This window comes from Haliotis rufescens, unplaced genomic scaffold (assembly GCF_023055435.1).
Source record: "Haliotis rufescens isolate VD_foot unplaced genomic scaffold, xgHalRufe1.0.p SCAF_100, whole genome shotgun sequence".
Taxonomy (NCBI): domain Eukaryota; kingdom Metazoa; phylum Mollusca; class Gastropoda; order Lepetellida; family Haliotidae; genus Haliotis; species Haliotis rufescens.
In genome coordinates, this window is record NW_025963781.1 from 796,244 (window position 1) to 940,422 (window position 144,179).

The following is a 144,179-nucleotide window of genomic DNA, read 5'->3' on the forward strand; positions in this document are numbered from 1 at the left end:
GGGGTGTGATACAGGACCTGCAGAGACAAGGGGTGTGATACAGGACCTGCAGAGACAAGGGGTGTGATACTTGACCTACAGAGACAAGGGGTGTGATACAGGACCTGCAGAGACAAGGGGTGTGATACTTGACCTACAGAGACAAGGGGTGTGATACAGGACCTGCAGAGACAAGGGCTGTGATACTTGACCTACAGAGACAAGGGGTGTGATACAGGACCTGCAGAGACAAGGGGTGTGATACAGGACCTGCAGAGACAAGGGCTGTGATACTTGACCTGCAGAGACAAGGGGTGTGATACAGGACCTGCAGAGACAAGGGGTGTGATACAGGACCTGCAGAGACAAGGGCTGTGATACTTGACCTGCAGAGACAAGGGGTGTGATACAGGACCTGCAGAGACAAGGGCTGTGATACTTGACCTGCAGAGACAAGGGGTGTGATACAGGACCTGCAGAGACAAGGGGTGTGATACTTGACATATAGAGACTAGGGTTGTGATAAGGGACCTACAGAGACAAGGGGTGTGATAGTTGACCTACAGAGACAAGGGGTGTGATAAGGGACCTACAGAGACAAGGGGTGTGATACTTTACCTACAGAGACAAGGGGTGTGATACTTGACCTACAGAGACAAGAGGTGTGATACTTGACCTACAGAGACTAGGGTTGTGATAAGGGACCTACAGAGACAAGGGGTGTGATACAGGACCTGCAGAGACAAGGGGTGTGATACAGGACCTGCAGAGACAAGGGGTGTGATACAGGACCTGCAGACACAAGGGGTGTGATACAGGACCTACAGAGACAAGGGGTGTGATACAGGACCTGCAGAGACAAGGGGTGTGATACAGGACCTGCAAAGACAAGGGTTGTGATACAGGACCTGCAAAGACAAGGGATGTGATACAGGACCTGCAGAGGCAAGGGGTGTGATACTTGACCTACAGAGACAAGGGGTGTGATACTTCACCTACAGAGACAAGGCGTGTCATACAAGACCTGCAGAGACAAGGGGTGTGATACTTGACATATAGAGACTAGGGTTGTGATAAGGGACCTACAGAGACAAGGGGTGTGATAAGGGACCTACAGAGACAAGAGGTGTGATACTTGACCTACAGAGACAAGGGGTGTGATACTTGACCTACAGAGACAAGGGGTGTGATAAGGGACCTACAGAGACAAGGGGTGTGATACTTGACCTACAGAGACAAGGGGTGTGATACTTTACCTACAGAGACAAGGGGTGTGATACTTGACCTACAGAGACAAGGGGTGTGATACAGGACCTGCAGAGGCAAGGGCTGTGATACTTGACCTACAGAGACAAGGGGTGTGATACTTGACCTACAGAGACAAGGGGTGTGATACAGGACCTACAGAGACAAGGGGTGTGATACAGGACCTGCAGAGACAAGGGGTGTGATACTTGACATATAGAGACTAGGGTTGTGATAAGGGACCTACAGAGACAAGGGGTGTGATACTTGACCTACAGAGACAAGGGGTGTGATAAGGGACCTACAGAGACAAGGGGTGTGATACTTTACCTACAGAGACAAGGGGTGTGATACTTGACCTACAGAGACAAGAGGTGTGATACTTGACCTACAGAGACTAGGGTTGTGATAAGGGACCTACAGAGACAAGGGGTGTGATACAGGACCTGCAGAGACAAGGGGTGTGATACAGGACCTGCAGAGACAAGGGCTGTGATACTTGACCTACAGAGACAAGGGGTGTGATACAGGACCTGCAGAGACAAGGGGTGTGATACTTGACCTACAGAGACAAGGGGTGTGATACAGGACCTGCAGAGACAAGGGCTGTGATACTTGACCTACAGAGACAAGGGGTGTGATACAGGACCTGCAGAGACAAGGGGTGTGATACAGGACCTGCAGAGACAAGGGCTGTGATACTTGACCTACAGAGACAAGGGGTGTGATACAGGACCTGCAGAGACAAGGGGTGTGATACAGGACCTGCAGAGACAAGGGCTGTGATACTTGACCTACAGAGACAAGGGGTGTGATACAGGACCTGCAGAGACAAGGGGTGTGATACTTGACATATAGAGACTAGGGTTGTGATAAGGGACCTACAGAGACAAGGGGTGTGATACAGGACCTGCAGAGACAAGGGGTGTGATACTTGACATATAGAGACTAGGGTTGTGATAAGGGACCTACAGAGACAAGGGGTGTGATACAGGACCTGCAGAGACAAGGGGTGTGATACAGGACCTGCAGAGACAAGGGGTGTGATACAGGACCTGCAGAGACAAGGGGTGTGATACAGGACCTGCGGAGACAAGGGGTGTGATACAGGGCCTGCAGAGAGAAGGGGTGTGATACTTGACATACATAGACTAGGATTGTGATAAGGGACCTGCAGAGACAAGGGGTGTGATACAGGACCTACAGAGACAAGGGGTGTGATACTTGACATACAGAGACTAGGATTGTGATAAGGGACCTACAGAGAAAAGACGGGGGTGACATTGGACTTGCAGGACTTTATTGGGCTTTGTCGTCTATCCTCATATTTTGTAAATAAAATCACGTCTGTAACAGACAATCAAGTTATTGACACAATGAACATCTACCCACGCAATTGGGATAAGATGACATGGTTTTTTTGGTTTGGTTTGTTGTTTAACGCCGCACTCAGCAATATTCCAGCTATATGACGGCGGTCTGTAAAATATATCAACCAAGTCTGGGAGCCTGACCACCCGATCCCTTTAGTCGCCTCTTACGACATGCATTGGTTGCTGAAGACCAATACTAACCCACATACGGTGCACTGGTAAATAAGACTTCCGGTGATACATTTTTGAATGGTTTTTTTTCAAACAAATCATCATGATGTGACAGAAAAAAAATAAATGAAGCATACGTGTGACCACTTTTTCAACAATCACGCCCTTCCGATGGGCGTCATTTTTACAGGGAGGCCATATTTGTGGCATAACTGTATTCACAACAGTTTTGGATAAACTCACTCACGAACTCATTCAGAAGCTGGGCATGAAAAGTACAGAACATAACATGGACGGCACGAACACACACCCCATATAGTTCTGATAAATTTTGGGGGCACGGGCGCCGCGATTCGCTGTGCAGAGTTGCTTCCCTTGAGCACCCCAGAAACCTATGATTTGTGTGGGTTCGAATCCCGGTTCGCCCCGATTATGTTTCTAGGTTTGTCAGCACCATACCCGTGCTCGTGGGTTTCACCGAAGTGGTAAACGTCTGAGACCTGCATCACTTGGGGCTTTCCTCCAATATTAAGCTGACACGCCGTGACTCGAATAATGTTAAAAGCGGCGTTAAACCAAACTCACTCGCTGATAGATTTTAACGACCCCCTCTTTCGCTCTCAGTCAGCGAACCTGACTAAACAATACATTTATTCGCCTATTACTCTTACATCGCATCAGCAATATTGCAGCCATATCACGATGAGAACAAGTTATTTATTATTAAAATCCTGTCGACAAAAGACAGTACATGGCTTTGTAGAGATAACCTGTATTTCACTGATAACAGAACCAACAAATGGGAAGAGGTTTTAATTCTTAGTTTTGCATCTTTTCATTAGGGGGCACGGGTGCCCCAGTCGTCTAAGGTGCCACGATTCGCTGTGCAGAGTTGCGTCCCTTGTGCACGCCAGGAACCTATGATTGTGGGTTCGGATCCCAGTTCGCCCTGATTATGTTTCTAGGTTTGTCAGCACCATATCCGTGCTCCTGGGTTTCACCGAAGTGGTAAACGTCTGAGACCTGCATCACTTCGGGCTTTCCTCCCTCATTAAGCTGAGACGCCGTGATATAAGTAGACTAATGTTAAATGCGGCGTTAAACCCAACTCTCTCACTCTTTTCATTGAATACAATCTAAACATGCCCTGTCAAAACACCCCTGTAGAAAATAAGAGCGCTTTTAAGAAAAAAATGAACAAATTAACGATTTTCTCCCAATTTGCCCGCCAGGGACCCTATGTCTAGAATCCTCGACAAATAACTGGTTAGATGTGAGTACCCTGGAAAAAAAGAACTATTTAAGTCAATTTATTTAAAAACCGATATATTGTCTCTGATGAATGTGTAACCACGGACGTATATACACATCAGAGCAGACAATAAGAGAAGGCTGCTTATCCTTTCTATATACGTCTTTGGTGTAACAAATACCTGACTTCTAAAAATAAACTATTCAGCACTTTCCCCCGTTGTTCGATTCTTTATTCTTCATATATTCATACAAATATCTCGCGACCGTTCTGCATTAAACATATTATTCCATTCCGCATACGATTCCAAGTTTTGAATCGGCTACAATGACTCACCTGTCCAATTGGCATACCTGAGAGGTGAGAATGTGTCACCTGCGCATGCGCTAACGGATGTGAAATTTTAAGGGTCGGACTTTTATCAACTATCGGAGTTACAATTTGGTTGATAATCTAAAACAATATGGATCTGAGAAAGGAGCTTTGGCTCTTTCTTGCTATTTCTACATCTCTAATACACACAGGTAAGAATGATCGGACAGTGTTTTACCTGTTCGGCGAATGTTTACCTGTTTTGAGTACTTCCTGAAGTTGTCGTTGTGTTGTTGGTTTTGGGAGTCATTTGAGCGTCTCCCTAACATTTTGATCAGCTTGACAAGCTGCGACACTTACTGTTTATGGATTTATTGCCAGAACTAACAATACCTGGCCCAATACCTGCTCGGTACCAAGTATTTGAACAGCCTTGTGTCAAGATAGTGGTCTGAGCTGAATGGGTTGACATTAAAAAGGACGAAAATTCAAATTGATAGTCTCAGAGCTCCAGATAAGCTGCGTTTCTGCGTAAAATACGCATCAGAAATGCAGAAATACGCAGTAAAATAAAATCCAAGCGTATCAAATACGCAACGAACATTACAGATACGCTACAAAAATAAAACTTGTGCGTATCATCAAAATATTGTGAAGTGACCCTGCATATTCGATTAGCAAATCAGCAACTTATTTTGAAATTATAAACGGGCATTCCGTCAACCTTGCCAAACTCCACGATGACAGTTACATCATGATCATTTGCCATCACACTTTCTTGTGGAAGCATCGTGGTATTTTTGAGTCCAATAAAGCTCTATAACAAACACAACACCAGTTTGCAAGGTCTAGATGAATAGTGTTTTTAAATATTTAATTTAAATACCCACATGTGTGAAAACTAGTGGGTAACAGAAATTTGAATACCCAGATAGAATTACTGATACCCAATGATTTTAAAATGCATGGGTAAAATACCCACAACACCAAAAGCGTATCTGGAGCTCTGGTCAACTGGTCATTAGATCTCAGATCATCACAGATCAAGTTAAATTCAGTCAAAAGTATACCATACTAGGGCTGGGACTACCCCCCCCCCTCCCCCCCCCCGTACCCACCACCCTATTACCCGACCCTACCCGGGTACCCGCTGTAGATATTTAGAGATAGGCACAAACTGTCTGATTTGAAAAATTTGACCTTAGCCCTGGCAAAATGTATTCAGATACACGTGTAAAACATGCATACACTGAACTTTACTGCATGACGTTTTATCTTTATTCAAACATATAAAAGTCAGAAGGAATGGGTGCATTGTCAGGAAGAAATGGGAACATTAGTGACTTATAGTGTAACCATAGAGTTTTAGATAATTTTTGTCATTAAACAATATATCATGTGACGAACCACGGGTCCGGGTAGTCCTGTGGGTATCCAGGACCCACCAGACCCGAGTTACCCGTCCCAGCCTTATACGTCACCTGGCAAAAACGGCACCGATTAGCGAAAACGGCTACTATTGCCTGGCGAAAATGGCACCCTATTTTCTTTTTTACCTTGGTGAAATAAATGAAATTAAACTTACATGGTCGCTTGCAAACACCAATAATTGTGAAATGTTAAACCAAGTTTACATTAGAAATTAGCCTCTACTCGCCGACTCTGATTGGGAGGCGCAACTAACTTATTGTGAAAAGATTATATGCTTTAATGTAAAATAAATGAAATTAAACTCACATCACCTCTTACAAACACCCCCAGCCTGCACCCCTTTATTCCATACCCCAGACGACACAGTGTTCATACAACATAAACCAGCAAATGTTTAATTCATTTTTAGATCATTTGGCTTAATTTTGTTACATTATTTGATCATAAATTCATGTTAAATGGTTGTGACCTATTGGTTACAAACTTCTGTGACTAGGGCTAGGACATCTTCCTGAGGTAAGAGAGTTAACTGACTATAAAAGTCCAGTTTCCACCCTTGCCAAACTAGGCTGGTATTATGGAGTTACATTTTGGCAGGACTAATGAGTCTGTGCATAGTCCAATCACAATCGCGCAACAAAATCGAAATCCAGTTTGTAGACTGTCAAACGGATTTGCAAAGCATGTGCACTGCCAACTCGTTGTCAACAGATATTTTCCAATTTTTTTCATGTTTTTAATCAAGGTGTCCACTTTGCTATGTAAGACCCTTTTTATAACAATATTGATCTTGATTGTCGATCAGATCATCTTGACTGGGCGCCACCATTTTGTTTGAAGCAAATGCAAGTGATATCAGGTATATAACTGTTCTGAATATATAGAGTTGACTCGAAAAGTAAATCAGCCCGTAATTGTGTTTCGGAAATTAGCTCCTTTGTACGCATGCTGAAAAAGCTTTATTGTGTATTTACGAGTGCTGTTTTTATACATTTGAGTTTTTCATTTAATGCATGCATTTCTGTGCGCAAGTTAATTGGAAGTAATTCAGTTTTGAATATTTTTTTGGGGTATTTTACGCAAATACGCTGCTTATCTGTACCTCTGTGTTAACATCAAAGACCTGCATCACTCCCACAAGAAGCTGACACGTCGCGTTGTAACTGGATACTTACCTGCTTACTGTTCATAGCGTCTGTCACTACCATTATCGATCAATATTTTCATGTAAGTAGACTACTTTCACATTGAATGTGACAGTTAAGGCTTGTAAATAATAACAAATAATAACGGATAATGGATATGTATTTATTTTTACACTATGAACCGTAAACAACTCATATCATTGCAATGTGCGAGACGAGGCGAAGATCGAGAGATTGTCCGAGCGCACTCCCCTACGACTCGGTTAAATGGCTCATTGTCTATAACGCCCACCAATTATTTGGACCCCATTGGTAGCGTTGTAGCGAGGGACCACTGTATTGTCATGATCAAGTGTGTCTCTTGGTATAGTCTCCTAAAACTGTAACTATCCAGGTCAACAATCAGTGTCAAGTGACAATGGAAGTTTCTGTCCTTGAAAAAAGATTACTACCGTATTCGACATAATAAGCGTCCAGGGCGCTGTCAAAATTAGAACTTGGTGGCTGTTATTAGAAAATTATTTTGGTGAAAAACAACAGAGTTGAAAGATCATAAATTTCGTGGTTTATGCATACAGCTTACAGAAAGTTTATATATGACAGATATATTTTTCCAGAATTTAATTTTCCATTATTAAGGATGCAGATATAACACATATTATACACGAACAAACATTGATCAATCGGAAGGGATGCTAATTGGGATTGTTCACTTGCCAATATATTAGCAAATATTGCTGTGGGTGCTTATTAGAGCGGGGCGCTTATTACGTCGAATACGGTATATCTACTAGATAAACATGATAAATGGTGTCATTTCCTTTTATAACAGAATGTCTTATGAAGCAATGAAGGGATACTAATTGATCCAGGCAGGGTTTTTTATTGACCTACAATACTAGGGTCCAGAAGAGCCCCAATATCAATGTCAAGGGTCCTGGCAGGAAATATGAGGGTCCTGTAAAGTTATGAAATGGTGTAGTGTGCTGTAAGCAGGGTTATCCCGCTAGCCTGAGGCAGTTTCAACCTAAGGGTTGATAGAATGACAAACATTTGGGGGGTTAGATGTTTCTATTTGTTATCCACTAGCATGGGCTTACAATAGTCATAGCGCTAAGACAATAATATTCTAGCAATTTGACAACGGGGGACACCAGAAATGGGCTTTGTACATTGTACCTACATGTGGAACTTAAAATGGGCCTTTGCTGTGTCATATAAATGTGTGTCGCTTGGTATAGTCTCCTAAAACTGTAACTATCCAGGTCAACAATCAATGTCAATGGAATTTTCTGTCCTTGAAAAAAGATAACTACTGTATACGACATAAATATAAATGCTTTTAAAACCAGCCACCCTACTGACACACAATCTGACAGAACTCTTAATTCCAACCGTTTTAACATGGTTATTATCAGCTAGCTCACCCTTAAATGCCACAGGGCACACTAAATATCTGTGTGGGTGCCCTTTCTTAATGACCCAGGGGCGGTCGGGTAGCCTAGTGGTTAAAGCGTTCGCTCGTCACGCTGAAGACCCGGGTTCGATTCACGACATGGGTACAATGTGTGAAGCCCATTTCTGGTGTCCCCCGCCGTGATGTTGCTGGAATATTGCTAAAAGCGGCGTAAAACCATACTCACTCACTCACTCACTCTTAATGACCCCGTGGTGTTTCTGGTTGGATAAGACCCCCGGCAGACTACTCTTTTTGTAAGAGGTGGTCATCACTGGGTGGCCAGTCTCGGTGACTTGGTTGATGCATGTCATCGTACCCTGATGACATGGATAGTTGCTTACATTCACAATGTCAATCACAATATTGTCTGGTCAAGGCCGTGTGAAGCCCATTTCTGGTGTCCCCAGCTGTGATATTGCTAGAGTATTGCTAAAAGCGGCGTAAAACCATACACACTCACTACAGGCCGCTGTCATATAGCTGGAATATTTCTGAGAACAGAGTTAAACAACACACACACACCCCTTTGTTAATGGCAGGCACGATTGAAATTAATACCTATTAGGACTGGGACAGGTAACTCGGGTACTCGGGTACTCGGGTCGGGTAGGTACTGAGTAGGACCCGGGTACCCACAGTACTACCCGCGCCCATGGTTGGTCACATGATATATTGTTTAATGACCAACACTAACTGTAGCTCAGTGGTTACACTACAAGTCGCTAATGTTTGCATTTCTTTATGACGATGCAAACAATCCTTTTGACTTGTATATGTTTGAGGAAAGATAAAGCTTCAGTCAACTTCAGTGTACGCAAGGTGTGATTGTTTGATACAGTATCTTAATTGTTTTTGCCAGGGATGCAGTAACCCAGTAGGGTCGGGTAATACTAATAGGGGGTAGGTACCTGGTTTGTAAGTTTGGGACCTGTGAAGATCCGGGGTAGAATAGGTCTTCAGCAACCCATGCTTGCTCTAAAAGGCGACCTTGCTTTTCGCAAGAGGCGACTAACGGGATCGGGAGGTCAGGCCTGCTGACTTGGTTGATGCATGTCATCGTATCCCAATAGCATGGATCAATGCTAATGATGTCAATCACTGGATTGTCTGGTCCAGACTCGATTATTTACAGACCGCTGTCATATAGCTGGAATATTGCTGAGAGTGGCGTTAAACAACAAACAAACAAAAAAAACCAAAAGTTTGGACTTGTCCCGGCCCTTATACCATGTATACACATGTATCTTCTTTTGTTCCTCAGTGTTAGGGGATGACCCCATCGTGACCATCCCCAACTCCACGCCGGATGTGGACCCAGTGGACGGATACATCAAGTGTCCCAAGGATGAGGACGCCTTCCTCATCTGTGCTGTCACCAACAAACCCATCGACAGTGACGTAAGTAGGAGTAATCTAGTTAGACCAGGCATTTTATGTTTTTCGGATTACAGACCCGACGACTCTAATTTTTGAGAAAATGTAAAAAAAATCGGATTTCCATTTTTTTCTCCCGCTGATAGCCACGTAGTCAGTTATTTTATTTGTTATCACTTTTTATAAAAAAACATATGAATTTACCTTTGTAAACTGGTAAAGAGATACATAATCGAAGTCGAACATGAATAGCCTCCCTTGACAATTGTCCGTGTTGTAAGTGGTAGAATTTGTATTGTTACAAGGTGCTTTATCGTCACAAATGGCGGTCTTTTGAGCACAGAATATGTTCATAAAGTACGTCCAAGGCATTCTGCATTAAAAAAAATGCATCTGGCTTTTTTTTCCTCCTCCAACCCTGGACTTTAGGCTGAAAAATCTGTAATCCTAAAAATAAAAATAGCCTGGCCTTAGAGGCTTAGACCACGAGACAGGTACGGTAAACTACGTTTACAACGAACGCGCTTAAAACGAACTGATGGCCATAATCATGATCATGAACTGTTTTTTCATCCCGTCCATTTGCTGTATACCATAATGTGCTCACAGTAATGTCTTTGTGTTGGGGAAAAAGCATCAAAACTCTTCAACCCTGTGTATAAGAGGACCCCCCTTGAAAGCCCTCTGAATTCTAGGTACGAAAGGTGCGGTCAGGTAGCCCAGTGGTTAAAGCGTTCGCTCATCACGCCGAAGAACCGGGTTCGATTCCCGACATGGGTACAATGTGCTGGAATATTGCCAAAATCGGCGTAAAACCATACTCATTCACTCACTCTAGGTACGAAAAACTAGCCTCATACATGGCGATATATGGTATACGCTGTGTATATGAATATATATCGAACTACAGTTATGACAAACTGAAGTTGGTGGTCCCTTTGAGTTTGTTATAACCGTAGTTTACTGTATTCCAGTTTCTCCTTTTAACATGATAAACAACTTAATGTCATATGATATATAATTTTTCACTAATTTTTTACTCCTATCAGGATCTAGCTAGACTTGCTCAGAGGCCTGTGTTCGACCCCAAATGTCAGTAATACTTGCCAATTTGGAATTAGAAATGTCCCAATTCCTGCTTCCATTATGATTATTGTTATCATGGTTATCACTGTATTATCACTGAGTATAGTCAGCACCCGAGCATAATGCACACTCCTGTCTAGGGGATGCAATATTTTGGAAGAAAAATATTTTTTTCGAGTTTTATGTTACAGATGCAGTCATTGTCTGAAACGTCAGCTGAGAACTTGAACAAAACATCGTTCTCATATGTACATTGTGCGATTTCGGGAATAAACATGCTGTGTTTTTAATGTAGAGCTAGGTTACCTGCAGATGTAACTGCGCTTAATTGAATTTGGAACCGTTGTTGGTTTGTTTGTTGCTCAGCAATATTCCAGCAATATGACGGCGGTCTGTAAATAATTGAGTCTGGACCAGACAATCCAGTGATTGATATCATGAGCATCGATCCACGCAATTGGGATCGCTGACTTGCTTCAACTAAGTCAGCGAGCCCGACCACCCGATCCCGTCAGTCGCCTTTCATGACAAGCATAGTCGTCTATTATGGCAAGCACGCGCAATGTTATTGGTTATTTTGTAGAAATGTGTTGTGTGTTCCAGGTGAAGTGGGTCATGCAGGCTGTCGGAGACAGCGTCCTCACCCCCATCAGCACCGATCTTAATAGTGAGGACCCCTTCAAGTACAGTTTGGAGAAACCGTCGCCTACTGCCTGGCGCCTCAAGGTGCAGAACGTGCAGGTGACAGACGAGGGCAGGTACACCTGCAGGGTGCAGACAGGCTCGCAGATCTACGTCCAGGCCGTAGCCGACATCAAGGTGACAGGTACGACACTATATATAACATTAACATAGATATGACTCGTGTTACTAACTGTGAGGGTGCAGACAGGCTCGCAGATCTACGTCCAGGCCTCGTGTCACTAACTGTGAGGGTGCAGACAGGCTCACAGATCTACGTCCAGGCCGTAGCTGACATCAAGGTGACAGGTGCGACACTATATATAACATTTACATAGATACTTGTGTTATTAACTGTGAGGGTGCAGACAGGCTCGCAGATCTACGTCCAGGCCGTAGCGGACATCAAGGTGACAGGTACGACACTATATATAACATTAACATAGATATGACTCGTGTCACTAACTGTGAGGGTGCAGACAGGCTCGCAGATCTACGTCCAGGCCGTAGCCGACATCAAGGTGACAGGTACGACACTATATATTACATTAACATAGATATGACTCGTGTTACTAACTGTGAGGGTGCAGACAGGCTCGCAGATCTACGTCCAGGCCGTAGCCGACATCAAGGTGACAGGTACGACACTATATATAACATTTACATAGATTCTTGTGTCACTAACTGTGAGGGTGCAGACAGGCTCGCAGATCTACGTCCAGGCCGTAGCGGACATCAAGGTGACAGGTGCGCCACTATATATAACATTTACATAGATACTTGTGTTATTAACTGTGAGGGTGCAGACAGGCTCGCAGATCTACGTCCAGGCCGTAGCGGACATCAAGGTGACAGGTGCGACACTATATATAACATTTACATAGATACGGCTCGTGTCACTAACCGTGAGGATGCAGACAGGCACGCAGATCTACGTCCAGGCCGTAGCGGACATCAAGGTGACAGGTGCGCCACTATATATAACATTTACATAGATACTTGTGTTATTAACTTTGAGGGTGCAGACAGGCTCGCAGATCTACGTCCAGGCCGTAGCGGACATCAAGGTGACAGGTGCGACACTATATATAACATTAACATAGATACGACTCGTGTCACTGTATCCACTAGACCACTCTGTCGGTCTTAGGTCTGAATCTGTAGGCAATTCTTTTCTCTTTGTCTTGATTAAGTTTGTTGGCTGTTTTCAGAGGTCCCTAGGATATCGGACCTGTCCACCAGCAGCGACACCACTGTTAAGGAGGGAGACAAGGTGATGCTGAGATGCAATGCAACGGGACGCCCCTTCCCCACCGTTGCCTGGAGTCGTATGGCAGGGGAGCTTTTACCAACAGGGGGACAAGAACTACAGGTGAGACACGCCCACTTTCAGATACACCCTTGTCGAGTCCGGGTAGAATAGGTCACCAGTAACACATGCTTGTCATATACTACAGATGAGACACGCCCACTTTCAGATTCACCCTTGCAGAGTCCGGGTAGCATAGGTCCCCAGTAATCCATGCTTTATATACTACAGATGAGACACGCCCACTTTCAGATACACCCTTGCAGAGTCTGGGTAGAATAGGTCCCCAGTAATCCATGCTTTATATACTACAGATGAGACATGCCCACTTTCAGATACACCCTTGCAGAGTCTGGGTAGAACAGGTCCCCAGTAATCCATGCTTTATATACTACAGATGAGACACGCCCACTTTCAGATATACCCCTGCAGAGTCTGGGTAGAATAGGTCCCCAGTAATCCATGCTTTATATACTACAGATGAGACACGCCCACTTTAAGATACACCCTTGCAGAGTCTGGGTAGCATAGGTCCCCAGTAATCCATGCTTGTCATATACTACAGATGAGACACGCCCACTTTCAGATACACCCTTGCAGAGTCTGGGTAGAATAGGTCCCCAGTAATCCATGCTTTATATACTCAGGGATGTGAAATCTCCGCGGAAACGCGGAAAATTGCGTTTTTTAAAACAGAAGTCCTCGGAAAAAATCATCTTCCGCGTAAAAATTAAATAAAAAAATTGAAAAAAAACACTCCGAAAAATATGATCGAAAACCGGACAAACATTGCGGTTTGTCCTGTTTTCGATCAGATCTTTCACCAGCATAGGTTTTCGGACATCAAACCTTTTCTAACATGAATACTTGCACTATAACGTGGGGTGTGGCGTCACACAGAAATTGTAAATACTCAGAGTCAGCTGATGGCTTGTTTTTAAGATAAAGTTGTCTTTTCGCCTGTAAGTGAATGTTTTACAGTTGTTCAAGTGATTAGCGAGAAAACTATGAATGTTTCTTTAGCGTCCAAAACCCCATAACATGGGGATATATGTTGTATTAATGTCTTATGTTTGCAATGGAATTTTGTTTTTTTCATCAAAAGGTAAGTACAAGGTAAGTTTTTTTTCAATATGCTTCAACATGGGGAAAGGGTCAGACATTGCAAGCTTGTGACAGTTGTCCTTGTGTCTGGGGGATGGGGGTTGAAGTTTATGGCAGTATTGCTCCCAGACTTGGCGGGTAGCCAGGGGCGCGAAAGCTATGCCCGATTTTTTAAAAGTACTGATTTAACTTCGAAATTTTACTGCATCTGCCATCTTGTTTATTTGACTTTGATTTTTGCCATTGACTTATTACATTTCTTGGTGTGAATGTTGTCCAAACTGCACGAAATTGCTTAAAATGCAATCAAATGTTTAAAAAAAACCCCTAGAATTTTCTTCTTTTTTCGGGAAAACCTGCTCACATCCCTATATACTACAGGTGAGACACGCCCACTTTCAGATACACCCTTGCAGAGTCTGGGTAGAATAGGTCACCATTAATCCATGCTTTATATACTACAGATGAGACACGCCCACTTTCACATACACCCTTGCAGAGTCTGGGTAGAATAGGTCACCAGTAATCCATGCTTGTCAGCATGCCCATGTTATAGATAGTTGGTTTCAATGGTGGACAACACAAGGATGCACATGGATGCAATGTGGGAAACTACTTACTTGTAGACTTGTTGTAGGTCCCACAACCTATGTTTGTGATACGAAGCGATTGAATTGTATTGCTTGTCAGACTCGGTGCCTTGGTCACTTGAGGACCATTATGCACCGTGAAAATCAGGGTCAGAATAGGTCTTCAGTAACCCATGCTTGTCATACGAGGTGACTAATTGGATCGCGTGGTCAGACTTGCTATATTTGTTCCCCTTAAAAATGTTACATTTTCAGAAAAGCAAGCTATAATTTAAGGGAACTTAGCAATGCTGATAAGGATGTATTACCAATAGGTGGGACCCGTGAAGATCTGGGGTAGAATTGATCTTCAGCAGCCCATGCTTGCCGTAAAAGGCGACTAAGCTTGTCGTAAGAAGCTATTAATGGGACCGGGAGGTCGGGCTCGCTGACTTGGTTGAAGCATGTCAGCGATCCCAATTGTGTGGATTGATGCTCATGATGTCAATCACAGGATTGTCTGGTCCAGACTCGATTATTTACAGACCACCTTAACATAGCTGGAATATTGCTGAGTGCAGCGTTAAACGGCAAACAAACAAACAAACACTTACCAGTTATTATGGTAGACTTAACGTTTTGTTGAATAATAGATAAATGATTGTTTGGTCCAGACTGGATTATTTACAGTTGCCTCATATAGCTGGAATGTTGCTGAGTGCGGCGTTAAACAACAAACAAACATCCTTGATAACCATAGTTATGATAATTCTGAGAAATTGTAAAGCTGTTTGCAACCACTCCAAACCTCCCCCACTGACTCCAAGGGCTAAGACCGACTCTGATCTGGTGGATTGATCGTCTGTCCGATCCTCAAAGCGAACTTAGCACTAAGGTGATCGTAAGTCCCATATTATACCATAGGCTTACGATCATCGTAGCGCTAAGATCGCTTTGAGGAATGGGGCCCAGGTCAGTGGTTCAGTCCTCGGCTGCATCATACCAAAAGACGTTTAATAGATGGTACTTGTTATCGTCTGGCTCTCGGCATTAAGGGGGTAAAAGCAAGGTCGTCCTGGAGTCAGTTTACGGTGTCTAAGTGGGGTACCCATGTTAAACTGCGGCACAGTATCTCAGTGGGCTAGCACTGCAAAGTTGGCGTTAGTCCGGACTAGTACAAGCAGTCACACATGTGCATTAATCTTGAATGGGTCATTTAACCCCATTTACCTCTCCCACATCCAAAGACTAATACGAGACTTGGTTCTGTTCATAGGACAATATTCTGAACATCCCTAGCGCCAAGGCAGAACATGCTGGGATCTACAAATGCACTGCTAAGAACTTCGCAGGCCAGGACAACAGGAACATCTATCTGCAGGTGAAATGTAAGTGTGCATCTGCTTTACTTGGACGTACGTGTATCATCACAAGTAGGGGCGGTCGGGTAGCCTAGTGGTTAAAGCGTTCATTCGTCACGCTGAAAACCCGGGTTCGATTCACGACATGGGTACAATGTGTGAAGCCCATTTCTGGTGTCCCCCGCCGTAATATTGCTGAAATATTGCTAAAAGTGGCGTTAAATCAAACTCACTCACTATCATCACAAGTTGAGGACAATACCTTTTTACATTCAGTTTACGTATTTGACTGACCAGGGCCCAGTTCCACCAAGTGACCACAGTGCTAAGACTATCAGGAGGCTATGTTAAAGTATGGGATTTATGAATGTCTTCGTGCTACGATCACTTTGTGAAAGTTTGTGGATGGGGCCGGGCCAGGAAACCAAAAGCCATCAGAAAATAAAATAAGAACTGTTTTGATTTATTATAAGCTCACCTTGACACCGTCCTTGTGAACTTATGTTGTGGCCTTGCCTGTTGTCTGTCTATTTACTTGAACTTACGTCTCTTAATATCAATTTCACATAATAGGTTCGAAATGTGAGGAACAAGTAACTAAACAGTTCGAGTTTCTGGCGGTACCGGTGGCCCAGTCGTCTCAGGCACTGCAATGCCCTCTGCAGAGTTGCATCCCTTGACATGTCAGAAACCTATGATTGCGGGCTTGCCCCGGTTATGTTTCTAGCTTTGTCAGCACTGTAGCTGTGCTCGTGGGTTTCCCAAAAGTGGTGAATATCTGAGATTGCATCAGATTGAACCCAAGCACCTCTTGTTTATCGATGGCGGCATGGGTGGCCCAGTCGTCTAAGGTGCCGCGATTCACTGTGCAGAGTTGCATCCCTAGAGCACGCCAGATACCTATGACTGGGTTTGAATCACGGTTCACCCCGATTACGTTTCTAGGTTTGTCAGCACCATACCCGTGCTCGTGGGTTTCACCGAAGTTGTAATCATCTAAGACCTGCATCACTTCAGGCTTTCCTCCCACATTAAGCTGACATGTTGTGATATAACTGGAATACTGTACAAAGCGGTGTTAAACCCAACTCACTCACTCACTGTTTCCAGTTAAACCCCGAGTGACAGTGGAGAGTCCAAGGGTGGGCCAGGCTCCCGGCTACTACAAGAGTTTGATCTGCATCGTCAAGGGTTACCCTGTCCCAACAACCGAGCAGGTGTCATGGTCTCATTCAGTCAGCCCCATATACTCTGCGGGCAGGTAAGTGTCTCTCTCTCAGCCCCATATACTCCCAGGGGAGGTCATTCTCTCTCAGCCCCATATACTCCCAGGGGAGGTAAGTCTCTCTCAGCCCTATATACTCCCAGGGGAGGTAAGTCTCTCTCAGCCCCATATACTCCCAGGGGAGGTAAGTCTCTCTCAGCCCCATATACTCCCAGGGGAGGTCATTCTCTCTCAGCCCCATATACTCCCAGGGGAAGTAAGTCTCTCTCAGCCCCATATACTCCCAGGGAAGGTAAGTCTCTCTCAGTCCCATATACTCCCAGGGGAGGTAAGTCTCTCTCAGCTCCATATACCCCAAGGGGAGGTAAGTCTCTCTCAGCCCCATATACTCCCAGGGGAGGTAAGCCTCTCTCAGCCCCCTATACTCCCAGGGGAGGTAAGTCTCTCTCAGCCCCATATACTCCCAGGGGAGGTAAGTCTCTCTCAGCCCCATATACTCCCAGGGGAGGTAAGCCTCTCACAGCCCCTTATACTCCCAGGGGAGGTAAGTCTCTCTCAGCCCATATACTCCCAGGGGAGGTCATTCTCTCTCAGCCCCATATACTCCCAGGGGAGGTAAGTCTCTCTCAGCCCCATATACTCCCAGGGGAGGTAAGTCTCTCTCAGCCCCATATACTCCCAGGGGAGGTCATTCTCTCTCAGCCCCATATACTCCCAGGGGAGGTAAGTCTCTCTCAGCCCCATATACTCCCAGGGGAGGTAAGCCTCTCACAACCCCATATACTCCCAGGGGAGGTAAGTCTCTCTCAGCCCCATATACTCCCAGGGGAGGTAAGTCTCTCTCAGCCCATATACTCCCAGGGGAGGTAAGTCTCTCTCAGCCCCATATACTCCCAGGGGAGGTCATTCTCTCTCAGCCCATATACTCCCAGGGGAGGTAAGTCTCTCTCAGCCCCATATACTCCCAGGGGAGGTAAGTCTCTCTCAGCCCCATATACTCCCAGGGGAGCTAAGCCTCTCTCAGCCCCCTATACTCCCAGGGGAGGTAAGTCTCTCTCAGCCCCATATACTCCCAGGGGAGGTAAGCCTCTCACAGCCCCATATACTCCCAGGGGAGGTAAGTCTCTCTCAGCCCCATATACTCCCAGGGGAGGTAAGTCTCTCTCAGCCCATATACTCCCAGGGGAGGTAAGTCTCTCTCAGCCCCATATACTCCCAGGGGAGGTAAGTCTCTCTCAGCCCCATATACTCCCAGGGGAGGTAAGCCTCTCAGCCCCATATACTCCCAGGGGAGGTAAGTCTCTCTCAGCCCCATATACTCCCAGGGGAGGTAAGTCTCTCTCAGCCCCATATACTCCCAGGGGAGGTAAGTCTCTCTCAGCCCCATATACTCCCAGGGGAGGTAAGCCTCTCTCAGCCCCATATACTCCCAGGGGAAGTAAGTCTCTCTCAGCCCCATATACTCCCAGGGGAGGTAAGTCTCTCTCAGCCCCATATACTCCCAGGGGAGGTAAGCCTCTCTCAGCCCCATATTCTCCCAGGGGAGGTAAGTCTCTCACAGCCCCATATACTCCCAGGGGAGGTTAGCCTTTCACAGCCCCATATACTCCCAGGGGAGGTAAGTCTCTCTCAACCCCATATACTCCCAGGGGAGGTAATCTCTCAGCCCCCATATACTCCCAGGGGAGGTAAGTCTCTCTCAGCCCCATATTCTCCTGTTAACTCCTATAAAAGTCCAGTTTCCACCCTTACTGAACTAGGTTGGAATTATTGAGTTATATTTTGGCTAGACTAACGAGTCAATGCATAATCCAATCAAAATCGCTTAACGAAATCGACATCCTGGTTCGTATACCTCTGTGCAGACTTCAGTCGATTGCAGGATTTGCAAGGCATATGTACTGCCAACTTGGCGTCAAGAGATATTTTCCAAATCTTTTCATGTTTTTAATCAAGGCACTCAAGTGATTTGATGCACTTCGTGAAGTAAGAACCGTTTTATCTCAATATAGATTTTGATTATAGCCCAGATGGTCTTGACAGGACTTAATAAACCCACACACCAGTTTCTATCATGGTTAGTAAGCATGCCCATGTAACTTCAGATTCGAGATTACAAACATACCCGGAGCCTACAACCGCATCACGAGCATCCTCACCATCAAGGGAGTGCAGCCGTCGGACTACGGAAACTTCCGGTGTGCTGCCACCAACGAACAAGGGGATGGAGAGGCTGCCATTGAGCTGTATGGTGAGTGGACTACTTTCTGTATCCCGACACCACAGACACAATAGCAGAGCTCCAGATAAGCTGCGTATCTGCGTAAAATACGCATCAGAAATGCAGAAATATGCATCAGAAATGCAGAAATACGCAGTAAAATAAAATCCAAGCGTATCAAATACGAAACGAACATTACAGATACGCTACAAAAATAAAACTTGTGCGTATCATCAAAATATTATGGTGTAAACCTGCGTATTCGATTAGCAAATCAGCAACTCATTTTGAAATTATAAATGGGCATTCCGTCAACCTTGCCAAACTCCACTATGACAGTTACATCATGATCATTTGCCATCACACTTTCTTGTGGAAGTATCGTGGTATTTTTTAGTCCTATAAAGCTCTCGAACCCACACGACACCAGTTTGTAGGGACTAGATGAATAGTGTTTTTAAATATTTATCTTAAATACCCACATGTGTAAAAACTAGTGGGTAACAGAAATTTGAATACCCAGATAGAATTACTGATACCCAATGATTTTAAAATGCATGGGTAAAATACCCACAACACCGAAAGCTTATCTGGAGCTCTGCGCAATAGGTCTGAATAGAGTTCCAGTATCCACTATGAATGCTGTATACTGGCAAGACCGGAAGACCGCCTCCATGGTCTAGTGGTAGAGCGTCCACCCGGAGAGCGGAAGGTCCAGGGTTGATCCCCGGCCTCGTCATACCAAAAGACGTTAAAAGATGGTACTTGTTCTTACCCTGTCTGGTGCTCGGCATTAAGGGGCTAAAACAAGGACTGGTCGGCTCAGAGTCAGTATACTGTGTCTGAGTGGGGTATTCATGTTAAACTGCAGCATGGTATCTCAGTGAGCTAGCACTATAAATCGGCATCAGTCCGGACTAGTACAAGTTGACACACACACACACACACACACGTGCATGCACGTCGCTATATAAGTGCAATAATCTTGGACGCGACGTTAAACCCCATTTCACCTCACCTTCACTGGCAAGACCAAGGACTTGTGACAGGCCTCAAAGTTTAAATTTTTACCAAGTAGCTATATGGCTACAAGTATTTTTTTCCAGGTAGCCAGTGGTAAAATCAAGAAGTCAAGCCAATATTGTAGGTAGCCAAAAGCATTTGAAATTGTTAAACCCAATTTCACCTCACCTCACCTCAGAATCAAATAAAATCTAACGTAGTTTTGAAACAGAAATTACGTGTGCCCCTTCCTCCGCAGCCTCCGACCAGCCGACGCCTGACAGGACGGGGCAGATCAACAGTCGCTCGTCCGCGCTGGTCATCAGCGCCACCACGCTGCTGATGCTGCTGTCAACATGCCTCCTCCATCGACTCAACTTGTGAACGTAGGACCATCGCAGACCTCAACACTTCTTTGGCTTGTATACATGGCGTTCTTCTGTCACCTGTCGATAAACCAGGCACTTACGCAATGTAGTGCTATTTTGAGATTGGTCCCAGATTTTTCCGACCAATCGACACGCAGATCACATTGGTTTCGAAAGGAAGAAGATGAACATTTCGTATCTACAAATTTTTGTCACACTCTAACAGAAATTCAAACATTGAAATAAGAATCTGAAAAGAATTTTTTTTTTCCAGTTTTTATGCGAGTGGAGGAAAATCTTATTACTACGCGTTAACTTTAGTTTATAGAAAAAGCCATGTTTTGCCTTGTGGCCTTTGGGTGTGGACATTGCATGAATGTCTGGCATAGGGTTTGAAACATGTTCAACATGGGACTGGTTTACATGAGGGCAGGACATGCTTACCCTTTTCGCGAACACCTGGTGTCATCACTGATTTTCAGTGATCCATTCATATAATTTTCACCTCTATTTTGCCTTTTTCGCCCAATGGAATCTGGTCCGTCATATATTCGGGACTGGTAATTCTCTGACGTTGATATTATATATTCTGTTTCATTAACGGACTGAAAATACCCTATTTGACGTAATAAGCGCCCAGGGCGCTCTCGAAATTAGAAACAGGGGGCTCTTATTAGAATATTATTTTGGTGAAAAAGCGAGTTGAAAGATAAATTTCATGGTTTATGCTGACAGCCTGAAATGTTTATATACGATCAATGTATTTTTCCAGAATTTAATTGCCCATAATAAAGGGTGCACATAACACACGGGTGCATATTGTATGCGAATAAATAAGTCTTGTGTACATTGATCAATCGGAAGGGGTGCTAACTGGGATTGTTCACCAGCCAATATATTAGCAAATGTCACCATGGGCGCTTATTAGAGCGGGGCACTTATTACGTCAAATACGGTAGACACAATGTCTGAGTGTATTGAGTTGTGATGGAGAAATGAAGTGTATTCATCCTTGTGAAGTATTGTGGATCTGCATGTACAGTAATCATAGTACCAGCCATGCCTTCAAGACTTTCCTCCGTATCCATCCATTAAACAAAATGATGAACAATTGGGTTGATGAGCTGCTGTCACAGACTTCCTGTGATGGCCAGCCCTGTGACAGGGCGTATGGAAATAAGTTTGATTAATTTGACCAGACCAATTTATTTTCTTGTTTAAAAAAAAAATTAGTCTGATTAATTGACCACCAATTTTGCAAATGGTAATATGAAAAACGTGTTGATATACTTTTATGTTGCTTGTATACTTTTTTAAGAAAGAACATTTCAAAAATTGTTTTGAGAATTGTCACTTCCCATCTTTTTAAGAAAATGACCCACCTTCATTTTAATGAAATCCTGCAAACATGAAATTAAAATTGTCTGGACTTATACATTCATAAGGAAAAGATTTTATGGATGTCAACTTCTTTATTATGAGGAATGAGTATATACTTAATTACTTCTTGTGATGAAGGAGTAAGTATACACACCCCGAAATGTTGTTACTTATAATTAAGAAGTTGACATCCATAAATTGTCTTCCTTTTATGCATCACTTCCAAATGCCTTTCAAAAACTTATAAATTCAGTTGAAAAATCTGTATTCTGCTCTTTTTCAGGATTTGTATATATGCAATGATTTACTGTGAACACCCAGTTCAAGATATTTAAGACATTTTGTTATCCTTAACTTTGCCAGTGGTATGGTATTAAAATTTTAACCTGTGATCATCTTCAGTAATAGGACAGTGTGTGCCAAGAAACTTAAGTAGGACTTGTGTTGTTAGCAACGGCAGCTTCTTGCATACTGTATTCTACGTAATAAGCGCCCAAGGTGCTCTCAGTATAAGAAATAGGGGGCTCTTATTAGAATATTATTTTGGTGAAAAAATCGTAAATTTCGTGGTATATGCTGACAGCCTAAAATGTTTATATAAGACAGATATATTTTTCCAGAATTTAATTGCCAATAATTAAGGGTGCATATAACACACGAAGGCATATTATATAAGAATATATAAGTCTTGTGTACATTGATCAATCGGAAGGGGTGCTAATTGGGATTGTTCACTAGCCAATATATTAACAAATATCTCCGTGGGTGCTTGTTAGAGCGGGGTGCTTTTTACGTCGAATACGGTATAGCATATTTGTTCTATTTGAGAATATTTTTATCAGTCACCACCATTAAGGATTATAGATTGATTTCATGCATTAATTGCAACACATGTTTAGGTTTAAAGTAATTTGATTTTAAAACATTTGTTAGACAAACAAATATTCCCACTTTGAATGCTATAATGAAGTATGGTGCTTCAGGTCTATTTCAGTTTGACAAATATTAATTAAAAATGTTTTGTTTTATTCATTATGTATAGTTTTTGAATGTTTGTAGGTATTTTAATTTCATCCGATCAGTGTTAAGGAAAAAGAATGTTTATATTTGGGGTGATCTTGACATATGCATGAAGGCGTCTCCAGATGCTTGTTATCATGAAAGTCATGCAAACGTAGCATGACATGTCATGTCGTGTCATGTCCATAACTAATAGGATGTCGTATTCTGTGCGTGACATTTTACAAATCTGTGTATATATTCTGAGTCCACTTACTTGTCCGTCAAATACCAGCTGGCTTTTTTGTAACCCTAGGCAACAATTATTTTTTCAATTTGTGACAATGTATGAAAGCAGTTTATTGCTAGGAATCTTGAAGGAGAATATCTAATCAGTCTTCTCTGACAGAGGAACAGGGCAGAAATTGTATACAAGTTTGTATCAAGTTCAGTGTAAACTGTATTAGAATAAAGACTAGTATTATCATGATTATGGGATTTACATATACTCAAAGGAAAAAGTTACTGTGACATAAGTTTGTAAGTGACAAGAATCCAAATCCCTAGATCTCTCGATGTGTATTGTATTGTTAAAGAGCAAATTGGTTTTTTTGCTATTCCTTCACTGTCTAACAATCCTGCCAAGTATCTAAGGTGACACAACTTGAAGATCAGAGTTGTGTCCCTTTGCTATGCCAGGATCTGCTTTGTATGATTACGATTCTTGGTCTGCCCTTAATGATGCAACATTATTTTCAGTCAAGTCATCAATTAATACAAAAACATAAGTGGGAATTGAATAACTGAGTGTTTAAATAATTATTTGAAATTTCATAGCTTTTAACAATTCTTTTTATGTGATATTTAAGGAGCATATTACCATGATTAAGGTCTTATTATGTCATAAGAAACAAAGTAGAAGCACAATTGTAAACAGAGCTCCAGATAAGCTGCATATCTGCGTAAAATACGCATCAGAAATGCAGAAATATGCAGTAAAATATAATCCAAGCGTATCAAATAGGCAACGAACATTACAGATAAGCTACAAAAATAAAACTTGTGCGTATCATCAAAATATTGTGACGTAACCCTGCGTTTTCGTTTAGCAACTCATTTTGAAATTATAAACGGGCATTCCGTCAACCTTGCCAAACTCCACGATGACAGTTACATCACGATCATTTGCCATCACACTTTCTTGTGGAAGTATCGTGGTATTTTTGAGTCCTATAAAGCTCTCGAACCCACAAGACACCAGTTTGCAGGGACTAGATGAATAGTGTTTTTTAACATTTAACTTAAATACCCACATGTGTAAAAACTAGTGGGTAACAGAAATTGGAATACCCAGATAGAATTACTGATACCCAATGTTTTTAAAATGCATGGGTAAAATACCCACAACACCAAAAGCTTATCTGGAGCTCTGGTAAATCATTTTCAGCGGTGTACATTAATTCCTCTCATGTAAGTGTGAATATGCTAAACTATACTTATCACTCTCGGATGTATGTACGCTGTATAACAGTTAATGAGTTTACGCAATAATTCAATTATATTTTTAACTTTTTTTTTTATGGCAAACGTTGGATATTCTTAATGTGTACATACAAGATCATATTGATTCAGCCTCATTCATCTGTATATAGGAAATCATGTAACCATGGTAATCAACTCGACTTGGCGTGAGTTGGTAATTAGAAGTCGCATCAATATATCAACTATCGAGCAACTAGAACCTAGATTATGGGTATCACTTCTAAATGCCTTTCAAAGACTCGAACGTAGATGTAATATATTCGTTTGAAAAGTGAGAATCTGATTTCTATTTGGAACCATATGTAGCTTTCATCATAATACTTTTGACAAATCTTAGGGAGAAATTCAGAAGCTTAATGTAGGATTAAAAAATGCAGTTCCAAGTTTTGAGACCTACCCCCCTGCCACACCGAAAACTTAATCGTGGAAAGAGTGACTGCTTTTCCAGTCATCCGGTTATAATACCTACCATTGAGATGTCAATCATTTTCATAATACAAATGTGAATATAGTTGTTCTTTCTTTTGACTGAAAATTTTATTTTGTGGGATGGAAGTCTCTCACCCTTCCCCCCACACCACCCCCAAAAATGAAGAAACTATTTTTTTCTGTAATCAGCTTTTCAATTTCTCCCTTACAAAACAAGAAGTAATTTACACATTCTGTACTAATAACATGAAGACCAACAGTAACTTGGATAGTGATATATTTGATACTGAATTTCTAAATATTCAGTGTTATCAAGATTCATCCCAAACTTGTTTTGTAATTGATTTATCAACATTCCAGAGAATTTATTTCGAAACAATGTGTACATAATTTGATAATAAACCAATTTGTATTTTCTACTCATGTGTCATGTTGTCTTATTAATCTGAGTTCACTGCTTCCACACTAGGTAATGCGGCAATATTCCAGCTATATGACGGCAGTCTGTATACATGTATAATCCAAGTCTGGACCAGACAAGCCAGTGATTGATATGAGCATCAATCCACGCATTTGGGATCGATGACATGCATCAACCAAGTCAGCGAGCCTGACCACCTGATCCCGTTGGTCGCCTTTTACGACAAGCATGGGTTGCTGAAGACCTATTCCAGCCCGGATCTTCACGGGTCCCAAGCAATTGAGCGAGCCTGACCACCCGATCCCGTTTATCACCTTTTACCACAAGCAGAGTCACCTTTTACAGCAAGCAATATTCTAGCTATGTGACGTGAGTGAGTGAGTGAGTGAGTGAGTGAGTGAGTGAGTGAGTTGGGTTTAACGCCGCTTTTAACAGTATTCCAGTTATATCACAGCGTGTCAGCTTAATGTGGGAGGAAAGCCCGAAGTGATGCAGGTCTCAGACGTTTACCACCTTCGGTGAAACCCACGAGCACGGGTATGGTGCTGACAAACCCAGAAACATAACCAGGATTCGAACCCACAATCACAGGTTTCTGTCGAACCCAAGCAATGCAACTCTCCACAGCAAATCGCGGCGCCTTAGATGACGTGGCCACCCGTGCTTCCTGTTTTCTTAAGGGAGTGAGGGCAAGTGAATCAATATTTTGTTCAAGGCAGCACATCATCAAGACAATACTTAAACATTTTCCCTAATTTGAATATTTTTTACTTAACCCCCCCCAATAAAGCTTTCATTTCCTTGACATGAGTGAATTGTTTTATGAATAAATTATTATTAGCACGACTGGTCTGAAGGACCAAGGTGAGCTTATGCCATACCGTGGCGTTGGTCATCCGTACGTCAACGACTTCTTCTTCTGAACCACTGATTGGAAATTAACGAAATTTGACTGGAAGCATCCCTATGTGGTGGGGATTCAGAATTGTACAAATGGTGGGGCTGACCCCCCAGGGACTGAGGGGCGGGGCCAAATAGGGGTAATTTGGCGTTATTGCTTCAAACGACGTCTTGTCTGGAACTAAGAGATATATATCAACCATATTTGGTTGGAAGCATTCTCCGGTGGTGAGGATTCAAAATTGTACAAATGGTGGGGCTGACCCCCCAAGGGACTGAGGGGCGGGTCCAAATAGGGGTAATTTGGCTATATTGCTTTAAACAACTTCTTCTCTGGAACTAAGAGATAAATATCAACCATATTTTGTTGGAAGCATTATCCAATGGTGAGGATGCAGATTGGATAAATGGATGGGCTGAACCCCCCTAGGGGACTGAGGGGCGGGGCTAAAAAGGGTAATTCTGTAGTGATTTTCTCGGTATTTGATACTCGTCATTGTATAGATGGAGCGGGGCCTGGTGGGAGAAATTAAATCCTAACTTGGAATCTATATATACTTATACTTGACATCATAACACAAACACATTCATGTCACCAAAAATCTGCCTTGGAGTCTGTTGCCACCCCAGGCGTCCGGCTCAAAAGGGACTTTGGGTCATAATTACTTAAAAGATCGTCAAAGTCCCCATCCTATATGTATACCCATGCTCATCTTCATTAGACAATACATCCCTGCTTCCAGGACTGGCCCTTCTGTTCATCTGTCTGGCACTCCCAAAGGAGTTAGAACCTTGACCATAACATGCAAACCGATATTATCCCCACCTTATAATAAACAGATACATTGTATACATTTGTTTCTTATGAAGAGAATAATACATTTATGCCAATAGGATTCGCCCTGGGGTCCAGCCTTGCCTCTGGAAACTTAGATCCTGGATGAAAACATGGAAACGGCTCAGATCTTTATACTACATTTGTATACATACATACATACATACATACGTTCATGCTGTCAGATTTGCCATCCACCCCTTTTAAATGCTGACAGAGTCCAAATTACGAAATATTTGCAGTATTATATACATGTACAATGCGTAAATATCCTGGTGAGCGATACAGGCCCGATTGGCCTCCTGTTTCAGTTATAAAATGGATCTGCAGATCTAAAATATTTACCAATTACCGGTAAGTGAAATCAACAAATAGGGACATTCAAATACATCAGTGGATCCTGCACATCACCAAAGGGATGCAACTCTGAGTGGGGTATCTATGGCACCTCTGTGGGTTAGAGCTATGAAACTGGCATATGTTCAGACAAGTACAAACATGCAGTGAAATATTCTTGAAAGAGTGAGTGAGTGAGTTGGGTTTAACGCCGCTTTTAACAGTATTCCATTTATATCGCGGCGTGTCAGCTTAATGTGGGAGGAAAGCCTGAAGTGATGCAGGTCTCAGAGGTTTACCACTTCAGTGAAACCCACGAGCACGTATTCTTGAAAGAAACCTTAAACCAATTTCATCTCACATAGACTATGCATTGTACACCCTCCAGAACAAAAATTCATGAAATTGATATGACAGCTTGTTAAACAACTTTTTCATTGTCATATTACTTTTGCATTGGTGAGTGAGTTAAAATTTAACGTCGCATCGGCATTATTTAAGCCATATAGCGACGTGACCAAGTTAATATATTCACAATTTAGTTATTTATGCAAAGTTATATTTAAAAACAAATTAAGAAACTTATTTGAGCATACTATATTTTAAAACAATTCATGAAACATATTTGAGCATAACAATATCATGTATATAGAGGATTCATCATGAGTGTTTTTTAATATGGGAAATATCAACCGAGTCTTAAGTTAATCGGTATTTGCCGAGCCTTTGGCGAGGCAAATACCGATTATCGGGACGAGGTTGATATTTCCAATATTAAAAAAACGAGTGATGAATTCTATTTATCATTTTCACATTTTTGCTTCCCAATTAAGGAATAATTACATTAAACATTAACATCAGCAACTTGTAGTGATACATGTTTTTCATAGCCATGTAAACCAAAATAAACAACCTCTTAACTCCTTTATGGCATATTCCTTCGCTGAGAAAAAAAGTTCCCCGGATTATTTTAAACAAAATACTTGAACAGACTTTTGTAGAATAATTGAAATAATGTCTCCAACATCAAAGGTATCCATGTTGTTTGTAAACAACTACTCACGTGCACCGGCGAAAAAAGTCCCACTTCCGGTTATCTAATTTGCATATCTAATTTGCATACTTATGTCATTGGGGTATGACATACATGTTTTTATGTCATAAGCTTATGTCATGGATAAATGCTTTAGTTAAACGATAAACAGTTTTAAAACACGGGCTGTAGGCCACCAGGAACCAAAGCTAGGCCACCTCGCTGGGGATCATGGGGACTTACAGTACCTCTGCTTCCTGCATGATACCCCAGCAGGATTTACGTCATCACTTTAGCCAACAATGAAACAATACTAGCCAATATTAAAAAATGCTCAGCAATGAGTTGGCTTAAAACCACTGGTTGATGATAGTTACATCGATAATGATAGGATTACGTGTCACACAGGGGGACAATAATTTTACGACACTTTAACCCCCTGGACAGAGCCTTCAATAATGTCAGCAGATAAAAGCATCACACCAAATTTAAAAACAAGCATTTAATTATTCACATACATATTTAAAATTTATTATACAGACCAATTTCTTTGAAGGGGTTTTCATTTAAGTTTTGTTTTTAAAAAATTCCAGCTTTTTGTTAATCCAGAGCCTGATAATCAACTTATGAAACTTATTGTTTCCCTGCCTGACACAATTGGTTCAAGTTCATAGTGGGTAGCCTTGTTACCATCGAATGGTATAAAGTGCTCAACATATCTGAAAGTCTCAAAATATTGCGGGCCAGGCTAAATTTGCTGGCCTAAAAAATTACTAGACAGTTTCAAATTTTACCAGCTGACACAAGTGACAGTTTAGTTTTCCAGAAATCTGATTCGGAGAAGGTATCAATAAACTAACCCAAATTGCAAATCATGAGGCAAATATTATAAAGGGGGGTAACTCTGATTTCACAACCTCGATTTGTTACAAATATAACTTTAAACAATTTTGATGGTCATTTTGATCAACAGAAACGAGAGAGACCTTTTATATTTTGGTCATCTATGAGGTTACATAAAAAATTAAAATTTCTGTAGTCAATTGGGCGTGGGACATTTCGGAATCTTTCGCCCAACTAATTTTGCCAGCCATGGGCTAGCAGGCAGGCTATTATTTCGCACACTTTGTCACATTTCACAATTTGCCACGACGAAAATAGAGAATTAAGGATAATCATACATTTTTTTATTGAAGAGGCATATTTTTTCAACCACCAAACAAAGGTTTTGAGAAAACAATCTGTGCATCAATTAATAAGAAATGAGGGTTTAGATGGGTTTTGTCACAAACCGCTTTGAATCAGATATTCCACAAGAAGGACAATAACAACAGCTATGAATTCACATTTTTATTAAATTAATATAGATATATTTTCCCTGCATTGCATTGTCAGATGTGATTTACATATAGTCTTGCTTTGTTTTGTTTGTTTGTTGTTTAATGCCGCACTCAGTAATATTCCAGCTATACGGTGGCGGTCTGTAAATACATAAGCAGGGGAACCAGGTTGAAGAAGGGAAGAGGACAGCTCAACCCACCCGTTTCCAGGGTAATAATGTAATGTTCAGAGCATGTTTGTTGTTTAACGCCGCACTCAGCAATATTCCAGCTGTATGACGGCGGTCTGTAAATAATCGAGTCTGAACCAGACAATCCAGTGATTGACATCATGAGTATCGAAACACGCAGTTAAGATACGATGACGTGCATCAACCAAGTCTGTAAATAATCAAGTTTGGACTAGATAATCCAGTGATTGATATCATGAGTATCGAAACACGCAGTTGAGATACAATGACGTGCATCAACCAAGTCAGCAAGCCTGATTACCTGATCCCATCAGTCGCCTCTTACGACAAGCATTGTCGCCTTTTGCGGCAAGAATGGGTTGCTGAAGACCTATTCTACCCCGGATCTTCACGGGTCAGATCAGCAGGTGTCTAATGCCTATGTTAGACATTTCTTTCTTCTAAATTGTCTTTCTTATGGTCAGCCATGTGGCACATAAACTCGAACAAATATGAAAAATGTTCTGAACATAATCCGCAGTTGAATATTTGATCCACCTTATAGTCCTTAAAATATTCCCTAGCTTCACGATGATGTTCAAAGACATGGTTCTTCAGATCTAATAACTTCTGGAACTCAAAATGACAGACTTTACATCGAAACACATGCGCCATCTTCACATTCCTGGAATGTTCATTATTCAGGTCGTAACTTTTATCACATTCTAAACACCTCTGCAACTTGTTCTTAGCACCAAATGTTGCATAGGTCTTTAGAAGGTCGTCAATGTTGACGGTTTGAAAGCACTCCTGCAAGTGGTCCCCGATGAGCTGTTTTGAGGCCTGGGGTAAGTATCCGTCGGTGTCATACCAACACTTCCCACACTTATTGCACACGAGCTTGTGACTCTCCTGGTTGCCGTTGTGAGTCAAGGTGTGGTTCTTCAGTCCTGTGATGTAGCTGAATCTCCTCCCACACCACATGCAGACGTGCTTGTCCGTGTCTCGGTGGACTGCCAGATGCTTTCTTAGCATATTTTCATAAACGAAGCCTTTGGAGCAGTAACGGCAGATAAAGTCGAGGTGACTCTCCATCTCGTGTTTGTACAGTAGAGGAAGACTTGGGAAGATGCCATTGCACTTCTTACAGAAGTATGTCTTTGCTGGTGGAGATGTAGATGTTGTAGGTGGAGCTGATGAAGGCGTGACAGGAGAAGAGTGTGTGGCACTTGAGGAGGGTGTGATGGTTGATGGTGTGACAGCTGATGAGGGTGTGACAGAAGAGAGTGTGACAGAAGAGGATGGTGTAACACTTGATGAGGGTGTGATGGTTGATGGGGACTTTGATCTCTGGTTGTGTCCCAGAGCATGCTTTAAGGCACGGAAGGCACCATCCGATGCTTCAGACACTGGTGTAATCACCGACTTTGAAATATCAGTGCAAGACTCCTGCATGTTGATACGCCTAGGACTTGCAATCCTCACCTCACTTGTTACAGTCAATTGCGAAGGAGGAAGGGTTTCATCCTTTGTGGATCCCGAAGGACCCAGAACCTCTGGTAAGGACTTCAAGATAGCCAATCCTTTCTTCAGATTGTTCAGAGGAACAGACACTTCTAATCCACCAGTCTTATTCTCAAGGCTGTCGGACTCCGTGTCACCTTCCACGCCAAGGTTGGAAATAAGATCAACTAGTTTTGATCCTTGTCCTGCGGCAGTTGCTTTGTTAGACGGGTCCTCCTTCAGGGCAGAGATGGCCTTCTTCACAGCTTCATTGGTGTGAGTGTACAAGTGTTTCTTCATGACACTCTGATAGGCGAACACTTTCCCACAGAAGGGACAGGTGTGGCTGATGTCGGGGTGGTCTCGCAGCATGTGCAGCTGCTGGGCGGCTACGTGCTGGAACACACTCTGACACTTGTAGCATGGGTAGTACCCTGCGTGGGGAACAGGTGCGTCTAATGTCAGGCACAGTGCCTCGTGTTGTTGGAACGTCTGTGGGCTTACAAAGATCCTGCCACACTGCCCACAGTAGATGTGGGCAGATCCTACTGGTATTGTTCCCTTTGAATTCTTAGCTGACCTTTTGTCTGATTTGGACTTCTTCTCTTCCTGAGTTGATGTAGGGTCCGTTTTAGTTTTCCATTTTCTCCTCTTCACTGGTGTTAGTGGCAACATATCCTTCAGCTCTCTTTTCTTCCGCTTCCGTTTTGGTCTGGTGTTGTGAGTGTGAGCAGGCACACACTCGGTTTCCTCTTTCTTACATTCCTGCTTAGCCTCTGATACATAATGATCTGATATTGTGACTCCAGATGAAGTAGAATCATCAACATCTGACCTAAATTCCAGGGGGGTGTTTCCTGCTGAATTGGCCTGCTCTTCACATAATCTGAACTTAACCTGAGGACACCCTGCCTCTGACAAACCCATTTCTCTACCACCCCCACCATCAGTCTTTAGTGTGAGACTCGGAGAGCGTGCATAAATACCATACTGTGCATCTGCAGGCAGAGTCTCAAGATTGGTTTCTTTTTCAAAATCAGTTTTGCAAATAGATAAATATTTATCAGAGGTAACATTGTTTCCAGTTTGACTGTCTTCATCAATCCTGACATTGACTGACATTTGATCATCATCACCATCATCTTTTTCAGGCGGTTCTTCCTTGATGTGCATGCAAACATCTTCACTGGCAGGTGCTTTCATCTCCTGTATGTTTTCTTCACTACTGTACACTGTATCACTGCGAGCCTCCGGGACAGACTTCACTTCCTGTGACACTTTCCTTGGTCTTCCAGGACCTCTGCTACCAGAAGCCTTAGGAGGCCGTCCAAGCCTCTTCTTGGGTTCCAGACATTTTGCCAGTCTCTGTGCCTCCTTTGCTTCCTTGGCTGCAGTCTCTTTCTCCATATTCCTCTTAATGTTAAGAATATCCTGAACAGTGTATGTTAGTTTTATTCCCCCAAGTGGGTTTGTAGACACCACTGGTTTCACGAACCTTGACGCCTGATCATCAACAGCTATCTCCGATTCTTCCCTGGACGGAAGCTTGCTCGTGTCCACCCTTTTGTCTTCTACCAAAATCTCGGCATGTGCCTTCTGAATGTGATATTTGAGTTGATAGGCAAAGCGAAAACCCTCATAACAAACTGGGCATACTTTTTTCTTGTTTCCAGCCTGAGTGGAATCTGCCTCATCAACTGCAGTAAGATTTTGAATCATCTTATTGTCAATGAGCCATTCTGGGTGCACTTCTTGCATGTGGAGATTCAAGTAATAAGGATGGGTGTAGATCTTGTTCCTGCAGATGAAACAGGTCTTGCTGTACCGAGCTCGAGGATTGAACTTCCCTTTTGTTCCTTTGTTTCTCGACTCCTCCTCTCTCCCATTCTTCCTCTTATCCTTTTCCAAAGTCTCTGGATGGACCTTCTGCATGTGGAACTTCTTATGGAACTCATATTGAAACTCTTTGTTACACATTTCACACATTTTGGGGTTGACTGATTTGATCCCAACCATTTCGCTATTCTCCACGTCGTATAAGGCATACCTAGCTATCATCTTGCTGTTGTCTTCTTTGTCACACGGGACTCTGTCCTCGACGTCACACGGGACTCTGTCCTGCCTGTCACATGGAGTTCCCAGATCCTGTGGTTGAACTGATGTATCGCCCATTCCTTGTTCGTGCTCTTCTTCTCTGTCCATGTAGATCTCAAACTCGGTTGAAGCTCCCTGAGTCTCCTGCTCAAGATCTTCCTCTTGTGAACAGGGTGAATCATTTTCATATTCAAAACTCGGATTTCTTTTCACTTTTCTTCCTCGCCTTGTTCTTTCAAATACTCTCTCAGATTCTGTCTCATCTTCATCTTCCTCAATCTCTTCTTCGTTTGCATCCTGTTGCGACTCCTCCGAGGAAAACACTTCCCCCTTGATATGGACATGGCTGTGGTTGTATGCGATATCGTAACTGTCATCCACACTCTCTTCTTTGACTAGTGGATGTCTGACAGTCTCAGGCTCAGCCTCTCCTGTGGTAATACGTGGGGGTGATTCAGTGTCTGTCGAAGCATCCTCTGAGTCACTTGGACTGTATTCTGTCTTCACAATACTGTATCTACCAATACCCTCATTCTCAAAATGATAGGATTCGTTTTGGGTTCTGTTGGTCCCAGTTTGGATGTAGCACCTGGATAGGAGCTCATTATCATCCTCTACTGAATCTTCTCGAGCGTATCTACGTGACATGACCTTGTAGTCATGTTCTTCAGAATCTCCTTCAGAACCTTCTTGAGAGTAACCTGGAGACATGGCCCTGTCGTCATGGTTATCCGAATCCCCTTCAGGACCTTCTTGAGAGTAACCTGGAAACACGGCCCTGTTGTCATGGTTATCAGAATCCCCCTCAGGACCTTCTTGAGAGTAAGCCTTTGACATAACCAGGCAGTCATGGCTATGAGAATCTCCTTCAGGAGCTTCTGGGTAGTCCTGGGACATGGCGCCATAGTCTTCATCATTTTCAGGTTCCTGTTTGATTATGATGTCCCCTTGGCCATAACATCCTCCTGCATCCATTTTTTGCCAATCCACCAGGATTTGTTTCAGATGTGAAGTGTTGAATGTTTTCTCATTTTAACTGTCAGATCAGTGGATATCTGATATCACTCTCTCATTGCACGTGCTTCTGATTTCATCTGCGTGTTTGCCCAGACACTGCTCGTCATAAGTCTGGAAAGCAAAGAAAGGAAAAAATATTAAAAATTCAGGAAATGTGAACCATTCTGCAGCAAAATGATAACCAGAATAAAAGGCTATTGTTATTTGGCATGATCTGTTCAAATTGTCAGTAAGTGAGTGAACTTTGTTAAATGTAAACTTTGAAAAGGGGGAGGAATAGCATGGTTATATCATGGCATGTTAGATTAAAGTGGGGAGAATAACATGGTTATGTCACAACACGTCAGATTAAAGTGGAAGGAATAACATGGTTATATCATGGCATGTCAGATTAAAGTGGGAGGAATAACATGGTTATATCATGGCATGTCAGATTTAAGTGGGAGGAATAACATGGTTATATCATGGCATGTCAGATTAAAGTGTGAGAAATAACATGGTTATATCATGACATGTCAGATTAGAATGGGAGGAATATCATGGTTATATCATGACATGTCAGATTAAAGTATGAGGAATCACATCGTTATATCATGACATGTCAGATTAAAGTGGGAGGAATATCATGGTTATATCATGGCATGTCAGACTAAAGTGGGGGGAATAAAATGGTTTTATCATGGTTTGTCAGATTAAAGTGGGAGGAATATCATGGTTATATCATTGCATGTCAGACTAAAGTGGGAGGAATAACACGGCTATATCATGGCATGTCAGAATAAAGTTGGAGGAATAACATCATTTCACATGATGAAGGAGTAAGCATATACACCGAAACGTGTTCCTCATAAGTTGACATCCATAAATTCTCTTCCTTATGAATAAGATGGTCATATCTTGGCAATTCAGATTAAAGTGAGAGGAATAACATGGTCATATCACGACATGTCAGATTAGAGTGAGAGGAATAAGATGGTCATATCATGGCATGTCAGATTAAAGTGAGAGGAATAAGATGGTCATATCATGGCATGTCAGATTAAAGTGAGAGGAATAAGATGGTCATATCATGGCATGTCAGATTAAAGAGGGCTGAGCACCAGATGTACAGGAGCTTATCAATTCTGAGTGCTTGAGTGAGTATGGTTTTACGCTGCTTTTAGCACTATTCCAGCAATATCACGTCGGGGGACACCAGAAATGGGCTTCACACATTGTACCCATGTCGGGAATCAAACTTGGGTCTTCAGCGTCACGAGCAGATGCTTTAACCACTAGGCTTCCCGACCGCCCCTATCAATTCTAAGAGATATAAAACCTGAGTGGTGGAGATATGCTCATCCACCTAAAGTAGTGTTGGAAATGCTAAAAAAATGCATTTCTGGCTTCATCTAATAAATACAAATCACAGGGCTCTGAAAATAGCACACATCAAAATAATGAAAATTACCTAACGTAGCCTATTCGTACTGACACTGTGATTGGTCCAGTGTTTTCTGACGTAATGTTTGCAGTGTGAGGAGATGAATTCTGATGGAATTTAGAGGCATAGTCAAAGCGTGAAGGTCCAACTTTAAATATCTCGTAAACCTGAACATGTGTGTTGAGACCCAACATCAACTACACCTGTACCAAATATTGTTACATTTTTACTATAATGGCTGATTTATGGTCATTGTACCAATTGGGATACGATGACATGCATCAACCAAGTCAGTGACCCTGACCACCCGATCCCGTCAGTCGCCTCTTAGAACAAGTTGGTTGGTTTGTTTGTTGTTTTACGCCGCACTCAGAAATATTCCAGCTATATGACGGCGGTCTGTAAATAATCAAGTCTGGACCAGACAATCCAGTGATTAATATCATGAGCATCGATCCTTGCAATTGGGATCGATGACATGCATCAACCAAGTCAGCGAGCCTGACCACCCGATCTCGTAAGTCGCCTTTTACGTCAAGCATGGGTTGCTGAAGACCTATTCTACCCCGGAATCTTCACGGGTCATTCTACCAACTGGGATACGATGACATGCTTCAACCAAGTCAGTGACCCAGACCACCCAATCCTGTCAGTCGCCTCTTAGAACAAGCATAATCACTTCTTAATTAAGACAAGCATGAGTTGCTGAAGACCAGTTCCAAACCGGTTCTGGTTTGTTGTTGTGGTAGTGGACAGAACTGTAATTTACATTGATTCTGATGGAGACATTTCAATGATTTTATTAACTTTTGACAGGACATTGGTCTATTTCATGACCAACTTAAAAAAATAAAATCTTCAGGACATTTATTACAATAAAATGCCAATGTTCGTCATCCTAGAAAATGAACCGATCTGAAACTCCAGCCCAGATGCCTGACAGCAGATCAGTTATCTGTGTATAAATTCAGCAACCAAAAAGTCCTTATACATTCGTTTTCATCATGAAATTAAATATTGTATAAAATATCTTTTATTCACTAATATTGATAAGCTACTGAAAAATAATAAAATGTGGACTGATCTGAGCTGACAACAGTGTTTATATATTATTTTATTCTAGTCTGTAAAATCCTGCAGAATCCTCTCTGGAATGTTGAACATACTATTTATAATGTTGTTTAAATTATCAAGTGCTTAACGACCCTGTCATATCGACAAACAATTCTAAAGGCTTATCATGAAATATATCATGTATGTTAAATTTGCAAATGAATATGAAGAATTTATCATTTACACATCTGTACACACATTTATAACATATACCCGAAAATAAAAGCAGCGGCAATCAACAGATACGTATCTTCCCGCTGCAAAATTATGCAAACTGTTGATACATTTCAAGTATGGAAGTAAGTATGTGTTCGGGAGACCCCTACATAAAAGCCTTTATTTACATACATTTTGTAGAAATATATATCTCGAAAACAATGATCAATGAAACAGATAATAACATTAAACATACTTTAAAACAACATTAAAATAATGAAGTCCACTGATAAGGCTGATATTATCGATTTTTTTTATTGAAGACTGTAGAAATGCAATATGGCCGCCGGAGAGAAGACCTGTCTGTCGGCCATCTTGGCTATATGATAATACAATTTCCTTTTTAACAGAAATACAAAACATTCCGGACTTGAAACACCAGCAACGCACGAGGGTAAATCAGTATCTTCAATACAGAATGTTGAGGAAATAGCACAACGCGAATGCAAAGCTGAAAACAACCTGGTTGCTGGTGTCCGTATGTCAGAAGCGGTTGAGATGTCGGCTATTTTGAGATCTGCGATTTGCTGAATGTACAGTCCTGACTGGTCAATTATGTGTACCGGGTTTGCAAATCATCCGACTATGTATGTAATCTTACCTGTCTAAAAAGGCATTTGGGGAAGTAACAAGGAAGTGAATTCACAAGTCCATTCACTTTCCAGGCGGAGGCATTGACGATAGAAGTGTTTAGGGAGGGTGGAAGGGAGGTAACTCCTGCTTTTCAAGCGGTTCGTCGAAAAATCAACGTATGCGACGAAATTGTTGATGGCCGGATCGAATCCAAATATCTTTTTTTACCAATTTTGTTTAACAGTTTGTGGTACACTGACTTTTCAGAGACTTGGTTACAATAACAGAACAACCGAAGATTTTATGACGATTTATTTCAGCAATGAGACATGACACATTATTTTTTTCAAAATTTACCAAATGTGTCTGTTACGACGTAAATTGTAATAAAAAGGTACATTGTAATACTTGCAGCCAATTGTAATAATTTTGACGTAAATTGTAATAACAACGTTAATTGCAATAAAATTTGACGTAAATTGTAATAAAAATTGACGTAAATTGTAATAATCTCAACTTGCGGTAAAATGTAATAACATTTTACGTAAATTGTAATAACCTGACTACCGTAGTGTCAAAGACGCCAATTGACTAGAAATGATCTTTGTCAGTTGAGCTTGCGTTTTACATGTACAATTCGAGAAATACTGTGTATGATGACAAACGTACAAAACTGTCAAATCTCATTGCTGTTCTGTAACGATATTTTTTTTCACAATAAAACGCAAGCTGGTGAAAAAATGCTAGCTGCGGTTACCGCATCTCCTCACTCATTTTTTGTTTAATATCAGTTTTCAGAGCTCCAGATAAGCTTTTGGTGTTGTGGGTATTTTACCCATGCATTTTAAAATCATTGGGTATCAGTAATTCTATGTGGGTATTCAAATTTCTGTTACCCACTAGTTTTTAAACATGTTGGTATTTAAGTTAAATATTTAAAAACACCATTCACCTAGTCCTTGCAAACTGGTGTCATGTGGGTTATAGAGCTTTATTGGACTCAAAAATACCGCGATACTTCCACAAGAAAGTGTGATGGCAAATGATCATGATGTAACTGTCATCGTGGAGTTTGGCAAGGTTGACGGAATGCCCGTTTATAATTTCAAAATAAGTTGCTGATTTGCTAAAGGAATACGCAGGGTTACTTCACAATATTTTGATGATACGCTCAAGTTTTATTTTTGTAGCGTATCTGTAATATTCGTTGCGTATTTGATACGCTTGGATTTTATTTTACTGCGTATTTCTGCATTTCTGATGCGTATTTTACGCAGATACGCAGCTTATCTGGAGCTCTGGGTTTTTTCTATGTCATTAACTGGAGGCTACAGATCGTACCGTAAGAAAAGTCTGCGAATGTCTGCAAAACGAAAACCTGCACGGTTTTTGGAAAACAGTATGGCGCCCTCCTCGAAACGTCCGTTTTCATGTGGTCTTTTGACTTTTCAGTGTGGTCATTTTAACTTTTTGATGTGATGATTTTGACATTTTGGTGGGGCCATTTTGACAAGGGTGTCTGTGGCCATTTTGACTAGTTCCCTTTGGGATCAGCGTATGTGGGTTGAAAAATATCCCCACGATCAGCAAATAACGTGGCGGTTTTAATAGCGTGAGGTGAACATGGACTACACGATTTCGATAGCTAATGCAAGTTAGTCAACGCATACAGTGAATGAGTGAGTTGGATTTTAACGCCGCTTTTAACAGTATTCCAGTTATATCAAGGCGTGTCAGCTTAATGTGGGAGGAAAGCCCTAAGTGATGCAGGTCTCAGACGTTTACCACTTCGGTGAAACCCACGAGCACGGGTATGGTGCTGACAAACCTAGAAACATAATCGGGGCGAACCGGGATTCGAACCCACCATCGTAGGTTTCTGGCGTGCCCAAGAGACGTAACTCTCCACAGAGAATCGCGGCGCTTTAGACGACTGGGCCACCCGTGCCCCCTCCACACATACAGGAAAGATATGGTCTACATAACTCTACATTAACGTGAAAGTTATAACCTGCAGTTTTAATAAGTTGAAGGTAATTACTGAACAGAACCACCCGTAATGTCTGCTTTGAGAGCAATGTGACTGAACCCGCGAAAAACATATGCCTTCTCTTCAATCTGTTTTAACCCCCTGGATGCCAGAGGGAATTTTTTTCTAGATATTTTTTGGTCAAATAGGGTAATTGGTTTGGTGGTCGAAGTTCCATGCCAGTATAGGTAACATTACCTTCAAATCCCCCAAGTGAATGAATGATATAAACCCAAATATTTTGGCGAGGGTAGGTCTCTCTCTCTCTCTCTCTCTCTCTCTCTCTCTCTCTCTCTCTATATATATATATATATTTATGTTTGTCTGTTCGTTGTTTAGCGCCGCACTCAATAATGTTCCAGCTATATGACGGCGGTCTGTAAATAATCGTGTCTGGGCCAGACAATCTAGTGATTGACATCACGCGCATCGATCTACGCAATTGAGATACGATGACATGCATCAACCAAGTCAGCGAGCCTCACCACCCGATCCCGTTAGTCGCCTGAAACGACAGGCATAGACGCCTTTTACGGCAAGCATGGGTTGCTGAAGACCGATTCTACCTCTCTTTATATTATTGCTCATTGTCACTTTGGGAAGGATACACACAAGAACTGTCAACGCTGCAGAACAACATTACTGAGGTGAGGTGAAATTGGGTTTAACGTCGCGCCCGAGATTATTGCACTTATATAGCGACGTGCATGCACGTGTGTGTGTTTGTGTGGCTGCTTGTACTAGTCCGGACTGATGCCGATTTATAGTGCTAGCACACCGAGATACCATGCCGCAGTTTAAGATGAATACCCCACTCAGACACAGTATACTGACTCTGAGCCGACCAGTCCTTGTTTTAGCCCCTTAATGCCGAGCACCAGACAGGGTAACAACAAGTACCATCTTTTAACATCTTTTGGTATGACGCGGCCGGGGATCGAACCCCGGACATTCCGCTCTCCGGGCGGACGCTCTACCTCTAGATCACGGAGGCGGTCGCAACATCACTGAAGTCAACCTATAGTTCAGATAACGTAATGCTATCAATGTGTGGCGTCATAAAACAACGGATGACGTCAGATATGATTCTCAACAATAATGGAGTATGACGTCATATCGCTTCAACTGACCAATCCCCGAAAATCGCTAAATGGTGCATGTGCAGTTACCAGTGTTATTACACTGGATCTTCCCACTCTTATGGATATATGTATGTTTATTTTTGTTTGTTTGTTGTTTAACGCCGCACTCAGCAATATTCCAGCTATACGACGGCAGTCTGTAAATAATCGAGTCTGGACCAGACAATCCAGTGATTGATCTCATGAGCATCGATCCACGCAATTGGGATACGATAACATGCATCAACCAAGTCAGCGAGCCTGACCATTCGATCCCGTTAGTCGCCTCTTACGACAAACATAGTCACCTTTTACGGCAAACATGGGTTGCTGAAGACCTATTCTATCCCGGATCTTCACAGGTAGGGAAATATGAAAGTGGACGCGGCAGAAAGCACATTCTGCTTCATTGCCTCGTGTTCAGGCTAGTATATGGTAATATATCTCAATATTATTATAATTATTTAAAACATATTGACATTTTTGAAAGAAACGTAAGATATTCTTTGTGTAGTAACTAAAAACTATACGCATACAAAATTTCATAAATTCTCAAATGCAATGGAAAATAAATGACTTTAGATACCTTGGCGATCAGGTAAAACATCTGACTGGAAGCTTTGGTTCAGCTTCTTTGGTCCAGTGGGTTCTTGTGGATATACCGTATTCGACGTAATAAGCGCCCCGCTCTAATAAGCGTCCACGGCGATATTTGCTCAAATATTGGCTAGTGAATAATCCCAATTAGCACCCCTTCCGATTGATTAATGTACACAAGACTTATTTATTCGCGTATAATACGCACTCGAGTGTTATATGCACCCTTAATTTTTGGCAATTAAATTCTGCAAAAATAGATCTGTCATATATAATCAATTCAGGCTGTCAGCATAAACCACGAAATTTATCTTTCAACTCAACTTTTTTCCCCACCAAAATAATATTCTAAAAAGAGCCCCCTATTTCTAATTTTGAAAGTGCCCTGGGTCCTTATTACGTCGAATATGATCACAGCCGATGCCTCAACCACTAAGCTACCTCATTTTCGGATAGGCGTGGAATTTCGTATTGTTGATTAATTGTGTAATTTTGTTGTTTTTCTGAGTGGTTGTTGTCAGCACGATGCTAAACAATGGATATGGAATCCCGTTAACGCACATGTTTTTATACCCATTCTTTGGTAGTGAAATGCATGGGGAATGCATGCTTTTCTGTAGCAGTTGCGTTTTTGTGACTTGATTCCATACATGTACTACAATATTGAAAACCCCACTTTACTTGTTTGCAAAATACACTAAAATATTTGTGTCACAGGAACTTTTGTTGTTGAGTATAGTTGGAATATTGCTGAGTGCAGCCTGAAACAAACAAACTATCCTGAATATGGTCTACTCCTCGCTGTTTTTGAATTTTTTTCAAAAAATTCTGATTTATATCAAAAGCCTACTTACATCCAAAAGAATTTCAATTTAATGCGTAAGAAAAACAAACAAGATGATTACGAATCTTTATCTATTCACAGTAGGGTGACCCTATGGCGTATCAGTCTCTACGCGTGAGTGATTGGGGTGTAACACCGCTTTTAGCTTCCAGCTATATTCCAGCCATATTATAGCGGGGCAACCTGTGAATATCTGGGGTGGAATAGGTCTTCAGCAGCCTATGCTTGTCGTAAGAGGCGACTAAGTGGTCTGGCTTGCTGACTTGGTTGATGCATGTCACCGTATCCCAATTGCGTGGATCGATGCTCATGATGTCAATAACTGGATTGCCTTGTCAGACTTGATTATTTACAGACCGCTGCCATATAGCTGGAATATTACTGAGTGTGGTGTTGAACAATGACATGCATCAACCAAGTCAGCGAGCCTGACCAACAGATCCCTTTAGTCGCCTCTTACGACCAGCATGGGTTGCTTAAGATCTAGCACAATCATATATGGATTATGGAACCAGGTTATTTAGACAACGTTAATTCTTGTCGTCGAATGCTAATGCTGTACTAGCCTACCAGCTTGTCCAAGGTAACTTCGTTGGAACCAGTATTGTACCCCATCGCTAAGATCGAAGCATAGTTGCCTTTTACGGCAAGGATGGGTTGCTGAAGACCTACCATACCACGGATCTTCACGGGTCCTAATATAAACAGAATACATAAAAGAATCATAGTGAGTTGATGTGAAATGGGGTTTAGGTCGCACTTAAGATTACTTCACTTTGATAATAATATGCATGCATGGGAAGCTGCTTGTACAAGTCTAGACTTTTGCAGGCTTTATAGTGCCAGCCCACTGAGATAACATGGATACACTCAGAAAAATTATACTGATACCGAAATGACCTGTCCTTGTTGCCAAACTCCACACAGGATAACAACAAGTAATATGAAAGAATCGGGTGTGTTTTAACTGCTTTTGAGTAGTATACATGATAATGAACAGACAAACTTAATGGTTTGGTTTTGGTTTGTTGATTAACGCCGCACTCAGCAATATTCCAGCTATATGACGCCGGTCTGTAAATAATCAAGCCTGGACCAGACAATCCAGTGATTAATATCATGAGCATCGATCCACGCAATGCGGATCGATGACCTGCATCAACCAAGTCAGCGAGCCTGACCACCCGATCCCTTTAGTTGCCTTTTACGACAAGCATAGTCACCTTTTACGGCAAGCATGGGTTGCTGAAGACCTATTCTACCCCGGAATCTTCACTGGTCCAAACTGTATGGACGCAATAAACCCTTACAAACTTTAAGATGCACAAGCTTGATTCCAAAACTGAAACACATTTGTGTGACCTTTGTCAAATTTTGCAACATACTATCTTATCATTACAAACCTCTAGCATGTGCATCAAATATCAATCTATGACATAAGTCACCTAGTCTTGGGTCTAGTCTTGGGTCAAGTTAACTTCAACAATTTCACAACCATTCATAGACCTGTGAAGATCCAGGGTAGAATAGGTCTTCAGCAACCCATGCTTGCCATGAAAGGCGACTATGCTTGTCGTAGACTAAGATCCGCCGGTCAGACTCGCTGACTTGGTTTGATGCATGTCTTTGTATCCCAATTGTGTAGACCAATGCTTATGATGTCAATCACTGGATTGTCTGGACCAAACTCGATTATATACAGACCGCCGTCATACAGCTTGAATATTGCGGAGTGCGGCGTAAAACAAGAAATCAAACCAAAACAACCGTTCATAAGTACATTAATTTTGAATGCTTAAATATTTTTGAGAGCTCCTTGTGCATCTATCATATTCATCAAGATGAGTCGCTTTATGGCCAAAACTTGCCCAGGCAATGCTAAATTTTAACTCCCATTCATACATAGATACCATTATCTATCCCAGATTATCCAGGGTATTATATCTCCATTCTAAGACGATAAACACCCAGGACCCATGTGCCATCACAGCAACATTTCAGAGGAGACATCCCCATCCAACTTGAATACAATTTATACCACCCATGAGTGAGTGAGTGAGTTGGGTTTAACGCCCCTTTTAACATTATTCCAGTTATATCACGGCATGTCAGCTTAATGTGTGAGGAAAGCCCGAAGTGATGCAGGTCTAAGTCGTATACCACTTCGGTGAAACCCACGAGCACGGGTATGGTGCTGACAAACCTAGAAACATAATTGGGGCGAACCGGGATTTGAACCCACAATCATAGGTTTCTGGCGTGCCCAAGGGATGCAACTCTGCACAGCGAATCGCGGCGCCTTAGATGACTGGGCCACCCGTGCCCCCCATACCACCCATGAGAATAATTTCATTTGACAACTTCTATTAGCATTGTGCCCTATGAATTGGGGTAAAAAATGAGCTATAGGAATTGGTCCAGGGTATTTATCATCCCAAACTGGCTTCCACAGGAGATATCGCATGGGCAAAATCAAGCACTGAAAATTCGTCACAATTCTATAGATAACTGGGATGTTTTCGGTTACCATGAGGTCACAATGGAATGACATCACTAATTCCTCTGCCACTGAAGCTGGTTAGCTGTGGTTTCTACACTCAATACACTGGTTCTCACTGTTTACTAACTGAAAAAGTTGAAAGAATGATTTTGGATGACAAATAGAATCTCACCCTTGCATCTTTTAAAATTGTAATTTGTCATTGAAATATTAAATATCCAAAGACACTCGGGAGAAATTCTCTATTGATCCCAAGAGAATGAAAATATTACATACTGGGTAATCGAAGATGTTTGCCTCTCCATTTTGTCACTTCTGGCAATGTAAAAAAATCAAAGATTTGTGTTCTTGATTGAACTTTTTATTCACATTGAAATATCTGCATTATCTGCATTTCCTGCCTTTAAGACCTGTGAAGATCCGGGGTAGAATAGGCCTTCAGCAACCCATACTTGCCGTAAAAGGTGACTGTGCTTGTAGTAAAAGGCGACTAACGGGATCAGGTGGTCAGGCTCGCTGACTTGGGTGATGCATGTCATCGATCCCAATTGCTCAATGCTCATATTATTCACTGAATTGTCTGGTCCAAACTCGATTATTTACAGACCGGCGTCATATATCTGGAATATTGCTGAGTTCAGCGTTAAACAACAAACCAACCAACCAAATCCTGTCTTTAATGTACATTCCTCGTTTGGAGATAAATGAGTTCCTTCTTTTTCCTAACCTTTCTCCTCATCTTCTTTGGGAAGGTCCTATCATTCCATTGAGGTCACATAGATCACTAGATGTCTTCACACCCTTCCTTCCATAATAGGTCACTGCAGATATCAAAACCTTAAAAGATCTTCAACACTTTTCTTCCATAACCACTGGAGATCTTTAAAGTTTTCCTCCACACAGGATCGTCTCTGGAGATCTTAAAAGCTTTCCTCCACACAGGTCACTGGAGATCTTAAACGTGTTCCTCCAATAAGGTCACTGGAGATCTTTAAAGTTTTCCTCCACACAGGTCACTGGAGCTTTTCACTTCCCTCTTCCAATAGTGGTCTCTTGAGATCTCAAATACCTTCTATTGAGGTCTCTAGAGGCCTTCCACACCACTTATCCTTATCCAGTAACTCAACCCTCATGGAGATCTTCTCAGCTCCACCTGTTTTACACATTTCATGGCAGTTGTATCTCCACACATTCTTCCCATGTGTATATAAATGGACATGCTGGAGTGAGTGAGTGAGTGAGTGCTTTTTTACGCCGCTTTTAGCAATATTCCAGCAATATCACGGCGGGGGACACCAGAAATGGGCTTCACACATTGTACCCATATCGGAAATCGAACCCGGGTCTTTGGCGTGACGAGCGAACCCTTTAACCACAAGGCTACCCGACTGCCCCCGGACATGCTGGAACACACACAGGAGAAGAAGCACAAACATCATTTTCAGAATCCATCACCAATTTTAAGATTCATTCCTTGGTATTCGTTTCCCAGCCTCATTCCTTCTTGGAATTGTCCTGCCTACCCTGAATCTGCTGCAGGGTGGCAGTCAGGTTTTCTCTCAGCGTTTTGATTATTCCATTTTATTTCAATGGGCTATTCAGCTGTAGTCACTTGCTCACCTTTCTTTTCTTAACCGGTTGCAGATATTGATCCACAATTATTTCATCGTCGTATGTATTCTGGATGATACTGCTAACATTGGGACTAGAATATAAGAACATTATGGCTTGTTCAGATCCAAGAGATCTGACCCACTCCAGATTCTCTTGACTTGAACTGCTGTTGTCATGGATTTCCTCAAATGTTCCACTAGGAAAATTGGGGTCATCTTGAAAACTCTCTGGTATCTTCATCAGGTCAAGACATTCAGCCCCCTGAAGAACAGCTTCGGCAGGAACACTGGGGTCATGTTGAAGGACCTCTGGTATCGTTATTTGTTCAACAAATTCAACACGTTGCCTGGCCTCGTGAAGAGCAGCTTCAGCAGGGACACTGGGGTCATGTTGAAGGACCTCTGGTAACGTTTGTTCAACACATTCAACACGTTGCCTGGCCTCCTGAAGAGCATCTTCAGCAGGAACACTGGGGTCATGTTGAAGGACCTGTGGTATCGTTGTTTGTTCAACACATTCAACACGTTGCCTGGCCTCCTGAAGAGCATCTTCAGCAGGAACCCTGGGGTCATGTTGAAGGACCTGTGGTATCATTGTTTGTTCAACACATTCAACACGTTGCCTGGCCTCCTGAAGAGCTGTTGGAAGCTCACCATCTTTTATAGTGTACGACAACTTCATGCTTCCAGAAACAGTTTGTGATATTGGTCTTACAGACACAATCAGAGGACTAGTATCTGTATCATTCAGGGGTTGCTCACCATCAGGAATGGTAGTTGGCGTACTTTGATTGAGCATTTGACATAGGTTCTTTGATACCAATCTCTGCTGAATGACCTTCGCCAGGATTTGTTTGTGAGAAGACAATAGAATTCTTTTCCTTTGGCTCAAATAGCCTTCATCCAAAGAGGTTGAGTTTTCCATGTGTAAGTAAGATTTTACTTCTTGGTGATCCCTGCTGACTTCAGAGCCGTTTTCAGGATGATTCAGTACTATGACAGCAGAGTCACTATTTGGTGGGTCTTGCTCAGTGAAGTCACTTTGGCTTCTGGCACCTTGCTCATCCATTGCAAAGTTCTCCTGAATACGAGTATGCGGCCAAGAGCTTACAAGTCTTTCGAACGTTGTGTTGGGTGTCACAAGTTTTTGTCTTGACCCTGAAATACATGGAGACAATAATCATATATGCCATATGTCATAACCTAATGGAAAGAATAGTGTCTTGGAGCCATAGCTCACCTGGATGTGGAGTCAACAGTAATAAATGTCTCAACAAAAGTTGCTGTCATTGAAATTCAAAAATATTCTGAGGGAGTGAGTTGGGTTTAACACCGCTTTTAACAGTATTCCAGTTATATCGTGGTGTGTCAGCTTAATGTGGGAGGAAAGCCCGAAGTGATGCAGGTCTCAGATGTTTACCACTTCGGTGAAACCCACGGACACGGGTATGGTTCTGACAAACCTAGAAACATAATCGGGGGCGAATGGGGATTCGAACCAACAATCATAGGTTTCTGGCGGGACCAAGGGACGCAACTCTGCAAAGTGAATCACAGCACCTTAGACGACTGGGCCACCCGTGCCCCCCAAAATATTCTGAATAAATACCACTTAAAAAACACACTAAAAAAAGAATTCCTAATGATTTGGACAAAATATGTTGTCATAATAAAGAGAAGCACCAATGGACACAATATGGACAGCCTTGGAGGATATTAGACAAGCTTCCCATTTCATATCAAGTTAATGTCCCAACCACATTAATGTCTGGAGTGAGATACCAGTCCCAGGCTTTAGAAAAGTTATTTCACGATGAACATAAACTTGACATGAAATGGGAATGAAACTTGCATCATATTTATTACCAAGAATAATTTTTATGAATTATCAAGAAACCATGTCCATGTGTCCTGATGATGACAGCAAACTGCTGATGTTGGTTGGTTTGTTTGTGTTTAACGCCGCACTCAGCAATATTCCAGCTATATGACGGCGGTCTGTAAATAATCGAGTCTGGACCAGACAATCCAGTGATTGACATCATGAGCATCGATCCAAGCAATTGGGATCGATGACATGCATCAACCAAGTCAGCGAGCCTGACCACCCGATCCTGTTAGTTGCCTCTTACGACAAGCGTAGTCGCCTTTAACTGCTGATGTATGCACGGTTTGCAAATCGTGTAACCAGAACTGCATCTCTTCCCACAACAATTCTGTGAATTTAATAGGCCTATAGAGACTGCTGGATTATTTGGGAATCCAACCAATTGGCAAATGTTGTCACAACAAAGTTGCATTTCATTCCATTTTGTGTGATATATACTACTCAAAAGAAGTTACAGAACACCCTATCGCCTGAGAATGAAACTGATCCACTGATCGGGTAATAATAGTTTGACCATCCCCCTGTGTGGAGTGGAAATAAATGACCTACTATTATTATTATTAGTAGTAGTATTAATATTATTATGAAAGATTAGCTAGAGTGGTATCCAAAAATTGGGTGTTCTCTAACTTATTTTGAGTGGCATATCAGTGTTAGAAATTGTCACTAGTCCTGTAGTCCTAGCCAAACTGCCCAATAGTTAAGGTATCATAAGGACTAGTAGACATTTGCCCTTTTTAAAGGTTTTGCTATATGCTATCATCATAAGGACTAGTGGGCTAAAGTTGTTAATTTCTACTGCTGCATGTATTTTTCCTACATCAATGAGTGAGTGATATATCGTGGCCCAGCAATTAAAGTACACGATGTGGTGAACAAGGGACGGACCGTGACAGAAGCTGAGTGAGTGAGTGAGTACGGTTTTACGCCGCTTTTAGCAATATTCCAGCAATATCACGGCAGGGGACACCAGAAATGGGCTTCACACATTGTACCCATGTCGGGAATCGAACCCGAGTCTTCCGCGTGACGTGCGAACGCTTTAACCACCAGGCTACATCACCCCTTACATCAATGAGACGACCATGTTTTATGTTTAATGTTTTATGTTGTGTGTTTGTTTCAGCAATATTCCAGCTATATGAAATTCTGACTACGGTCTGTCTGGACCAGATAATCCAGTGACTGTCATCATGAGCATCGGTCCACGCAATTGGGATCTATGACATTCATCAACCAAGTCAGCAAGCCCGACTATCCGATCCCGTTAGTCGCCTTTTATGAAAAGCATAGTCGCCTAGTTCGAAATATCGTAACAAGGAATTGGTGAGCACAGACATATTAGTATTACGAGTGCAAGTATTCAAAAGTCATGATCATGGATGATTATTGCCTGTTTCCATGACAAATTTAACAATCAACCAGCTATATGACGGCGGTCCGTAAATAACCGAAATGACCTGTCCTTATTGCCAAACTCCACACAGGATAACAAGTAATATGAAAGAATCGGGTGTGTTTTAACTGCTTTTGAGTAGTATACATGATGATGAACAGACAAACTTAATGGTTTGGTTTTGGTTTGTTGATAAACGCCGCACTCAGCAATATTCCAGCTATATGACGGCGGTCTGTAAATAATTGAGTCTGGACCAGACAATCCAGTGATTGACATCATGAGCATCGTTCCACGCAATAAGGATACGATGACATGCATCAACCAAGTCAGCGAGCCTGACCACCCGATCCTGTTAATCACCTGATACAACAAGCAGTCGCCTTTTATGGCAAGCATGGGCTGCTGAAGATCTATTCTACCCCAGATCTTCACGGGTCCCACCTATTGGTAATACATCCTTATCAGTATTGGTAAGTTCCCTTAAATTTAGCATGCTTTCACAAAAATGATACATTTTAAAGGAGAACAAATATATCTGAGATATTTTATCATATAATCTCACATCTGTTTATTTATTGTACCTAGATCTTAATGAGGCGACAAAATAGACTTGGTGGTCTGACTTGGTTGAGGTGTGTCATCGTACCAGGACGGTGTGGATCACTGATTGTTGGTCCAGACTTGATTATTTACAGGCAGTGGTCACATAGCTGGAATATTGCTGAGTACGGTGTTGCAGAACAAACAAACAAAACAAACCAAAATCAATTTTTAACATTAGGATGATGACACGTCCCCCTTGACTTTCCTTTACTTTCAGACAGGGCATGATCAGTTACTTGGTTGGATTTGTTTGTTTGTTTGTTTTGTTTGTTTGTTTGTTTTTTAATGCTGCACTGAGCAATATTCCAGTTTTTTGTTGGCAGTCTGTAAATATTCGTGTCTGGACAATACAATCCAGTGACTGACATCATGAGAAACGATCTACGCAATTGGGATACAATAACATGCATCAATCAAGTCAGCCTTCTTGGTAATTCGGCCAGTGAAGATACGGGGTAGAATAGGTCTTCAGCGTCCAATGCTTGCCGTAAAAGGCGACTGATGGCATCGGGTGGTCAGGCTCACTGACTTAAATTGGTTGATGCATGTCATCGTATCTCAATTGCGTGGATTGATGCTCATGATGTCAATCACTGGATTGTCTGGTCCAGACTCGATTATTGACAGACTGCCGTCATATAGCTGGAATATTGCTGAGTGCGGCGTTAAACAACAAACAAACAAACAAACCTTGGTAATTCATTTACCAATTGATTCACTTTATCTCCATGATGGCGTCAGGCATGACTAATAACGAGCTGGTCATGAATGATACCACCCAAAGCCTTGACACATTACGGGGAATCTGACCCATTGGGCTACTCAACAACCCCTTAACCATGATAACCGCCTCCATGGTGTAGTGGATAGAGCGTCTGTCCGGAAAGCGGAGTGTTGGTCATTGGCCTCGTCACACCAAAGGACGTAGCAAGATGGTACTTGTTGTTACCCTGCCTGGCACTCGGCATTCAGGGGTTAAAACAAGGACTGGTAGGCTCGGTCAGTACCCAGCTAACACACAACGTTGTCACACGTCGTGATATAACGTTGTCACAACGTTATTTAACGTCGACCTGCAACGTTATTTCATAACCTTATAACAACATTAAACATTCACGTTGTGAAAACGTTGTGCATTGGACATCACACAACGTTTTGTAACTACGTTTCTGAAATGTCGGTGAAACGTTATTGAGTTTGCTTCTCAATAGTCATAAAGGAATAGAACTGCTTTATTAAAATCAACATGAATTTGTCAGAATACCAAGGTAGTAATGCATTACCTTTCTATATATTTGGCATTTGAATTTTCATCACTTATACTCAAATTTCCAGAACGTAATTGCGTATCTCTATGACAACGTTATTCCACAACGTTACAACAACGTTGCAAATTAACGTTGTGATAACGTTGTGCTTTGGACATTACAACACTTTTTGTAAATGATGTTTAGGAAACCACTCGTAGATCTACCATCTCTTAGTGTTATTTTTTTTAAACATATATATCTATTAACGAACTTATCTGTCTACTAAATGTTGTCACAAGCAATATTACAGTTAAAAACAATTGGCGCGTATTTTTTGCGGCGTGAGAGCGACTGCAGAAAGGTTTATCCTGTTGCCTCGTGAAGTGACGTCAGAATGTCACATTGTCACGGAAGATTTGTTGTCACCAGCCATCTTAGCTCAAACTCATTCTGGACATAATATAATAAGACCAAGTGATTGTGCAGCAACTGGAACTGGACAGATGATCTGTGAATTCGGATGAGGTAAGTTAATTTTTCAAAAGTCGTCTCCGCTTGTTGATATTTTTCTGTACATGCAGATCGTCAAATGATTTAAATGTATCGTATTATTCAGAAGTGGCAGGGTTAAGAATGCAGTTTGCCGTTCACTTTCACTGAGCGTTTGTGTTGATATTAATATGATACACAGAACATGATGATAGAGGTGAAGGGGGCTGAAGACTTTTTTCCATTTTATTATTTTATGAATACCAAGGGTAATTACCAAGGGCAAGCGGTATATGGTTGACCAGAATTCAGTCTTGCAGCGTTTTGTGGCTGTCATATTATGTTCGGGTTTCGATCGTAAGCGTGTACGTCTGTAAATAGGCCTAACATATGCATCGCCTACTGACCACTGACAGTTATCGCCATTTCTTCCGTGTTATTTCTGAAATCATTACTATTTAAAGTTTACATGTTCTAATCTTCTGACTTTGTTTTTTGTGAAACAATGTGGCTCATTCAGGCCATGGGAAAGGTTAAGTAGTTGCCGATTTCTCTTATACAGCGAAAAGAGGGAATCAAAACAATGGAAGTATTTTCAGATCGACTCTCTGTAGGCTGCTAGTAATAGCCCTAGTCTAAAGCGCTCAATGATGTTATGAAAAAAATTGTATTTTCGGGAAGAGACAGAAACATACTTGTTGTTTCTGAAGAGGCCTAATTAGCACTGACTGAAGTAGCCTAAATGTGGATCATCAGGTTGTTGGTGCTGTCTATAAAGTTTATTTTAGCAAGGCGTTTATCATGTGTATTTTTATTATTTCCCAAAAAGAATCAATTCATCATTTTCCGATAACTAGATCTATGTCCGACTCCCTTCTAATGAAAACGAGCAAAAGTAAAACGAGTCTCTCGTCGCACGCTATAACGGGGTGTTTGCGGTATTGTCCTCGCTGGTGATGATAAGCTAGTCGATAGTCAAAAGTTAAATATCACCATATATTGTCAGTGAGTTGGTCATCGTTTGTTGATTATTAAGGTGAGATAGGTGTAGCCAATGTGCACCAATGAAAAATACAATGGAATCGATAGCAACAATATTTGTTCGGTTTTCGATCTCCATATGTTGCCACGTAGGCTACCATACTACAGAATTATATTAAACGATATTTAACTGTATTAGATCTATGTTAATAAACGTAGTGACAAATAAATTTCAATAAATATTTACAGAGCTGTTTCAACTTCGTCTGGTATTGTATAAGCTATTGCATTTTGTTAATTTCCCCATGTATCTAATCTTTGTAAATGTTAGAACATATATAACTACCGGGCATATTAATATGGAAAATATTAAGGTAGATCTAAGTATTAAAAAAAATAATCACAGTTTTAATTAGGATAAATACCCCAAAGTGTTAACACTTCTATCACTTATTGGTGGGTCAATTCATAATTCATATTCAACATTCTTGCTTCAAATATGGGGACTATTTATTTTATTTGGCAATATATATTTTTCATTTATGTACATATTTTTCAAATAAGATTTTAGAAACTTGGCCAACATATTCACTTGAATCACTAGTTTGTGATATACAGCAGAAAGGTAAAGTTACTGCTTTTGAATAACTACAGTTGATCTGTTGACTGATAAAACTATTTGCCAATATTACCACCAGTTACATCATACTCTAAGTAAATGTGATTTATCTATACAGTACTGGTTTATTTAAGAATGTGATATTTTGTGGTTTCTGTTTTTCTTTCAGGTGGAGAAAACAGTATTGATGGAGCATATTTGTTTAAAGTACCTCACTGACAGAAAGGTATGTCTGATGCAATAATATATACAAACATCTTCAAGAATTAAAATTTAGATGATTCTTATTTAATTATACCCACAATCTAAAAGGGCGGGGGTATAAAGTTACACCAATGATTCAGTGCTAAAAGCTTTTCTGCCATGCATGATCCAAGAGCATCATGGTATTACTGTCAGCGCCTTCTTCGCACTTTCAGAAGTTTTTAACAGTTTATTTTGGGGAATGCAACCATTATTTTGTTATGTCAGAAATATGTCCCTTGCCTTGCCATTTTATAACATTTGTGTCATTTTTTATTCAGTTACAAAGGCATAAGGAGAGCCTATGGATACAGTTGAAGATCATCCCTGTGACTTTTCATTTGAGGACTGAAAAGGCTCCTCAGCAACTCAGCCCAAGTTCTGACTTGTCATTTAACAAATAAATAAAGGTCAACTCAACCATTGTCATTTCGTTGCTGGGAAATTGATCTTAGGACATCAGATGCATAGACTATTCTGTTTGTCACAGTGTTGCTCTCAATGCTGAATGTATGGGGTAAGGCCAAGAAAATTTAAATGTTTCAATTTGTGCCGGACTTATTGTTTGATGGTTGTTAAAGTGCCTGGGAGGTATTGAGGAATAAAGCGTTAATCTACATGGACATTGCAACAACGTGCTGCAATGGCTGTAGTGTCGCCATATGTAAACAGTATTTGATACCTACGTTGTCGCGACGTTTTGGTTAAACGTTGTAGCAACGTAAAAAATGGACGTTGTGACAACATCTTGATTTGGTTGTTTTTTGGTTTACGCACAACGTTGTAGCAACCAATCTGTGAGTCTACAGATTTACGTTGTGACAACGTAACATCACAACGTTATAGCAACGAAAAGTCAACGTTGTCACAACCTTGTCACAACGTAGAATTGTTTGCTGGGTATACTGTGTCTGAATGGGGTATTCATTTTAACTGCAGCATATATTTCAGTGGGCTAACTATACGAGTCCGGAGTACTACAAAAAGTACTGTAAACCTCCAAGACCTGCTTTTGACAAACGCTAGCTGTCACAGTCTCAGCATGATGGAGGCAAATCGGTTTGGATTGATTCTGATTGTTGTTTAAAGCTGCCCTCAGCAATATTTCAGCTATATGACGGTAGTCTGTAAATATTCGAGTCTGCGATTGACATCATGAGCAACGATCTACCCAATTGGGATACGACAAACTTAATGATTTGGTTTTGGTTTGTTGATTAACGCCGCACTCAGCAATATTCCAGCTATATGACGGCGGTCTGTAAATAATTGAGTCTGGACCAGACAATCAAGTGATTAATATCATGAGCATCGATCCACGCAATTGGGATACGATGACATGCATCAACCAAGTCAGCGAACCTGACCACCCGATCCCCTAGTCGCCTCTTACGACCAGCATGAGTTGCTAAGAATAAGATCTAGATCTAGCACAAGCATACATTGATTATGGAACCAGGTTATTTCGACAAGGTTAATTCTCGTCGTCGAATACTACTGCTGTACTAGCCTTGTGGGCGGAGACCACGACAACGAGACCCTTGTCCAAGACTACTTGGAACCAATATATTGTATACCCCGCCCATAAGATCGAATCTCAAAGTGACCCGGTCTTCGGTTTGTGAACTGAACACCACGCAACCTTTCGCCTCGTGGCTGTCGTAAGACACATCGTTGATCATCAGCAAAATGCAATACATACCCAGACAATGTCATAAATATAGGGAACAGAAAAGGACCCTCGCGAACACTGGTTTGCAAATATACACCATGACACACCCACCCACCTGTTACAGCTGATCTGGATAGCGTCTGGACCTTGGAAGTTAAAACTGGTTGATGAATTGAGATGCGCAAAACCATCTGCAGACAGAAACTAGTTCGTTTTGTTACTGAGCTCTCTGCAGTGATTTCGTTCGCGCACACTGTCTTGGAGTTTGTTGGTGATTGATGTAAGGGAGATAACTCCTGTTTCCTACAGCATATGCACGCTATTAATACCCAGTGTGGCGTGCTTAAAATGATATCGTGTGGTTGTTGATATAACATTGTTATGTTAATACATCATACAACAGTTTATGGCTCAAATATGCGAGTATTTTTATCTACCACAATTTGTGATGATATATATCATTATAGGATGTCGTATATGTGATGTTTAGCGAACCGATAGGCGCTAACTTTATATTTGTACGTGGATGCATGTCGATATATGTTGGGTTGAACAGAGAGAGGCAATACTTCGGCATGCTCGTTATTGTCTGATCCAAGGGAGGTAACTCCTTCATACATAATCGAAATGTAAAACACTCCAGTTTTTCTGAACGCAATTTAATAGGAACATCATTTTTTTACTTCGGACTTTTCGCTCGTCACGCCGAAGACCCGGGTTCGATTCCTGACGTGGTACAATGTGTGAAGCCCATTTCTGGTGTCCCCCGCCGTGATATTGCTGGAATATTGCTAAATGCGGTGTAAAACCATATTCACTCACTCACTTCGGACTAAATTGCATGTGCATGCATGCTTAGTTCGTTTCCGTTGCGCATTTAGATATATTTTCAATTTTGCATGTTTGATAAGTCATTACAACCTGATGACCAGCAATGCATCGTTCGTGAGTTTTGCAATCGGGGACTTATTGTCATTGCTTTCATTAAACACAATTGTTATTTTTTTTTTGGGGGGGGGGGGGGGGGGGGCAATCTAACAAGACCCTACCTCTAGAAGATAAAGAAGAAGAAGAAGAAGAGTTTATTCATGAATATAGGCCACATGGCCCAAAGTTCATTTACAGGCATAATATATACTGTGCACATGCACAAATTTTCTTACAACAAATGTTCATCTTTTTTGACATTTGTATTTACATAGGTGAATGTCTTTATAAATATATGGACAGGTTTTTAATAACACAATAATTTCTGGTAGATAGAAGACTGATACATTTTGGTACAGATGGCAGCACATGGTAACATTTTGGAATTAAGTTTTCTAATTAAGTTTTTCACATATGAAAACCCAGTTTGAAACAATAATTGTCTTACATAAGAAACCCAGTTAGTTTGACCATTTTCGTCAAATGCTTTTAACATTTGGTAACAGGCATACGGATATCTTGTTTCATGTAATCTAAGCAGTCGACACCAGTACTTAATACAACGACTGTAATAGTGTACACACAATGATGTTCTTCCCAGCTGTCCTAGAATTGCATTTGTTGATGTTCTTTTACCAACGGAAAGAACACTTTTAAAGAAATTACTCTGAACCTTTTCAGTGCTTTTTCATTAGGCACATCCTCGATTCCGGGGTAGAATAGGTCTTCAGCAACCCATGCTTGCCGTAAAAGGCGACTATGCTTGTCGTAAAAGGCGACTAACGGGATCGGGTGGACAGGCTCGCTGACTTGGTTGATACATGTCATTGGTCCCAATTGCGTGGATCGATGCTCATGATATTAATCACTTGATTGTCTGGTCCAGACTCGATTATTTACAGACCGCCGTCATATAGCTGGAATACTGCTGAGTGCGGCGGTTAAACAACAAACCAACCAACCAACCAACCAACATCCTCAATTTTAACCACCCTTTCTAAAAACTATGACTTTTGTCTTATCTAAATTAACTTCAAGGCCCCATTTGTCACAATAAGAATCTGAAGCATCTAGTTTTCTCTGCAGTCCAATTACACAATCATCAACAAGAATGACATCATCAGCAAATAATAATAACATGATTTCATCAAAATTATCTTTCACAAATATGCCTCTTAGCCCAAGATTCTCCATTTCACGTACAAACTCGTTAATAAAAAGTATAAAAAGAACAGGACTTAAAGGGCAAGTTCACACGGAAATGAACCTAATTTTCTTGTACTTTTTCCACAATAAAAGTGTTAACCTAAAAATATCACAATTAATTAACATATGTTTCGCATTAAAACGATTTATATTTTTCACATTTACCAAGTGTTCTATTTCCATAACAAAAACACCATGGCTTATGCCCCTTGCAATATGACGTCATTGGTGCCAATTGATAAACATTATGACGTCATCATGCTTTGTTAGAGCCGCTTCACGTGGTGTAGGTACAGGTGTGTGATTCTAGCATCTCAGATGCCAGCCAGCATAGTGTTATGCTGAGTCACCACTGCGCCGGAGTGTGTCGTAGGCCATGTTGTTTTACCGAAAACTTGTACTTGATATCTTTTGCGTTCAGAATAGACAGGGACCCAGTTGAATTGGCACCAATTACGTCATAATCTAAGGGGGATAACTCAGGCCTGTTTAGCTCGAAAAACGAAGGCCTCATAACGGCATATCATTTTCACACTATTGTGAGCTTCCTACTTTCACTGTGAAAAAAATGAGTGTATATTTTCAAACACAGATACTAACTAATTCTAAAATTGCGTTTTGTTTAGAAAAAGAAAGAAAGTGATTTTTGCGTGTACACTTCCCCTTTAACATTCATCTTTGTCTAACACCACTAGCTGTGTTAAAAAGACTAGTTTTCACATCTTAAACCCTTACACATGCTTTTATATGTTCATACATATCTCCAAGGTTAATATACATTTTACCATGAACACCTCTATTTAATAACACATATAACAAATAATTTCTATCTACATAGTCGAAGGCTTTTCTAAAGTCAATAAAACAGGCATAAAATCTGTGGTGTGATTTTCTTAGTTATTTCTGACATAGGGATTGTAGAACAAAAATTTGGTAAGTAGTGGAATAATCGTTTCTGAATCCCGCGTGTGCTTCGTGTAGCATATCATTAACTTCGACCCAGTTTCGTTTTCTCAGTTCCAGTACTGAAGTGAAAAGTTCACCAACAATATTTAAAAGCGAAATTCCCCTGTAATTATCCGGATTTCGAGCGTCACCTTTATTATACTGTGGGACAACCATTCCAATATTCCACTCATCTGGAAATTCGCCACGATCAAATACAGAATTGTAAAGTATATTTAATATGACACAATGGAAAGCATTTTTATAAAGTTCAGAAGGAACATCGTCAATACCAGGTGCTTTACCAGACTTTAAACTTCTAACAGCTGCCCTTATTTCATCGTCAGTAATGGCTTCGGACAGTATATCTGTAGTATTACAATAGTCACTGTTATCATAATCATGTTTCATAATAAACTCGGGCGCCACCTAGCGGGTATCTAGACAAGTCGCATGCTCGGAGAGCTCCGCAAATCTGTGAAATTAGAAGCTTATTTGTGACTCTCAAGTGGTGAAAGTTTTTCATGAAGCCTCCAAACGAAAGAAGTAAGCAATGACGTGTGATTTGAACGTTACCAGGGCTAGAATAGGTTGTTTTGTGACAACTTATGTGTCGTTCATGTTGAAGCGAACCAGACGACGGTACGCCATGTTAACGCACGTGCGATACATGCTTGGAGGCGCGAGGACAGGATTGAAACTCTGTCTTTTTACTTCGTTACTTCTAATCTTGGTCAGCGGCGATGTAGAGAAAAACCCGGGCCCACCGAAAACTCCGTGTACACGTCAAAGCACAATGGACAACGTGAAAAAGGTAGACGAAAATATTGCAGATTTGATCAGAAATTTACAGTCAGATATGTGCAGAGAAATACAAGACTTACGAAAAGATATAAATAAAAACTTTAAGGACTTAACAGAAAAAATGACAGCCTTAGAAGAAGATGTATCTCGACTTTCAGAAGAAAATGTGGAACTTTGAAAGACTACGGAACAACTGAATGAGAAGATTGATTTCATGGAAAATAAAGTAAGGATGAATAATCTGATCTTTCACAATATTCTTGACGAACGTAACGAGGCCACGGGTACCACTGAAGAAAAAGTGCGTGAAGTAATCCATGATGTTCTTGGAATCGAGGAATCAGTTGATATATACAGTGCTCGACGCATGTCTACAAAGTCCCGCGGTAATCGCCCGGTACTGGTGTCATTCAAAGACTATCAAACCAAGGCACGTATTCTGAGATCAACTTCTAAACTGCGGAACCAGGATGTAAACATCTCGCAGGATTTCACGGAGAGGATTCGACAAATCAGACGGAAGTTAAAACTATTCCAGGACAAAGCACGGGAAGATGGTAAATATGCAACCTTACACTTTGACAAAATTCAAATTGACAATAAACTGTATAAATTGAATCCAAATGAAAATGAACTGTATGCTGTGAAAACGTTACCATGGAAACCTCGTTCTAACTACACAAACACTGAGGGTTAGGGGTGTGGCCAAGGCTGTAAACAAAGCCCTAGTGCTATTGACATAGTTATCTGGAATGTTGAAGGATTGAAAAGAAAAATGACTAATAATTGTATAATGGACTTTATTAACAGATTTCATATCATATCTCTTGTGGAGACAAGGGCGAACTATCATGATGTCTTCAGCTTTCCTGGATATCAAAAGTTTAGCCAATTGAGAAAAAAACCCGAAGGGGCAATACGAAACTCGGGAGGTATACTCACTCTTGTTAAAGACAGTATTTCAACGCAAGTCACTCGACTTAAATCAACATCCAGCAACACTCTGTGGATAAAGTATAACGGAGGACAAACGCTTTTATTTATCTGCACTGTGTATTTCTCTCCGGAGGGGTCTAGTCTACACTCCGAGGAGGATTTATTTGATATTTTGGAAAGCGATATTTTGAGCTTAAAATCAGTCTTTCCAAACTGTGAGATAGTTATTCCTGGTGATTTCAATGCTCGCACCGGTGATGGTACACGCCCAGCTTTTATTGAAAACGATATTACCTACCTGCCCATCGATTATGAAATGGATTATATTCAAGACGATAACCTACCACGCAGATCTCAAGACAGTGTCAATAAACGTGGACCCTCATTGTTAAACTTCTGTCATTCAACAGGACTCCGGATTTGTAATGGTCGATTGTGCTCAGATAGCAGTGTTGGTAAACTAACTTGTTTTGCCAATGAAGGCCAGAGTGTTGTCGATTATGTTTTGTGTAACCCAAATCTTTTTCAGCTTATTACAAAGTTTGATGTGTCAGATGAAGTTGAATGTACTCATTTACCTATAACCTACTCATTAGCTTTAAACAGTATGCCTGACTGTTACCGTGAAAATCTCACTGAGCGTCAGAGGTATGTTTGGTCTGATTGTTTTTACAGTGAATACGTAAATTCATGGAATAATCTCAAGGATTCTACTAAGAAGAATTTCAACAATCAAATCATTAACAATGATGTAGATAATGCTTTTAACTGTTTTCAGAACACTCTTGAAAATTGCTGCGTTAAATTTAGAAAACCGTGTAACGGAGCTAGAACTGGACAAAAACATTGTGACTGGTTCGATGAGGAATGTTTGCTGGCAAGATTGACAGCTCGTCTATTGCTGCGTGCATTTCATGCAAGCAACGAGGCATGCGACCGGCTGACCTACATTTCTGCACGTAAACACTACAAGGAACTCTGCTCGCGCAAGTCAGCTGTCTCGACACATGTGTTTGTAAACAAACTGGAACAATCACTCCAATCTAATAATGTGAAACGTTTTTGGTCGTTAATGAGACCAAAAATAAAATCACAATTAATAAACATTACACCACTTGCGTGGATTGAACATTATAAAGAACTGTTTAGTGGAACAAACCATGATCCAAACTCACTTGATTTTTATGTTCATGTAAATGATTTCATTTCAGGTATAACTGACAATCTCATTGATGCAACTACTGATATTGATAATGAACTTGACTATGACATTACTATGTCTGATATACAGGATGCAATCTCCAGTATGCACTGTGGAAAAGCCCCGGGGTACAGTGGCTTCCCATAGAATTTTTTAAGAATGCTCCCATGCAGTGTCTAGATATGCTGAAAGAACTGTATAATATGATTTTGTCAACTGGTGTTTATCCTACTCAGTGGACAGTTGGTGTCATTATTCCTAACCATAAAAAAGGACCGTGTAATAATCCAGGAAACTTCAGACCAATCACTTTACACGTCTCGGGTAAAATCTTTTCTAAAATTCTGTGCACTAGACTTTCTAAATGGGCTGAAAATCAAAATTTTATTACTCCTGAACAGTCAGGGTTTAGAAAAGGTTTTCAAACGGTAGATAATGTTTTTGTAATTGATACTATCATACAGAAATACTTATTATTATATAAAGGTAGACTTTATTGTGCTTTCATAGATTTGAAAGCAGCCTTCGACTCTGTCCATAGACCATCTTTATTTTATAAATTGTGGATTGGTAATGTAAAGGGTAAAATGTTTAGACTTTTGAATAATATGTATCAAAATGTGAAGTCATGTGTTTTGGTTAATAATAGATGTACTCCCTTCTTTGACTGTCCTTTTTGTGTACGACAAGGTTGCCAGTTGTCACCTTTCCTATTTTCATTTTTTGTAAATGATATAGTACAGTTTTTGAGTGTGGATAAGCAATACTGTGTTAATTCAGTGTTCGAAATACCTGCCTGCCCGACCGTCCGAGACGGGTTGATTTCAACTCGGGCTGCCAGATTTTCAAATCCCGACGGTGGGGTTATATTTCATATGTGAAAATATTCAAAATATTTCCCGATGATAAGCATTAATTCACATGTAAAGATGAATGATAAAATGTAACCAAAAAGAAACCCCGTTAGCTTAACCTGAGAAACATATGATGATAGTGTGCAGGCAGGTTTTGGTCAGGGCTGACAAGTATTTCAGCTAGCCAGTCCTGTGGTCTGGCTGAAATTTTTCGGAGTTTCATGCCCTGGTTAATATGAACTTGCTGGATCTCTTCATACTCTTATTTGCAGATGACATTATCCTATTTGATAGCACTGTTCTCGGGTTACAAAAACGTTTAGATAAGTTGGTGGATTATTGCAATAAGTGGCAATTAAGAGTTAATTCTACCAAGAGTAAAATCATTATTTTTCGTAAGGCAGGTAGGCTTAAAAGCTGTGAAAAGTTTTTTCTTAATGGCAGCCCTCTTGAGATAGTCCCCAGTTATAAATATCTTGGAGTACATTTTTTCTAGCTCGGGTTCCTGGTATAAAACTCAAAAGATATTATCCCAACAAGCTTGGAAGGTAATATTATTGTTACAATCACATATGTACAATTTTCACAAACTTCCCCTGAAAATGTTACTTCGTATTTTTGATGTTAAAGAACTGCCCATATTATTATATGGCTCAGAGATAAGTGGATTTCATCCCTCTAAAGATATTGTAAATGTTCATGATAAATTCTGCAAGCTTATTTTGAAACTGAGAAGAACTGTTCCTAATATTGTAGCAAGAGCTGAACTTGGGAGATACTCGTTAAAAGTAAACCAACATCTGAAAATTATTAAGTACTGGCTGCGTTTATTAACTCAGAACGAAAACGGTATATTATATCACACGTATGTGTACCAGTATGACTGGGCAGAAAAGGGTCTAGATTGCTTGGCACTGAAAGTTAAAAATCTGTTATTTTCCTTTGGATATGGTGAAATGGAATAGACAATCAGTTTCTTGTATCCATTCATTTATATCCGCTTTTAGAACAAGATGTATTGATATTGATAACCAGTGTCTCTTTGAATCTTTTGACAAATTATCTTCATTATATTTGTATAAAACAATTAAGCTATCAAACGAATATGAAAATTATTTAAGTGTTGTGAATATTGCTGCATTTAGGATTACTCTCTCACAGTTTCGCACGTCGAGCAGTGATCTTATGGTATCACAGGGTAGAAAGTTAGGTATTCCAAAATGTGAAAGACTTTGTCCATTTTGTATCATTCCAAGTGTAGAAACAGAATACCATGTTTGTTTAGTTTGTCCGTTTTATGACGATCTTAGAAGAAACTTTCTGCCAAGTTAATATTATACATCTCCATCAGAGCATAAATGTAAAGCTTTATTTATCACCAGTAATGCTTTCACAATCAATAATCTTGCCAAGTTTATATTCTTTGCTCTTAAAATGAGGAGCAAGCAGTTGTCCATTATATAAACTACTAATTCTACCACCATATGTATAAGGTCTCAGATACCCTTGAACTAATTAGTATTGATATTACTACATGCACTGGTGGCGCAACATGTTTGAATGCTTGAATATATATATTGTAAAATGGGCCTGTGGCCTGATTTACTGAAATAAACCACCACTACTACTAAGAATAAACTCTTTCACATTTATATCAAAATCACTATGTGATTTGGGGGGCACGGTTGGCCAAGTCATCTGAGGCGCCGCGATTCGCTGTGCAGAGTTGCGTCCCTTGGGCACGCCAGAAACCTATGATTGTGGGTTCGAATCCCGGTTCGCCCCAATTATGTTTCTAGGTTTGTCAGCACCATACCCGTGCTCGTGTGGTAAACGTCCGAGACCTGCATCACTTCGGGCTTTCCTCCTACATTAAGCTGACACGACGTGATATAACTGGAATATTGTTAAAAGCGGCGTTAATCCCAACTCACTCACTCACTATGTGATTTTGTATCTTTGATATTTAGCAACTTTTTAAGTAGTTGTACCAATCAGAACTTGATACACTGTTGTGAACACTGTTAGAGGCAGCAAGGATTTAATCTTTCTCCACAACATTTCTCAGTCGTTTGACTGTACAGCAGATTCAATCTCATGAACGACAGACATTTTAAAAGCTTTTTCTTTTCATAACACAATTAACGGTATATCTTCTTTGCTGTCAGGTAATTTTCTAAATTTTCCCCAGATCTGTAGCTCCTTAGAAATTCTAAACATATATATTTCTTCCTTTCATAATGGCTCGTTGGAATGCTCTTCAAATTCTGAGACGTTTGATACAACATATGGCAGACATATAATAGGTCGTTAGGGAAATACAACCGTTTGAAGGTGTCCAAATTGACGTCAGAGGCCTCTGTTAGGGTGCTACCGCACGCGCATGCGCAACACTATTGTGGTTATTTTAACATAGTTGGATAGCCAATGTACCCCTTTCAATGTTTCCAAAAGTTTTCAAAAGATTTGGTCCCTGCAAAGTGTTTCAAAAGACCTGCACATTTACTTCAGAAACCAAAATTGTCGCGTTTCCCAAACACACAAGGCAGAAAAATGTCTTGCTCATTTGCTGACTTGGAAGTCCTTTTGCTGGAGAGGTGAAAAACACATTTTTCTTAAATATTAAGCGATTTTAGTGCATGATGGCTTGTTGGAAAGCTCTTCAAATTCTGAGACGTTTGATTCCAAATCCGACTGATATATACTTGGTCGTTAGGGAAATACAACCGTTTGAAGGTGTCCAAATTGACGTCAGAGGCCTCTGTTAGGGTGCTACCGCACGCGCATGCGCGACACCATTGTGGTTATTTTAACATAGTTGGATAGCCAATGTACCCCTTTCAATGTTTCCGAAAGTTTTCAAAAGATTTGGTTCCTGCAAAGTGTTTCAAAAGACCTGCACATTTACTCCAAAAACGAACACTGGCACGTTTCCCAAACACATGAGGCAGAACAATGTCTTGTTCGTTTGCTGACTTGGAAGTCCTTTTGCTGGAGAGGTGAAAAACACATTTTGTTTTAATATTAGGCGATTTTAGTGCATGATGGCTCGTTGGAAAGCTCTTCAAATTCTGAGACGTTTGATTCCAAATCCGACGGACATATAATTGGTCGTTAGGGAAATACAACCGTTTGAAGGTGTCCAAATTGACGTCAGAGGCCTCTGTTAGGGTGCTACCGCACGCGCATGCGCAACACTATTGTGGTTATTTTAACATAGTTGGATAGCCAATGTACCCCTTTCAATGTTTCCAAAAGTTTTCAAAAGATTTGGTTCCTGTAAAGTGTTTCAAAAGACCTGCACATTTACTTCAGAAACGAAAATTGTCGCGTTTCTCAAACACACAAGGCAGAACAATGTCTTGTTCGTTTGCTGACTTGGAAGTCCTTTTGCTGGAGAGGTGAAAAACACATTTTTCTTAAATATTAGGCGATTTTAGTGCATGATGGCTCGTTGGAAAGCTCTTCAAATTCTGATACGTTTGATACCAAATCCGACACACATATAATAGGTCGTTAGGGAAATACAACCGTTTGAAGGTGTCCAAATTGACGTCAGAGGCCTCTGTTAGGGTGCTACCGCACGCGCATGCGCGACACCATTGTGGTTATTTTAACATAGTTGGATAGCCAATGTACCCCTTTCAATGTTTCCAAAAGTTTTCAAAAGATTTGGTTCCTGCAAAGTGTTTCAAAAGACCTGCACATTTACTCCAAAAACGAACACTGGCACGTTTCCCAAACACATGAGGCAGAACAATGTCTTGTTCGTTTGCTGACTTGGAAGTCCTTTTGCTGGAGAGGTGAAAAACACATTTTTTTTTAATATTAGGCGATTTTAGTGCATGATGGCTCGTTGGAAAGCTCTTCAAATTCTGAGACGTGTAATTCCAAATCCGATGGACATATAATTGGTCGTTAGGGAAATACAACCGTTTGAAGGTATCCAAATTGACGTCAGAGGCCTCTGTTAGGGTGCTACCGCACGCGCATGCGCAACACAATTGTGGTTATTTTAACATAGTTGGATAGCCAATGTACCCCTTTCAATGTTTCCAAAAGTTTTCAAAAGATTTGGTTCCTGTAAAGTGTTTCAAAAGACCTGCACATTTACTTCAGAAACGAAAATTGTCGCGTTTCTCAAACACACAAGGCAGAACAATGTCTTGTTCGTTTGCTGACTTGGAAGTCCTTTTGCTGGAGAGGTGAAAAACACATTTTTCTTAAATATTAAGCGATTTTAGTGCATGATGGCTCGTTGGAAAGCTCTTCAAATTCTGAGACGTTTGATACCAAATCCGACGGACATATAATTGGTCGTTAGGGACATACAACCGTTTGAAGGTGTCCAAATTGACGTCAGAGGCTTCTGTTAGGGTGCTACCGCACGCGCATGCGCAACACCATTGTGGTTATTTTAACATAGTTGGATAGCCAATGTACCCCTTTCAATGTTTCCGAAAGTTTTCAAAAGATTTGGTTCCTGCAAAGTGTTTCAAAAGACCTGCACATTTACTCCAAAAACGAACACTGGCACGTTTCCCAAACACACAAGACAGAACAATGTCTTGTTCGTTTGCTGACTTGGAAGTCCTTTTGCTGGAGAGGTGAAAAACACATTTTTCTTAAATATTAAGCGATTTTAGTGCATGATGGCTCGTTGGAAAGCTCTTCAAATTCTGAGACGTTTGATTCCAAATCCGACGGATATATAATTGGTCGTTAGGGAAATACAACCGTTTGAAGGTGTCCAAATTGACGTCAGAGGCCTCTGTTAGGGTGCTACCGCACGCGCATGCGCAACACTATTGTGGTTATTTTAACATAGTTGGATAGCCAATGTACCCCTTTCGATGTTTCCAAAAGTTTTCAAAAGCTTTGGTCCCTGCAAAGTGTTTCAAAAGACCTGCACATTTACTCCAATAACGAAAATTGGCGCGTTTCTCAAACACACAAGGCAGAACAATGTCTTGTTCGTTTGCTGACTTGGAAGTCCTTTTGCTGGAGAGGTGAAAAACACATTTTTCTTAAATATTAAGCGATTTTAGTGCATGATGGCTCGTTGGAAAGCTCTTCAAATTCTGAGACGTTTGATACCAAATCCGACGGACATATAATTGGTCGTTAGGGACATACAACCGTTTGAAGGTGTCCAAATTGACGTCAGAGGCTTCTGTTAGGGTGCTACCGCACGCGCATGCGCAACACTATTGTGGTTATTTTAACATAGTTGGATAGCCAATGTACCCCTTTCAATGTTTCCAAAAGTTTTCAAAAGATTTGGTTCCTGCAAAGTGTTTCAAAAGACCTGCACATTTACTTCAGAAACCAAAATTGGCGCGTTTCTCAAACACACAAGGCAGAACAATGTCTTGTTCGTTTGCTAACTTGGAAGTCCTTTTGCTGGAGAGGTGAAAAACACATTTTTCTTAAATATTAAGCGATTTTAGTGCATGATGGCTCGTTGGAAAGCTCTTCAAATTCTGAGACGTTTGATATCAAATCCGACGTACATAAATTTGGTCGTTAGGGAAATACAACCGTGTGAAGGTGTCCAAATTGACGTCAGAGGCCTCTGTTAGGGTGCTACTGCACGCGCATGCGCGACGCCATTGTGGTTATTTTAACATAGTTGGATAGCCAATGTACCCCTATCAAAGTTTGCAAAAGTTTTCAAAAGATTTGGTCCCTGCAAAGTGTTTCAAAAGACCTGCACATATACTCCAATAACGGAAATTGGCGCGTTTCCGAGACACACAAGGCAGAACAATGTCTTGTTCGTTTGCTGACTTGGAAGTCCTTTTGCTTGAGAGGTGAAAAACACATTTTTCTTAAATATTAAGCGATTTTAGTGCATGATGGCTCGTTGGAAAGCTCTTCAAATTCTGAGGCGTTTGATACCCAATCCGACAGACATATAATAGGTCGTTAGGGAAATACAACCGTTTGAAGGTGTCCAAATTGACGTCAGAGGCCTCTGTTAGGGTGCTACCGCACGCGCATGCGCGACACCATTGTGGCTATTTTAACATAGTTGGATAGCCAATGTACCCCTATCAAAGTTTCCAAAAGTTTTCAAAAGCTTTGGTCCCTGCAAAGTGTTTCAAAAGACCTGCACATATACTCCAATAACAGAAATTGGCGCATTTCCGAGACACACAAGGCAGAACAATGTCTTGTCCGTTTGCTGACTTGGAAGTCCTTTTGCTGGAGAGGTGAAAAACGGATGTTTCTTAAATATTAAGTGATTTTAGTGCATGGTGGCTCGTTGGAAAGCTCTTCAAATTCTGAGACGTTTGATACCCAATCCGACAGACATATAATAGGTCGTTAGGGAAATACAACCGTTTGAAGGTGTCCAAATTGACGTCAGAGGCCTCTGTTAGGGTGCTACCGCACGCGCATGCGCGACGCCATTGTGGTTATTTTAACATAGTTGAATGGCCAATGTACCCCTTTCAATGTTTCCAAAAGTTTTCAAAAGATTTGGTCCCTGCAAAGTGTTTCAAAAGAACTGCACATATACTCCAAAAACGAAAATTGGCGCGTTTCCCAAACACACAAGGCAGAACAATGTCTTGTACGTTTGCTGACTTGGAAGTCCTTTTGCTGGAGAGGTGAAAAACACATTTTTCTTAAATATTAGGCGATTTTAGTGCATGATGGCTCGTTGGAAAGCTCTTCAAATTCTGATACGTCTGATAACAAATCCGACAGACATATAATAGGTCGTTAGGGAAATACAACCGTGTGAAGGTGTCCAAATTGACGTCAGAGGCCTCTGTTAGGGTGCTACTGCACGCGCATGCGCGACGCCATTGTGGTTATTTTAACATAGTTGGATAGCCAATGTACCCCTATCAAAGTTTCCAAAAGTTTTCAAAAGCTTTGGTCCCTGCAAAGTGTTTCAAAAGACCTGCACATATATTCCAATAACAGAAATTGGCGCATTTCCGAGACACACAAGGCAGAACAATGTCTTGTCCGTTTGCTGACTTGGAAGTCCTTTTGCTGGAGAGGTGAAAAACGGATGTTTCTTAAATATTAAGTGATTTTAGTGCATGGTGGCTCGTTGGAAAGCTCTTCAAATTCTGAGACGTTTGATACCCAATCCGACAGACATATAATAGGTCGTTAGGGAAATACAACCGTTTGAAGGTGTCCAAATTGACGTCAGAGGCCTCTGTTAGGGTGCTACCGCACGCGCATGCGCGACGCCATTGTGGTTATTTTAACATAGTTGAATAGCCAATGTACCCCTTTCAATGTTTCCAAAAGTATTCAAAAGATTTGGTCCCTGCAAAGTGTTTCAAAAGAACTGCACATATACTCCAAAAACGAAAATTGGCGCGTTTCCCAAACACACAAGGCAGAACAATGTCTTGTACGTTTGCTGACTTGGAAGTCCTTTTGCTGGAGAGGTGAAAAACACATTTTTCTTAAATATTAGGCGATTTTAGTGCATGATGGCTCGTTGGAAAGCTCTTCAAATTCTGATACGTCTGATAACAAATCCGACAGACATATAATAGGTCGTTAGGGAAATACAACCGTTTGAAGGTGTCCAAATTGACGTCAGAGGCCTCTGTTAGGGTGCTCCCGCACGCGCATGCGCGACACCATTGTGGTTATTTTAACATAGTTGGATAGCCAATGTACCCCTTTCAAAGTTTCCAAAAGTTTTCAAAAGATTTGTTCCCTGGAAAGTGTTTCAAAAGATCTGCACATATACTCCAATAACGAAAATTGGCGCGTTTCCGAGACACACAAGGCAGAACAATGTCTTGTTCGTTTGCTGACTTGGAAGTCCTTTTGCTTGAGAGGTGAAAAACACATTTTTCTTAAATATTAAGCGATTTTAGTGCATGATGGCTTGTTGGAAAGCTCTTCAAATTCTGAGGCGTTTGATACCCAATCCGACAGACATATAATAGGTCGTTAGGGAAATACAACCGTTTGAAGGTGTCCAAATTGACGTCAGAGGCCTCTGTTAGGGTGCTACCGCACGCGCATGCGCGACACCATTGTGGCTATTTTAACATAGTTGGATAGCCAATGTACCCCTATCAAAGTTTCCAAAAGTTTTCAAAAGCTTTGGTCCCTGCAAAGTGTTTCAAAAGACCTGCACATATACTCCAATAACAGAAATTGGCGCATTTCCGAGACACACAAGGCAGAACAATGTCTTGTCCGTTTGCTGACTTGGAAGTCCTTTTGCTGGAGAGGTGAAAAACGGATGTTTCTTAAATATTAAGTGATTTTAGTGCATGGTGGCTCGTTGGAAAACTCTTCAAATTCTGAGACGTTTGATACCCAATCCGACAGACATATAATAGGTCGTTAGGGAAATACAACCGTTTGAAGGTGTCCAAATTGACGTCAGAGGCCTCTGTTAGGGTGCTCCCGCACGCGCATGCGCGACGCCATTGTGGTTATTTTAACATAGTTGAATAGCCAATGTACCCCTTTCAATGTTTCCAAAAGTTTTCAAAAGATTTGGTCCCTGCAAAGTGTTTCAAAAGAACTGCACATATACTCCAAAAACGAAAATTGGCGCGTTTCCCAAACACACAAGGCAGAACAATGTCTTGTACGTTTGCTGACTTGGAAGTCCTTTTGCTGGAGAGGTGAAAAACACATTTTTCTTAAATATTAGGCGATTTTAGTGCATGATGGCTCGTTGGAAAGCTCTTCAAATTCTGATACGTCTGATACCAAATCCGACAGACATATAATAGGTCGTTAGGGAAATACAACCGTTTGAAGGTGTCCAAATTGACGTCAGAGGCCTCTGTTAGGGTGCTACCGCACGCGCATGCGCGACACCATTGTGGTTATTTTAACATAGTTGGATAGCCAATGTACCCCTTTCAAAGTTTCCAAAAGTTTTCAAAAGATTTGTTCCCTGCAAAGTGTTTCAAAAGATCTGCACATATACTCCAATAACGAAAATTGGCGCGTTTCCGAGACACACAAGGCAGAACAATGTCTTGTTCGTTTGCTGACTTGGAAGTCCTTTTGCTGGAGAGGTGAAAAACACATTTTTCTTAAATATTAAGCGATTTTAGTGCATGATGGCTCGTTGGAAAGCTCTTCAAATTCTGAGGCGTTTGATACCTAATCCGACAGACATATAATAGGTCGTTAGGGAAATACAACCGTTTGAAGGTGTCCAAATTGACGTCAGAGGCCTCTGTTAGGGTGCTACCGCACGCGCATGCGCGACACCATTGTGGCTATTTTAACATAGTTGGATAGCCAATGTACCCCTATCAAAGTTTCCAAAAGTTTTCAAAAGCTTTGGTCCCTGCAAAGTGTTTCAAAAGACCTGCACATATACTCCAATAACGAAAATTGGCGCGTTTCCGAGACACACAAGGCAGAACAATGTCTTGTTCGTTTGCTGACTTGGAAGTCCTTTTGCTGGAGAGGTGAAAAACACATGTTTCTTTATTATTAAGCGATTTTAGTGCATGATGGTTCGTTGGAAAGCTCTTCAAATTCTGAGACGTTTGATACCCAATCCGACAGACATATAATAGGTCGTTAGGGAAATACAACCGTTTGAAGGTGTCCAAATTGACGTCAGAGGCCTCTGTTAGGGTGCTACCGCACGCGCATGCGCGACGCCATTGTGGTTATTTTAACATAGTTGAATAGCCAATGTACCCCTTTCAATGTTTCCAAAAGTATTCAAAAGATTTGGTCCCTGCAAAGTGTTTCAAAAGAACTGCACATATACTCCAAAAACGAAAATTGGCGCGTTTCCCAAACACACAAGGCAGAACAATGTCTTGTACGTTTGCTGACTTGGAAGTCCTTTTGCTGGAGAGGTGAAAAACACATTTTTCTTAAATATTAGGCGATTTTAGTGCATGATGGCTCGTTGGAAAGCTCTTCAAATTCTGATACGTCTGATAACAAATCCGACAGACATATAATAGGTCGTTAGGGAAATACAACCGTTTGAAGGTGTCCAAATTGACGTCAGAGGCCTCTGTTAGGGTGCTACCGCACGCGCATGCGCGACACCATTGTGGTTATTTTAACATAGTTGGATAGCCAATGTACCCCTTTCAAAGTTTCCAAAAGTTTTCAAAAGATTTGTTCCCTGGAAAGTGTTTCAAAAGATCTGCACATATACTCCAATAACGAAAATTGGCGCGTTTCCGAGACACACAAGGCAGAACAATGTCTTGTTCGTTTGCTGACTTGGAAGTCCTTTTGCTTGAGAGGTGAAAAACACATTTTTCTTAAATATTAAGCGATTTTAGTGCATGATGGCTTGTTGGAAAGCTCTTCAAATTCTGAGGCGTTTGATACCCAATCCGACAGACATATAATAGGTCGTTAGGGAAATACAACCGTTTGAAGGTGTCCAAATTGACGTCAGAGGCCTCTGTTAGGGTGCTACCGCACGCGCATGCGCGACACCATTGTGGCTATTTTAACATAGTTGGATAGCCAATGTACCCCTATCAAAGTTTCCAAAAGTTTTCAAAAGCTTTGGTCCCTGCAAAGTGTTTCAAAAGACCTGCACATATACTCCAATAACAGAAATTGGCGCATTTCCGAGACACACAAGGCAGAACAATGTCTTGTCCGTTTGCTGACTTGGAAGTCCTTTTGCTGGAGAGGTGAAAAACGGATGTTTCTTAAATATTAAGTGATTTTAGTGCATGGTGGCTCGTTGGAAAACTCTTCAAATTCTGAGACGTTTGATACCCAATCCGACAGACATATAATAGGTCGTTAGGGAAATACAACCGTTTGAAGGTGTCCAAATTGACGTCAGAGGCCTCTGTTAGGGTGCTCCCGCACGCGCATGCGCGACGCCATTGTGGTTATTTTAACATAGTTGAATAGCCAATGTACCCCTTTCAATGTTTCCAAAAGTTTTCAAAAGATTTGTTCCCTGGAAAGTGTTTCAAAAGAACTGCACATATACTCCAAAAACGAAAATTGGCGCGTTTCCCAAACACACAAGGCAGAACAATGTCTTGTACGTTTGCTGACTTGGAAGTCCTTTTGCTGGAGAGGTGAAAAACACATTTTTCTTAAATATTAGGCGATTTTAGTGCATGATGGCTCGTTGGAAAGCTCTTCAAATTCTGATACGTCTGATACCAAATCCGACAGACATATAATAGGTCGTTAGGGAAATACAACCGTTTGAAGGTGTCCAAATTGACGTCAGAGGCCTCTGTTAGGGTGCTACCGCACGCGCATGCGCGACACCATTGTGGTTATTTTAACATAGTTGGATGGCCAATGTACCCCTTTCAAAGTTTCCAAAAGTTTTCAAAAGATTTGTTCCCTGGAAAGTGTTTCAAAAGATCTGCACATATACTCCAATAACGAAAATTGGCGCGTTTCCGAGACACACAAGGCAGAACAATGTCTTGTTCGTTTGCTGACTTGGAAGTCCTTTTGCTGGAGAGGTGAAAAACACATTTTTCTTAAATATTAAGCGATTTTAGTGCATGATGGCTCGTTGGAAAGCTCTTCAAATTCTGAGGCGTTTGATACCTAATCCGACAGACATATAATAGGTCGTTAGGGAAATACAACCGTTTGAAGGTGTCCAAATTGACGTCAGAGGCCTCTGTTAGGGTGCTACCGCACGCGCATGCGCGACACCATTGTGGCTATTTTAACATAGTTGGATAGCCAATGTACCCCTATCAAAGTTTCCAAAAGTTTTCAAAAGCTTTGGTCCCTGCAAAGTGTTTCAAAAGACCTGCACATATACTCCAATAACGAAAATTGGCGCGTTTCCGAGACACACAAGGCAGAACAATGTCTTGTTCGTTTGCTGACTTGGAAGTCCTTTTGCTGGAGAGGTGAAAAACACATGTTTCTTTATTATTAAGCGATTTTAGTGCATGATGGTTCGTTGGAAAGCTCTTCAAATTCTGAGACGTTTGATACCAAATCTGACACACATATAATAGGTCGTTAGGGAAATACAACCGTGTGAAGGTGTCCAAATTGACGTCAGAGGCCTCTGTTAGGGTGCTACCGCACGCGCATGCGCGACGCCATTGTGGTTATTTTAACATAGTTGGATAGCCAATGTACCCCTTTCAATGTTTCCAAAAGTTTTCAAAAGATTTTGTCCCTGCAAAGTGTTTCAAAAGAACTGCACATATACTCCAATAACGAAAATTGGCGCGTTTCCCAAACACACAAGGCAGAACAATGTCTTGTACGTTTGCTGACTTGGAAGTCCTTTTGCCGGAGAGGTGAAAAACACATTTTTCTTAAATATTAAGCGATTTTAGTGCATGATGGCTCGTTGGAAAGCTCTTCAAATTCTGAGACGTCTGATAACAAATCCGACAGACATATAATAGGTCGTTAGGGAAATACAACCGTTTGAAGGTGTCCAAATTGACGTCAGAGGCCTCTGTTAGGGTGCTACCGCACGCGCATGCGCGACACCATTGTGGTTATTTTAACATAGTTGGATAGCCAATGTACCCCTTTCAAAGTTTCCAAAAGTTTTCAAAAGATTTGGTCCCTGCAAAGTGTTTCAAAAGATCTGCACATATACTCCAATAACGAAAATTGGCGCGTTTCCCAAACACACAAGGCAGAACAATGTCTTGTTCGTTTGCTGACTTGGAAGTCCTTTTGCTTGAGAGGTGAAAAACACATTTTTCTTAAATATTAAGCGATTTTAGTGCATGATGGCTCGTTGGAAAGCTCTTCAAATTCTGAGGCGTTTGATACCTAATCCGACAGACATATAATAGGTCGTTAGGGAAATACAACCGTTTGAAGGTGTCCAAATTGACGTCAGAGGCCTCTGTTAGGGTGCTACCGCACGCGCATGCGCGACACCATTGTGGCTATTTTAACATAGTTGGATAGCCAATGTACCCCTATCAAAGTTTCCAAAAGTTTTCAAAAGCTTTGGTCCCTGCAAAGTGTTTCAAAAGACCTGCACATATACTCCAATAACGACAATTGGCGCGTTTCCCAAACACACAAGGCAGAACAATGTCTTGTTCGTTTGCTGACTTGGAAGTCCTTTTGCTGGAGAGGTGAAAAACACATGTTTCTTTATTATTAAGCGATTTTAGTGCATGATAGTTCGTTGGAAAGCTCTTCAAATTCTGAGACGTTTGATACCAAATCTGACACACATATAATAGGTCGTTAGGGAAATACAACCGTGTGAAGGTGTCCAAATTGACGTCAGAGGCCTCTGTTAGGGTGCTACCGCACGCGCATGCGCGACACCATTGTGGCTATTTTAACATAGTTGGATAGCCAGTGTACCCCTATCAAAGTTTCCAAAAGTTTTCAAAAGATTTGGTCCCTGCAAAGTGTTTCAAAAGACCTGCACATATACTGCAATAACAGAAATTGGCGCATTTCCGAGACACACAAGGCAGAACAATGTCTTGTTCGTTTGCTGACTTGGAAGTCCTTTTGCTGGAGAGGTGAAAAACACATGTTTCTTAAATATTAAGTGATTTTAGTGCATGATGGTTCGTTGGAAAGCTCTTCAAATTCTGAGACGTTTGATACCAAATCCGTTAGACATATAATAGGTCGTTATGGAAATACAACCGTTTGAAGGTGTCCAAATTGACGTCAGAGGCCTCTGTTAGGGTGCTACCGCACGCACATGCGCGACACCATTGTGGTTATTTTAACATAGTTGGATAGCCAATGTACCCCTATCAATGTTTCCAAAAGTTTTCAAAAGCTTTGGTCCCTGCAAAGTGTTTCAAAAGAACTGCACATATACTCCAATAACGAAAATTGGCGCGTTTCCGAGACACACAAGGCAGAACAATGTCTTGTCCGTTTGCTGACTTGGAAGTCCTTTTGCTGGAGAGGTGAAAAACACATTATTCTTAAATATTAAGCGATTTTAGTGCATGATGGCTCGTTGGAAAGCTCTTCAAATTCTGAGACGTTTGATACCAAATCTGAGAGACATATAATAGGTCGTTAGGGAAATACAACCGTTTGAAGGTGTCCAAATTGACGTCAGAGGCCTCTGTTAGGGTGCTACCGCACGCGCATGCGCGACACCATTGTGGTTATTTTAACATAGTTGGATAGCCAATGTACCCCTTTCAAAGTTTCCAAAAGTTTTCAAAAGATTTGGTCCCTGCAAAGTGTTTCAAAAGACCTGCACATATACTCCAATAACGAAAATTGGCGCATTTCCCAAACACACAAGGCAGATCAATGTCTTGTTCGTTTGCTGACTTGGAAGTCCTTTTGCTGGAGAGGTGAAAAACACATTTTCTTAAATATTAAGCGATTTTAGTGCATGATGGCTCGTTGGAAAGCTCTTCAAATTCTGAGACGTCTGATACCAAATCCGACAGACATATAATAGGTCGTTAGGGAAATACAACCGTTTGAAGGTGTCCATATTGACGTCAGAGGCCTCTCTTAGGGTGCTACCGCACGCGCATGCGCGATACCATTGTGGTTAATTAACATAGTTGGATAGCCAATGTACCCCTTTCGATGTTTCCAAAGGTTTTCAAAAGATTTGGTCCCTGCAAAGTGTTTCAAAAGATCTGCACATATACTCCAATAACGAAAATTGGCGCGTTTCCGAGACACACAAGGCAGAACAATGTCTTGTTCGTTTGCTGACTTGGAAGTCCTTTTGCTTGAGAGGTGAAAAACACATTTTTCTTAAATATTAAGCGATTTTAGTGCATGATGGCTCGTTGGAAAGCTCTTCAAATTCTGATACGTCTGATAACAAATCCGACAGACATATAATAGGTCGTTAGGGAAATACAACCGTTTGAAGGTGTCCAAATTGACGTCAGAGGCCTCTGTTAGGGTGCTACCGCACGCGCATGCGCGACACCATTGTGGTTATTTTAACATAGTTGGATAGCCAATGTACCCCTATCAAAGTTTCCAAAAGTTTTCAAAAGATTTGGTCCCTGCAAAGTGTTTCAAAAGACCTGCACATATACTCCAATAACGGAAATTGGCGCGTTTCCGAGACACACAAGGCAGAACAATGTCTTGTTCGTTTGCTGACTTGGAAGTCCTTTTGCTTGAGAGGTGAAAAACACATTTTTCTTAAATATTAAGCGATTTTAGTGCATGATGGCTCGTTGGAAAGCTCTTCAAATTCTGAGGCGTTTGATACCCAATCCGACAGACATATAATAGGTCGTTAGGGAAATACAACCGTTTGAAGGTGTCCAAATTGACGTCAGAGGCCTCTGTTAGGGTGCTACTGCACGCGCATGCGCGACACCATTGTGGCTATTTTAATATAGTTGGATAGCCAATGTACCCCTATCAAAGTTTCCAAAAGTTTTCAAAAGCTTTGGTCCCTGCAAAGTGTTCCAAAAGACCTGCACATATACTCCAAAAACGAAAATTGGCGCGTTTCCGAGACACACAAGGCAGAACAATGTCTTGTTCGTTTGCTGACTTGGAAGTCCTTTTGCTGGAGAGGTGAAAAACACATTTTCTTAAATATTAAGCGATTTTAGTGCATGATGGTTCGTTGGAAAGCTCTTCAAATTCTGAGACGTTTGATACCAAATCTGACACACATATAATAGGTCGTTAGGGAAATACAACCGTTTGAAGGTGTCCAAATTGACGTCAGAGGCCTCTGTAATGGGTGCTACCGCATGGGCATGCGCGACACCATTGTGGTTATTTTAACATAGTTGGATAGCCAATGTACCACTTTCAATGTTTCCAAAAGTTTTCAAAAGATTTGGTCCCTGCAAAGTGTTTCAAAAGAACTGCACATATACTCCAAAAACGAAAATTGGCGCGTTTCCCAAACACACAAGGCAGAACAATGTCTTGTACGTTTGCTGACTTGGAAGTCCTTTTGCCGGAGAGGTGAAAAACACATTTTTCTTAAATATTAAGCGATTTTAGTGCATGATGGCTCGTTGGAAAGCTCTTCAAATTCTGAGACGTCTGATACCAAATCCGACAAACATATAATAGGTCGTTAGGGAAATACAACCGTTTGAAGGTGTCCAAATTGACGTCAGAGGCCTCTGTTAGGGTGCTACCGCACGCGCATGCGCGACACCATTGTGGTTATTTTAACATAGTTGGATAGCCAATGTACCCCTATCAAAGTTTACAAAAGTTTTCAAAAGATTTGGTCCCTGCAAAGTGTTTCAAAAGACCTGCACATATACTCCAATAACGAAAATTGGCGCGTTTCCGAGACACACAAGGCAGAACAATGTCTTGTTCGTTTGCTGACTTGGAAGTCCTTTTGCTTGAGAGGTGAAAAACACATTTTTCTTAAATATTAAGCGATTTTAGTGCATGATGGCTCGTTGGAAAGCTCTTCAAATTCTGAGGCGTTTGATACCCACTCCGACAGACATATAATAGGTCGTTAGGGAAATACAACCGTTTGAAGGTGTCCAAATTGACGTCAGAGGCCTCTGTTAGGGTGCTACCGCACGCGCATGCGCGACACCATTGTGGCTATTTTAACATAGTTGGATGGCCAATGTACCTCTATCAAAGTTTCCAAAAGTTTTCAAAAGCTTTGGTCCCTGCAAAGTGTTTCAAAAGACCTGCACATATACTCCAATAACAGAAATTGGCGCATTTCCGAGACACACAAGGCAGAACAATGTCTTGTTCGTTTGCTGACTTGGAAGTCCTTTTGCTGGAGAGGTGAAAAACACATGTTTCTTAAATATTAAGTGATTTTAGTGCATGATGGTTCGTTGGAAAGCTCTTCAAATTCTGAGACGTTTGATACCAAATCCGTTAGACATATAATAGGTCGTTAGGGAAATACAACCGTTTGAAGGTGTCCAAATTGACGTCAGAGGCCTCTGTTAGGGTGCTACCGCACGCGCATGCGCGACACCATTGTGGTTATTTTAATATAGTTGGATAGCCAATGTACCCCTTTCGATGTTTCCAAAAGTTTTCAAAAGCTTTGGTCCCTGCAAAGTGTTTCAAAAGATCTGCACATATACTCCAATAACGAAAATTGGCGCGTTTCCGAGACACACAAGGCAGAACAATGTCTTGTCCGTTTGCTGACTTGGAAGTCCTTTGCTGGAGAGGTGAAAAACACATTATTCTTAAATATTAAGCGATGTCAGTGCATGATGGCTCGTTGGAAAGCTCTTCAAATTCTGAGACGTTTGATACCAAATCTGACACACATATAATAGGTCGTTAGGGAAACACAACCGTTTGAAGGTGTCCAAATTGACGTCAGAGGCCTCTGTTAGGGTGCTACCGCACGCGCATGCGCGACACCATTGTGGTTATTTTAACATAGTTGGATAGCCAATGTACCCCTTTCAATGTTTCCAAAAGTTTTCAAAAGATTTTGTCCCTGCAAAGTGTTTCAAAAGACCTGCACATATACTCCAATAACGGAAATTGGCGCGTTTCCGAGACACACAAGGCAGAACAATGTCTTGTTCGTTTGCTGACTTGGAAGTCCTTTTGCTTGAGAGGTGAAAAACACACTTTTCTTAAATAATAAGCGATTTTAGTGCATGATGGCTCGTTGGAAAGCTCTTCAAATTCTGAGGCGTTTGATACCCAATCCGACGGACAAATAATAGGTCGTTAGGGAAATACAACCGTTTGAAGGTGTCCAAATTGACGTCAGAGGCCTCTGTTAGGGTGCTACCGCACGCGAATGGGCGACACCATTGTGGCTATTTTAATATAGTTGGATAGCCAATGTACCCCTATCAAAGTTTCCAAAAGTTTTCAAAAGATTTGGTCCCTGCAAAGTGTTTCAAAAGACCTGCACATATACTCCAATAACAGAAATTGGCGCATTTCCGAGACACACAAGGCAGAACAATGTCTTGTTCGTTTGCTGACTTGGAAGTCCTTTTGCTGGAGAGGTGAAAAACACATGTTTCTTTATTATTAAGCGATTTTAGTGCATGATGGTTCGTTGGAAAGCTCTTCAAATTCTGAGACGTTTGATACCAAATCCGTTAGACATATAATAGGTCGTTAGGGAAATACAACCGTTTGAAGGTGTCCAAATTGACGTCAGAGGCCTCTGTAATGGGTGCTACCGCACGCGCATGCGCGACACCATTGTGGTTATTTTAATATAGTTGGATAGCCAATGTACCCCTTTCGATGTTTCCAAAAGTTTTCAAAAGCTTTGGTCCCTGCAAAGTGTTTCAAAAGATCTGCACATATACTCCAATAACGAAAATTGGCGCGTTTCCGAGACACACAAGGCAGAACAATGTCTTGTCCGTTTGCTGACTTGGAAGTCCTTTTGCTGGAGAGGTGAAAAACACATTATTCTTAAATATTAAGCGATGTCAGTGCATGATGGCTCGTTGGAAAGCTCTTCAAATTCTGAGACGTTTGATACCAAATCTGAGAGACATATAATAGGTCGTTAGGGAAATACAACCGTTTGAAGGTGTCCAAATTGACGTCAGAGGCCTCTGTTAGGGTGCTACCGCACGCGCATGCGCGACACCATTGTGGTTATTTTAACATAGTTGGATAGCCAATGTACCCCTTTCAATGTTTCCAAAAGTTTTCAAAAGATTTGGTCCCTGCAAAGTGTTTCAAAAGACCTGCACATATACTCCAATAACGAAAATTGGCGCATTTCCCAAACACACAAGGCAGATCAATGTCTTGTTCGTTTGCTGACTTGGAAGTCCTTTTGCTGGAGAGGTGAAAAACACATTTTCTTAAATATTAAGCGATTTTAGTGCATGATGGCTCGTTGGAAAGCTCTTCAAATTCTTAGACGTCTGATACCAAATCCGACAGACATATAATAGGTCGTTAGGGAAATACAACCGTTTGAAGGTGTCCAAATTGACGTCAGAGGCCTCTGTTAGGGTGCTACCGCACGCGCATGCGCGACACCATTGTGGTTATTTTAACATAGTTGGATAGCCAATGTACCCCTTTCAATGTTTCCAAAAGTTTTCAAAAGATTTGTTCCCTGCAAAGTGTTTCAAAAGACCTGTACATATACTCCAATAACGAAAATTGGCGCATTTCCCAAACACACAAGGCAGAACAATGTCTTGTTCGTTTGCCGACTTGGAAGTCCTTTTGCTGGAGAGGTGAAAAACACATTTTTCTTAAATATTAAGCGATTTTAGTGCATGATGGCTCGTTGGAAAGCTCTTCAAATTCTTAGGCGTTTGATACCAAATCCGACAAACATATAATAGGTCGTTAGGGAAATACAACCGTTTGAAGGTGTCCAAATTGATGTAAGAGGCCTCTGTTAGGGTGCTACCGCACGCGCATGCGCGACACCATTGTGGCTATTTTATCATAGTTGGATAGCCAATGTACCCCTATCAAAGTTTTCAAAAGTTTTCAAAAGCTTTGGTCCCTGCAAAGTGTTTCAAAAGACCTGCACATATACTCCAATAACAGAAATTGGCGCATTTCCGAGACACACAAGGCAGAACAATGTCTTGTCCGTTTGCTGACTTGGAAGTCCTTTGCTGGAGAGGTGAAAAACACATTTTTCTTAAATATTAAGCGATTTTAAAGGATGATGGCTCGTTGGAAAGCTCTTCAAATTCTGAGACGTTTGATACCAAATCTGACACACATATAATTGGTCGTTAGGGAAATACAACCGTTTGAAGGTGTCCAAATTGACGTCAGAGGCCTCTGTTAGGGTGCTACCGCACGCGCATGCGCGACGCCATTGTGGTTATTTTAACATAGTTGGATAGCCAATGTACCCCTTTCAATGTTTCCAAAAGTTTTCAAAAGATTTTGTCCCTGCAAAGTGTTTCAAAAGACCTGCACATATACTCCAATAACGAAAATTGGCGCATTTCCCAAACACACAAGGCAGAACAATGTCTTGTTCGTTTGCTGACTTGGAAGTCCTTTTGCTGGAGAGGTGAAAATACATTTTCTTAAATATTAAGCGATTTTAGTGCATGATGGCTCGTTGGAAAGCTCTTCAAATTCTAAGAGACGTTTGATACCAAATCCGACAGACATATAATTGGTCGTTATGGAAATAGAACCGTTTGAAGGTGTCCAAATTGACGTCAGAGGCCTCTGTTAGGGTGCTACCGCACGCGCATGCGCGACACCATTGTGGTTATTTTAACATAGTTGGATAGCCAATGTACCCCTTTCAATGTTTCCAAAAGTTTTCAAAAGATTTGGTCCCTGCAAAGTGTTTCAAAAGACCTGCACATATACTGCAATAACGAAAATTGGCGCATTTCCCAAACACACAAGGCAGAACAATGTCTTGTTCGTTTGCTGACTTGGAAGTCCTTTTGCTGGAGAGGTGAAAAACACATTTTCTTAAATATTAAGCGATTTTAGTGCATGATGGCTCGTTGGAAAGCTCTTCAAATTCTGAGACGTTTGATACCAAATCCGACAGACATATAATTGGTCGTTATGGAAATATAACCGTTTGAAGGTGTCCAAATTGACGTCAGAGGCCTCTGTTAGGGTGCTACCGCACGCGCATGCGCGACACCATTGTGGTTATTTTAACATAGTTGGATAGCCAATGTACCCCTTTCAATGTTTCCAAAAGTTTTCAAAAGATTTGGTCCCTGCAAAGTGTTTCAAAAGACCTGCACATATACTCCAATAACGAAAATTGGCGCGTTTCCCAAACACACAAGGCAGAACAATGTCTTGTTCGTTTGCTGACTTGGAAGTCCTTTTGCTGGAGAGGTGAAAAACACATTTTCTCAAATATTAAGCGATTTTAGTGCATGATGGCTTGTTGGAAAGCTCTTCAAATTCTAAGAGACGTTTGATACCAAATCCGTCCGACATTTAATAGGTCGTTAGGGAAATACAACCGTTTGAAGGTGTCCAAATTGACGTCAGAGGCCTCTGTTAGGGTGCTACCGCACGCGCATGCGCGACACCATTGTGGTTATTTTAACATAGTTGGATAGCCAATGTACCCCTTTCAATGTTTCCAAAAGTTTTCAAAAGATTTGGTCGCTGCAAAGTGTTTCAAAAGACCTGCACATATACTCCAATAACGACAATTGGCGCATTTCCCAAACACACAAGGCAGAACAATGTCTTGTTCGTTTGCTGACTTGGAAGTCCTTTGCTGGAGAGGTGAAAAACACATTTTTCTTAAATATTAAGCGATTTTATAGCATGATGGCTCGTTGGAAAGCTCATAAAATTCTGAGACGTTTGATACCAAATCCGACAGACATATAATAGGTCGTTAGGGAAATACAACCGTGTGAAGGTGTCCAATTTGACGTCAGAGGCCTCTGTTAGGGTGCTACCGCACGCGCATGCGCGACACCATTGTGGCTATTTTAACATAGTTGGATAGCCAATGTACCCCTTTCAATGTTTCCAAAAGTTTTCAAAAGATTTGGTCCCTGCAAAGTGTTTCAAAAGAACTGCACATATACTCCAATAACGAAAATTGGCGCATTTCCCAAACACACAAGGCAGAACAATGTCTTGTTCGTTTGCTGACTTGGAAGTCCTTTGCTGGAGAGGTGAAAAACACATTTTTCTTAAATATTAAGCGATTTTATAGCATGATGGCTCGTTGGAAAGCTCTTCAAATTCTGAGACGTTTGATACCAAATCCGACAGACATATAATAGGTCGTTAGGGAAATACAACCGTGTGAAGGTGTCCAAATTGACGTCAGAGGCCTCTGTTAGGGTGCTACCGCACGCGCATGCGCGACACCATTGTGGTTATTTTAACATAGTTGGATAGCCAATGTACCCCTTTCAATGTTTCAAAAAGTTTTTAAAAGATTTGGTCCCTGCAAAGTGTTTCAAAAGACCTGCACATATACTCCAATAACGAAAATTGGCGCATTTCCCAAACACACAAGGCAGAACAATGTCTTGTTCGTTTGCTGACTTGGAAGTCCTTTTGCTGGAGAGGTGAAAAACACATTTTCTTAAATATTAAGCGATTTTAGTGCATGATGGCTCGTTGGAAAGCTCTTCAAATTCTGAGACGTTTGATACCAAATCCGACAAACATATAATTGGTCGTTAGGGAAATACAACCGTTTGAAGGTGTCCAAATTGACGTCAGAGGCCTCTGTTAGGGTGCTACCGCACACGCATGCGCGACACCATTGTGGTTATTTTAACATAGTTGGATAGCCAATGTACCCCTTTCAATGTTTCCAAAAGTTTTTAAAAGATTTGGTCGCTGCAAAGTGTTTCAAAAGACCTGCACATATACTCGAATAACGAAAATTGGCGCGTTTCCCAAACACACAAGGCAGAACAATGTCTTGTTCGTTTGCTGACTTGGAATTCCTTTTGCTGGAGAGGTTAAAAACACATTTTCTTAAATATTAAGCGATTTTAGTGCATGATGGCTTGTTGGAAAGCTCTTCAAATTCTAAGAGACGTTTGATACCAAATCCGACCGACATTTAATAGGTCGTTAGGGAAATACAACCGTTTGAAGGTGTCCAAATTGACGTCAGAGGCCTCTGTTAGGGTGCTACCGCACGCGCATGCGCGACACCATTGTGGTTATTTTAACATAGTTGGATAGCCAATGTACCCCTTTCAATGTTTCCAAAAGTTTTCAAAAGATTTGGTCCCTGCAAAGTGTTTCAAAAGAACTGCACATATACTCCAATAACGAAAATTGGCGCATTTCCCAAACACACAAGGCAGAACAATGTCTTGTTCGTTTGCTGACTTGGAAGTCCTTTGCTGGAGAGGTGAAAAACACATTTTTCTTAAATATTAAGCGATTTTATAGCATGATGGCTCGTTGGAAAGCTCTTCAAATTCTGAGACGTTTGATACCAAATCCGACAGACATATAATAGGTCGTTAGGGAAATACAACCGTGTGAAGGTGTCAAAAATTGACGTCAGAGGCCTCTGTTAGGGTGCTACCGCACGCGCATGCGCGACACCATTGTGGTTATTTTAACATAGTTGGATAGCCAATGTACCCTTTTCAATGTTTCCAAAAGTTTTCAAAAGATTTGGTCCCTGCAAAGTGTTTCAAAAGACCTGCACATATACTCCAATAACGAAAATTGGCGCATTTCCCAAACACACAGGGCAGAACAATGTCTTGTTCGTTTGCTGACTTGGAAGTCCTTTTGCTGGAGAGGTGAAAAACACATTTTCTTAAATATTAAGCGATTTTAGTGCATGATGGCTCGTTGGAAAGCTCTTCAAATTCTGAGACGTTTGATACCAAATCCGACAGACATATAATAGGTCGTTAGGGGAATACAACCGTTTGAAGGTGTCCAAATTGACGTCAGAGGCCTCTGTTAGGGTGCTACCGCACGCGCATGCGCGACACCATTGTGGTTATTTTAACATAGTTGGATAGCCAATGTACCCCTTTCAATGTTTCCAAAAGTTTTAAAAAGATTTGGTCCCTGCAAAGTGTTTCAAAAGACCTGCACATTTACTCCAATAACGAAAATTGGCGCGTTTCCGAGACACACAAGGCAGAACAATGTCTTGTTCGTTTGCTGACTTGGAAGTCCTTTTGCTGGAGAGGTGAAAAACACATTTTTCTTAAATATTAAGCGATTTTAGTGCATGATGGCTCGTGGGAAAGCTCTTCAAATTCTGAGACGTTTGATACTAAATCCGACAGACATATAATAGGTCGTTGGGGGAATACAACCGTTTGAAGGTGTCCAAATTGACGTCAGAGGCCTCTGTTAGGGTGCTACCGCACGCGCATGCGCGACACCATTGTGGTTATTTTAACATAGTTGGATAGCCAATGTACCCCTTTCAATGTTTCCAAAAGTTTTTAAAAGATTTGGTCCCTGCAAAGTGTTTCAAAAGACCTGCACATTTACTCCAATAACGAAAATTGGCGCGTTTCCGAGACACACAAGGCAGAACAATGCCTTGTTCGTTTCCTGACTTGGAAGTCCTTTTGCTGGAGAGGTGAAAAACACATTTTTCTTAAATATTAAGCGATTTTAGTGCATGATGGCTCGTTGGAAAGCTCTTCAAATTCTGAGACGTTTGATACCAAATCCGACAAACATATAATAGGTCGTGAGGGGAATACAACCGTTTGAAGGTGTCCAAATTGACGTCAGAGGCCTCTGTTAGGGTGCTACCGGACGCGCATGCGCGACACCATTGTGGTTATTTTAACATAGTTGGATAGCCAATGTACCCCTTTCAATGTTTCCAAAAGTTTTTAAAAGATTTGGTCCCTGCAAAGTGTTTCAAAAGACCCGCACATTTACTCCAATAACGAAAATTGGCGCGTTTCCGAGACACACAGGGGAGAACAATGTCTTGTTCGTTTGCTGACTTGGAAGTCCTTTTGCTGGAGAGGTAAAAAACACATTTTCTTAAATATTAAGCGATTTTAGTGCATGATGGCTCGTTGGAAAGCTCTTCAAATTCTGAGACGTTTGATACCAAATCCGACAGACATATAATAGGTCGTTAGGGGAATACAACCGTTTGAAGGTGTCCAAATTGACGTCAGAGGCCTCTGTTAGGGTGCTACCGCACGCGCATGCGCGACACCATTGTGGTTATTTTAACATAGTTGGATAGCCAATGTACCCCTTTCAATGTTTCCAAAAGTTTTTAAAAGATTTGGTCCCTGCAAAGTGTTTCAAAAGACCTGCACATTTACTCCAATAACGAAAATTGGCGCGTTTCCGAGACACACAAGGCAGAACAATGTCTTGTTCGTTTGCTGACTTGGAAGTCCTTTTGCTGGAGAGGTGAAAAACACATTTTTCTTCAATATTAAGCGATTTTAGTGCATGATGGCTCGTTAGAAAGCTCTTCAAATTCTGAGACGTTTGATACTAAATCCGACAGACATATAATAGGTCGTTGGGGGAATACAACCGTTTGAAGGTGTCCAAATTGACGTCAGAGGCCTCTGTTAGGGTGCTACCGCACGCGCATGCGCGACACCATTGTGGTTATTTTAACATAGTTGGATAGCCAATGTACCCCTTTCAATGTTTCCAAAAGTTTTTAAAAGATTTGGTCCCTGCAAAGTGTTTCAAAAGACCTGCACATTTACTCCAATAACGAAAATTGGCGCGTTTCCGAGACACACAGGGGAGAACAATGTCTTGTTCGTTTGCTGACTTGGAAGTCCTTTTGCTGGAGAGGTAAAAAACACATTTTTCTTAAATATTAAGCGATTTTAGTGCATGATGGCTCGTTGGAAAGCTCTTCAAATTCTGAGACGTTTGATACCAAATCCGACAGACATATAATAGGTCGTTAGGGGAATAGAACCGTTTGAAGGTGTCCAAATTGACGTCAGAGGCCTCTGTTAGGGTGCTACTGCACGCGCATGCGCGACACCATTGTGGTTATTTTAACATAGTTGGATAGCCAATGTACCCCTTTCAATGTTTCCAAAAGTTTTTAAAAGATTTGGTCCCTGCAAAGTGTTTCAAAAGACCTGCACATTTACTCGAATAACGAAAATTGGCGCGTTTCCGAGACACACAAGGCAGAACAATGTCTTGTTCGTTTGCTGACTTGGAAGTCCTTTTGCTGGAGAGGTGAAAAACACATTTTTCTTAAATATTAAGCGATTTTAGTGCATGATGGCTCGTTGGAAAGCTCTTCAAATTCTGAGACGTTTGATACCAAATCCGACGGACATATAATAGATCGTTAGGGGAATACAACCGTTTGAAGGTGTCCAAATTGACGTCAGAGGCCTCTGTTAGGGTGCTACCGCACGCGCATGCGCGACACCATTGTGGTTATTTTAACATAGTTGGATAGCCAATGTACCCCTTTCAATGTTTCCAAAAGTTTTTAAAAGATTTGGTCCCTGCAAAGTGTTTCAAAAGACCTGCACATTTACTCCAATAACGAAAATTGGCGCGTTTCCGAGACACACAGGGGAAAACAATGTCTTGTTCGTTTGCTGACTTGGAAGTCCTTTTGCTGGAGAGGTAAAAAACCCATTTTTCTTCAATATTAAGCGATTTCAGTGGATGATGGCTCGTTGGAAAGCTCTTCAAATTCTGAGACGTTTGATACCAAATCCGACGGACATATAATAGGTCGTAAGGGGAATGCAACCGTTTGAAGGTGTCCAAATTGACGTCAGAGGCCTCTGTTAGGGTGCTACCGCACGCGCATGCGCGACACCATTGTGGTTATTTTAACATAGTTGGATAGCCAATGTACCCCTTTCAATGTTTCCAAAAGTTTTCAAAAGATTTGGTCCCTGCAAAGTGTTTCAAAAGACCTGCACATTTACTCCAATAACGAAAATTGGCGCGTTTCCGAGACACACAAGGCAGAACAATGTCTTGTTCGTTTGCTGACTTGGAAGTCCTTTTGCTGGAGAGGTGAAAAACACATTTTTCTTAATTATTAAGCGATTTTAGTGCATGATGGCTCGTTGGAAAGCTCTTCAAATTCTGAGATGTTTGATACTAAATCCGACAGACATATAATAGGTCGTTAGGGGAATACAACCGTTTGAAGGTGTCCAAATTGACGTCAGAGGCCTCTGTTAGGGTGCTACCGCACGCGCATGCGCGACACCATTGTGGTTATTTTAACATAGTTGGATAGCCAATGTACCCCTTTCAATGTTTCCAAAAGTTTTTAAAAGATTTGGTCCCTGCAAAGTGTTTCAAAAGACCTGCACATTTACTCCAATAACGAAAATTGGCGCGTTTCCGAGACACACAGGGGAAAACAATGTCTTGTTCGTTTGCTGACTTGGAAGTCCTTTTGCTGGAGAGGTAAAAAACCCATATTTCTTCAATATTAAGCGATTTCAGTGGATGATGGCTCGTTGGAAAGCTCTTCAAATTCTGAGACGTTTGATACCAAATCCGACAGACATTTAATAGGTCGTTAGGGAAATAGAACCGTTTGAAGGTGTCCAAATTGACGTCAGAGGCCTCTGTTAGGGTGCTACGGCACGCGCATGCGCGACACCATTGTGGTTATTTTAACATAGTTGGATAGCCAATGTACCCCTTTCAATGTTTCCAAAAGTTTTCAAAAGATTTGGTCCCAGCAAAGTGTTTCAAAAGAACTGCACATATACTCCAATAACGAAAATTGGCGCATTTCCCAAACACACAAGGCAGAACAATGTCTTGTTCGTTTGCTGACTTGGAAGTCCTTTGCTGGAGAGGTGAAAAACACATTTTTCTTAAATATTAAGCGATTTTATAGCATGATGGCTCGTTGGAAAGCTCTTCAAATTCTGAGACGTTTGATACCAAATCCGACAGACATATAATAGGTCGTTAGGGAAATACAACCGTGTGAAGGTGTCCAAATTGACGTCAGAGGCCTCTGTTAGGGTGCTACCGCACGCGCATGCGCGACACCATTGTGGTTATTTTAACATAGTTGGATAGCCAATGTACCCCTTTCAATGTTTCCAAAAGTTTTTAAAAGATTTGGTCCCTGCAAAGTGTTTCAAAAGACCTGCACATTTACTCGAATAACGAAAATTGGCGCGTTTCCGAGACACACAAGGCAGAACAATGCCTTGTTCGTTTGCTGACTTGGAAGTCCTTTTGCTTGAGAGGTGAAAAACACATTTTTCTTAAATATTAAGCGATTTTAGTGCATGATGGCTCGTTGGAAAGCTCTTCAAATTCTGAGACGTTTGATACCAAATCCGACGGACATATAATAGATCGTTAGGGGAATACAACCGTTTGAAGGTGTCCAAATTGACGTCAGAGGCCTCTGTTAGGGTGCTACCGCACGCGCATGCGCGACACCATTGTGGTTATTTTAACATAGTTGGATAGCCAATGTACCCCTTTCAATGTTTCCAAAAGTTTTTAAAAGATTTGGTCCCTGCAAAGTGTTTCAAAAGACCTGCACATTTACTCCAATAACGAAAATTGGCGCGTTTCCGAGACACACAGGGGAAAACAATGTCTTGTTCGTTTGCTGACTTGGAAGTCCTTTTGCTGGAGAGGTAAAAAACCCATTTTTCTTCAATATTAAGCGATTTCAGTGGATGATGGCTCGTTGGAAAGCTCTTCAAATTCTGAGACGTTTGATACCAAATCCGTCGGACATTTAATAGGTCGTTAGGGGAATGCAACCGTTTGAAGGTGTCCAAATTGACGTCAGAGGCCTCTGTTAGGGTGCTACCGCACGCGCATGCGCGACACCATTGTGGTTATTTTAACATAGTTGGATAGCCAATGTACCCCTTTCAATGTTTCCAAAAGTTTTTAAAAGATTTGGTCCCTGCAAAGTGTTTCAAAAGACCTGCACATTTACTCCAATAACGAAAATTGGCGCGTTTCCGAGACACACAGGGGAAAACAATGTCTTGTTCGTTTGCTGACTTGGAAGTCCTTTTGCTGGAGAGGTAAAAAACCCATTTTTCTTCAATATTAAGCGATTTCAGTGGATGATGGCTCGTTGGAAAGCTCTTCAAATTCTGAGACGTTTGATACCAAATCCAACCGACATTTAATAGGTCGTTAGGGAAATACAACCGTTTGAAGGTGTCCAAATTGACGTCAGAGGCCTCTGTTAGGGTGCTACGGCACGCGCATGCGCGACACCATTGTGGTTATTTTAACATAGTTGGATAGCCAATGTACCCCTTTCAATGTTTCCAAAAGTTTTCAAAAGATTTGGTCCCTGCAAAGTGTTTCAAAAGACCTGCACATATACTCCAATAACGAAAATTGGCGCATTTCCCAAACACACAAGGCAGAACAATGTCTTGTTCGTTTGCTGACTTGGAAGTCCTTTTGCTGGAGAGGTGAAAAACACATTTTCTTAAATATTAAGCGATGTCAGTGCATGATGGCTCGTTGGAAAGCTCTTCAAATTCTGAGACGTTTGATACCGAATCCGACGGACATATAATAGGTCGTTAGGGAAATACAACCGTTTGAAGGTGTCCAAATTGACGTCAGAGGCCTCTGTTAGGGTGCTACCGCACGCGCATGCGCGACACCATTGTGGTTATTTTAACATAGTTGGATAGCCAATGTACCCCTTTCAATGTTTCCAAAAGTTTTCAAAAGATTTGGTCCCTGCAAAGTGTTTCAAAAGACCTGCACATATACTCCAATAACGAAAATTGGCGCGTTTCCCAAACACACAAGGCAGAACAATGTCTTGTTCGTTTGCCGACTTGGAAGTCCTTTTGCTGGAGAGATGAAAAACACATTTTCTTAAATATTAAGTGATTTTAGTGCATGATGGCTCGTTGGAAAGCTCTTGGAATTCTGAGACGTTTGATACCGAATCCGACACACATATAATAGGTCGTTAGGGAAATACAACCGTTTGAAGGTGTCCAAATTGACGTCAGAGGCCTCTGTTAGGGTGCTACCGCACGCGCATGCGCGACACCATTGTGGTTATTTTAACATAGTTGGATAGCCAATGTACCCCTTTCAATGTTTCCAAAAGTTTTTAAAAGATTTGGTCCCTGCAAAGTGTTTCAAAAGACCTGCACATTTACTCCAATAACGAAAATTGGCGCGTTTCCGAGACACACAGGGGAAAACAATGTCTTGTTCGTTTGCTGACTTGGAAGTCCTTTTGCTGGAGAGGTAAAAAACCCATTTTTCTTCAATATTAAGCGATTTCAGTGGATGATGGCTCGTTGGAAAGCTCTTCAAATTCTGAGACGTTTGATACCAAATCCAACCGACATTTAATAGGTCGTTAGGGAAATACAACCGTTTGAAGGTGTCCAAATTGACGTCAGAGGCCTCTGTTAGGGTGCTACCGCACGCGCATGCGCGACACCATTGTGGTTATTTTAACATAGTTGGATAGCCAATGTACCCCTTTCAATGTTTCCAAAAGTTTTTAAAAGATTTGGTCCCTGCAAAGTGTTTCAAAAGACCTGCACATTTACTCCAATAACGAAAATTGGCGCGTTTCCGAGACACACAAGGCAGAACAATGTCTTGTTCGTTTGCTGACTTGGAAGCCCTTTTGCTGGAGAGGTGAAAAACACATTTTTCTTAATTATTAAGCGATTTTAGTGCATGATGGCTCGTTGGAAAGCTCTTCAAATTCTGAGATGTTTGATACTAAATCCGACAGACATATAATAGGTCGTTAGGGGAATACAACCGTTTGAAGGTGTCCAAATTGACGTCAGAGGCCTCTGTTAGGGTGCTACCGCACGCGCATGCGCGACACCATTGTGGTTATTTTAACATAGTTGGATAGCCAATGTACCCCTTTCAATGTTTCCAAAAGTTTTTAAAAGATTTGGTCCCTGCAAAGTGTTTCAAAAGACCTGCACATTTACTCCAATAACGAAAATTGGCGCGTTTCCGAGACACATAGGGGAAAACAATGTCTTGTTCGTTTGCTGACTTGGAAGTCCTTTTGCTGGAGAGGTAAAAAACCCATTTTTCTTCAATATTAAGCGATTTCAGTGGATGATGGCTCGTTGGAAAGCTCTTCAAATTCTGAGACGTTTGATACCAAATCCAACCGACATTTAATAGGTCGTTAGGGAAATACAACCGTTTGAAGGTGTCCAAATTGACGTCAGAGGCCTCTGTTAGGGTGCTACGGCACGCGCATGCGCGACACCATTGTGGTTATTTTAACATAGTTGGATAGCCAATGTACCCCTTTCAATGTTTCCAAAAGTTTTCAAAAGATTTGGTCCCTGCAAAGTGTTTCAAAAGACCTGCACATTTACTCCAATAACGAAAATTGGCGCATTTCCCAAACACACAAGGCAGAACAATGTCTTGTTCGTTTGCTGACTTGGAAGTCCTTTTGCTGGAGAGGTGAAAAACACATTTTCTTAAATATTAAGCGATTTTAGTGCATGATGGCTCGTTGGAAAGCTCTTCAAATTCTGAGACGTTTGATACCGAATCCGACGGACATATAATAGGTCGTTAGGGAAATACAACCGTTTGAAGGTGTCCAAATTGACGTCAGAGGCCTCTGTTAGGGTGCTACCGCACGCGCATGCGCGACACCATTGTGGTTATTTTAACATAGTTGGATAGCCAATGTACCCCTTTCAATGTTTCCAAAAGTTTTCAAAAGATTTGGTCCCTGCAAAGTGTTTCAAAAGACCTGCACATTTACTCCAATAACGAAAATTGGCGCGTTTCCCAAACACACAAGGCAGAACAATGTCTTGTTCGTTTGCCGACTTGGAAGTCCTTTTGCTGGAGAGATGAAAAACACATTTTCTTAAATATTAAGTGATTTTAGTGCATGATGGCTCGTTGGAAAGCTCTTGGAATTCTGAGACGTTTGATACCGAATCCGACACACATATAATAGGTCGTTAGGGAAATACAACCGTTTGAAGGTGTCCAAATTGACGTCAGAGGCCTCTGTTAGGGTGCTACCGCACGCGCATGCGCGACACCATTGTGGTTATTTTAACATAGTTGGATAGCCAATGTACCCCTTTCAATGTTTCCAAAAGTTTTTAAAAGATTTGGTCCCTGCAAAGTGTTTCAAAAGACCTGCACATTTACTCCAATAACGAAAATTGGCGCGTTTCCGAGACACACAGGGGAAAACAATGTCTTGTTCGTTTGCTGACTTGGAAGTCCTTTTGCTGGAGAGGTAAAAAACCCATTTTTCTTCAATATTAAGCGATTTCAGTGGATGATGGCTCGTTGGAAAGCTCTTCAAATTCTGAGACGTTTGATACCAAATCCAACCGACATTTAATAGGTCGTTAGGGAAATACAACCGTTTGAAGGTGTCCAAATTGACGTCAGAGGCCTCTGTTAGGGTGCTACGGCACGCGCATGCGCGACACCATTGTGGTTATTTTAACATAGTTGGATAGCCAATGTACCCCTTTCAATGTTTCCAAAAGTTTTCAAAAGATTTGGTCCCTGCAAAGTGTTTCAAAAGACCTGCACATTTACTCCAATAACGAAAATTGGCGCATTTCCCAAACACACAAGGCAGAACAATGTCTTGTTCGTTTGCTGACTTGGAAGTCCTTTTGCTGGAGAGGTGAAAAACACATTTTCTTAAATATTAAGCGATTTTAGTGCATGATGGCTCGTTGGAAAGCTCTTCAAATTCTGAGACGTTTGATACCGAATCCGACGGACATATAATAGGTCGTTAGGGAAATACAACCGTTTGAAGGTGTCCAAATTGACGTCAGAGGCCTCTGTTAGGGTGCTACCGCACGCGCATGCGCGACACCATTGTGGTTATTTTAACATAGTTGGATAGCCAATGTACCCCTTTCAATGTTTCCAAAAGTTTTCAAAAGATTTGGTCCCTGCAAAGTGTTTCAAAAGACCTGCACATATACTCCAATAACGAAAATTGGCGCGTTTCCCAAACACACAAGGCAGAACAATGTCTTGTTCGTTTGCCGACTTGGAAGTCCTTTTGCTGGAGAGATGAAAAACACATTTTCTTAAATATTAAGTGATTTTAGTGCATGATGGCTCGTTGGAAAGCTCTTGGAATTCTGAGACGTTTGATACCGAATCCGACACACATATAATAGGTCGTTAGGGAAATACAACCGTTTGAAGGTGTCCAAATTGACGTCAGAGGCCTCTGTTAGGGTGCTACCGCACGCGCATGCGCGACACCATTGTGGTTATTTTAACATAGTTGGATAGCCAATGTACCCCTTTCAATGTTTCCAAAAGTTTTTAAAAGATTTGGTCCCTGCAAAGTGTTTCAAAAGACCTGCACATTTACTCCAATAACGAAAATTGGCGCGTTTCCGAGACACACAAGGCAGAACAATGTCTTGTTCGTTTGCTGACTTGGAAGCCCTTTTGCTGGAGAGGTGAAAAACACATTTTTCTTAATTATTAAGCGATTTTAGTGCATGATGGCTCGTTGGAAAGCTCTTCAAATTCTGAGATGTTTGATACTAAATCCGACAGACATATAATAGGTCGTTAGGGGAATACAACCGTTTGAAGGTGTCCAAATTGACGTCAGAGGCCTCTGTTAGGGTGCTACCGCACGCGCATGCGCGACACCATTGTGGTTATTTTAACATAGTTGGATAGCCAATGTACCCCTTTCAATGTTTCCAAAAGTTTTTAAAAGATTTGGTCCCTGCAAAGTGTTTCAAAAGACCTGCACATTTACTCCAATAACGAAAATTGGCGCGTTTCCGAGACACATAGGGGAAAACAATGTCTTGTTCGTTTGCTGACTTGGAAGTCCTTTTGCTGGAGAGGTAAAAAACCCATTTTTCTTCAATATTAAGCGATTTCAGTGGATGATGGCTCGTTGGAAAGCTCTTCAAATTCTGAGACGTTTGATACCAAATCCGACCGACATTTAATAGGTCGTTAGGGAAATACAACCGTTTGAAGGTGTCCAAATTGACGTCAGAGGCCTCTGTTAGGGTGCTACGGCACGCGCATGCGCGACACCATTGTGGTTATTTTAACATAGTTGGATAGCCAATGTACCCCTTTCAATGTTTCCAAAAGTTTTCAAAAGATTTGGTCCCAGCAAAGTGTTTCAAAAGACCTGCACATTTACTCCAATAACGAAAATTGGCGCATTTCCCAAACACACAAGGCAGAACAATGTCTTGTTCGTTTGCTGACTTGGAAGTCCTTTTGCTGGAGAGGTGAAAAACACATTTTCTTAAATATTAAGCGATTTTAGTGCATGATGGCTCGTTGGAAAGCTCTTCAAATTCTGAGACGTTTGATACCGAATCCGACAGACATATAATAGGTCGTTAGGGAAATACAACCGTTTGAAGGTGTCCAAATTGACGTCAGAGGCCTCTGTTAGGGTGCTACCGCACGCGCATGCGCGACACCATTGTGGTTATTTTAACATAGTTGGATAGCCAATGTACCCCTTTCAATGTTTCCAAAAGTTTTCAAAAGATTTGGTCCCTGCAAAGTGTTTCAAAAGACCTGCACATATACTCCAATAACGAAAATTGGCGCGTTTCCCAAACACACAAGGCAGAACAATGTCTTGTTCGTTTGCTGACTTGGAAGTCCTTTTGCTGGAGAGATGAAAAACACATTTTCTTAAATATTAAGTGATTTTAGTGCATGATGGCTCGTTGGAAAGCTCTTCAAATTCTGAGACGTTTGATAACAAATCCGACGGACATATAATAGGTCGTGAGGGGAATACAACCGTTTGAAGGTGTCCAAATTGACGTCAGAGGCCTCTGTTAGGGTGCTACCGCACGCGCATGCGCGACACCATTGTGGTTATTTTAACATAGTTGGATAGCCAATGTACCCCTTTCAATGTTTCCAAAAGTTTTTAAAAGATTTGGTCCCTGCAAAGTGTTTCAAAAGACCTGCACATTTACTCCAATAACGAAAATTGGCGCGTTTCCGAGACACACAAGGCAGAACAATGTCTTGTTCGTTTGCTGACTTGGAAGCCCTTTTGCTGGAGAGGTGAAAAACACATTTTTCTTAATTATTAAGCGATTTTAGTGCATGATGGCTCGTTGGAAAGCTCTTCAAATTCTGAGATGTTTGATACTAAATCCGACAGACATATAATAGGTCGTTAGGGGAATACAACCGTTTGAAGGTGTCCAAATTGACGTCAGAGGCCTCTGTTAGGGTGCTACCGCACGCGCATGCGCGACACCATTGTGGTTATTTTAACATAGTTGGATAGCCAATGTACCCCTTTCAATGTTTCCAAAAGTTTTTAAAAGATTTGGTCCCTGCAAAGTGTTTCAAAAGACCTGCACATTTACTCCAATAACGAAAATTGGCGCGTTTCCGAGACACACAAGGCAGAACAATGCCTTGTTCGTTTGCTGACTTGGAAGTCCTTTTGCTGGAGAGGTGAAAAACACATTTTCTTAAATATTAAGCGATTTTAGTGCATGATGGCTCGTTGGAAAGCTCTTCAAATTCTGAGACGTTTGATACCGAATCCGACGGACATATAATAGGTCGTTAGGGAAATACAACCGTTTGAAGGTGTCCAAATTGACGTCAGAGGCCTCTGTTAGGGTGCTACCGCACGCGCATGCGCGACACCATTGTGGTTATTTTAACATAGTTGGATAGCCAATGTACCCCTTTCAATGTTTCCAAAAGTTTTCAAAAGATTTGGTCCCTGCAAAGTGTTTCAAAAGACCTGCACATATACTCCAATAACGAAAATTGGCGCGTTTCCCAAACACACAAGGCAGAACAATGTCTTGTTCGTTTGCCGACTTGGAAGTCCTTTTGCTGGAGAGATGAAAAACACATTTTCTTAAATATTAAGTGATTTTAGTGCATGATGGCTCGTTGGAAAGCTCTTGGAATTCTGAGACGTTTGATACCGAATCCGACAGACATATAATAGGTCGTTAGGGAAATACAACCGTTTGAAGGTGTCCAAATTGACGTCAGAGGCCTCTGTTAGGGTGCTACCGCACGCGCATGCGCGACACCATTGTGGTTATTTTAACATAGTTGGATAGCCAATGTACCCCTTTCAATGTTTCCAAAAGTTTTTAAAAGATTTGGTCCCTGCAAAGTGTTTCAAAAGACCTGCACATTTACTCCAATAACGAAAATTGGCGCGTTTCCGAGACACACAAGGCAGAACAATGCCTTGTTCGTTTGCTGACTTGGAAGTCCTTTTGCTGGAGAGGTGAAAAACACATTTTTCTTAAATATTAAGCGATTTTAGTGCATGATGGCTCGTTGGAAAGCTCTTGGAATTCTGAGACGTTTGATACCAAATCCGACGGACATATAATAGGTCGTGAGGGGAATACAACCGTTTGAAGGTGTCCAAATTGACGTCAGAGGCCTCTGTTAGGGTGCTACCGCACGCGCATGCGCGACACCATTGTGGTTATTTTAACATAGTTGGATAGCCAATGTACCCCTTTCAATGTTTCCAAAAGTTTTTAAAAGATTTGGTCCCTGCAAAGTGTTTCAAAAGACCTGCACATTTACTCCAATAACGAAAATTGGCGCGTTTCTGAGACACACAAGGCAGAACAATGTCTTGTTCGTTTGCTGACTTGGAAGTCCTTTTGCTGGAGAGGTGAAAAACACATTTTTCTTAAATATTAAGCGATTTTAGTGCATGATGGCTCGTTGGAAAGCTCTTCAAATTCTGAGACGTTTGATACCAAATCCGACAGACATATAATAGGTCGTGAGGGGAATACAACCGTTTGAAGGTGTCCAAATTGACGTCAGAGGCCTCTGTTAGGGTGCTACCGCACGCGCATGCGCGACACCATTGTGGTTATTTTAACATAGTTGGATAGCCAATGTACCCCTTTCAATGTTTCCAAAAGTTTTTAAAAGATTTGGTCCCTGCAAAGTGTTTCAAAAGACCTGCACATTTACTCCAATAACGAAAATTGGCGCGTTTCCGAGACACACAAGGCAGAACAATGTCTTGTTCGTTTGCTGACTTGGAAGTCCTTTTGCTGGAGAGGTGAAAAACACATTTTTCTTCAATATTAAGCGATTTTAGTGCATGATGGCTCGTTGGAAAGCTCTTCAAATTCTGAGACGTTTGATACTAAATCCGACAAACATATAATAGGTCGTTGGGGGAATACAACCGTTTGAAGGTGTCCAAATTGACGTCAGAGGCCTCTGTTAGGGTGCTACCGCACGCGCATGCGCGACACCATTGTGGTTATTTTAACATAGTTGGATAGCCAATGTACCCCTTTCAATGTTTCCAAAAGTTTTTAAAAGATTTGGTCCCTGCAAAGTGTTTCAAAAGACCTGCACATTTACTCCAATAACGAAAATTGGCGCGTTTCCGAGACACACAAGGCAGAACAATGCCTTGTTCGTTTGCTGACTTGGAAGTCCTTTTGCTGGAGAGGTGAAAAACACATTTTTCTTAAATATTAAGCGATTTTAGTGCATGATGGCTCGTTGGAAAGCTCTTCAAATACTGAGACGTTTGATACCAAATCCGACGGACATATAATAGGTCGTGAGGGGAATACAACCGTTTGAAGGTGTCCAAATTGACGTCAGAGGCCTCTGTTAGGGTGCTACCGCACGCGCATGCGCGACACCATTGTGGTTATTTTAACATAGTTGGATAGCCAATGTACCCCTTTCAATGTTTCCAAAAGTTTTTAAAAGATTTGGTCCCTGCAAAGTGTTTCAAAAGACCTGCACATTTACTCCAATAACGAAAATTGGCGCGTTTCCGAGACACACAGGGGAGAACAATGTCTTGTTCGTTTGCTGACTTGGAAGTCCTTTTGCTGGAGAGGTAAAAAACACATTTTCTTAAATATTAAGCGATTTTAGTGCATGATGGCTCGTTGGAAAGCTCTTCAAATTCTGAGACGTTTGATACCAAATCCGACAGACATATAAAAGGTCGTTAGGGGAATACAACCGTTTGAAGGTGTCCAAATTGACGTCAGAGGCCTCTGTTAGGGTGCTACCGCACGCGCATGCGCGACACCATTGTGGTTATTTTAACATAGTTGGATAGCCAATGTACCCCTTTCAATGTTTCCAAAAGTTTTTAAAAGATTTGGTCCCTGCAAAGTGTTTCAAAAGACCTGCACATTTACTCCAATAACGAAAATTGGCGCGTTTCCGAGACACACAAGGCAGAACAATGCCTTGTTCGTTTGCTGACTTGGAAGTCCTTTTGCTGGAGAGGTGAAAAACACATTTTTCTTAAATATTAAGCGATTTTAGTGCATGATGGCTCGTTGGAAAGCTCTTCAAATTCTGAGACGTTTGATACCAAATCCGACGGACATATAATAGGTCGTTAGGGGAATACAACCGTTTGAAGGTGTCCAAATGGACGTCAGAGGCCTCTGTTAGGGTGCTACCGCACGCGCATGCGCGACACCATTGTGGTTATTTTAACATAGTTGGATAGCCAATGTACCCCTTTCAATGTTTCCAAAAGTTTTTAAAAGATTTGGTCCCTGCAAAGTGTTTCAAAAGACCTGCACATTTACTCCAATAACGAAAATTGGCGCGTTTCCGACACACACAGGGGAGAACAATGTCTTGTTCGTTTGCTGACTTGGAAGTCCTTTTGCTGGAGAGGTAAAAAACACATTTTCTTAAATATTAAGCGATTTTAGTGCATGATGGCTCGTTGGAAAGCTCTTCAAATTCTGAGACGTTTGATACCAAATCCGACAGACATATAATAGGTCGTTAGGGGAATACAACCGTTTGAAGGTGTCCAAATTGACGTCAGAGGCCTCTGTTAGGGTGCTACTGCACGCGCATGCGCGACACCATTGTGGTTATTTTAACATAGTTGGATAGCCAATGTACCCCTTTCAATGTTTCCAAAAGTTTTTAAAAGATTTGGTCCCTGCAAAGTGTTTCAAAAGACCTGCACATTTACTCCAATAACGAAAATTGGCGCGTTTCCGAGACACACAAGGCAGAACAATGCCTTGTTCGTTTGCTGACTTGGAAGTCCTTTTGCTGGAGAGGTGAAAAACACATTTTTCTTCAATATTAAGCGATTTTAGTGCATGATGGCTCGTTGGAAAGCTCTTCAAATTCTGAGACGTTTGATACCAAATCCGACGGACATATAATAGGTCGTTAGGGGAATACAACCGTTTGAAGGTGTCCAAATTGACGTCAGAGGCCTCTGTTAGGGTGCTACCGCACGCGCATGCGCGACACCATTGTGGTTATTTTAACATAGTTGGATAGCCAATGTACCCCTTTCAATGTTTCCAAAAGTTTTTAAAAGATTTGGTCCCTGCAAAGTGTTTCAAAAGACCTGCACATTTACTCCAATAACGAAAATTGGCGCGTTTCCGAGACACACAGGGGAAAACAATGTCTTGTTCGTTTGCTGACTTGGAAGTCCTTTTGCTGGAGAGGTAAAAAACCCATTTTTCTTCAATATTAAGCGATTTCAGTGGATGATGGCTCGTTGGAAAGCTCTTCAAATTCTGAGACGTTTGATACCAAATCCGACAGACATATAATAGGTCGTTAGGGGAATGCAACCGTTTGAAGGTGTCCAAATTGACGTCAGAGGCCTCTGTTAGGGTGCTACCGCACGCGCATGCGCGACACCATTGTGGTTATTTTAACATAGTTGGATGGCCAATGTCCCCCTTTCAATGTTTCCAAAAGTTTTCAAAAGATTTGGTCCCTGCAAAGTGTTTCAAAAGACCTGCACATTTACTCCAATAACGAAAATTGGCGCGTTTCCGAGACACACAAGGCAGAACAATGTCTTGTTCGTTTGCCGATTTGGAAGTCCTTTTGCTGGAGAGGTGAAAAACACATTTTTCTTAATTATTAAGCGATTTTAGTGCATGATGGCTCGTTGGAAAGCTCTTCAAATTCTGAGATGTTTGATACTAAATCCGACAGACATATAATAGGTCGTTAGGGGAATACAACCGTTTGAAGGTGTCCAAATTGACGTCAGAGGCCTCTGTTAGGGTGCTACCGCACGCGCATGCGCGACACCATTGTGGTTATTTTAACATAGTTGGATAGCCAATGTACCCCTTTCAATGTTTCCAAAAGTTTTTAAAAGATTTGGTCCCTGCAAAGTGTTTCAAAAGACCTGCACATTTACTCCAATAACGAAAATTGGCGCGTTTCCGAGACACACAAGGCAGAACAATGCCTTGTTCGTTTGCTGACTTGGAAGTCCTTTTGCTGGAGAGGTGAAAAACACATTTTTCTTAAATATTAAGCGATTTTAGTGCATGATGGCTCGTTGGAAAGCTCTTCAAATTCTGAGACGTTTGATACCAAATCCGACGGACATATAATAGGTCGTGAGGGGAATACAACCGTTTGAAGGTGTCCAAATTGACGTCAGAGGCCTCTGTTAGGGTGCTACCGCACGCGCATGCGCGACACCATTGTGGTTATTTTAACATAGTTGGATAGCCAATGTACCCCTTTCAATGTTTCCAAAAGTTTTTAAAAGATTTGGTCCCTGCAAAGTGTTTCAAAAGACCTGCACATTTACTCCAATAACGAAAATTGGCGCGTTTCCGACACACACAGGGGAGAACAATGTCTTGTTCGTTTGCTGACTTGGAAGTCCTTTTGCTGGAGAGGTAAAAAACACATTTTCTTAAATATTAAGCGATTTTAGTGCATGATGGCTCGTTGGAAAGCTCTTCAAATTCTGAGACGTTTGATACCAAATCCGACAGACATATAATAGGTCGTTAGGGGAATACAACCGTTTGAAGGTGTCCAAATTGACGTCAGAGGCCTCTGTTAGGGTGCTACTGCACGCGCATGCGCGACACCATTGTGGTTATTTTAACATAGTTGGATAGCCAATGTACCCCTTTCAATGTTTCCAAAAGTTTTTAAAAGATTTGGTCCCTGCAAAGTGTTTCAAAAGACCTGCACATTTACTCCAATAACGAAAATTGGCGCGTTTCCGAGACACACAAGGCAGAACAATGCCTTGTTCGTTTGCTGACTTGGAAGTCCTTTTGCTGGAGAGGTGAAAAACACATTTTTCTTCAATATTAAGCGATTTTAGTGCATGATGGCTCGTTGGAAAGCTCTTCAAATTCTGAGACGTTTGATACCAAATCCGACGGACATATAATAGGTCGTTAGGGGAATACAACCGTTTGAAGGTGTCCAAATTGACGTCAGAGGCCTCTGTTAGGGTGCTACCGCACGCGCATGCGCGACACCATTGTGGTTATTTTAACATAGTTGGATAGCCAATGTACCCCTTTCAATGTTTCCAAAAGTTTTTAAAAGATTTGGTCCCTGCAAAGTGTTTCAAAAGACCTGCACATTTACTCCAATAACGAAAATTGGCGCGTTTCCGAGACACACAGGGGAAAACAATGTCTTGTTCGTTTGCTGACTTGGAAGTCCTTTTGCTGGAGAGGTAAAAAACCCATTTTTCTTCAATATTAAGCGATTTCAGTGGATGATGGCTCGTTGGAAAGCTCTTCAAATTCTGAGACGTTTGATACCAAATCCGACAGACATATAATAGGTCGTTAGGGGAATGCAACCGTTTGAAGGTGTCCAAATTGACGTCAGAGGCCTCTGTTAGGGTGCTACCGCACGCGCATGCGCGACACCATTGTGGTTATTTTAACATAGTTGGATGGCCAATGTCCCCCTTTCAATGTTTCCAAAAGTTTTCAAAAGATTTGGTCCCTGCAAAGTGTTTCAAAAGACCTGCACATTTACTCGAATAACGAAAATTGGCGCGTTTCCGAGACACACAAGGCAGAACAATGTCTTGTTCGTTTGCCGATTTGGAAGTCCTTTTGCTGGAGAGGTGAAAAACACATTTTTCTTAATTATTAAGCGATTTTAGTGCATGATGGCTCGTTGGAAAGCTCTTCAAATTCTGAGATGTTTGATACTAAATCCGACAGACATATAATAGGTCGTTAGGGGAATACAACCGTTTGAAGGTGTCCAAATTGACGTCAGAGGCCTCTGTTAGGGTGCTACCGCACGCGCATGCGCGACACCATTGTGGTTATTTTAACATAGTTGGATAGCCAATGTACCCCTTTCAATGTTTCCAAAAGTTTTTAAAAGATTTGGTCCCTGCAAAGTGTTTCAAAAGACCTGCACATTTACTCCAATAACGAAAATTGGCGCGTTTCCGAGACACACAAGGCAGAACAATGCCTTGTTCGTTTGCTGACTTGGAAGTCCTTTTGCTGGAGAGGTGAAAAACACATTTTTCTTAAATATTAAGCGATTTTAGTGCATGATGGCTCGTTGGAAAGCTCTTCAAATTCTGAGACGTTTGATACCAAATCCGACGGACATATAATAGGTCGTGAGGGGAATACAACCGTTTGAAGGTGTCCAAATTGACGTCAGAGGCCTCTGTTAGGGTGCTACCGCACGCGCATGCGCGACACCATTGTGGTTATTTTAACATAGTTGGATAGCCAATGTACCCCTTTCAATGTTTCCAAAAGTTTTTAAAAGATTTGGTCCCTGCAAAGTGTTTCAAAAGACCTGCACATTTACTCCAATAACGAAAATTGGCGCGTTTCCGACACACACAGGGGAGAACAATGTCTTGTTCGTTTGCTGACTTGGAAGTCCTTTTGCTGGAGAGGTAAAAAACACATTTTCTTAAATATTAAGCGATTTTAGTGCATGATGGCTCGTTGGAAAGCTCTTCAAATTCTGAGACGTTTGATACCAAATCCGACGGACATATAATAGGTCGTTAGGGGAATACAACCGTTTGAAGGTGTCCAAATTGACGTCAGAGGCCTCTGTTAGGGTGCTACTGCACGCGCATGCGCGACACCATTGTGGTTATTTTAACATAGTTGGATAGCCAATGTACCCCTTTCAATGTTTCCAAAAGTTTTCAAAAGATTTGGTCCCTGCAAAGTGTTTCAAAAGACCTGCACATTTACTCCAATAACGAAAATTGGCGCGTTTCCGAGACACACAAGGCAGAACAATGTCTTGTTCGTTTGCTGACTTGGAAGTCCTTTTGCTGGAGAGGTGAAAAACACATTTTTCTTCAATATTAAGCGATTTTAGTGCATGATGGCTCGTTGGAAAGCTCTTCAAATTCTGAGACGTTTGATACCAAATCCGACGGACATATAATAGGTCGTTAGGGGAATACAACCGTTTGAAGGTGTCCAAATTGACGTCAGAGGCCTCTGTTAGGGTGCTACCGCACGCGCATGCGCGACACCATTGTGGTTATTTTAACATAGTTGGATAGCCAATGTACCCCTTTCAATGTTTCCAAAAGTTTTTAAAAGATTTGGTCCCTGCAAAGTGTTTCAAAAGACCTGCACATTTACTCCAATAACGAAAATTGGCGCGTTTCCGAGACACACAGGGGAAAACAATGTCTTGTTCGTTTGCTGACTTGGAAGTCCTTTTGCTGGAGAGGTAAAAAACCCATTTTTCTTCAATATTAAGCGATTTCAGTGGATGATGGCTCGTTGGAAAGCTCTTCAAATTCTGAGACGTTTGATACCAAATCCGACAGACATATAATAGGTCGTTAGGGGAATGCAACCGTTTGAAGGTGTCCAAATTGACGTCAGAGGCCTCTGTTAGGGTGCTACCGCACGCGCATGCGCGACACCATTGTGGTTATTTTAACATAGTTGGATGGCCAATGTCCCCCTTTCAATGTTTCCAAAAGTTTTCAAAAGATTTGGTCCCTGCAAAGTGTTTCAAAAGACCTGCACATTTACTCCAATAACGAAAATTGGCGCGTTTCCGAGACACACAAGGCAGAACAATGTCTTGTTCGTTTGCCGATTTGGAAGTCCTTTTGCTGGAGAGGTGAAAAACACATTTTTCTTAATTATTAAGCGATTTTAGTGCATGATGGCTCGTTGGAAAGCTCTTCAAATTCTGAGATGTTTGATACTAAATCCGACAGACATATAATAGGTCGTTAGGGGAATACAACCGTTTGAAGGTGTCCAAATTGACGTCAGAGGCCTCTGTTAGGGTGCTACCGCACGCGCATGCGCGACACCATTGTGGTTATTTTAACATAGTTGGATAGCCAATGTACCCCTTTCAATGTTTCCAAAAGTTTTTAAAAGATTTGGTCCCTGCAAAGTGTTTCAAAAGACCTGCACATTTACTCCAATAACGAAAATTGGCGCGTTTCCGAGACACACAAGGCAGAACAATGCCTTGTTCGTTTGCTGACTTGGAAGTCCTTTTGCTGGAGAGGTGAAAAACACATTTTTCTTAAATATTAAGCGATTTTAGTGCATGATGGCTCGTTGGAAAGCTCTTCAAATTCTGAGACGTTTGATACCAAATCCGACGGACATATAATAGGTCGTGAGGGGAATACAACCGTTTGAAGGTGTCCAAATTGACGTCAGAGGCCTCTGTTAGGGTGCTACCGCACGCGCATGCGCGACACCATTGTGGTTATTTTAACATAGTTGGATAGCCAATGTACCCCTTTCAATGTTTCCAAAAGTTTTTAAAAGATTTGGTCCCTGTAAAGTGTTTCAAAAGACCTGCACATTTACTCCAATAACGAAAATTGGCGCGTTTCCGAGACACACAGGGGAGAACAATGTCTTGTTCGTTTGCTGACTTGGAAGTCCTTTTGCTGGAGAGGTAAAAAACACATTTTCTTAAATATTAAGCGATTTTAGTGCATGATGGCTCGTTGGAAAGCTCTTCAAATTCTGAGACGTTTGATACCAAATCCGACAGACATATAATAGGTCGTTAGGGGAATACAACCGTTTGAAGGTGTCCAAATTGACGTCAGAGGCCTCTGTTAGGGTGCTACCGCACGCGCATGCGCGACACCATTGTGGTTATTTTAACATAGTTGGATAGCCAATGTACCCCTTTCAATGTTTCCAAAAGTTTTTAAAAGATTTGGTCCCTGCAAAGTGTTTCAAAAGACCTGCACATTTACTCCAATAACGAAAATTGGCGCGTTTCCGAGACACACAAGGCAGAACAATGTCTTGTTCGTTTGCTGACTTGGAAGTCCTTTTGCTGGAGAGGTGAAAAACACATTTTTCTTAAATATTAAGCGATTTTAGTGCATGATGTCTCGTTGGAAAGCTCTTCAAATTCTGAGACGTTTGATACTAAATCCGACAGACATATAATAAGTCGTTGGGGGAATACAACCGTTTGAAGGTGTCCAAATTGACGTCAGAGGCCTCTGTTAGGGTGCTACCGCACGCGCATGCGCGACACCATTGTGGTTATTTTAACATAGTTGGATAGCCAATGTACCCCTTTCAATGTTTCCAAAAGTTTTTAAAAGATTTGGTCCCTGCAAAGTGTTTCAAAAGACCTGCACATTTACTCCAATAACGAAAATTGGCGCGTTTCCGAGACACACAAGGCAGAACAATGCCTTGTTCGTTTGCTGACTTGGAAGTCCTTTTGCTGGAGAGGTGAAAAACACATTTTTCTTAAATATTAAGCGATTTTAGTGCATGATGGCTCGTTGGAAAGCTCTTCAAATTCTGAGACGTTTGATACCAAATCCGACGGACATATAATAGGTCGTTAGGGGAATACAACCGTTTGAAGGTGTCCAAATGGACGTCAGAGGCCTCTGTTAGGGTGCTACCGCACGCGCATGCGCGACACCATTGTGGTTATTTTAACATAGTTGGATAGCCAATGTACCCCTTTCAATGTTTCCAAAAGTTTTTAAAAGATTTGGTCCCTGCAAAGTGTTTCAAAAGACCTGCACATTTACTCCAATAACGAAAATTGGCGCGTTTCCGACACACACAGGGGAGAACAATGCCTTGTTCGTTTGCTGACTTGGAAGTCCTTTTGCTGGAGAGGTGAAAAACCCATTTTTCTTCAATATTAAGCGATTTTAGTGCATGATGGCTCGTTGGAAAGCTCTTCAAATTCTGAGACGTTTGATACCAAATCCGACAGACATATAATAGGTCGTTAGGGGAATACAACCGTTTGAAGGTGTCCAAATTGACGTCAGAGGCCTCTGTTAGGGTGCTACCGCACGCGCATGCGCGACACCATTGTGGTTATTTTAACATAGTTGGATAGCCAATGTACCCCTTTCAATGTTTCCAAAAGTTTTTAAAAGATTTGGTCCCTGCAAAGTGTTTCAAAAGACCTGCACATTTACTCCAATAACGAAAATTGGCGCGTTTCCGAGACACACAGGGGAAAACAATGTCTTGTTCGTTTGCTGACTTGGAAGTCCTTTTGCTGGAGAGGTGAAAAACACATTTTTCTTAAATATTAAGCGATTTTAGTGCATGATGGCTCGTTGGAAAGCTCTTCAAATTCTGAGACGTTTGATACTAAATCCGACAGACATATAATAGGTCGTGAGGGGAATACAACCGTTTGAAGGTGTCCAAATTGACGTCAGAGGCCTCTGTTAGGGTGCTACCGCACGCGCATGCGCGACACCATTGTGGTTATTTTAACATAGTTGGATGGCCAATGTCCCCCTTTCAATGTTTCCAAAAGTTTTCAAAAGATTTGGTCCCTGCAAAGTGTTTCAAAAGACCTGCACATTTACTCCAATAACGAAAATTGGCGCGTTTCCGAGACACACAAGGCAGAACAATGTCTTGTTCGTTTGCCGATTTGGAAGTCCTTTTGCTGGAGAGGTGAAAAACACATTTTTCTTAATTATTAAGCGATTTTAGTGCATGATGGCTCGTTGGAAAGCTCTTCAAATTCTGAGATGTTTGATACTAAATCCGACAGACATATAATAGGTCGTTAGGGGAATACAACCGTTTGAAGGTGTCCAAATTGACGTCAGAGGCCTCTGTTAGGGTGCTACCGCACGCGCATGCGCGACACCATTGTGGTTATTTTAACATAGTTGGATAGCCAATGTACCCCTTTCAATGTTTCCAAAAGTTTTTAAAAGATTTGGTCCCTGCAAAGTGTTTCAAAAGACCTGCACATTTACTCCAATAACGAAAATTGGCGCGTTTCCGAGACACACAGGGGAAAACAATGTCTTGTTCGTTTGCTGACTTGGAAGTCCTTTTGCTGGAGAGGTAAAAAACCCATTTTTCTTCAATATTAAGCGATTTCAGTGGATGATGGCTCGTTGGAAAGCTCTTCAAATTCTGAGACGTTTGATACCAAATCCGACGGACATATAATAGGTCGTTAGGGGAATGCAACCGTTTGAAGGTGTCCAAATTGACGTCAGAGGCCTCTGTTAGGGTGCTACCGCACGCGCATGCGCGACACCATTGTGGTTATTTTAACATAGTTGGATAGCCAGTGTACCCCTTTCAATGTTTCCAAAAGTTTTCAAAAGATTTGGTCCCTGCAAAGTGTTTCAAAAGACCTGCACATTTACTCCAATAACGAAAATTGGCGCGTTTCCGAGACACACAAGGCAGAACAATGTCTTGTTCGTTTGCTGACTTGGAAGTCCTTTTGCTGGAGAGGTGAAAAACACATTTTTCTTAAATATTAAGCGATTTTAGTGCATGATGGCTCGTTGGAAAGCTCTTCAAATTCTGAGACGTTTGATACCAAATCCGACAGACATATAATAGGTCGTTAGGGGAATACAACCGTTTGAAGGTGTCCAAATTGACTTCAGAGGCCTCTGTTAGGGTGCTACCGCACGCGCATGCGCGACACCATTGTGGTTATTTTAACATAGTTGGATAGCCAATGTACCCCTTTCAATGTTTCCAAAAGTTTTCAAAAGATTTGGTCCCTGTAAAGTGTTTCAAAAGACCTGCACATTTACTCCAATAACGAAAATTGGCGCGTTTCCGAGACACACAGGGGAAAACAATGTCTTGTTCGTTTGCTGACTTGGAAGTCCTTTTGCTGGAGAGGTGAAAAACACATTTTTCTTAAATATTAAGCGATTTTAGTGCATGATGGCTCGTTGGAAAGCTCTTCAAATTCTGAGACGTTTGATACCAAATCCGACAGACATATAATAGGTCGTTAGGGGAATACAACCGTTTGAAGGTGTCCAAATTGACGTCAGAGGCCTCTGTTAGGGTGCTACCGCACGCGCATGCGCGACACCATTGTGGTTATTTTAACATAGTTGGATAGCCAGTGTACCCCTTTCAATGTTTCCAAAAGTTTTCAAAAGATTTGGTCCCTGTAAAGTGTTTCAAAAGACCTGCACATTTACTCCAATAACGAAAATTGGCGCGTTTCCGAGACACACAAGGCAGAACAATGTCTTGTTCGTTTGCTGACTTGGAAGTCCTTTTGCTGGAGAGGTGAAAAACACATTTTTCTTAAATATTAAGCGATTTTAGTGCATGATGGCTCGTTGGAAAGCTCTTCAAATTCTGAGACGTTTGATACCAAATCCGACAGACATATAATAGGTCGTTAGGGAAATACAACCGTTTGAAGGTGTCCAAATTGACGTCAGAGGCCTCTGTTAGGGTGCTACCGCACGCGCATGCGCGACACCATTGTGGTTATTTTAACATAGTTGGATAGCCAATGTACCCCTTTCAATGTTTCCAAAAGTTTTTAAAAGATTTGGTCCCTGCAAAGTGTTTCAAAAGACCTGCACATTTACTCCAATAACGAAAATTGGCGCGTTTCCGAGACACACTGGGGAGAACAATGTCTTGTTCGTTTGCTGACTTGGAAGTCCTTTTGCTGGAGAGGTGAAAAACACATTTTTCTTAAATATTAAGCGATTTTAGTGCATGATGGCTCGTTGGAAAGCTCTTCAAATTCTGAGACGTTTGATACCAAATCCGACAGACATATAATAGGTCGTTAGGGAAATACAACCGTTTGAAGGTGTCCAAATTGACGTCAGAGGCCTCTGTTAGGGTGCTACCGCACGCGCATGCGCGACACCATTGTGGTTATTTTAACATAGTTGGATAGCCAGTGTACCCCTTTCAATGTTTCCAAAAGTTTTCAAAAGATTTGGTCCCTGTAAAGTGTTTCAAAAGACCTGCACATTTACTCCAATAACGAAAATTGGCGCGTTTCCGAGACACACAAGGCAGAACAATGTCTTGTTCGTTTGCTGACTTGGAAGTCCTTTTGCTGGAGAGGTGAAAAACACATTTTTCTTCAATATTAAGCGATTTTAGTGCATGATGGCTCGTTGGAAAGCTCTTCAAATTCTGAGACGTTTGATACCAAATCCGACAGACATATAATAGGTCGTTAGGGGAATACAACCGTTTGAAGGTGTCCAAATTGACGTCAGAGGCCTCTGTTAGGGTGCTACCGCACGCGCATGCGCGACACCATTGTGGTTATTTTAACATAGTTGGATAGCCAGTGTACCCCTTTCAATGTTTCCAAAAGTTTTCAAAAGATTTGGTCCCTGCAAAGTGTTTCAAAAGACCTGCACATTTACTCCAATAACGAAAATTGGCGCGTTTCCGAGACACACAAGGCAGAACAATGTCTTGTTCGTTTGCTGACTTCTAAGTCCTTTTGCTGGAGAGGTGAAAAACACATTTTTCTTAAATATTAAGCGATTTTAGTGCATGATGGCTCGTTGGAAAGCTCTTCAAATTCTGAGACGTTTGATACCAAATCCGACAGACTTATAATAGGTCGTTAGGGAAATACAACCGTTTGAAGGTGTCCAAATTGACGTCAGAGGCCTCTGTTAGGGTGCTACCGCACGCGCATGCGCGACACCATTGTGGTTATTTTAACATAGTTGGATAGCCAGTGTACCCCTTTCAATGTTTCCAAAAGTTTTCAAAAGATTTGGTCCCTGCAAAGTGTTTCAAAAGACCTGCACATTTACTCCAATAACGAAAATTGGCGCGTTTCCGAGACACACAAGGCAGAACAATGTCTTGTTCGTTTGCTGACTTGGAAGTCCTTTTGCTGGAGAGGTGAAAAACACATTTTTCTTAAATATTAAGCGATTTTAGTGCATGATGGCTCGTTGGAAAGCTCTTCAAATTCTGAGACGTTTGATACCAAATCCGACAGACATATAATAGGTCGTTAGGGGAATACAACTGTTTGAAGGTGTCCAAATTGACGTCAGAGGCCTCTGTTAGGGTGCTACCGCACGCGCATGCGCGACACCATTGTGGTTATTTTAACATAGTTGGATAGCCAGTGTACCCCTTTCAATGTTTCCAAAAGTTTTCAAAAGATTTGGTCCCTGTAAAGTGTTTCAAAAGACCTGCACATTTACTCCAATAACGAAAATTGGCGCGTTTCCGAGACACACAAGGCAGAACAATGTCTTGTTCGTTTGCTGACTTGGAAGTCCTTTTGCTGGAGAGGTGAAAAACACATTTTTCTTAAATATTAAGCGATTTTAGTGCATGATGGCTCGTTGGAAAGCTCTTCAAATTCTGAGACGTTTGATACCAAATCCGACAGACATATAATAGGTCGTTAGGGGAATACAACTGTTTGAAGGTGTCCAAATTGACGTCAGAGGCCTCTGTTAGGGTGCTACCGCACGCGCATGCGCGACACCATTGTGGTTATTTTAACATAGTTGGATAGCCAGTGTACCCCTTTCAATGTTTCCAAAAGTTTTCAAAAGATTTGGTCCCTGTAAAGTGTTTCAAAAGACCTGCACATTTACTCCAATAACGAAAATTGGCGCGTTTCCGAGACACACAAGGCAGAACAATGTCTTGTTCGTTTGCTGACTTGGAAGTCCTTTTGCTGGAGAGGTGAAAAACACATTTTTCTTAAATATTAAGCGATTTTAGTGCATGATGGCTCGTTGGAAAGCTCTTCAAATTCTGAGACGTTTGATACCAAATCCGACAGACATATAATAGGTCGTTAGGGGAATACAACTGTTTGAAGGTGTCCAAATTGACGTCAGAGGCCTCTGTTAGGGTGCTACCGCACGCGCATGCGCGACACCATTGTGGTTATTTTAACATAGTTGGATAGCCAGTGTACCCCTTTCAATGTTTCCAAAAGTTTTCAAAAGATTTGGTCCCTGTAAAGTGTTTCAAAAGACCTGCACATTTACTCCAATAACGAAAATTGGCGCGTTTCCGAGACACACAAGGCAGAACAATGTCTTGTTCGTTTGCTGACTTGGAAGTCCTTTTGCTGGAGAGGTGAAAAACACATTTTTCTTAAATATTAAGCGATTTTAGTGCATGATGGCTCGTTGGAAAGCTCTTCAAATTCTGAGACGTTTGATACTAAATCCGACAGACATATAATAGGTCGTTAGGGGAATACAACCGTTTGAAGGTGTCCAAATTGACGTCAGAGGCCTCTGTTAGGGTGCTACCGCACGCGCATGCGCGACACCATTGTGGTTATTTTAACATAGTTGGATAGCCAGTGTACCCCTTTCAATGTTTCCAAAAGTTTTTAAAAGATTTGGTCCCTGCAAAGTGTTTCAAAAGACCTGCACATTTACTCCAATAACTAAAATTGGCGCGTTTCCGAGACACACAGGGGAGAACAATGTCTTGTTCGTTTGCTGACTTGGAAGTCCTTTTGCTGGAGAGGTGAAAAACACATTTTTCTTAAATATTAAGCGATTTTAGTGCATGATGGCTCGTTGGAAAGCTCTTCAAATTCTGAGACGTTTGATACCAAATCCGACAGACATATAATAGGTCGTTAGGGGAATACAACCGTTTGAAGGTGTCCAAATTGACGTCAGAGGCCTCTGTTAGGGTGCTACCGCACGCGCATGCGCGACACCATTGTGGTTATTTTAACATAGTTGGATAGCCAATGTACCCCTTTCAATGTTTCCAAAAGTTTTCAAAAGATTTGGTCCCTGTAAAGTGTTTCAAAAGACCTGCACATTTACTCCAATAACGAAAATTGGCGCGTTTCCGAGACACACAAGGCAGAACAATGTCTTGTTCGTTTGCTGACTTGGAAGTCCTTTTGCTGGAGAGGTGAAAAACACATTTTTCTTAAATATTAAGCGATTTTAGTGCATGATGGCTCGTTGGAAAGCTCTTCAAATTCTGAGACGTTTGATACCAAATCCGACAGACATATAATAGGTCGTTAGGGGAATACAACTGTTTGAAGGTGTCCAAATTGACGTCAGAGGCCTCTGTTAGGGTGCTACCGCACGCGCATGCGCGACACCATTGTGGTTATTTTAACATAGTTGGATAGCCAGTGTACCCCTTTCAATGTTTCCAAAAGTTTTCAAAAGATTTGGTCCCTGTAAAGTGTTTCAAAAGACCTGCACATTTACTCCAATAACGAAAATTGGCGCGTTTCCGAGACACACAAGGCAGAACAATGTCTTGTTCGTTTGCTGACTTGGAAGTCCTTTTGCTGGAGAGGTGAAAAACACATTTTTCTTAAATATTAAGCGATTTTAGTGCATGATGGCTCGTTGGAAAGCTCTTCAAATTCTGAGACGTTTGATACCAAATCCGACAGACATATAATAGGTCGTTAGGGAAATACAACCGTTTGAAGGTGTCCAAATTGACGTCAGAGGCCTCTGTTAGGGTGCTACCGCACGCGCATGCGCGACACCATTGTGGTTATTTTAACATAGTTGGATAGCCAGTGTACCCCTTTCAATGTTTCCAAAAGTTTTCAAAAGATTTGGTCCCTGCAAAGTGTTTCAAAAGACCTGCACATTTACTCCAATAACGAAAATTGGCGCGTTTCCGAGACACACAAGGCAGAACAATGTCTTGTTCGTTTGCTGACTTGGAAGTCCTTTTGCTGGAGAGGTGAAAAACACATTTTTCTTAAATATTAAGCGACTTTAGTGCATGATGGCTCGTTGGAAAGCTCTTCAAATTCTGAGACGTTTGATACCAAATCCGACAGACATATAATAGGTCGTTAGGGGAATACAACTGTTTGAAGGTGTCCAAATTGACGTCAGAGGCCTCTGTTAGGGTGCTACCGCACGCGCATGCGCGACACCATTGTGGTTATTTTAACATAGTTGGATAGCCAGTGTACCCCTTTCAATGTTTCCAAAAGTTTTCAAAAGATTTGGTCCCTGTAAAGTGTTTCAAAAGACCTGCACATTTACTCCAATAACGAAAATTGGCGCGTTTCCGAGACACACAAGGCAGAACAATGTCTTGTTCGTTTGCTGACTTGGAAGTCCTTTTGCTGGAGAGGTGAAAAACACATTTTTCTTAAATATTAAGCGATTTTAGTGCATGATGGCTCGTTGGAAAGCTCTTCAAATTCTGAGACGTTTGATACTAAATCCGACAGACATATAATAGGTCGTTAGGGGAATACAACCGTTTGAAGGTGTCCAAATTGACGTCAGAGGCCTCTGTTAGGGTGCTACCGCACGCGCATGCGCGACACCATTGTGGTTATTTTAACATAGTTGGATAGCCAGTGTACCCCTTTCAATGTTTCCAAAAGTTTTTAAAAGATTTGGTCCCTGCAAAGTGTTTCAAAAGACCTGCACATTTACTCCAATAACTAAAATTGGCGCGTTTCCGAGACACACAGGGGAGAACAATGTCTTGTTCGTTTGCTGACTTGGAAGTCCTTTTGCTGGAGAGGTGAAAAACACATTTTTCTTAAATATTAAGCGATTTTAGTGCATGATGGCTCGTTGGAAAGCTCTTCAAATTCTGAGACGTTTGATACCAAATCCGACAGACATATAATAGGTCGTTAGGGGAATACAACCGTTTGAAGGTGTCCAAATTGACGTCAGAGGCCTCTGTTAGGGTGCTACCGCACGCGCATGCGCGACACCATTGTGGTTATTTTAACATAGTTGGATAGCCAGTGTACCCCTTTCAATGTTTCCAAAAGTTTTCAAAAGATTTGGTCCCTGCAAAGTGTTTCAAAAGACCTGCACATTTACTCCAATAACGAAAATTGGCGCGTTTCCGAGACACACAAGGCAGAACAATGTCTTGTTCGTTTGCTGACTTGGAAGTCCTTTTGCTGGAGAGGTGAAAAACACATTTTTCTTAAATATTAAGCGATTTTAGTGCATGATGGCTCGTTGGAAAGCTCTTCAAATTCTGAGACGTTTGATACCAAATCCGACAGACATATAATAGGTCGTTAGGGAAATACAACCGTTTGAAGGTGTCCAAATTGATGTCAGAGGCCTCTGTTAGGGTGCTACCGCACGCGCATGCGCGACACCATTGTGGTTATTTTAACATAGTTGGATAGCCAGTGTACCCCTTTCAATGTTTCCAAAAGTTTTCAAAAGATTTGGTCCCTGCAAAGTGTTTCAAAAGACCTGCACATTTACTCCAATAACGAAAATTGGCGCGTTTCCGAGACACACAAGGCAGAACAATGTCTTGTTCGTTTGCTGACTTGGAAGTCCTTTTGCTGGAGAGGTGAAAAACACATTTTTCTTAAATATTAAGCGATTTTAGTGCATGATGGCTCGTTGGAAAGCTCTTCAAATTCTGAGACGTTTGATACCAAATCCGATAGACATATAATAGGTCGTTAGGGGAATACAACCGTTTGAAGGTGTCCAAATTGACGTCAGAGGCCTCTGTTAGGGTGCTACCGCACGCGCATGCGCGACACCATTGTGGTTATTTTAACATAGTTGGATAGCCAGTGTACCCCTTTCAATGTTTCCAAAAGTTTTCAAAAGATTTGGTCCCTGTAAAGTGTTTCAAAAGACCTGCACATTTACTCCAATAACGAAAATTGGCGCGTTTCCGAGACACACAAGGCAGAACAATGTCTTGTTCGTTTGCTGACTTGGAAGTCCTTTTGCTGGAGAGGTGAAAAACACATTTTTCTTAAATATTAAGCGATTTTAGTGCATGATGGCTCGTTGGAAAGCTCTTCAAATTCTGAGACGTTTGATACTAAATCCGACAGACATATAATAGGTCGTTAGGGGAATACAACCGTTTGAAGGTGTCCAAATTGACGTCAGAGGCCTCTGTTAGGGTGCTACCGCACGCGCATGCGCGACACCATTGTGGTTATTTTAACATAGTTGGATAGCCAATGTACCCCTTTCAATGTTTCCAAAAGTTTTTAAAAGATTTGATCCCTGCAAAGTGTTTCAAAAGACCTGCACATTTACTCCAATAACGAAAATTGGCGCGTTTCCGAGACACACAGGGGAGAACAATGTCTTGTTCGTTTGCTGACTTGGAAGTCCTTTTGCTGGAGATGTGAAAAACACATTTTTCTTAAATATTAAGCGATTTTAGTGCATGATGGCTCGTTGGAAAGCTCTTCAAATTCTGAGACGTTTGATACCAAATCCGACAGACATATAATAGGTCGTTAGGGAAATACAACCGTTTGAAGGTGTCCAAATTGACGTCAGAGGCCTCTGTTAGGGTGCTACCGCACGCGCATGCGCGACACCATTGTGGTTATTTTAACATAGTTGGATATAGCCAGTGTACCCCTTTCAATGTTTCCAAACGTTTTCAAAAGATTTGGTCCCTGTAAAGTGTTTCAAAAGACCTGCACATTTACTCCAATAACGAAAATTGGCGCGTTTCCGAGACACACAAGGCAGAACAATGTCTTGTTCGTTTGCTGACTTGGAAGTCCTTTTGCTGGAGAGGTGAAAAACACATTTTTCGTAAATATTAAGCGATTTTAGTGCATGATGGCTCGTTGGAAAGCTCTTCAAATTCTGAGACGTTTGATACCAAATCCGACAGACATATAATAGGTCGTTAGGGGAATACAACCGTTTGAAGGTGTCCAAATTGACGTCAGAGGCCTCTGTTAGGGTGCTACCGCACGCGCATGCGCGACACCATTGTGGTTATTTTAACATAGTTGGATAGCCAGTGTACCCCTTTCAATGTTTCCAAAAGTTTTCAAAAGATTTGGTCCCTGTAAAGTGTTTCAAAAGACCTGCACATTTACTCCAATAACGAAAATTGGCGCGTTTCCGAGACACACAAGGCAGAACAATGTCTTGTTCGTTTGCCGACTTGGAAGTCCTTTTGCTGGAGAGGTGAAAAACACATTTTTCTTAAATATTAAGCAATTTTAGTGCATGATGGCTCGTTGGAAAGCTCTTCAAATTCTGAGACGTTTGATACTAAATCCGACAGACATATAATAGGTCGTTAGGGGAATACAACCGTTTGAAGGTGTCCAAATTGGCGTCAGAGGCTTCTGTTAGGGTGCTACCGCACGCGCATGCGCGACACCATTGTGGTTATTTTAACATAGTTGGATAGCCAGTGTACCCCTTTCAATGTTTCCAAAAGTTTTCAAAAGATTTGGTCCCTGCAAAGTGTTTCAAAAGACCTGCACATTTACTCCAATAACGAAAATTGGCGCGTTTCCGAGACACACAAGGCAGAACAATGTCTTGTTCGTTTGCTGACTTGGAAGTCCTTTTGCTGGAGAGGTGAAAAACACATTTTTCTTAAATATTAAGCGATTTTAGTGCATGATGGCTCGTTGGAAAGCTCTTCAAATTCTGAGACGTTTGATACCAAATCCGACGGACATATAATAGGTCCTTAGGGGAATACAACCGTTTGAAGGTGTCCAAATTGACGTCAGAGGCTTCTGTTAGGGTGCTACCGCACGCGCACGCGCGACACCATTGTGGTTATTTTAACATAGTTGGATAGCCAGTGTACCCCTTTCAATGTTTCGAAAAGTTTTCAAAAGATTTGGTCCCTGCAAAGTGTTTCAAAAGACCTGCACATTTACTCCAATAACGAAAATTGGCGCGTTTCCAAGACACACAAGGCAGAACAATGTCTTGTTCGTTTGCTAACTTGGAAGTCCTTTTGCTGGAGAGGTGAAAAACACATTTTTCTTAAATATTAAGCGATTTTAGTGCATGATGGCTCGTTGGAAAGCTCTTCAAATTCTGAGACGTTTGATACCAAATCCGACAAACATATAATAGGTCGTTAGGGGAATACAACCGTTTGAAGGTGTCCAAATTGACGCCAGAGGCCTCTGTTAGGGTGCTACCGCACGCGCATGCGCGACACCATTGTGGTTATTTTAACATAGTTGGATAGCCAATGTACCCCTTTCAATGTTTCCAAAAGTTTTCAAAAGATTTGGTCCCTGCAAAGTGTTTCAAAAGACCTGCACATTTACTCCAATAACGAAAATTGGCGCGTTTCCGAGACACACAAGGCAGAACAATGTCTTGTTCGTTTGCTGACTTGGAAGTCCTTTTGCTGGAGAGGTGAAAAACACATTTTTCTTAAATATTAAGCGATTTTAGTGCATGATGGCTCGTTGGAAAGCTCTTCAAATTCTGAGACGTTTGATACCAAATCCGACAGACATATAATAGGTCGTTAGGGGAATACAACCGTTTGAAGGTGTCCAAATTATTGTCAGAGGCCTCTGTTAGGGTGCTACCGCACGCGCATGCGCGACACCATTGTGGTTATTTTAACATAGTTGGATAGCCAGTGTACCCCTTTCAATGTTTTCAAAAGTTTTCAAAAGATTTGGTCCCTGCAAAGTGTTTCAAAAGACCTGCACATTTACTCCAATAACGAAAATTGGCGCGTTTCCGAGACACACAAGGCAGAACAATGTCTTCTTCGTTTGCTGACTTGGAAGTCCTTTTGCTGGAGAGGTGAAAAACACATTTTTCTTAAATATTAAGCGATTTTAGTGCATGATGGCTCGTTGGAAAGCTCTTCAAATTCTGAGACGTTTGATACCAAATCCGACAGACATATAATAGGTCGTTAGGGGAATACAACCGTTTGAAGGTGTCCAAATTGACGTCAGAGGCCTCTGTTAGGGTGCTACCGCACGCGCATGCGCGACACCATTGTGGTTATTTTAACATAGTTGGATAGCCAGTGTACCCCTTTCAATGTTTCCAAAAGTTTTCAAAAGATTTGGTCCCTGTAAAGTGTTTCAAAAGACCTGCACATTTACTCCAATAACGAAAATTGGCGCGTTTCCGAGACACACAAGGCAGAACAATGTCTTGTTCGTTTGCCGACTTGGAAGTCCTTTTGCTGGAGAGGTGAAAAACACATTTTTCTTAAATATTAAGCAATTTTAGTGCATGATGGCTCGTTGGAAAGCTCTTCAAATTCTGAGACGTTTGATACTAAATCCGACAGACATATAATAGGTCGTTAGGGGAATACAACCGTTTGAAGGTGTCCAAATTGACGTCAGAGGCTTCTGTTAGGGTGCTACCGCACGCGCATGCGCGACACCATTGTGGTTATTTTAACATAGTTGGATAGCCAGTGTACCCCTTTCAATGTTTCCAAAAGTTTTCAAAAGATTTGGTCCCTGCAAAGTGTTTCAAAAGACCTGCACATTTACTCCAATAACGAAAATTGGCGCGTTTCCGAGACACACAAGGCAGAACAATGTCTTGTTCGTTTGCTGACTTGGAAGTCCTTTTGCTGGAGAGGTGAAAAACACATTTTTCTTAAATATTAAGCGATTTTAGTGCATGATGGCTCGTTGGAAAGCTCTTCAAATTCTGAGACGTTTGATACCAAATCCGACGGACATATAATAGGTCCTTAGGGGAATACAACCGTTTGAAGGTGTCCAAATTGACGTCAGAGGCCTCTGTTAGGGTGCTACCGCACGCGCACGCGCGACACCATTGTGGTTATTTAACATAGTTGGATAGCCAGTGTACCCCTTTCAATGTTTCGAAAAGTTTTCAAAAGATTTGGTCCCTGCAAAGTGTTTCAAAAGACCTGCACATTTACTCCAATAACGAAAATTGGCGCGTTTCCAAGACACACAAGGCAGAACAATGTCTTGTTCGTTTGCTAACTTGGAAGTCCTTTTGCTGGAGAGGTGAAAAACACATTTTTCTTAAATATTAAGCGATTTTAGTGCATGATGGCTCGTTGGAAAGCTCTTCAAATTCTGAGACGTTTGATACCAAATCCGACAAACATATAATAGGTCGTTAGGGGAATACAACCGTTTGAAGGTGTCCAAATTGACGCCAGAGGCCTCTGTTAGGGTGCTACCGCACGCGCATGCGCGACACCATTGTGGTTATTTTAACATAGTTGGATAGCCAATGTACCCCTTTCAAAGTTTCCAAAAGTTTTCAAAAGATTTGGTCCCTGCAAAGTGTTTCAAAAGACCTGCACATTTACTCCAATAACGAAAATTGGCGCGTTTCCGAGACACACAAGGCAGAACAATGTCTTGTTCGTTTGCTGACTTGGAAGTCCTTTTGCTGGAGAGGTGAAAAACACATTTTTCTTAAATATTAAGCGATTTTAGTGCATGATGGCTCGTTGGAAAGCTCTTCAAATTCTGAGACGTTTGATACCAAATCCGACAGACATATAACAGGTCGTTAGGGGAATACAACCGTTTGAAGGTGTCCAAATTATTGTCAGAGGCCTCTGTTAGGGTGCTACCGCACGCGCATGCGCGACACCATTGTGGTTATTTTAACATAGTTGGATAGCCAGTGTACCCCTTTCAATGTTTCCAAAAGTTTTCAAAAGATTTGGTCCCTGCAAAGTGTTTCAAAAGACCTGCACATTTACTCCAATAACGAAAATTGGCGCGTTTCCGAGACACACAAGGCAGAACAATGTCTTCTTCGTTTGCTGACTTGGAAGTCCTTTTGCTGGAGAGGTGAAAAACACATTTTTCTTAAATATTAAGCGATTTTAGTGCATGATGGCTCGTTGGAAAGCTCTTCAAATTCTGAGACGTTTGATACCAAATCCGACAGACATATAATAGGTCGTTAGGGGAATACAACCGTTTGAAGGTGTCCAAATTGACGTCAGAGGCCTCTGTTAGGGTGCTACCGCACGCGCATGCGCGACACCATTGTGGTTATTTTAACATAGTTGGATAGCCAATGTACCCCTTTCAATGTTTCCAAAAGTTTTCAAAAGATTTGGTCCCTGTAAAGTGTTTCAAAAGACCTGCACATTTACTCCAATAACGAAAATTGGCGCGTTTCCGAGACACACAGGGGAGAACAATGTCTTGTTCGTTTGCTGACTTGGAAGTCCTTTTGCTGGAGATGTGAAAAACACATTTTTCTTAAATATTAAGCGATTTTAGTGCATGATGGCTCGTTGGAAAGCTCTTCAAATTCTGAGACGTTTGATACCAAATCCGACAGACATATAATAGGTCGTTAGGGAAATACAACCGTTTGAAGGTGTCCAAATTGACGTCAGAGGCCTCTGTTAGGGTGCTACCGCACGCGCATGCGCGACACCATTGTGGTTATTTTAACATAGTTGGATATAGCCAGTGTACCCCTTTCAATGTTTCCAAACGTTTTCAAAAGATTTGGTCCCTGTAAAGTGTTTCAAAAGACCTGCACATTTACTCCAATAACGAAAATTGGCGCGTTTCCGAGACACACAAGGCAGAACAATGTCTTGTTCGTTTGCTGACTTGGAAGTCCTTTTGCTGGAGAGGTGAAAAACACATTTTTCGTAAATATTAAGCGATTTTAGTGCATGATGGCTCGTTGGAAAGCTCTTCAAATTCTGAGACGTTTGATACCAAATCCGACAGACATATAATAGGTCGTTAGGGGAATACAACCGTTTGAAGGTGTCCAAATTATTGTCAGAGGCCTCTGTTAGGGTGCTACCGCACGCGCATGCGCGACACCATTGTGGTTATTTTAACATAGTTGGATAGCCAGTGTACCCCTTTCAATGTTTTCAAAAGTTTTCAAAAGATTTGGTCCCTGCAAAGTGTTTCAAAAGACCTGCACATTTACTCCAATAACGAAAATTGGCGCGTTTCCGAGACACACAAGGCAGAACAATGTCTTGTTCGTTTGCTGACTTGGAAGTCCTTTTGCTGGAGAGGTGAAAAACACATTTTTCTTAAATATTAAGCGATTTTAGTGCATGATGGCTCGTTGGAAAGCTCTTCAAATTCTGAGACGTTTGATACCAAATCCGACGGACATATAATAGGTCCTTAGGGGAATACAACCGTTTGAAGGTGTCCAAATTGACGTCAGAGGCCTCTGTTAGGGTGCTACCGCACGCGCACGCGCGACACCATTGTGGTTATTTAACATAGTTGGATAGCCAGTGTACCCCTTTCAATGTTTCCAAAAGTTTTCAAAAGATTTGGTCCCTGCAAAGTGTTTCAAAAGACCTGCACATTTACTCCAATAACGAAAATTGGCGCGTTTCCAAGACACACAAGGCAGAACAATGTCTTGTTCGTTTGCTAACTTGGAAGTCCTTTTGCTGGAGAGGTGAAAAACACATTTTTCTTAAATATTAAGCGATTTTAGTGCATGATGGCTCGTTGGAAAGCTCTTCAAATTCTGAGACGTTTGATACCAAATCCGACAAACATATAATAGGTCGTTAGGGGAATACAACCGTTTGAAGGTGTCCAAATTGACGCCAGAGGCCTCTGTTAGGGTGCTACCGCACGCGCATGCGCGACACCATTGTGGTTATTTTAACATAGTTGGATAGCCAATGTACCCCTTTCAAAGTTTCCAAAAGTTTTCAAAAGATTTGGTCCCTGCAAAGTGTTTCAAAAGACCTGCACATTTACTCCAATAACGAAAATTGGCGCGTTTCCGAGACACACAAGGCAGAACAATGTCTTGTTCGTTTGCTGACTTGGAAGTCCTTTTGCTGGAGAGGTGAAAAACACATTTTTCTTAAATATTAAGCGATTTTAGTGCATGATGGCTCGTTGGAAAGCTCTTCAAATTCTGAGACGTTTGATACCAAATCCGACAGACATATAATAGGTCGTTAGGGGAATACAACCGTTTGAAGGTGTCCAAATTATTGTCAGAGGCCTCTGTTAGGGTGCTACCGCACGCGCATGCGCGACACCATTGTGGTTATTTTAACATAGTTGGATAGCCAGTGTACCCCTTTCAATGTTTCCAAAAGTTTTCAAAAGATTTGGTCCCTGCAAAGTGTTTCAAAAGACCTGCACATTTACTCCAATAACGAAAATTGGCGCGTTTCCGAGACACACAAGGCAGAACAATGTCTTCTTCGTTTGCTGACTTGGAAGTCCTTTTGCTGGAGAGGTGAAAAACACATTTTTCTTAAATATTAAGCGATTTTAGTGCATGATGGCTCGTTGGAAAGCTCTTCAAATTCTGAGACGTTTGATACCAAATCCGACAGACATATAATAGGTCGTTAGGGGAATACAACCGTTTGAAGGTGTCCAAATTGACGTCAGAGGCCTCTGTTAGGGTGCTACCGCACGCGCATGCGCGACACCATTGTGGTTATTTTAACATAGTTGGATAGCCAGTGTACCCCTTTCAATGTTTCCAAAAGTTTTCAAAAGATTTGGTCCCTGTAAAGTGTTTCAAAAGACCTGCACATTTACTCCAATAACGAAAATTGGCGCGTTTCCGAGACACACAAGGCAGAACAATGTCTTGTTCGTTTGCCGACTTGGAAGTCCTTTTGCTGGAGAGGTGAAAAACACATTTTTCTTAAATATTAAGCGATTTTAGTGCATGATGGCTCGTTGGAAAGCTCTTCAAATTCTGAGACGTTTGATACCAAATCCGACAGACATATAATAGGTCGTTAGGGGAATACAACCGTTTGAAGGTGTCCAAATTGACGTCAGAGGCTTCTGTTAGGGTGCTACCGCACGCGCATGCGCGACACCATTGTGGTTATTTTAACATAGTTGGATAGCCAGTGTACCCCTTTCAATGTTTCCAAAAGTTTTCAAAAGATTTGGTCCCTGCAAAGTGTTTCAAAAGACCTGCACATTTACTCCAATAACGAAAATTGGCGCGTTTCCGAGACACACAAGGCAGAACAATGTCTTGTTCGTTTGCTGACTTGGAAGTCCTTTTGCTGGAGAGGTGAAAAACACATTTTTCTTAAATATTAAGCGATTTTAGTGCATGATGGCTCGTTGGAAAGCTCTTCAAATTCTGAGACGTTTGATACCAAATCCGACAGACATATAATAGGTCGTTAGGGGAATACAACCGTTTGAAGGTGTCCAAATTATTGTCAGAGGCCTCTGTTAGGGTGCTACCGCACGCGCATGCGCGACACCATTGTGGTTATTTTAACATAGTTGGATAGCCAGTGTACCCCTTTCAATGTTTTCAAAAGTTTTCAAAAGATTTGGTCCCTGCAAAGTGTTTCAAAAGACCTGCACATTTACTCCAATAACGAAAATTGGCGCGTTTCCGAGACACACAAGGCAGAACAATGTCTTGTTCGTTTGCTGACTTGGAAGTCCTTTTGCTGGAGAGGTGAAAAACACATTTTTCTTAAATATTAAGCGATTTTAGTGCATGATGGCTCGTTGGAAAGCTCTTCAAATTCTGAGACGTTTGATACCAAATCCGACAGACATATAATAGGTCGTTAGGGGAATACAACCGTTTGAAGGTGTCCAAATTGACGTCAGAGGCCTCTGTTAGGGTGCTACCGCACGCGCATGCGCGACACCATTGTGGTTATTTTAACATAGTTGGATAGCCAGTGTACCCCTTTCAATGTTTCCAAAAGTTTTCAAAAGATTTGGTCCCTGTAAAGTGTTTCAAAAGACCTGCACATTTACTCCAATAACGAAAATTGGCGCGTTTCCGAGACACACAAGGCAGAACAATGTCTTGTTCGTTTGCCGACTTGGAAGTCCTTTTGCTGGAGAGGTGAAAAACACATTTTTCTTAAATATTAAGCAATTTTAGTGCATGATGGCTCGTTGGAAAGCTCTTCAAATTCTGAGACGTTTGATACTAAATCCGACAGACATATAATAGGTCGTTAGGGGAATACAACCGTTTGAAGGTGTCCAAATTGACGTCAGAGGCTTCTGTTAGGGTGCTACCGCACGCGCATGCGCGACACCATTGTGGTTATTTTAACATAGTTGGATAGCCAGTGTACCCCTTTCAATGTTTCCAAAAGTTTTCAAAAGATTTGGTCCCTGCAAAGTGTTTCAAAAGACCTGCACATTTACTCCAATAACGAAAATTGGCGCGTTTCCGAGACACACAAGGCAGAACAATGTCTTGTTCGTTTGCTGACTTGGAAGTCCTTTTGCTGGAGAGGTGAAAAACACATTTTTCTTAAATATTAAGCGATTTTAGTGCATGATGGCTCGTTGGAAAGCTCTTCAAATTCTGAGACGTTTGATACCAAATCCAACGGACATATAATAGGTCCTTAGGGGAATACAACCGTTTGAAGGTGTCCAAATTGACGTCAGAGGCCTCTGTTAGGGTGCTACCGCACGCGCACGCGCGACACCATTGTGGTTATTTAACATAGTTGGATAGCCAGTGTACCCCTTTCAATGTTTCGAAAAGTTTTCAAAAGATTTGGTCCCTGCAAAGTGTTTCAAAAGACCTGCACATTTACTCCAATAACGAAAATTGGCGCGTTTCCAAGACACACAAGGCAGAACAATGTCTTGTTCGTTTGCTAACTTGGAAGTCCTTTTGCTGGAGAGGTGAAAAACACATTTTTCTTAAATATTAAGCGATTTTAGTGCATGATGGCTCGTTGGAAAGCTCTTCAAATTCTGAGACGTTTGATACCAAATCCGACAAACATATAATAGGTCGTTAGGGGAATACAACCGTTTGAAGGTGTCCAAATTGACGCCAGAGGCCTCTGTTAGGGTGCTACCGCACGCGCATGCGCGACACCATTGTGGTTATTTTAACATAGTTGGATAGCCAATGTACCCCTTTCAAAGTTTCCAAAAGTTTTCAAAAGATTTGGTCCCTGTAAAGTGTTTCAAAAGACCTGCACATTTACTCCAATAACGAAAATTGGCGCGTTTCCGAGACACACAAGGCAGAACAATGTCTTGTTCGTTTGCTGACTTGGAAGTCCTTTTGCTGGAGAGGTGAAAAACACATTTTTCTTAAATATTAAGCGATTTTAGTGCATGATGGCTCGTTGGAAAGCTCTTCAAATTCTGAGACGTTTGATACCAAATCCGACAGACATATAATAGGTCGTTAGGGGAATACAACCGTTTGAAGGTGTCCAAATTATTGTCAGAGGCCTCTGTTAGGGTGCTACCGCACGCGCATGCGCGACACCATTGTGGTTATTTTAACATAGTTGGATAGCCAGTGTACCCCTTTCAATGTTTCCAAAAGTTTTCAAAAGATTTGGTCCCTGCAAAGTGTTTCAAAAGACCTGCACATTTACTCCAATAACGAAAATTGGCGCGTTTCCGAGACACACAAGGCAGAACAATGTCTTCTTCGTTTGCTGACTTGGAAGTCCTTTTGCTGGAGAGGTGAAAAACACATTTTTCTTAAATATTAAGCGATTTTAGTGCATGATGGCTCGTTGGAAAGCTCTTCAAATTCTGAGACGTTTGATACCAAATCCGACAGACATATAATAGGTCGTTAGGGGAATACAACCGTTTGAAGGTGTCCAAATTGACGTCAGAGGCCTCTGTTAGGGTGCTACCGCACGCGCATGCGCGACACCATTGTGGTTATTTTAACATAGTTGGATAGCCAGTGTACCCCTTTCAATGTTTCCAAAAGTTTTCAAAAGATTTGGTCCCTGTAAAGTGTTTCAAAAGACCTGCACATTTACTCCAATAACGAAAATTGGCGCGTTTCCGAGACACACAAGGCAGAACAATGTCTTGTTCGTTTGCTGACTTGGAAGTCCTTTTGCTGGAGAGGTGAAAAACACATTTTTCTTAAATATTAAGCGATTTTAGTGCATGATGGCTCGTTGGAAAGCTCTTCAAATTCTGAGACGTTTGATACCAAATCCGACAGACATATAATAGGTCGTTAGGGGAATACAACCGTTTGAAGGTGTCCAAATTGACGTCAGAGGCTTCTGTTAGGGTGCTACCGCACGCGCATGCGCGACACCATTGTGGTTATTTTAACATAGTTGGATAGCCAGTGTACCCCTTTCAATGTTTCCAAAAGTTTTCAAAAGATTTGGTCCCTGCAAAGTGTTTCAAAAGACCTGCACATTTACTCCAATAACGAAAATTGGCGCGTTTCCGAGACACACAAGGCAGAACAATGTCTTGTTCGTTTGCCGACTTGGAAGTCCTTTTGCTGGAGAGGTGAAAAACACATTTTTCTTAAATATTAAGCGATTTTAGTGCATGATGGCTCGTTGGAAAGCTCTTCAAATTCTGAGACGTTTGATACCAAATCCGACGGACATATAATAGGTCGTTAGGGGAATACAACCGTTTGAAGGTGTCAAAATTGACGTCAGAGGCCTCTGTTAGGGTGCTACCGCACGCGCACGCGCGACACCATTGTGGTTATTTTAACATAGTTGGATAGCCAGTGTACCCCTTTCAATGTTTCGAAAAGTTTTCAAAAGATTTGGTCCCTGCAAAGTGTTTCAAAAGACCTGCACATTTACTCCAATAACGAAAATTGGCGCGTTTCCAAGACACACAAGGCAGAACAATGTCTTGTTCGTTTGCTAACTTGGAAGTCCTTTTGCTGGAGAGGTGAAAAACACATTTTTCTTAAATATTAAGCGATTTTAGTGCATGATGGCTCGTTGGAAAGCTCTTCAAATTCTGAGACGTTTGATACCAAATCCGACAAACATATAATAGGTCGTTAGGGGAATACAACCGTTTGAAGGTGTCCAAATTGACGCCAGAGGCCTCTGTTAGGGTGCTACCGCACGCGCATGCGCGACACCATTGTGGTTATTTTAACATAGTTGGATAGCCAATGTACCCCTTTCAATGTTTCCAAAAGTTTTCAAAAGATTTGGTCCCTGCAAAGTGTTTCAAAAGACCTGCACATTTACTCCAATAACGAAAATTGGCGCGTTTCCGAGACACACAAGGCAGAACAATGTCTTCTTCGTTTGCTGACTTGGAAGTCCTTTTGCTGGAGAGGTGAAAAACACATTTTTCTTAAATATTAAGCGATTTTAGTGCATGGTGGCTCGTTGGAAAGCTCTTCAAATTCTGAGACGTTTGATACCAAATCCGACGGACATATAATAGGTCGTTAGGGGAATACAACCGTTTGAAGGTGTCCAAATTGACGTGAGAGGCCTCTGTTAGGGTGCTACCGCACGCGCACGCGCGACACCATTGTGGTTATTTTAACATAGTTGGATAGCCAGTGTACCCCTTTCAATGTTTCCAAAAGTTTTCAAAAGATTTGGTCCCTGTAAAGTGTTTCAAAAGACCTGCACATTTACTCCAATAACGAAAATTGGCGCGTTTCCGAGACACACAAGGCAGAACAATGTCTTGTTCGTTTGCCGACTTGGAAGTCCTTTTGCTGGAGAGGTGAAAAACACATTTTTCTTAAATATTAAGCGATTTTAGTGCATGATGGCTCGTTGGAAAGCTCTTCAAATTCTGAGACGTTTGATACCAAATCCGACAGACATATAATAGGTCGTTAGGGGAATACAACCGTTTGAAGGTGTCCAAATTGACGTCAGAGGCTTCTGTTAGGGTGCTACCGCACGCGCATGCGCGACACCATTGTGGTTATTTTAACATAGTTGGATAGCCAGTGTACCCCTTTCAATGTTTCCAAAAGTTTTCAAAAGATTTGGTCCCTGCAAAGTGTTTCAAAAGACCTGCACATTTACTCCAATAACGAAAATTGGCGCGTTTCCGAGACACACAAGGCAGAACAATGTCTTGTTCGTTTGCTGACTTGGAAGTCCTTTTGCTGGAGAGGTGAAAAACACATTTTTCTTAAATATTAAGCGATTTTAGTGCATGATGGCTCGTTGGAAAGCTCTTCAAATTCTGAGACGTTTGATACCAAATCCGACAGACATATAATAGGTCGTGAGGGGAATACAACCGTTTGAAGGTGTCCAAATTGACGTGAGAGGCCTCTGTTAGGGTGCTACCGCACGCGCACGCGCGACACCATTGTGGTTATTTTAACATAGTTGGATAGCCAGTGTACCCCTTTCAATGTTTCGAAAAGTTTTCAAAAGATTTGGTCCCTGCAAAGTGTTTAAAAAGACCTGCACATTTACTCCAATAACGAAAATTGGCGCGTTTCCAAGACACACAAGGCAGAACAATGTCTTGTTCGTTTGCTAACTTGGAAGTCCTTTTGCTGGAGAGGTGAAAAACACATTTTTCTTAAATATTAAGCGATTTTAGTGCATGATGGCTCGTTGGAAAGCTCTTCAAATTCTGAGACGTTTGATACCAAATCCGACAAACATATAATAGGTCGTTAGGGGAATACAACCGTTTGAAGGTGTCCAAATTGACGCCAGAGGCCTCTGTTAGGGTGCTACCGCACGCGCATGCGCGACACCATTGTGGTTATTTTAACATAGTTGGATAGCCAATGTACCCCTTTCAATGTTTCCAAAAGTTTTCAAAAGATTTGGTCCCTGCAAAGTGTTTCAAAAGACCTGCACATTTACTCCAATAACGAAAATTGGCGCGTTTCCGAGACACACAAGGCAGAACAATGTCTTCTTCGTTTGCTGACTTGGAAGTCCTTTTGCTGGAGAGGTGAAAAACACATTTTTCTTAAATATTAAGCGATTTTAGTGCATGATGGCTCGTTGGAAAGCTCTTCAAATTCTGAGACGTTTGATACCAAATCCGACACACATATAATAGGTCGTTAGGGGAATACAACCGTTTGAAGGTGTCCAAATTGACGTCAGAGGCCTCTGTTAGGGTGCTACCGCACGCGCATGCGCAACACCATTGTGGTTTTTTTAACATAGTTGGATAGCCAGTGTACCCCTTTCAATGTTTCCAAAAGTTTTTAAAAGATTTGGTCCCTGTAAAGTGTTTCAAAAGACCTGCACATTTACTCCAATAACGAAAATTGGCGCGTTTCCGAGACACACAAGGCAGAACAATGTCTTGTTCGTTTGCCGACTTGGAAGTCCTTTTGCTGGAGAGGTGAAAAACACATTTTTCTTAAATATTAAGCGATTTTAGTGCATGATGGCTCGTTGGAAAGCTCTTCAAATTCTGAGACGTTTGATACTAAATCCGACAGACATATAATAGGTCGTTAGGGGAATACAACCGTTTGAAGGTGTCCAAATTGACGTGAGAGGCCTCTGTTAGGGTGCTACCGCACGCGCATGCGCGACACCATTGTGGTTATTTTAACATAGTTGGATAGCCAGTGTACCCCTTTCAATGTTTCCAAAAGTTTTCAAAAGATTTGGTCCCTGTAAAGTGTTTCAAAAGACCTGCACATTTACTCCAATAACGAAAATTGGCGCGTTTCCGAGACACACAAGGCAGAACAATGTCTTGTTCGTTTGCTGACTTGGAAGTCCTTTTGCTGGAGAGGTGAAAAACACATTTTTCTTAAATATTAAGCGATTTTAGTGCATGATGGCTCGTTGGAAAGCTCTTCAAATTCTGAGACGTTTGATACTAAATCCGACAGACATATAATAGGTCGTTAGGGGAATACAACCGTTTGAAGGTGTCCAAATTGACGTCAGAGGCTTCTGTTAGGGTGCTACCGCACGCGCATGCGCGACACCATTGTGGTTATTTTAACATAGTTGGATAGCCAATGTACCCCTTTCAATGTTTCCAAAAGTTTTCAAAAGATTTGGTCCCTGCAAAGTGTTTCAAAAGACCTGCACATTTACTCCAATAACGAAAATTGGTGCGTTTCCGAGACACACAAGGCAGAACAATGTCTTGTTCGTTTGCTGACTTGGAAGTCCTTTTGCTGGAGAGGTGAAAAACACATTTTTCTTAAATATTAAGCGATTTTAGTGCATGATGGCTCGTTGGAAAGCTCTTCAAATTCTGAGACGTTTGATACCAAATCCGACGGACATATAATAGGTCGTTAGGGGAATACAACCGTTTGAAGGTGTCCAAATTGACGTCAGAGGCCTCTGTTAGGGTGCTACCGCACGCGCTCGCGCGACACCATTGTGGTTATTTTAACATAGTTGGATAGCCAGTGTACCCCTTTCAATGTTTCGAAAAGTTTTCAAAAGATTTGGTCCCTGCAAAGTGTTTCAAAAGACCTGCACATTTACTCCAATAACGAAAATTGGCGCGTTTCCAAGACACACAAGGCAGAACAATGTCTTGTTCGTTTGCTGACTTGGAAGTCCTTTTGCTGGAGAGGTGAAAAACACATTTTTCTTAAATATTAAGCGATTTTAGTGCATGATGGCTCGTTGGAAAGCTCTTCAAATTCTGAGACGTTTGATACCAAATCCGACAGACATATAATAGGTCGTTAGGGGAATACAACCGTTTGAAGGTGTCCAAATTGACGTCAGAGGCCTCTGTTAGGGTGCTACCGCACGCGCATGCGCGACACCATTGTGGTTATTTTAAGATAGTTGGATAGCCAATGTACCCCTTTCAATGTTTCCAAAAGTTTTCAAAAGATTTGGTCCCTGCAAAGTGTTTCAAAAGACCTGCACATTTACTCCAATAACGAAAATTGGCGCGTTTCCGAGACACACAAGGCAGAACAATGTCTTGTTCGTTTGCCGACTTGGAAGTCCTTTTGCTGGAGAGGTGAAAAACACATTTTTCTTAAATATTAAGCGATTTTAGTGCATGATGGCTCGTTGGAAAGCTCTTCAAATTCTGAGACGTTTGATACCAAATCCGACAGACATATAATAGGTCGTTAGGGGAATACAACCGTTTGAAGGTGTCCAAATTGACGTCAGAGGCCTCTGTTAGGGTGCTACCGCACGCGCATGCGCGACACCATTGTGGTTATTTTAACATAGTTGGATAGCCAGTGTACCCCTTTCAATGTTTCCAAAAGTTTTCAAAAGATTTGGTCCCTGCAAAGTGTTTCAAAAGACCTGCACATTTACTCCAATAACGAAAATTGGCGCGTTTCCGAGACACACAAGGCAGAACAATGTCTTGTTCGTTTGCTGACTTGGAAGTCCTTTTGCTGGAGAGGTGAAAAACACATTTTTCTTAAATATTAAGCGATTTTAGTGCATGATGGCTCGTTGGAAAGCTCTTCAAATTCTGAGACGTTTGATACCAAATCCGACAGACATATAATAGGTCGTTAGGGGAATACAACCGTTTGAAGGTGTCCAAATTGACTTCAGAGGCCTCTGTTAGGGTGCTACCGCACGCGCATGCGCGACACCATTGTGGTTATTTTAACATAGTTGGATAGCCAGTGTACCCCTTTCAATGTTTCCAAAAGTTTTCAAAAGATTTGGTCCCTGTAAAGTGTTTCAAAAGACCTGCACATTTACTCCAATAACGAAAATTGGCGCGTTTCCGAGACACACAAGGCAGAACAATGTCTTGTTCGTTTGCCGACTTGGAAGTCCTTTTGCTGGAGAGGTGAAAAACACATTTTTCTTAAATATTAAGCGATTTTAGTGCATGATGGCTCGTTGGAAAGCTCTTCAAATTCTGAGACGTTTGATACTAAATCCGACAGACATATAATAGGTCGTTAGGGGAATACAACCGTTTGAAGGTGTCCAAATTGACGTCAGAGGCTTCTGTTAGGGTGCTACCGCACGCGCATGCGCGACACCATTGTGGTTATTTTAACATAGTTGGATAGCCAGTGTACCCCTTTCAATGTTTCCAAAAGTTTTCAAAAGATTTGGTCCCTGCAAAGTGTTTCAAAAGACCTGCACATTTACTCCAATAACGAAAATTGGCGCGTTTCCGAGACACACAAGGCAGAACAATGTCTTGTTCGTTTGCTGACTTGGAAGTCCTTTTGCTGGAGAGGTGAAAAACACATTTTTCTTAAATATTAAGCGATTTTAGTGCATGATGGCTCGTTGGAAAGCTCTTCAAATTCTGAGACGTTTGATACTAAATCCGACAGACATATAATAGGTCGTTAGGGGAATACAACCGTTTGAAGGTGTCCAAATTGACGTCAGAGGCTTCTGTTAGGGTGCTACCGCACGCGCATGCGCGACACCATTGTGGTTATTTTAACATAGTTGGATAGCCAATGTACCCCTTTCAATGTTTCCAAAAGTTTTCAAAAGATTTGGTCCCTGTAAAGTGTTTCAAAAGACCTGCACATATACTCCAATAACGAAAATTGGCGCGTTTCCGAGACACACAAGGCAGAACAATGTCTTGTTCGTTTGCCGACTTGGAAGTCCTTTTGCTGGAGAGGTGAAAAACACATTTTTCTTAAATATAAAGCGATTTTAGTGCATGATGGCTCGTTGGAAAGCTCTTCAAATTCTGAGACGTTTGATACTAAATCCGACAGACATATAATAGGTCGTTAGGGGAATACAACCGTTTGAAGGTGTCCAAATTGACGTCAGAGGCTTCTGTTAGGGTGCTACCGCACGCGCATGCGCGACACCATTGTGGTTATTTTAACATAGTTGGATAGCCAGTGTACCTCTTTCAATGTTTCCAAAAGTTTTCAAAAGATTTGGTCCCTGTAAAGTGTTTCAAAAGACCTGCACATTTACTCCAATAACGAAAATTGGCGCGTTTCCGAGACACACAAGGCAGAACAATGTCTTGTTCGTTTGCCGACTTGGAAGTCCTTTTGCTGGAGAGGTGAAAAACACATTTTTCTTAAATATTAAGCGATTTTAGTGCATGATGGCTCGTTGGAAAGCTCTTCAAATTCTGAGACGTTTGATACTAAATCCGACAGACATATAATAGGTCGTTAGGGGAATACAACCGTTTGAAGGTGTCCAAATTGACGTCAGGGGCTTCTGTTAGGGTGCTACCGCACGCGCATGCGCGACACCATTGTGGTTATTTTAACATAGTTGGATAGCCAATGTACCCCTTTCAATGTTTCCAAAAGTTTTCAAAAGATTTGGTCCCTGCAAAGTGTTTAAAAAGACCTGCACATTTACTCCAATAACGAAAATTGGCGCGTTTCCGAGACACACAAGGCAGAACAATGTCTTGTTCGTTTGCTGACTTGGAAGTCCTTTTGCTGGAGAGGTGAAAAACACATTTTTCTTAAATATTAAGCGATTTTAGTGCATGATGGCTCGTTGGAAAGCTCTTCAAATTCTGAGACGTTTGATACCAAATCCGACAGACATATAATAGGTCGTTAGGGGAATACAACCGTTTGAAGGTGTCCAAATTGACGTCAGAGGCCTCTGTTAGGGTGCTACCGCACGCGCATGCGCGACACCATTGTGGTTATTTTAACATAGTTGGATAGCCAATGTACCCCTTTCAATGTTTCCAAAAGTTTTCAAAAGATTTGGTCCCTGCAAAGTGTTTCAAAAGACCTGCACATTTACTCCAATAACGAAAATTGGCGCGTTTCCGAGACACACAAGGCAGAACAATGTCTTGTTCGTTTGCTGACTTGGAAGTCCTTTTGCTGGAGAGGTGAAAAACACATTTTTCTTAAATATTAAGCGATTTTAGTGCATGATAGCTCGTTGGAAAGCTCTTCAAATTCTGAGACGTTTGATACCAAATTCGACAGACATATAATAGGTCGTTAGGGGAATACAACCGTTTGAAGGTGTCCAAATTGACGTCAGAGGCCTCTGTTAGGGTGCTACCGCACGCGCATGCGCGACACCATTGTGGTTATTTTAACATAGTTGGATAGCCAATGTACCCCTTTCAATGTTTCCAAAAGTTTTCAAAAGATTTGGTCCCTGTAAAGTGTTTCAAAAGACCTGCACATATACTCCAATAACGAAAATTGGCGCGTTTCCGAGACACACAAGGCAGAACAATGTCTTGTTCGTTTGCCGACTTGGAAGTCCTTTTGCTGGAGAGGTGAAAAACACATTTTTCTTCAATATTAAGCGATTTTAGTGCATGATGGCTCGTTGGAAAGCTCTTCAAATTCTGAGACGTTTGATACTATATCCGACAGACATATAATAGGTCGTTAGGGGAATACAACCGTTTGAAGGTGTCCAAATTGGCGTCAGAGGCTTCTGTTAGGGTGCTACCGCACGCGCATGCGCGACACCATTGTGGTTATTTTAACATAGTTGGATAGCCAGTGTACCTCTTTCAATGTTTCCAAAAGTTTTCAAAAGATTTGGTCCCTGTAAAGTGTTTCAAAAGACCTGCACATTTACTCCAATAACGAAAATTGGCGCGTTTCCGAGACACACAAGGCAGAACAATGTCTTGTTCGTTTGCCGACTTGGAAGTCCTTTTGCTGGAGAGGTGAAAAACACATTTTTCTTACATATTAAGCGATTTTAGTGCATGATGGCTCGTTGGAAAGCTCTTCAAATTCTGAGACGTTTGATACTAAATCCGACAGACATATAATAGGTCGTTAGGGGAATACAACCGTTTGAAGGTGTCCAAATTGACGTCAGAGGCTTCTGTTAGGGTGCTACCGCACGCGCATGCGCGACACCATTGTGGTTATTTTAACATAGTTGGATAGCCAATGTACCCCTTTCAATGTTTCCAAAAGTTTTCAAAAGATTTGGTCCCTGCAAAGTGTTTCAAAAGACCTGCACATTTACTCCAATAACGAAAATTGGCGCGTTTCCGAGACACACAAGGCAGAACAATGTCTTGTTCGTTTGCTGACTTGGAAGTCCTTTTGCTGGAGAGGTGAAAAACACATTTTTCTTAAATATTAAGCGATTTTAGTGCATGATGGCTCGTTGGAAAGCTCTTCAAATTCTGAGACGTTTGATACCAAATCCGACAGACATATAATAGGTCGTTAGGGGAATACAACCGTTTGAAGGTGTCCAAATTGAGGTCAGAGGCCTCTGTTAGGGTGCTACGGCACGCGCATGCGCGACACCATTGTGGTTATTTTAACATAGTTGGATAGCCAATGTACCCCTTTCAATGTTTCCAAAAGTTTTCAAAAGATTTGGTCCCTGTAAAGTGTTTCAAAAGACCTGCACATATACTCCAATAACGAAAATTGGCGCGTTTCCGAGACACACAAGGCAGAACAATGTCTTGTTCGTTTGCCGACTTGGAAGTCCTTTTGCTGGAGAGGTAAAAAACACATTTTTCTTCAATATTAAGCGATTTTAGTGCATGATGGCTCGTTGGAAAGCTCTTCAAATTCTGAGACGTTTGATACTATATCCGACAGACATATAATAGGTCGTTAGGGGAATACAACCGTTTGAAGGTGTCCAAATTGGCGTCAGAGGCTTCTGTTAGGGTGCTACCGCACGCGCATGCGCGACACCATTGTGGTTATTTTAACATAGTTGGATAGCCAGTGTACCTCTTTCAATGTTTCCAAAAGTTTTCAAAAGATTTGGTCCCTGTAAAGTGTTTCAAAAGACCTGCACATTTACTCCAATAACGAAAATTGGCGCGTTTCCGAGACACACAAGGCAGAACAATGTCTTGTTCGTTTGCCGACTTGGAAGTCCTTTTGCTGGAGAGGTGAAAAACACATTTTTCTTAAATATTAAGCGATTTTAGTGCATGATGGCTCGTTGGAAAGCTCTTCAAATTCTGAGACGTTTGATACCAAATTCGACAGACATATAATAGGTCGTTAGGGGAATACAACCGTTTGAAGGTGTCCAAATTGACGTCAGAGGCCTCTGTTAGGGTGCTACCGCACGCGCATGCGCGACACCATTGTGGTTATTTTAACATAGTTGGATAGCCAATGTACCCCTTTCAATGTTTCCAAAAGTTTTCAAAAGATTTGGTCCCTGTAAAGTGTTTCAAAAGACCTGCACATATACTCCAATAACGAAAATTGGCGCGTTTCCGAGACACACAAGGCAGAACAATGTCTTGTTCGTTTGCCGACTTGGAAGTCCTTTTGCTGGAGAGGTGAAAAACACATTTTTCTTCAATATTAAGCGATTTTAGTGCATGATGGCTCGTTGGAAAGCTCTTCAAATTCTGAGACGTTTGATACTATATCCGACAGACATATAATAGGTCGTTAGGGGAATACAACCGTTTGAAGGTGTCCAAATTGGCGTCAGAGGCTTCTGTTAGGGTGCTACCGCACGCGCATGCGCGACACCATTGTGGTTATTTTAACATAGTTGGATAGCCAGTGTACCTCTTTCAATGTTTCCAAAAGTTTTCAAAAGATTTGGTCCCTGTAAAGTGTTTCAAAAGACCTGCACATTTACTCCAATAACGAAAATTGGCGCGTTTCCGAGACACACAAGGCAGAACAATGTCTTGTTCGTTTGCCGACTTGGAAGTCCTTTTGCTGGAGAGGTGAAAAACACATTTTTCTTAAATATTAAGCGATTTTAGTGCATGATGGCTCGTTGGAAAGCTCTTCAAATTCTGAGACGTTTGATACTAAATCCGACAGACATATAATAGGTCGTTAGGGGAATACAACCGTTTGAAGGTGTCCAAATTGACGTCAGAGGCTTCTGTTAGGGTGCTACCGCACGCGCATGCGCGACACCATTGTGGTTATTTTAACATAGTTGGATAGCCAATGTACCCCTTTCAATGTTTCCAAAAGTTTTCAAAAGATTTGGTCCCTGTAAAGTGTTTCAAAAGACCTGCACATATACTCCAATAACGAAAATTGGCGCGTTTCCGAGACACACAAGGCAGAACAATGTCTTGTTCGTTTGCCGACTTGGAAGTCCTTTTGCTGGAGAGGTGAAAAACACATTTTTCTTCAATATTAAGCGATTTTAGTGCATGATGGCTCGTTGGAAAGCTCTTCAAATTCTGAGACGTTTGATACTATATCCGACAGACATATAATAGGTCGTTAGGGGAATACAACCGTTTGAAGGTGTCCAAATTGGCGTCAGAGGCTTCTGTTAGGGTGCTACCGCACGCGCATGCGCGACACCATTGTGGTTATTTTAACATAGTTGGATAGCCAGTGTACCTCTTTCAATGTTTCCAAAAGTTTTCAAAAGATTTGGTCCCTGTAAAGTGTTTCAAAAGACCTGCACATTTACTCCAATAACGAAAATTGGCGCGTTTCCGAGACACACAAGGCAGAACAATGTCTTGTTCGTTTGCCGACTTGGAAGTCCTTTTGCTGGAGAGGTGAAAAACACATTTTTCTTAAATATTAAGCGATTTTAGTGCATGATGGCTCGTTGGAAAGCTCTTCAAATTCTGAGACGTTTGATACTAAATCCGACAGACATATAATAGGTCGTTAGGGGAATACAACCGTTTGAAGGTGTCCAAATTGACGTCAGAGGCTTCTGTTAGGGTGCTACCGCACGCGCATGCGCGACACCATTGTGGTTATTTTAACATAGTTGGATAGCCAATGTACCCCTTTCAATGTTTCCAAAAGTTTTCAAAAGATTTGGTCCCTGTAAAGTGTTTCAAAAGACCTGCACATATACTCCAATAACGAAAATTGGCGCGTTTCCGAGACACACAAGGCAGAACAATGTCTTGTTCGTTTGCCGACTTGGAAGTCCTTTTGCTGGAGAGGTGAAAAACACATTTTTCTTCAATATTAAGCGATTTTAGTGCATGATGGCTCGTTGGAAAGCTCTTCAAATTCTGAGACGTTTGATACTATATCCGACAGACATATAATAGGTCGTTAGGGGAATACAACCGTTTGAAGGTGTCCAAATTGGCGTCAGAGGCTTCTGTTAGGGTGCTACCGCACGCGCATGCGCGACACCATTGTGGTTATTTTAACATAGTTGGATAGCCAGTGTACCTCTTTCAATGTTTCCAAAAGTTTTCAAAAGATTTGGTCCCTGTAAAGTGTTTCAAAAGACCTGCACATTTACTCCAATAACGAAAATTGGCGCGTTTCCGAGACACACAAGGCAGAACAATGTCTTGTTCGTTTGCCGACTTGGAAGTCCTTTTGCTGGAGAGGTGAAAAACACATTTTTCTTAAATATTAAGCGATTTTAGTGCATGATGGCTCGTTGGAAAGCTCTTCAAATTCTGAGACGTTTGATACTAAATCCGACAGACATATAATAGGTCGTTAGGGGAATACAACCGTTTGAAGGTGTCCAAATTGACGTCAGAGGCTTCTGTTAGGGTGCTACCGCACGCGCATGCGCGACACCATTGTGGTTATTTTAACATAGTTGGATAGCCAATGTACCCCTTTCAATGTTTCCAAAAGTTTTCAAAAGATTTGGTCCCTGTAAAGTGTTTCAAAAGACCTGCACATATACTCCAATAACGAAAATTGGCGCGTTTCCGAGACACACAAGGCAGAACAATGTCTTGTTCGTTTGCCGACTTGGAAGTCCTTTTGCTGGAGAGGTGAAAAACACATTTTTCTTCAATATTAAGCGATTTTAGTGCATGATGGCTCGTTGGAAAGCTCTTCAAATTCTGAGACGTTTGATACTATATCCGACAGACATATAATAGGTCGTTAGGGGAATACAACCGTTTGAAGGTGTCCAAATTGGCGTCAGAGGCTTCTGTTAGGGTGCTACCGCACGCGCATGCGCGACACCATTGTGGTTATTTTAACATAGTTGGATAGCCAGTGTACCTCTTTCAATGTTTCCAAAAGTTTTCAAAAGATTTGGTCCCTGTAAAGTGTTTCAAAAGACCTGCACATTTACTCCAATAACGAAAATTGGCGCGTTTCCGAGACACACAAGGCAGAACAATGTCTTGTTCGTTTGCCGACTTGGAAGTCCTTTTGCTGGAGAGGTGAAAAACACATTTTTCTTAAATATTAAGCGATTTTAGTGCATGATGGCTCGTTGGAAAGCTCTTCAAATTCTGAGACGTTTGATACTAAATCCGACAGACATATAATAGGTCGTTAGGGGAATACAACCGTTTGAAGGTGTCCAAATTGACGTCAGAGGCTTCTGTTAGGGTGCTACCGCACGCGCATGCGCGACACCATTGTGGTTATTTTAACATAGTTGGATAGCCAATGTACCCCTTTCAATGTTTCCAAAAGTTTTCAAAAGATTTGGTCCCTGTAAAGTGTTTCAAAAGACCTGCACATATACTCCAATAACGAAAATTGGCGCGTTTCCGAGACACACAAGGCAGAACAATGTCTTGTTCGTTTGCCGACTTGGAAGTCCTTTTGCTGGAGAGGTGAAAAACACATTTTTCTTCAATATTAAGCGATTTTAGTGCATGATGGCTCGTTGGAAAGCTCTTCAAATTCTGAGACGTTTGATACTATATCCGACAGACATATAATAGGTCGTTAGGGGAATACAACCGTTTGAAGGTGTCCAAATTGGCGTCAGAGGCTTCTGTTAGGGTGCTACCGCACGCGCATGCGCGACACCATTGTGGTTATTTTAACATAGTTGGATAGCCAGTGTACCTCTTTCAATGTTTCCAAAAGTTTTCAAAAGATTTGGTCCCTGTAAAGTGTTTCAAAAGACCTGCACATTTACTCCAATAACGAAAATTGGCGCGTTTCCGAGACACACAAGGCAGAACAATGTCTTGTTCGTTTGCCGACTTGGAAGTCCTTTTGCTGGAGAGGTGAAAAACACATTTTTCTTAAATATTAAGCGATTTTAGTGCATGATGGCTCGTTGGAAAGCTCTTCAAATTCTGAGACGTTTGATACTAAATCCGACAGACATATAATAGGTCGTTAGGGGAATACAACCGTTTGAAGGTGTCCAAATTGACGTCAGAGGCTTCTGTTAGGGTGCTACCGCACGCGCATGCGCGACACCATTGTGGTTATTTTAACATAGTTGGATAGCCAATGTACCCCTTTCAATGTTTCCAAAAGTTTTCAAAAGATTTGGTCCCTGTAAAGTGTTTCAAAAGACCTGCACATATACTCCAATAACGAAAATTGGCGCGTTTCCGAGACACACAAGGCAGAACAATGTCTTGTTCGTTTGCCGACTTGGAAGTCCTTTTGCTGGAGAGGTGAAAAACACATTTTTCTTCAATATTAAGCGATTTTAGTGCATGATGGCTCGTTGGAAAGCTCTTCAAATTCTGAGACGTTTGATACTATATCCGACAGACATATAATAGGTCGTTAGGGGAATACAACCGTTTGAAGGTGTCCAAATTGGCGTCAGAGGCTTCTGTTAGGGTGCTACCGCACGCGCATGCGCGACACCATTGTGGTTATTTTAACATAGTTGGATAGCCAGTGTACCTCTTTCAATGTTTCCAAAAGTTTTCAAAAGATTTGGTCCCTGTAAAGTGTTTCAAAAGACCTGCACATTTACTCCAATAACGAAAATTGGCGCGTTTCCGAGACACACAAGGCAGAACAATGTCTTGTTCGTTTGCCGACTTGGAAGTCCTTTTGCTGGAGAGGTGAAAAACACATTTTTCTTAAATATTAAGCGATTTTAGTGCATGATGGCTCGTTGGAAAGCTCTTCAAATTCTGAGACGTTTGATACTAAATCCGACAGACATATAATAGGTCGTTAGGGGAATACAACCGTTTGAAGGTGTCCAAATTGACGTCAGAGGCTTCTGTTAGGGTGCTACCGCACGCGCATGCGCGACACCATTGTGGTTATTTTAACATAGTTGGATAGCCAATGTACCCCTTTCAATGTTTCCAAAAGTTTTCAAAAGATTTGGTCCCTGCAAAGTGTTTCAAAAGACCTGCACATTTACTCCAATAACGAAAATTGGCGCGTTTCCGAGACACACAGGGGAGAACAATGTCTTGTTCGTTTGCTGACTTGGAAGTCCTTTTGCAGGAGAGGTGAAAAACACATTTTTCTTAAATATTAAGCGATTTTAGTGCATGATGGCTCGTTGGAAAGCTCTTCAAATTCTGAGACGTTTGATACCAAATCCGACAGACATATAATAGGTCGTTAGGGGAATACAACCGTTTGAAGGTGTCCAAATTGACGTCAGAGGCCTCTGTTAGGGTGCTACCGCACGCGCATGCGCGACACCATTGTGGTTATTTTAACATAGTTGGATAGCCAATGTACCCCTTTCAATGTTTCCAAAAGTTTTCAAAAGATTTGGTCCCTGTAAAGTGTTTCAAAAGACCTGCACATTTACTCCAATAACGAAAATTGGCGCGTTTCCGAGACACACAAGGCAGAACAATGTCTTGTTCGTTTGCTGACTTGGAAGTCCTTTTGCTGGAGAGGTGAAAAACACATTTTTCGTAAATATTAAGCGATTTTAGTGCATGATGGCTCGTTGGAAAGCTCTTCAAATTCTGAGACGTTTGATACCAAATCCGACAGACATATAATAGGTCGTTAGGGGAATACAACCGTTTGAAGGTGTCCAAATTGACGTCAGAGGCCTCTGTTAGGGTGCTACCGCACGCGCATGCGCGACACCATTGTGGTTATTTTAACATAGTTGGATAGCCAATGTACCCCTTTCAATGTTTCCAAAAGTTTTCAAAAGATTTGGTCCCTGTAAAGTGTTTCAAAAGACCTGCACATTTACTCCAATAACGAAAATTGGCGCGTTTCCGAGACACACAAGGCAGAACAATGTCTTGTTCGTTTGCTGACTTGGAAGTCCTTTTGCTGGAGAGGTGAAAAACACATTTTTCTTAAATATTAAGCGATTTTAGTGCATGATGGCTCGTTGGAAAGCTCTTCAAATTCTGAGACGTTTGATACCAAATCCGACAGACATATAATAGGTCGTTAGGGGAATACAACCGTTTGAAGGTGTCCAAATTGACGTCAGAGGCCTCTGTTAGGGTGCTACCGCACGCGCATGCGCGACACCATTGTGGTTATTTTAACATAGTTGGATAGCCAATGTACCCCTTTCAATGTTTCCAAAAGTTTTCAAAAGATTTGGTCCCTGCAAAGTGTTTCAAAAGACCTGCACATTTACTCCAATAACGAAAATTGGCGCGTTTCCGAGACACACAAGGCAGAACAATGTCTTGTTCGTTTGCTGACTTGGAAGTCCTTTTGCTGGAGAGGTGAAAAACACATTTTTCTTAAATATTAAGCGATTTTAGTGCATGATAGCTCGTTGGAAAGCTCTTCAAATTCTGAGACGTTTGATACCAAATTCGACAGACATATAATAGGTCGTTAGGGGAATACAACCGTTTGAAGGTGTCCAAATTGACGTCAGAGGCTTCTGTTAGGGTGCTACCGCACGCGCATGCGCGACACCATTGTGGTTATTTTAACATAGTTGGATAGCCAATGTACCCCTTTCAATGTTTCCAAAAGTTTTTAAAAGATTTGGTCCCTGCAAAGTGTTTCAAAAGACCTGCACATTTACTCCAATAACGAAAATTGGCGCGTTTCCGAGACACACAGGGGAGAACAATGTCTTGTTCGTTTGCTGACTTGGAAGTCCTTTTGCTGGAGAGGTAAAAAACACATTTTTCTTAAATATTAAGCGATTTTAGTGCATGATGGCTCGTTGGAAAGCTCTTCAAATTCTGAGACGTTTGATACCAAATCCGACAGA

At 41.5% G+C, this 144,179-nt stretch overlaps 3 protein-coding genes across 4 annotated transcripts; 1 reads left to right on the forward strand and 2 right to left on the reverse strand.

Moving 5' to 3' along the window:
- The first annotated feature begins 4,386 nt into the window (after positions 1 to 4,386).
- Positions 4,387 to 25,436, forward strand: LOC124125532 (protein amalgam-like). Its single transcript, XM_048391880.1, has 8 exons — positions 4,387 to 4,544; positions 9,629 to 9,765; positions 11,431 to 11,653; positions 12,720 to 12,880; positions 15,767 to 15,878; positions 16,962 to 17,112; positions 19,182 to 19,327; positions 20,559 to 25,436. Exons 1-8 carry the CDS (start codon positions 4,484 to 4,486, stop codon positions 20,681 to 20,683), a joined length of 1,116 nt encoding a protein of 371 aa, XP_048247837.1. The 5' UTR covers positions 4,387 to 4,483; the 3' UTR covers positions 20,684 to 25,436.
- A 4,922-nt stretch (positions 25,437 to 30,358) lies between these two features.
- Positions 30,359 to 38,110, reverse strand: LOC124125533. Its single transcript, XM_046488862.2, has 2 exons — positions 38,020 to 38,110; positions 30,359 to 34,777 (listed from the first exon to the last, which is right to left on the reverse strand). Exon 2 carries the CDS (start codon positions 34,622 to 34,624, stop codon positions 30,497 to 30,499), a length of 4,128 nt encoding a protein of 1,375 aa, XP_046344818.2. The 5' UTR covers positions 34,625 to 34,777; positions 38,020 to 38,110; the 3' UTR covers positions 30,359 to 30,496.
- Positions 38,111 to 45,638: 7,528 nt separating this feature from the next.
- On the reverse strand, positions 45,639 to 56,075 carry LOC124125530. Of its 2 annotated transcripts, none has more exons than XM_046488857.2 (3): positions 55,955 to 56,075; positions 47,324 to 47,853; positions 45,639 to 47,230 (listed from the first exon to the last, which is right to left on the reverse strand). In XM_046488857.2, exons 1-3 carry the CDS (start codon positions 56,028 to 56,030, stop codon positions 46,691 to 46,693), a joined length of 1,146 nt encoding a protein of 381 aa, XP_046344813.2. In that variant the 5' UTR covers positions 56,031 to 56,075; the 3' UTR covers positions 45,639 to 46,690. The 2 variants fall into 2 exon arrangements, with proteins under 2 accessions (XP_046344813.2, XP_048247838.1); XM_048391881.1 differs by having other exon boundaries at positions 55,870 to 55,963.
- Between the last annotated feature and the right edge of the window lie 88,104 nt (positions 56,076 to 144,179).

Bases quoted from the DNA above. Each gene is read 5' to 3' on its own strand.
- LOC124125532 (XM_048391880.1), top strand. From the start codon at position 4,484: ATGGATCTGAGAAAGGAGCTTTGGCTCTTTCTTGCTATTTCTACATCT. The intron at 11,654-12,719 runs GTACGACACTAT...GGCTGTTTTCAG, and splicing joins AGCCGACATCAAGGTGACAG to AGGTCCCTAGGATATCGGAC. The intron at 19,328-20,558 runs GTGAGTGGACTA...CTTCCTCCGCAG, and splicing joins GGCTGCCATTGAGCTGTATG to CCTCCGACCAGCCGACGCCT.
- LOC124125533 (XM_046488862.2), bottom strand. From the start codon at position 34,624: ATGGATGCAGGAGGATGTTATGGCCAAGGGGACATCATAATCAAACAG.
- LOC124125530 (XM_046488857.2), bottom strand. From the start codon at position 56,030: ATGGTTTTGCGCATCTCAATTCATCAACCAGTTTTAACTTCCAAGGTC. The intron at 47,854-55,954 runs GTGGGTGGGTGT...CATGTATTTCAG, and splicing joins ATCCAGATCAGCTGTAACAG to GGTCAAGACAAAAACTTGTG. The intron at 47,231-47,323 runs GCCAGGCAACGT...GCTCTTCAGGAG, and splicing joins TTCCAACAGCTCTTCAGGAG to GCCAGGCAACGTGTTGAATG.